General features: G+C 38.2%; 5 protein-coding genes across 7 annotated transcripts in view; all 5 read left to right on the top strand.

The window, feature by feature from the left end:
• Positions 1 to 13810, top strand: part of SLC30A5 (solute carrier family 30 member 5) — a 31873-nt gene extending 18063 nt beyond the window's left edge. The window contains exons 6-16 of one of the 2 annotated variants that reach the window (XM_046671844.1): positions 576 to 663; positions 1893 to 1969; positions 2204 to 2374; positions 2879 to 3167; positions 3330 to 3538; positions 4097 to 4254; positions 5092 to 5221; positions 7948 to 8149; positions 8817 to 9043; positions 11033 to 11161; positions 12030 to 13810. In XM_046671844.1, the coding sequence (XP_046527800.1) occupies positions 576 to 663; positions 1893 to 1969; positions 2204 to 2374; positions 2879 to 3167; positions 3330 to 3538; positions 4097 to 4254; positions 5092 to 5221; positions 7948 to 8149; positions 8817 to 9043; positions 11033 to 11161; positions 12030 to 12200 (1851 nt within the window). In that variant the 3' untranslated portion in view covers positions 12201 to 13810. The remainder of the gene's footprint in view (positions 1 to 575; positions 664 to 1892; positions 1970 to 2203; positions 2375 to 2878; positions 3168 to 3329; positions 3539 to 4096; positions 4255 to 5091; positions 5222 to 7947; positions 8150 to 8816; positions 9044 to 11032; positions 11162 to 12029) is intronic. The other variant, XM_046671843.1, reaches the window with a different exon arrangement.
• Positions 13811 to 29299: 15489 nt separating this feature from the next.
• Positions 29300 to 36610, top strand: CCNB1 (cyclin B1). The gene is made up of 9 exons (XM_046671871.1): positions 29300 to 29416; positions 29997 to 30167; positions 30260 to 30400; positions 32195 to 32377; positions 34418 to 34576; positions 34785 to 35021; positions 35307 to 35447; positions 36098 to 36208; positions 36380 to 36610. Exons 1-9 carry the CDS (start codon positions 29396 to 29398, stop codon positions 36485 to 36487), a joined length of 1272 nt encoding a protein of 423 aa, XP_046527827.1. The 5' UTR covers positions 29300 to 29395; the 3' UTR covers positions 36488 to 36610.
• Positions 36611 to 43072: 6462 nt separating this feature from the next.
• Positions 43073 to 62629, top strand: CENPH (centromere protein H). The gene is made up of 9 exons (XM_046672244.1): positions 43073 to 43300; positions 45282 to 45337; positions 54208 to 54256; positions 54651 to 54725; positions 55937 to 55993; positions 57991 to 58054; positions 58402 to 58453; positions 59741 to 59904; positions 62122 to 62629. Exons 1-9 carry the CDS (start codon positions 43167 to 43169, stop codon positions 62212 to 62214), a joined length of 744 nt encoding a protein of 247 aa, XP_046528200.1. The 5' UTR covers positions 43073 to 43166; the 3' UTR covers positions 62215 to 62629.
• Positions 62630 to 68024: 5395 nt separating this feature from the next.
• Positions 68025 to 78624, top strand: MRPS36 (mitochondrial ribosomal protein S36). Its single transcript, XM_046672246.1, has 4 exons — positions 68025 to 68177; positions 75927 to 75990; positions 76941 to 77128; positions 77921 to 78624. The coding sequence occupies exons 1-4, from the start codon at positions 68136 to 68138 to the stop codon at positions 77936 to 77938; spliced, it is 312 nt and encodes a 103-aa protein (XP_046528202.1). The 5' UTR covers positions 68025 to 68135; the 3' UTR covers positions 77939 to 78624.
• Positions 78625 to 82211: 3587 nt separating this feature from the next.
• On the top strand, positions 82212 to 125499 carry CDK7 (cyclin dependent kinase 7). 2 transcript variants are annotated; one of them, XM_046672185.1, is made up of 12 exons: positions 82212 to 82378; positions 82727 to 82786; positions 93979 to 94012; positions 95159 to 95226; positions 95998 to 96066; positions 98066 to 98176; positions 99239 to 99357; positions 110330 to 110429; positions 118416 to 118502; positions 121970 to 122119; positions 124742 to 124889; positions 125303 to 125499. In XM_046672185.1, exons 1-12 carry the CDS (start codon positions 82313 to 82315, stop codon positions 125329 to 125331), a joined length of 1041 nt encoding a protein of 346 aa, XP_046528141.1. In that variant the 5' UTR covers positions 82212 to 82312; the 3' UTR covers positions 125332 to 125499. The 2 variants fall into 2 exon arrangements, with proteins under 2 accessions (XP_046528141.1, XP_046528142.1); XM_046672186.1 differs by lacking the exon at positions 121970 to 122119.
• The last annotated feature ends 2698 nt before the right edge of the window (positions 125500 to 128197 follow it).

Below are 128197 nucleotides of genomic sequence, written 5' to 3'. Positions count from 1 at the left end.
AGAGATGACCTTTACATGCTTTACATCTTTACTAGACATAGAGATGACCTTTACATGCTTTATACCTTTACTAGACATAGAGATGACCTTGCTAGTTTTCTTAATATGCCCTCTTAGTTCTTGTTTCCTAGAAGAGTGCTAACTAGAATATCAATACTATTGTAAATTGTCTTCTCCATGGTTTGCATGTTGTTGAAAAATATAAGTCCCTACTAATTATGCTTTAGCTACTTGGGCTTTTCAACCAGAAGCAAAGTAACATTTAGGAAGGTTAATTCTGTAAACATTAACAGTTTATGCATGGTAACATGCCTAGCCATATTAGCAAGGAGACAATTGAAGTTGTCATTATGTGTCTTAAATGCCCTTAAAATATCCTGTTGTAGCTCTTTACTTTTATATCTTAGTGTTAATACTATAAATTTGTATTGTATAGTATAAAGATTTTATTGTCAGATTTATTTTTCTTTAGATGTTTATTTGAAAAAGATTTTTTATTCAATATTTGCATAGTCATGGTCTTAAAAATCAACTCTTGAAAAAGCCATCCTTAGTATTATTTTCTTCATTTTCAGACAAGGGGGGCTGCTTTTTTCATTATTGCTGTGATCTGCCTATTGCTTTTCGACAATGATGATCTCATGGCTAAAATGGCTGAACACCGTATCCTTTTGCAATAGATTGGAATTATTTAGTCCGGCAGAAAAATAGAAGACTGGCAGATGGGAAAAGAAGGGGTAACAATTAAACTGATCAATCACAGATGAAACTTTCATAGATTAATGTAGGTATTCTAAGTCAGTATTCAAATAATGAATAAATTCATTCTGAATTAAATATTTTATAGCATCTCAATATCTTCTACAGCACCTGAAATTTTCAGAAATTTAGCAGCAATGAAAGAATGTTTTAGAATGTCCTGGTGCTAAAAAAAAAAAAAAAAAACAGTGGATGATTTGCCACTCAACAAAATCAATCTGTTTATTTGTTCATACTTTAGCAATTTAAATGCTCATTTTAGAAGGCAGTGGCAATTATTAAATATAAACCTCTTTGAGATTAAATGAAAAACCTTTGGCATCTTCTTGCCTGAAAGAAAAAGTTCAGATTCCTTAATCCGATATTCACTCTCTTGCTCTTAAATTATTTCCAGCTCAGCCCTCACTCTTCTCCTATATATACCCAACTTTCCAGTCAAATTCGTCTACTCCTTTTCCTCTCCAGACATGCAGTGTTCTTTCCTAGCCATGTGCCTTTGCCCACTGCATTTAGCAGAACTCAGAACACTAGTTTTGATTCTTATGGTTACTGATACTCCCTGCCCTAAAACCTGTTACTTAATAATAATTTACTTTGTTACTGTGAAAGAGGGTGGCATGACTTTGCAAAACTCCAGGTTGCTTGTGATACACTGTTCCCTCCCCCGACTCCACCCCATCCTCTTTTGCTTGCTTCTTGCTTTGCTGAGGCTTCTGTGATCAGTGACTTTGAAAAAGATTTAAGACTGATTTTACTTGTCATTCTAGAAGGGCATTGGATAGGAGTGGTCCAAGAAAATTCCTTGCTGTTGTTTCTTTGTCTTACTGATAGTATGTATGCATATGTCTTTTGGAGGTTAAGTACTAAAATTTAACAACTGTATCTTAGGCACTGTTGTAATTGTTTTGGAGACAGCAAAAGGAATACAGCCTGTTCCAATTTATAAATCATGTCCCAAAATTAAGTTTTAAATTGTTTTGTTTTTAAGGGGAAACATTGTTGAGGGTACTCAAGTTTGGGGCTCCCAGACTAGTCTATAGTCAACCCAAAATAATGTAGCTAAAATTTCAGGAGGACTTCAGGATTCAAAGAATTACTATTTGGAATTTTTTCCCTTACTCCCAGTCCATTAGCTGAAGGACATCATGACAGTGCTCTAACCCACATGCTTTACACAGCCATTGCCTTCTTAGGTGTGGCAGACCACAAGGTATGTTCTCGTCTTTGCTCCTAACGTGATCAAGAGATTCTGAAAAGTTACAGCAACTATAACTGCAGAAGTGCATTTAAAATAAATTATCAGTGATTTACAATACTCTTTGCCATTTAATTGAGTAATTTGGGATATGGAAAAACATACTAGTTCCATTTCTTCAAGTATGTATTTAAGGGTTGAGTATTGGACTGTGTGTTTCTAATGAGACTTATCTAATTTCAATCACAGGGTGGAGTATTGTTGCTAGTACTGGCTTTGTGTTGTAAAGTTGGTTTTCATACAGCTTCCAGAAAACTCTCTATAGATGTTGGTGGAGCCAAACGTCTTCAAGCTTTATCCCATGTTGTTTCTGTGCTTCTCTTGTGCCCGTGGGTCATTGTTCTTTCTGTGACAACTGAGGTAAGAGCAGAAATGTATTGGTAATAAGTAAAATGAATTGCTATTACTTACGAATTTTAGTTCAGTACGTTGTATTTTATTTCAATTTGAGGTTGCAAGAGGGTTAAATTATCTTTCCTTTTCCTTGTAGCTTTTGAAAATTTTTGAGTTAATTTGATTGTTTATAGAAAATACAAATCAAGTACTGTTACATTTATATGTCCCTCTCATTCCTATGACCCAAAGGAACCAGTTAAAGAAAGAATTTAATACCTACCATGTGTTAGGCACAGTGATTGTGGCTCACCTAGTATTTATAAAATTATTAGGCAATAATGCTTTTTGTTTTTTAATACTTTGGGGAATACTGGGAAAATGTGCCAATATCTTATAGCTCTTATATTTTGCCATTTTACGAATCATATTGAATCATGAGAATATTTGTTTATACAAAAACGAATTCATTAAAACGTGAACTTTATATACATATAGTATTGACAGTTTTGTTTTTTTTTTTATTTCTAGAGTAAAGTTGAGTCTTGGTTTTCTCTCATTATGCCTTTTACAACGGTTATCTTTTTTGTCATGATCCTGGATTTCTATGTCGATTCCATTTGTTCAGTCAAAATGGAAGTTTCCAAATGTGCCCGTTATGGATCCTTCCCCATTTTTATTAGTGCTCTACTTTTTGGAAATTTTTGGACACATCCAATAACAGACCAGCTTCGGGCCATGAACAAAGCAACACATCAGGAGAGCACTGAACATGTCCTGTCTGGAGGAGTGGTAGTGAGCGCTATATTCTTCATTTTGTGTAAGCATTTTCCCCTTAGCAAATTTCTTATAGATTCTGATGTTCAAATCACTTACTTAATTTGGGAATTTGTTCAATACTTGCATTTAGCGCTTACGGATACTGTGCTGGTTTTTGGTAGCTTAAACTTCTGTAATATTCTTTTTTTTCCCCTCCTTTTAGCTGCCAACATCTTATCATCTCCTTCTAAGAGAGGACAGAAAGGTACCCTAATTGGATACTCTCCTGAAGGAACACCTCTTTATAACTTCATGGGTGATGCTTTTCAACATAGCTCGCAGTCGATTCCTAGGTTTATTAAGGAATCACTAAAACAAATCCTTGAGGAGAATGACTCTAGGCAGATCTTTTACTTCTTGTGCTTGAATCTGGTAAGATTTTTAAATATTAATGGCATATTTTAAAAGCTTTAATCTTTAAATTTTGACAGTTCTGGTATAATTTTAGTAATTCCCAAATTTCTGGTAATTAGAGATGAGCTAAAATTCCATTTTCTTTAAGTAGTAGAAAGATTACAGGATCATATTCAGATTACTTAAGCAATTTTTGAGGCATTTCAGAAGCGTTGGTTTAGTGTGCTATTTCAAATCAGAAAATATAGTAGCTTCTAAAGATTTTTATCTGTTCTTTATAGGATCTCACTACAGACCAGATTGCTAACATTTTATAGCTTAGTTTTATTGAGTTCTATAGACATGTGAATAAAGCTGTCTCCTTTTAATTTATAAGTTGGACATATCTGACTTAGTTTCTTACAGTTTATATGAAATGAGGCTTCTTGTATAAGTGTCAGTTAAGTAACGAAAGAGGCAGTTAAATCATATCTTCAAGTAAGGGTTAAAATCCTTTGATTAAATTCTGATAAATCTCTCTTGAAACAGTATTTCCCCACACACTCCTCCCCTATTTTTTTTTTAAACATATTTTAGCTTTTTACCTTTGTGGAATTATTCTATGGCGTGTTGACCAATAGTCTGGGTCTGATCTCAGATGGATTTCACATGCTCTTCGACTGCTCTGCCTTGGTCATGGGACTTTTTGCGGCCCTGATGAGTAGGTGGAAAGCAACTCGGATTTTCTCTTATGGGTAGGTACTGACTCTCGAGGTAATACAGCACAATGAAAAATCTTAAATGCAAAGAATAAAATTTTATTTTAATACAAGTAATTTTCCAGAGCTTCATTTTTCTTTTATTTGAAGTAGATAAGAGAAAATAAACCAAGCGTTTGATAAATACTAAATGACAGTAAGCTCAAGATTATACTCCCTGATAAATCCCTCTTATAAATAGGGAGCAAAGTCAGTTAAATATTCAGCTCTTTGCCTAATGTGTTTCTTTGAGGCAATGGAATGGGCGTGATCATTCACATCTCTGCTGTTAGAAAGAATATTCAAAATTCGAAGTGGCTGTGCATAGCATATCCTTGCATTAAGTGAATAGTTCAATTCAGTAAATGCTAGAATCCCTGATTTGTCCAAGATATTTTGATAAGACCTACTCTAAATAGATTAATAAATTCAGCTCTTATTTTCAACTGTTTATATTTTGAAAATGAATGAGCCAAAAAATACAAATAATTTTGGTACAAAGCAGAATCTGTGTGCTGTGACAGAGATACAGAACACATCAAGAGCTTAAAGGAGAGAGAAATAACTTCTTGCTAAGAAATTAGGAAAGGCTTTGTGTAAAAAGAAACATTGAAGAAGGACTTTGATAAATATGTAAAATTTCCGTAAACATATATGTACAGAAAGAACCTTCCAGCATTAGTATGACATTAAAATCTTGGAAATGTTCTAATCTTACTATTTTATATAGTCGAAAATCTGATCTTGCTTCCTTAGTTGTAATGTAATAATCATTATGCTTTAATAATACTTGTCATTTTCTTTTTCTTCTAAAAACGTATTCTACGTTTTTAGGTATGGCCGAATAGAAATTCTCTCTGGATTTATTAATGGACTTTTTCTAATGGTAATAGCATTTTTTGTGTTTATGGAGTCAGTGGCTAGATTAATTGATCCTCCAGAATTAGACACACACATGTTAACAGTAAGTCTCTTTATTTTCCTATTTGAATTTCTATTCATACTCATACAGCTTTGTCCATGCTAAAGTTAGTTACTGATCTAAGAAGGTTTTATTTTATTTTTTATTTAAATCAACGTAACTTCCTGTCTTGCTATTTACATTTACACTGCTGACTGTTAGAAATTAATTAGTCCTTTTCACTAATATTTTAGTAGTTGAAATATTAGATGACATTCAAAACATATAGATTTCTTTCTCACTTAAATGTTTTTGTTTGCAGATGTATTTTTTAAATACCTGAGGAAATTTGCAAAATGTTAGAGATAGAATCAGAAAAATAGAATTTTAAGGGCTTTATTCAATAGATTGTATTATTGCCATAGCAGCTTTTAGTGTTCACCCTGTACCTCTAAACCTTTACATGTGCTATTTCTCGTATTTGGCATGCCCTTCCCTCACCCGTGCCTTTCAGGCTTCCTCAAGACTTTGCTCCTCTGGCGGGATATTTTCCCGTAACCCCTGTCTTCCCTCCTCAAAGTTTGTTAGATTGCCCTTTCTCAATATTCCCATCGTATCTTCTGCATTCTTCTTTTAGCAACATTGAGTTATAACTGTTGTTTAATTTGTCATTCTTTCACAGTTAAAGATGTAAGGGAAGTATCTTCAGGACCTGAATTGTGTATCATTAACTCTTAAATTCTTGCACCTGGCTTGTAGTAGGAACTCAGCAATTAATTGTTGAATGAATAAAAGCAGTTACAAGTTTTGTTGGTGGAAGCATATATTAGTAAAGTGTTTTTGGATTACAGTTTGGAAATATATTTTGAATTTTAAATGTTCATAGCCTTTGACCTTTAATATTTAATACAGAAATAGTCGCACAGGTGTGTAGAGGTCCATTGTTTATAATGGTAAAAAACAACAAACGAATTGTTCACCAATGAAAGGACTAGTTAAATAAATTTGTCATTCATAGAATACTATGCAGCTATTAAAATGAATGAGGTATATATGCATATACTGGCATGAAACAATTTATAAGATGTACTAAAGAAAAAAATTACAAAACCGTATTTTATTTATTTATTTTGTTGTTGTTGTTATTTTGGGGTTTTTTGTTTTTTGAGGAAGATTAGCCCTGAGCTAACATCTGCTGCCAAGCCTCCTCTTTTTTTTCGCGGAGGAAGACTGGCTCTGAGCTAATATGTGTGCCCATCTTCCTCTACTTTTTGTATGTGGGACGCCTGCCACAGCACAGCTTGACAAGTGGTGCATAGGTCTGCACCCAGGATCTGAACTGGCGAACCCTGGGCCACCAAAGTGAAACATGTGAACTTAACCGCTATGCCATTGGGCTGGCCCTAAAACAGTATTTTAATATGATCCTATTATTGTTTTAAAAAGTTGTATATGTGTTAGTATGTGCATGGAAAATAACATCATTCTCTTAGGAGTGACTAACCCTTGGAGGTAGAATTATAGGGGGCTGTCACTTTCTACATTATTTTTTTTTTTCTGATGAAATATATAAAGCTAAAGTATTTCTGAGTCGGGGAGAAGGAGTATTTATGAGGTGATGGAGTCTCTGTAAGCAGTATTTGCTTTCATTAAAAATTCATTAACCATCTTCAAGTTCATACAGCTAACTGAAATTTTAAAATCTGACAGACTAATGGTGTGAGTCGCAAGAAGTAAATAAGCTCCATACGTGTTACTAAAGTAAATCTCCTGTCTTACTGCCTTGGAAAATTAATCAAAATTATCTATCTCCCTTTATTTTTATATGTTCTTTTTACAAAACAAATTGATTTCTCTAAAGGAGGAATTGTAGATGTATGTAAATTAAATAACACCCTGAAGTACTATTCAAAATTACTTTGTAAGAGAGGATAATCAAGGGTAAATAACTTGGTTTATCCTTTGGGGTGTTATTGTAGCACCATTAGATCAAGATAATTCTATTCTCTTTGTTAAAAAAAAAGAAAAGGGAGATTACCACTATATGTTTGCTTTTCCATTATACTCTTTTTACTCTGGGAAATTTTTTTTTTTTTTTGAGGTAGATTAGCCCTGAGCTAATATCTGCCACCAATCCTCCTCTTTTTGCTGAGGGAGACTGGCCCTGAGCTAACATCCATGGCAGTCTTTCTCTCCTTTCTATGTGGGATGCCTACCACAGCATGGCTTGACAAGCGGTGCATACGTCCGCACCCAGGATCCAAACCGGCAAACCTTGGGCCGCTGCACCACTGGGCTGGCCCTACTTCAGGAAATATTAAGACACAATAAGACTATATTTATTTGGAATTCACTAGTGGTAAATTATAATCATTGCCTTACAGACTGTTGAAATTTACCTCGTAATATAAATGAGATTTTAGGTACAGTGCATACTTGGCTCTAGTAAGCAGTACTTTCAAACTCTTTATTTAAATAAATAACACAAAACTTTAGCATCATTTATTTATTTATAAGCCATGAACCAAGTACATATTATTCTTAATCACTTAATTAAAGCAAGTCCAAATCCCTCTTCTTGTCAACACCGTTGGTATTTGAAAGTTAAAATGTTTCTTCTAAAATTCGCATTTTTTTTAAATCTTGGATTTACTTATTGAACTTAGGTTTTACTATGAATACTTTCAAAACTGTAAACAGAAAAACATATAGCTATATAGTAACGTTTAAATAACAAATTTATTTTTTAAATTACAAATTTAAAAGTTTTCTTTTCTCCCTTTTGCTAGCCAGTCTCAGTTGGAGGGCTGATAGTAAACCTTATTGGTATCTGTGCCTTTAGCCATGCCCACAACCATACCCATGGAGCTTCTCAAGGAAGCTGTCACTTGTCTGATCACAGCCATTCACACCATATGCATGGACACAGTGACCATGGGCACAGTCACAGCCACGCATCTGCAGGCAGAGGCATGAATGCTAACATGAGGGGTGAGTCCTTGCCAAGTATTATCCTACCTTTAAACTGTGTTTGAATTCACTCTGTTTGTATTAAATATTGGGCTTATGGTACAGTTTTATTTTTGAAAAACAGTCTGTGGCTAAAAAAAGGTCTGAAGTCACATGCTGTAGAAAATGCTTATGTTTGTTCATAAATATTAATTTTTAAATAGATTATAGTAATTGTAGAGTCCTTTTCATAGTGACAGTGGCATAAATATTACTTGGAAGGGAAACCCTGAGTGTGCCGTTATGAACTTTGACTACAAAAGAACCAGGAAGATTGTACTGTACTGTAAAAAAATATGGAGGAGATATTTATCACTTCTTATATTGAATTATTTATTCTGATTGTTTAGTATAAGTAATTTGGGTAATGTCAAAACTTTGCTCATGTATGATATCTGGGAAGCCTTCGCAGACAAACCACACCATCATGAAACTCACCATACTGTGTTATAGTTGCGCACATCCTTACCCTTTTACCACTATGCATGAATTCCTTGAGGTCAGTGACCATGTTTTAGTCATTTTGAAGTACCAGCCCCAAGGAGAGTGCCAGGTGCATAGTAGGTACCCAGTAATATTTGTAGAATGGATAAAAGAACTAAATTAGATGTGCTTTAATTTTTAATATTTTTATATATTTTATTTTTAGGTGTATTTCTACATGTTTTGGCAGACACACTTGGCAGTATTGGTGTGATTGTATCCACAGTTCTTATAGAGCAGTTTGGATGGTTCATTGCTGATCCACTCTGTTCTCTTTTTATTGCCATATTAATATTTCTCAGTGTGGTTCCACTGATTAAAGATGCCTGTCAAGTTCTGCTTCTGAGACTGCCGCCAGAATACGAAAGAGAACTACATAGTGCTTTAGAAAAGGTAGTATGTGTAATTTCTTCACTATTTTTTCCCTTTTAAAATAGTATTTGAAATTGAGTAAGTTGACCTAACAAGAAATGTGCAAGATATGAAGAAAATACAGTTTTACTTAAAAGATATAAAATAGGGACTGAATAAATGGAGATATTCTCTTGGATGGGAAACTATTGTGAAGATAGTGCTTTTCTTTCATCTAACTCTCAATGCAGTTGCCTCTCATTAGGTGCTTTCTGTTTTGTTTGTTTTTGTTTTGGGGGCGGATAGATAATCCAGTATTACATAAGACAATGCTTGAGAATTAAAAAAGACATAAATTTACAGTATTAACTAATAAGGTCATATTTTGTGATTATAAAGTTACAGAATTAACTAACAGAACTGATAGTTTTGTCCTTGCACAAGAATAAACACCCAAATCAATTTTAAAAAAAACAGATTGTCCAAAAACAGACCCAGGTACTTAGGAATTTAGCATAAAGCAAAGATAGCATTTCACATCAGTGGTGAGAGAGGGTTGACCTAACTAATATTTCTGTTTGGTCAACAAGAAAAGCTATATCTCTATACCATACCGTATAAAAATATATTTCCATTGGCTTAAACAGGTAAATGACAAATTATGAAAGTGCTAAAATAAAATAGAATATTACTTTTAGAGTCACGGAGGTAGGGAAAGCCTTTTTACTAAGCTTGAAGTGAAACCAGAAGCCAGAAAGGGAGTAAATCTACAGATTGGACCAATTGACAGTTGTCCATTGGCAAAAGATCCTGTTAACAAATATGAAGTAGAAAAGGCAGAGCAGGAGAAAATGTTTGCAGCATACATAAACAGGCAAGGGCTACTATCCATAATCCTTTAAATCAGGAAAAAGACAGGCTTATAGAAGGATTGATTGGTTATATAAACAGGCAGTTCATAGAAAAAACAAATACAAAATAGAATGTTTTTCAGCTTTTGGTTTGCCATATATTGATAAGTAATTAGGATTTGCTGATGAAAAGTTGGCATCTTGTATATTTAAGGTATAGCATCTTAATCCACGGTTTTCATAAAGTTTTCTCACTTTCTCATAATTAGTGAATACTACATCCTACTAAAAAAGTTTTTTATTTCAAAAATAATATATGTCTATTACAGAAAACAAAAAGGGGGAAAAATCACATATAATTCCACCAACTGGAAAGACAACTTTTAAAAGTTGTTTTTCTGTATAAAAATATATTGAAAATAAAAATGGCAAAAAACTGTTTTATAAATTTTTCCCCACTTAATTATGTCATGTTGATAATTATTCTAATACGTTTTTCATGACACTGTAGTGTTACATTGTATGGGTTGTCTATCATTTATTTAACCAGTCCTCTTTTGTTGAACATGGAAGATAGCTTTTGAGTATGTTTACTCTGTATAACAAATAAGGGGCTGGCCCTGTGGCCGAGTGGTTATGTTCGCACGCTCCACTGCAGCAGCCCAGGGTTTCACTGGTTCGGATCCTAGGAGCGGACATGGCACTGCTCGTGAGGCCATGTTGAGGTGGCGTCCCACATGCCACAACTAGAAGGACCCACAACTAAAATATACAACTATGTACTGGGGGAATTTGGGGAGAAAAAGCAGAAAAAAAAACCAATATGTGAAGGTGTACATGAATGTAAGGAAACCATGTAGTTCGTTGAGCATCTCTAGTGTTTAGGAGAGGCAAAGTACATCTTATGTAGGTGTGCACCTGTTGGGTGTAAAGACACTTGTCACCTCCATTCACTTCCTACTGAGAGCTTCCTCCCTGGCATCTCTCCCAGGTCAGAATATTTTAGGCACCTTTACTTTAAGCTAATTGTCCCTCTCCTGTTCCTTTCTCACTTCTGGCTCTCCTTATTATCTTTTTTTCATTAATCAGCTTCATAGTGGCTCCTGGACCAAAAGGATTGCTTTGTGTTAAGTAAATTAGCCTTTAAGTCCTTTATATCACCTTTCCTTTTACTTGACAGATACAGAAAATTGAAGGATTAATTTCATACCGAGACCCTCATTTTTGGCGTCATTCTGCCAGTGTTGTGGCAGGAACAATTCATATACAGGTGACATCCGATGTGCTGGAACAAAGAGTAGTACAGCAGGTAATAATCTTTTGTAATTTCAGTTGAGGTTGTTCATATGTAAAATTGCATACATTATAAGTTATACAGCTCAACAGTCATTTAATTGTTCAAAAATATCAATCTTTCAGCTGTCAAAGGGTAATGTAGCTTATTTTTTACATCTAAATTTGTTTTATATCCAAAAATGGTGAAAATAAAATCAAGTCGAGGCTGGCCTGGTGGCACAGCAGTTAAGTTCACATGTTCTGCTTCAGCAGCCCGGAATCCACTGGTTCGGATCCCGAGTGCAGACCTACACACCACTTGTCAAGCCATGCTGTGGCAGGCGTCCCACACATAGAGGAAGATGGGCATGGATGTTAGCTCAGGGCCAGTCTTCCTTAGCAAAAAGAGGAGGATTGGTAGCAGATGTTAGCTCAGGGCTAATCTTCCTCAAAAATAAATAAATAAATAAATAAAAACCTTTATAAAAAAATAAAATAGAGTTTTAGTATTTACAGGACAAGCTTAAGTTAATGTAAAAAAATTCATTTATGATCTACCTTGGTTCCCAATAGATTATCCAGAAATAGGTTATTATAAATATAGCCCTAAATTAATAATAATAAAACAAAATTGGCAGGGTATATGCTATGGTTGGAGATAAGGATCAAAATAGGTCCTGTATCTCTACTCTAGACATAGCAAATTGGAATGTCTGTTTTCCTTTTCTACTCTGAATGTCAGGTCAGTAATTTACTGGCCTTCTAAAACATCCTAACGTTTGACCAACTAAGTAATAAACATTACTTTGTGGATACATCTTTGACTATCTGTAGCTATAAAAAAAAATGTGGTATCAGTTATTTAAGATGTATGTACTAAAATGTATGGATTTTTATAACAGGTTACAGGAATACTTAAAGATGCTGGAGTAAACAATTTAACAATTCAAGTGGAAAAAGAGGCGTACTTTCAGCATATGTCTGGCCTGAGTACTGGATTTCATGATGTTCTGGCTATGACAAAACAAATGGAGTCCATGAAATGCTACAGAGATGGTACTTACATCATGTGAGGGAACTCGAGAATTACAGCTGGAGTATGAAACAGTGAAGATTAAAGGACTCAGTGTTTATAATATTGCCAGAAGGAAGAAAATAATTGTACAGAAACTTTTTGCCATATTTAAAAAAAATTTTAAAGCTCCTTACTATTGGATCAAGGAATCTTTCTTAAAGGACCTTTAAATACAGAATGAAGCATTAATTGTACAAGTAAAATAATTATTTGAATTATACCAGAAATCTTGAAATTTGAGTGAACACAATGTAGCACATCATCTTTGAAAATGAGCATATAATGATGGATTCTAGTGAAGACCCAAATTACTTCTGTGTGTTTACTTTCTGTCAGAAAGCATCTCCAATGTAAATAATGTATTTACATGTTTATTACAAAGACCCAAAAGAAAAATTTTTAGTCAATTTTTTGCATAGCCCTAGGATAAAATGGGAATAAAAGTTCTATATTTATGGATTTTCTGTATATAAAACTGGTTTCTAATTATAATTTAAATCCATTAAGTAAAAGCTGTATTACCACTTTAAATGTAAACTAAATTATTTGGGAGAAACTTCAACCACTGAAATGAGACAAACAGTGAGAATAGGGAAGTATAACATTACAGTGTTTGATGTATTACAAAAACCAACCACTCTGTAAAATAAATTTTTTTACTTTTGGTAATATTTGCAAATGAATAATTACTTTATTAGGGTAAAGAGCTTATACTAAGTTGTGTGCATGTTACTCAATCACTTGTCTTCTTCCTCTAAGGTAGAATATTCTATTTCTTGTTGTGCATCAGGCAGGTATCCAAGCTGCGCCAGGCTTTCGGTCTTTTCATTTAGCTCCACCCGGTGGGGAGCAGCCCGTTGAGAGAATCATAAATAACTGTCCACTCAGAGTTGAATTTTCTGTCTATAGATGTAACTATTTTTTTAAATTTCTGGAACGTGTAGATATGTAAGAAATATCAAAGAATAGGTATTTATTTTAAAGTTTAATAAGTAAATTTTGTCCGTGAACACTTTGGCACTATGAAATCAAAATACCTTATAACTACTTCCTAGTAATATCTAATTTATACTTTTTCATTTCCAATTTAAACTGAATGTATATTCTGAAAAGACTATGATAAATAGATATATAATAATATATACAGTTTTATGAACACTAAAGAATGTTGTCCAAAAGAAATTTTTGAATATCTGTCTGCTTATAAGCATCTGAATATTTTCATTTTTATACTAGGAATTTTGACAAGTAGGATGAATTAATTTTAGTATGGGTACTATTTTCTTATCTATACCACAATGGCAAACTTGTATTGTGAATCATATTTTTATCTTGCCAACTTTAATATGTGAGAGGTTTTAGAAATTTGTTATAAGTTATTTTGATATTCCTTGTCTTCTCTTTACACATTTTCTGGTCCAAAATCTACATATTAAAATTTTTGCGTGGTGGGGAAATAATTGCATATTGATGATTTAATGCAATTTTTGTACATTAAATTTTTTTTAAGTAGATAGGTACAATAAATATTGCATCGTTATTAAAATTGTCATTTCCCTCAGAAGGCATATGAACAGCAGAAAAATGAATGTGATAGAGCTCTCAGAGTGAAAGGGCAGGGCAGCAGGCTAAGGGGGTGCAGGAAGAAAGTAGGGAGACTCCAGCATTGAGAGCACCTGGGTGCTGGTTCCACCTCATTTAAACCATGTGACTTCAGGCAAATCAGCTTCTTTGGGTATGTTTTTTTTTTCCCTCATGAATAAAATCTCAAATTCTCAGGGTTATGAGGAGCAAAAGGAATAATGTATGTGAAAATGAAAGTTGAAAAGGGCTAAGTAAAGTTGAGGAATTGACATTATTTTAAACCTGACTTCAAAGGTAGCTTTCATTAGTTTGTCTTTTTCTATTTAAATCAGCATCCTAAGAGATTAACTAGATGTTAAGTGTACAAATAAGTTCAAAATAATACCCAAACAGAAGCCTGTTCAACAGTTCATTTGCCCCAAGAAGGGTGGTGGTGGCGCTTTACTACACGCACTAACTTCTCCGCTTCCTCTTCTCATCAGCTGTTCTTTTCCCTTATTACCAATTTGGGTAATAAGTGGTCTTCACTTAGAATAAACTTTACATCCTTTATAATATACATTTATTCTTCCTTTTACATAATAATTGATAAATCGTTAAACTTTTCTAAACAGAAGAATAATGAAACTATATGTAGATATCTCTAACTAAAGGATTCCGATTTTACTTTAGATTATGATTGTCCCCTAAAATATCTACTATATTAATGCAGAGATGCATGTTTTTACTAATTAATGGTCACGTGGTCCAAAATTCAAGAGAGTAAATGACAAAAAGCCTCCCCTCTCTCTCACTCAGACACACAGCTCTCCTCTCTAGGCATTACCACACTTGTCAGTTTCTAGTGTATCCTTCCAGATATTTTATGAATATACAAGCAAATATATATATTATTTTCCACTTAGAAATTATTCCATGCTTGAAACATTAAAAAGCGTCCCCATTATTTTTATCAGCTGCATTAGTAATCCTATTGATGGGTTTTTTTAAGTTGGTTCCAATCTTTTGCTATTATAGACAATGCTAATGTGAATAGACTTGTACAAACATCATTTTGCATGTGTGCAAATAAATATGTAGAATAAATTCCAAGAAGCAGAATTTCAGAATCAAAGAGTTTAGGGCATTTATAAATCTGAAAAATATTGCTAAATTACACTCCATAGAAATAGTGACGGTTTACCCTCCCATCAGCAATGTCAGATGTCTTAAAATAGACATTTTAAGGCAAGTATTTTTTTATATCCTTAATTTATATGCAAATTAAGTACACAAAGAGATTATATATAGATGCCAAACTGAGTTCAATTATAAAACCACTAATGTTCATTTTTAGTGTGATTTTTCAGAAGGAAAATTTTCTAGTAAACAGTAGTGTATAATACAATTAAAAAGATAAAATTAGATTTTTTATCGTTTTAAATCAAATTTTATCAAATTTTTATCAAATTGTTTTGCTCTTTGTAACCACGGCACAATTTCTGACACAGATGCTCAAAGTTGCTTATTTTGTGCATATACAAACATAGTGTTCTGTTACATTTTTTTATTTTCTGATATTTTTATTAAGATATACTTTGCATACAATAAAATGCACAGAGCTTAAGTGGTCAGTTCAGTGAAGTGGTGAGGATACGGAGCAACTGGAACTCACATAGTGCTAGTAGGAGTGTAAAATCATGCAGCCAGTTTGGAGCAGTGTTTGGCAGTTCTTTTAAAGTTAAAGATACATCTACCCTGTGACCCAGCACTTCCACTCCTGGGTATTTACCCAAGAGAAATGGAAAGATGTGTCCACAAAAAGACTTGTATAAGAATGTATGTATTTGTCATAGCCCCAAACCAGAAACAACCCAAATGTCCATCAACAAGAGAATGGATGAATAGATGTGTGTATTCATAATGGAATACTACTCAACAGTTAAAAAAATTATTGTTACAAACAATATAGGCAAATCTCAAAAACGTTATGTTAAGTGAAAGAAGCCAGACATGAGTTCCTACTGTATGATTCCATGCACATGAAGTCCCAGGACAGAGATGACTAATCTAGTGACAGAGCACAGACGGTGGTTCATAATAATTTTCTATTGCTGTCATAAATTACCACAAACTTAGTGGCTTAACAGAAACTTATTTACGATTCTGTAGGTCAGAAGTCATGTGGATCTCACTGGGCTAAAATCAAGATGCTGCAGGGCTGCATTTCTTTCTGGAGGCTCTAGGGGAGAATCCATTTCTTTGCTCAATTCAAGCTGTTGGCTAAAATTCAGTGCTTGTGGTTGTAGGACTGAGGTCCCTGTTTCTTTGCTAGTGTTCCCAGCAGGTGGTGATAAAGGCCACCTGCATTCCTTGACTTGTGGTGCCATTCCGCCGTCTTCAAAGCCAGCAACAGTGGGTCATGTGCTCCTCATACTTCAAGTCTCAACTGCCTCTTCTACTGTTGCATCTTTCCCTGACCCACTCTTCTGCCTTCCTCTTCTACTTTTAAGGACTCGTGTGGTTGCATTGGACTCACTCAGGTAATCCAGGATAATCTCCTTATCGCAAGGTCTTCAAAGTCCCTTTTGCCATGTAACATTAACAGGTATACTCACAGTCTCAGGTTCTGGGCATTAATTAGGGCAAGGGCATCTTTGGTGGGGTCCTACCTACCACATGGTTGCCTCGGGGGGACAGAGAGTTTGTTGAAAAGGGACAGGGAGGATCTTTTTGGAGTGATGGAAATATTCCATATCTAGAGCAGGGTAGTGGTTACACAGATGTATACAACTGTCAAAATCTTCTTAATTATAATTTAACTTCTATATCGCATTTTCTTTTTTAAGTGTTTCTATAGTTGGCTAGTAATTATTAATTTAGAAGGTGCTGTGTGCTAGGTACTGTAGTAAGCACTTTAAGTGCATCTTTTCTCCTAGTACTCTGGTGTTATCACATATTAAGTTTGGTTTAACTGATCAATTCAATAATGCAGTATAGTGGACTAGATTTTTTCATGTGCATGTTGTTCCACTTTATGGTTATTTTCCATTTGAATTTAAAGGCCAAGGAGGTTTCTTCCTGCAACAGTACAGTACATAGAGCTATCAGTATTAATATTCACACAGTTATGGAAAGTCTGTTTAAGAAAATAATATAATTCAATAGTTTATGGGTTTTTTAACATTTAATAAATTCATTCATACTCAACAAAAATTCATTTAAGTCTTTTATACCAAGACACTGTCTAGGAACTAGGGATAAAGTCATCAATCAAACAAAGTCTTGCCCTAATGCAGCTTACTTTCTGGTGGAGGAGACAGACTAACGTGTAAAAGCGTCAAGTTGTGATAAGTACTATGAAGAAAAGCAATAAGTTATTGAACTCTTCCCAGGTACCAGATGGGCACTGTTTTAAACAATATTACCCCATTTTACTGATGAAGAAACTGAGGCAGAAAAAGTTTAACTAACTTGTCCCAAATCATACATCTAGTAAGTGGTAAAGCCAACTTTCCAAACTAGGCAATCTGGTTTCAGGATTGACCCTTTGTTTTTTTTTTAAAGATTTTATTTTTTTTTCCTTTTTCTCCCCAAAGCCCCCCAGTACATAGTTGTATATTCTTCATTGTGGATCCTTCCAGTTGTGGCATGTGGGACGCTGCCTCACCGTGGTTTGATGAGCAGTGCCATGTTTGCGCCCAGGATTCGAACCAATGAAACACCGGGCCGCCTGCAGCGGAGCATGCGAACTTAACCACTCAGCCACAGGGCCAGCCCCAGGATTGACCCTTTTAAGTAAAGCAGAATACGAGGATAGAGTGACAGGGCCAAGGAGGATCCCTATGGAAGAAGACTTTAGAACCCGATTTAAGTAGGGAGGCAAACAATATCCAGTATCCTAGACTATATTCTACTAATATTCACTACTCTAGGCTGAGAGAACATCAAATGAAATGGCTTCTAGGAGGAGGTGCTTAGCATGATAGAAGAGCAAGAACGCCAGTGTGAGAGCAAGGTTAGGCAGATGGTGTGATGAGGACTTGGAAAGCCGGTGGAGGGCTTTGAGGAAGGGACTGACTTGAGCTGATGTGTTTCAGAGTAACACAGGATCAGGGTGGGAGGATGAAAGTGGAATCTAGGGGAAAGTTAGAAGGTTTTTGCCAAAGCCCAAGTGAGAGAGGATGATGACTTGGACTAGGTAACATATTCATTGCCTCTTATTATAAGTTTGCTATTTAGGGTAAAAAATGAGACACAAACCTGCCTTCAATATGCTTATTACAGTAGGGAAGACAAGATGTAGATACCCAGTCTGGCCTGGTGGCGTAGCGGTTAAGTTCACATGCTCCGCTTTGTCTGCACAGGGTTTGCAGGCCCAGATCCCAGGGGGTGGACCTCGCACTGCTAGTCAAGCCACACTGTGGTGGCATCCCACATAAAATAGAGGACGATTGGCACAGATGTTAGCTCAGCAACAATCTTCCTCAAGCCAAAAGAGGAAGATTGGCAACAGATGCTAGCTCAGGGCCAATCTTCCTCACAAATAAAAATACGTAAATAACTATAATTCAAGATTTAGAGAGATTTGTTGCCATAAGGGAGTGGCAAAATTCAGAAAGTGGAGGTTACTTTTAGCTGAAGGGAAGAGGATGCAGCTTCACAGGTGAGGTGGCATTTGATAGACCTAAGGGTCCAGTGGGGTTGGAAATATGATAGCAAGGGGATTAATTCCACCTGGAATGAACTGTGCAAACCTATTAGTAGTTCAGCTTTGCATCGTAGTGGCTTTTGAGTATGGGATGAGTAGGCCTATGATTAGAAAGGAAGGTTAGAAAGCAGAGCATTGAAGGTACATGAATACCAGGTTACAAGTTAAGCATAGACCTGTTAGGTAACCATGCTGGTTAATTGTCTAGCCCTGAAATAGCAACAGGTGAAGTTACACTGACTGACACTTTTCAAATGCCTTCCTTCAAGTAGAGTTTCCCATTGTGAGGTTGCCTCGCTTTTCCAGAGGGGCAGGATAGGAATGCCTAATATGAAAGACTGCAAATTGATGTAGTGGGCTGGACACCGACTCGCTTAGGAATCAGACCCACCACCATAGCTGTGATCTAAGAGCCAGTCGCTTATTTTCTGACTTAAAATGATGATGTCTGGATCCAGTGAATATGAGATGATCCCTTGCAGTCTTATGAAATCAAGGCAATAGTCTTAAATTAATCCAGGGGAAATGTTAAAGGCACCTATTTAGTCAACAGACACCTGATATATATAAAACAGTGGATGACACAAAGAGGTCTGATATGGCCTCTGTCTCTACAGGAAGGCAATAGTTACTGAGCATATAAAAATATGTAAAAAAGAATGAAGGGGGGCGTTCGCCCCGTGGCCAAGTGGTCAAGTTTGCCCACTCCGCTTTGGTGGCCCAGGGTTTCGCCAGTTTGAATCCTGGGCGCAGGCATGGCACTGCTCGTCAAGCCATGCTGAAGTGGCGTCCCACGTGCCACAACTAGAAGGACCCACAATTGAGAATGCACAACTATGTACCAGGGGGCTTTGGGGAGAAAAAGGAAAAATAAAATCTTTCAAAAAAAAAATAGGGGCCAGCCTGGTGGCACAGCGGTTAAGTTTGCACGTTCCACTTCTCGGAGGCCCAGGGTTCGCCGGTTTGGATCCCGGGTGCAGACATGGCACTGCTTGTCACGCCATGCTGTGGTAGGCATCCCACATATAAAGTAGAGGAAGATGGGCACGGATGTTAGCTCAGGGCCAGGCTTCCTCAGCAAAAAGAGGAGGACTGGCTGTAGTTAGCTCAGGGCTAATCATCCTCAAAAAAAAAATGAAGAGATAGAGGCTGGGAGAAGGGTAAATGTAATACTGTTCTGAGTTCAGAAGCAGAAGAAAACTCTCCTGGGAGATTAGAAAGACCTTTATGGAGGAGAGGGCATACATTGTGTTGACATAACCCATAAATAATCTATAAATCAGGGATCGGCCCCGTGGCCGAGTGGTTAAGTTCACCCACTCTGCTTCAGCAGCCTGGGGTTTCGCTGGTTCAGATCCTGGGCACAGACATGGCACCGCTCATCAGGCCATGCTGAGGCGGCGTCCCACATGCCACAACTAGAAGGACCCACAACTACAATACACAACTATGTGCTGGAGGGACTTTGGGAGAAAAAGCAGGAAAAAAATCTATAAATCAAAACTGGGGTGAATTTATTATCAGCCAACTCTGAGGACCATGTAAGCCTGGGTGAGTCCTTTCCAAAGGAATGGAGCACTCCAAAGAAGTGGGGGTGTACAGAGTGGTTATATACAAAGAGCATGTATCACATCTCACAGGAATGTCCCTTTCACAATAGTCATGAGATTGCTTTGACAGCACAGCAATGTGGTGAACACAGCAGGTTTGTGGTCTCAAGGTGAGTGGGCTACAAGGTGAGCACAGCAGGTCAGTATGCAATCCCTAGTTTAGGTAGAGAAGCTTATCCTTAAGGAAATACCAGTGTGGGGGAAGTTACATCCTTATCTTTAAGGGCATTGTTCTTGTCTTTGTGACGCAGTAAATACTTAAAGCAGACACACAATGCATGCTCAATGGCCATGTCAGCCCCTTTTGGAAAAACAAGTTCAGGCCAAGTTAGTTTTACACCAAAAGGCTTCCTCATATACTAGAATATATCCTATTGCCTGTCATTTATTTATCAATTGCTAATCAGGAAAAATCAGTGGACTTAGCTACGATTTTGAAGCTTGACTTGTCCGTATCCTGACTATGTGACAAATCTGCTAAAACTCTGAGCTTCAGCTTCCTCAGCTAGGAGCATCACAAAGGTTTTGGATGATCAAAGGCACTTTTCATCTGCTCCCACCTCTGACTCCACCAAACAGCTGATTATAAAGTACAGCTGGGCACCAACACAAGACCAACTGTGCTTTCAAGCTCCTGCTCTGTACTGTAGCAAATGTTCCTCAGCCCCAGGCTTTAGAGTCTCAAGCTACTCACCTTCTGGAAAGACTACTCACTATACAAAGGCTGATTACTGTGCAAGCAGAGCAACACTGGGAGTGGACTGTGGAGGAAAATCCTACTTCAGTTTCCAGGACTGACAGGAGCCCTCTCTCCTTCTCCATCACTTTTCTCTCTGGCCTCCTCTTTCATTACTTGCCCTTTCTCTTCTTCATTCCCTTTTATTGCCTCCGTCTTCTTGCCATCACTTAACTCTGCAAACCAAAAGTCCTTATGAGGACTAAAGTTAGGCTTTGTAACCAAGGTCCCATTGCCCAACTGCTATAATTAATCACAATAAACAGAGCCTCAGGGCTGAGGAGATTTTTTGCATGAGAGCCAATTCAAGAAAAATTTAAATACATACAGACCACATACTAAATATAACAAAAACGGTTTTTCACTATCTTCTCACGTACTAATTCTTCAACAGTCTTACCTCTGTAAACGAATTTGCATGTGCCCACGTCCACACACATACACGCAGTGGGGTAGGGTAGGAGTGATGTGGATCAAGGCTGCCCCAGGGAGGGAAGCCCAAGACATTCTGGCCTACATGCTGATCTCTATCACCCTCCGGGAAGTACGGGACATCCTGACCTGATTCTCATCTAAAATTATAGACCACACAATAACCAGACCCCACCTGCACTGATATCATTTTAACAACTTTCTTTTACATGATCTTTCCTTTGTCTAGTAAAAAAATAACTCACATACCTATGCCTTATAAATTTAGCCCTACCCTCAACACACTGCAGCTCTTACTGCCCACAGGTCCTGACCCCATGCTATTTTCTGAATAAAAGAGCACTACCACCAGACCTTGAGAGTCCAAGAAATCTTTCCTTCGACTCCTTGGCCCACTGAGCCTGCATCAGGAGCAGAGGCATCTTGAAGATTCTAGCTCTCTCAATACAGTATTCTGTTACTTGATTTTTTCTCTAAAGTTTTAAAGAGTCTTAAATTTCAGAGAGGAAAGCACAAGAAGAGATGGAGAGAGGCTCTGTTGAGAGCTGGAGTCAACTATGCCTCAAGCTATGTACTCCTTGGACTTGTCAGTGTTGAGAGCCAATAAATTTCCTTTGTTACTTAGGCCAATTGGAGTTGAGTTCTTATCACCTGCAAAAAAAGTCCTTATAATAGAGTTATAATGCTAACGATGACCTTTGTCCCCTTAACCAAAGTGCCGCTGTTCATGAGAGATGAAAAAGGGAGGAAAATAAGGGGCTGATGCGAAAAGGGAACCTTGTCTATTGCTATCATATTGTAATAATTTATATCTGTAAGAATGTGAGCACCTTAAAAGCAGATATCCTTAGGCACAGTGTGTAAAACATAGTTAAAGCTCAAACAGTACCTATTGATTGAATAACTTGATTTATTCATAGTTAAAAAAAAGATTTAGAGGCCTGCCCAGTGGCATAGTGGTTAAGTTCATGAGTTCTGATTTGTAGGTTTGGGTGCCACATGCAGACCTACACACCACTCATCAAGCCATGCTGTGGTGGTGTCCCACATACAAAACAGAGGAAGACTAGCATGGATGTTAGCTCAATGACAATCTTCCTCAAGCAAAAAGAGGAGGATTGACAACAGATGTTAGCTCAGGGCCAGTCATCCTCACCAAAAAAAGAAAAATATTTAAAGATTCTTTTAAAATCTATGTACTCTTCTGTATGCATAGGACGTTCTTAAAGGATATCCAAGAACTTTTTAATCATTTTTGTTTGTGGAGGAGGATTCACTCTTTATGGTATAACTTCCTTGACTGTTAGATGTCGCATCTAAAACCTGAAAAAATGGCAAAACTAATATCAACAATTCAAGGAACAGAGGTAGGAGGTTCAAGTATATATCAGCATTACAAATGGGACAGTCAGTGTATATAACTGAAGAAGTTATTTCTAAATATACGATATTTCTATATATCCTGAGTCTTCTTTTTCAACTCCTGTCTCTATTCCATTTAGTGTGAATGTCCCTGATTTTCAGTCAACACAATTAATCACTCCTGTCTTTACCTTAATTTTCTTCAGTTACATATGTGCAGTTTTAAGTCAGATAGTTCTTTAAAACTTAAAATCAGCACACCCCTGATCAGCAGCACATTCTTGCTCTCTAAAAGGAACCATTTCTATTCTTTTAACCATCTTCCATTCTATTCTGTGTGATTTGCTGTTTATAGTCATAATTCTCAATAATGTCCTTATACTACTATTTTTTGGTTATACAGTTTTAAAAATTATCCACCAAGGGTTTCGCTCTTTTATGCCACCACCAGCACACATGCACACTCATGCACATCACTCTTTCTCCCCCAACCTCCCAATACAGTTGAATCATAATTTTTCATTAAATCAATATTCAGTGTTTCCATTACTATGACTGTATGATTTACCATAGTGCCCCATGTACCCTATTGTGATTACATTTCCATTTTTTCTTTTAACAACTTCTAGTTTGTTCCAGATCTAATATTACCTTATTTTCACTTGCCTAGTTTTACCTGTCTATACCTGTCACTAATTTATCTCCAACTCTACCAGAAGCGTAAATCTCTCCTCAGCACATTCAAATACATCAGGTAATTTATCAACTTCATTTTTCCACTTGGAGATGTCCCACTTAGAGCCCACCATCCCTGTCATTCTACTCCAGCGTGCACTGATGGCTCTCTAGTCCTACTGAAAAGTGCCAGCCTAGGATCATCCAAGTCTTGAGAATTTCCTTTGCTCCTCTGCTGTGTTGGAACTACTGCTTCTTAGATCCTACATCTTCCTGTTTTTTCTTTTTCATTCTTGTTTTGGGAGACTACACACTGTGATGACTTCCTAAGAAAGAGTACATGGGAGATAATTTTTTAGACTTTGTAAACCTGAAAATGCATTTATTCCAGCTCATGGTTGTTTGATGGCTTGGCTTGGTACAGAATTATAAATTGAAAATAATTTTCCCTCAGAATGTTCTAGCTTTCAACACTGCTGTTGAAAGTCCAATTCCATTCTGATTCTGGATCCTTTATATGCTGTCTGATTGTGTTTCCTTTTAGGGTCTTCCCATTATTCTTAATGTTATACGCCAGCACAATGTGCCATGGCATGAGTCCTTTGTTCACTTGTGCAGGGCACTCAGAGATGGATTCAAGAAACTCATGTTGTTCAGTTCTGGGAGTTTTTCTTGTATTATTTCTTTGATCATCTTCTCCCTGAATTTTCTCTGGTCATTTTTTCTGGAACCCCTATTAGTGGTATGTCAGACCTTGTTGATCCTCTAATATTCTTATCTTTTCTATAGTTCATCTCTGCTTTTTTTTTCTGGGAAATTTCCTTGACTTTCTCTTCCAAACCTGCTATTGCATTTTTATTTGTTTATTTATTTATTTATTTATTTGGGTAAGGAAGATTAGCCCTGAGTTACCATCCGTGCCAGTCTTCCTCTATTTTGTATGTGGGATGCCTCACACTTGGCTGATGAGTGTAGTAGGTCTGTACCCAGCATCTGAACCCATGAACCCAGGCCGCCAAAGCAGAGGGCATGGAAATTTAACCACTTGGGCACATGGTTGGCATGCTGCTGTTGCATTTTTAATTTTTACTCTCATATTTTTAATTTCCCAGAGTTCTTTTTTAAACTTGCTTCTGGTGCATTACTATCTTTCATTTCTCTGATGATATAGATGGTTAACATTTTTATTTCTTAGCTTTCTACTCCTAGAATTGCCTGTTCCCTTGGAGTTTGTTTTTATGTTTGTTTTGGTCTTTTTCTTTCAAGTTGGAGGATTTCCTCAAATGTCTGGTGCTCCTTGGATGGCTATTAATAGTTAAGAGTAAGACATTAAAACATTGATTAGAAGCTCTGTGTCAGAATGTAAGTATGTCAAGTAGAGAGCGTGATTTTAAGGGTAACCCAGCTATTTCATTGCACACCCTAACTATCAGTATTTTAAAAATACTTTAAAAAAGTCTTAAAGACTTTTCTCTTGGGCTGATCCATTCCCCAGAGAAGCATGCTCTTATCTCATTTAGGAGGGTACATGTTCAGCTGCCGGGATTTCAGGGACTGAGTGGAAGAAGGGAACTGGAGGTCTCACCATTTGGTATGAAGACTTTTACTCCATTTGAACTCCAGAGTTCTTTCAGTTTGGCCTCTCCAGAACATAAAATAAACCTCCAGTCATCTGCCAACCAGGAAGAGGCTGCACTCTCACTGCGTTCAGATGTGCAGGAGGGAATCAACTGATCCTGTTTTCAGCTCCACCTACACCACAAATTTCATAGTCTCCTGGGGCCTCCAATTCCTGAGATTTGCTGGAGGCTGTAGCGGGAATCAGTTCGCTTCCTGCCTTTCCACTGCCAGCTTAGATTTCAACTTTCTTGGGCTGCCTGGTACTTCTATTACCATTCTTCAATGTGCTTTCCTGCTTCCTAAACGTTGTCATTATTGTCTCCTCGCCCATCCTTGAGAGTTTTGCATTTTTTAAAAATCCCTTTACTGTCTTCAGGAAAAAACAGAGAGATAAATGTGTATATTCAATCAGCCATGTTAAACCATTATTCCCTCTCTGAAACACTGCCTTCTCTTTTCTAGATACCACTATTTGGTCTCCTACCTCTCTGGTGTTCTTGCCCAATTTTCTTAACTGGCTTCTCCCACTCTGCACAATATTTAAATATGAAGGGCCCCAGGGGTTGCTCCTGGGCATCTACTCTTCTTTAAGTTCCTTCTCTAGATGACCTCATGTGTGTGAGGGTTTAAATACTATCTATAACCAAAGGAGGCTTTGCCTCTCACCTGACCTCTGCCTAGTGGACCTCTCCTCTTGTGTATCTTTAAGCATTCCAAATGTAGCAGAATTCATGATCTCCTATCCAAAACCTGCTACCCTCTAAAAGCTGCTTATCTCTTAGTCTCTTCTGTTTCAGTTTCTCAAGCCAAAACTTATGAGTCATCCTTGATTCTTTTTTCTCTTACTCCAAGCATGCACGCCATCAAGACCCACCAAGTCTACCTCCAACATATATCCAGAACCCATCCTTTTCTGTCTAGCACTACAAGTACCATCCACGGCATCATCTTTTGCCTGGCCTCTTAGAATAGCCTCTTAATGGCTCCCCTTGCTTCTCTTCTTCTCCTATTTCCCCCGTCTCCTCCCCGCCTAAATACATTCTCTCCACAATGATTAAGGTAATCTTTTTGAAAGACAGATTATGCCACACCTTGGCTTAAAACCCTCCAACATGGCTTCCTCTGCACTTATTATACCCCAGACTCCTTATCTTGGTTTACAAGGACTTGTATAATTTTACCATTTCCAATCTCTTTAATCTCATCTCTGCTTGGCTCCCACCCCACCCCCTACCCCCTCAGCCCCACACTCTAGCCACACTAGCTCTTCTGAACATGACGAGCCCATTCCTATCACTGGGTTTTCACAGGCTAGTTCTTCTACCTGAAATGGTCTCCTTCTTGTCATTTAAGCCTCAATTTAAATGTCACCTTCTCAGACCATCCCTGACCACCAAGTCCAAGATAGCTACCAAGTCACTCTGTTTTCATCACTCTCTTTTCATTGTCTGCCTAGCAGTTATTACTATGGGATTATTTTTCCACTTTACTTACATATTTACTTGTTTAGTGTCTCTCTCTCTCTCTTTCCTACTGGAATTTAAGTTTTATGAGAGCAGGGATCTCCTCTGCTTTGTTCACAGGTATATTCCTAGCACCTGGAACAGTGCCTGGTATGCTGTTGGCACTGTTAACTTGGCCAGGGGAGAGAACATGGAGTAGTTCACTGAGCACAAAAGTCAGAAATTTTTAAGTGTTATAAATAAAGGAGGTGAACCATGGTACTTACACTAATTAAACATTGAAAACTAGCATTCTGAATAGAAATGAGTCCATCGCTATATACATAGTTGGCAAGATTTCTCAGGCTTAGCACTCTTGGACTATGGACGTTTTGGGCTGGATAATTGTGTGTGTGTTTGGTGGGTGGGTGTTATCTTGTGCATTGAAGGATGTTTAGCAGCATCTCTAATCTCTACCCCCTAGATGCCAGTAGCACTCTTCCAATTATGACAACCACAAGTGTCTCCAGATGTTGCCAAATGTCCCTTGTGGGATAAAATGTTCCCCAGTTGAGAACTACTGGGTTAAAAGAAGTTCCACTGTGCAACGTTCGGGGAGGGTCTTCATTTAGGTCTAGTAAAGGCCTGGTATCCTAGGGTCAGTCAAAATTTATGTTTTTTTAACCAGCTTCAGCTAGTTAGAGCCCATGGCAATGAAACAAGAGTTTCAAGTTTCTAAGGAGGTGCTGCTGTGAGGGGATGTGAAATCTAAGGTGAAAACTGATGAGGATCATGGTCTTAAAGCTCTTCCCACAGATACTTTATTAGTTACAAGGTAAAACAAACAAACAGTAAATGTACAGTAGAGAAACCAAGCAACACCCTAACCAAGTGATCAAAATTAATGTCACTTATGGCAAACAGATGAACATCATGTGTCTGCAGGGGTGATCCCCTGAAAAGAACATGACATCACCTATGAGGTCAAGAATGCATAACCTTAATTTGGGGCTGGCCTGGTGGCACAGTGGTTAGGTTTGTGTGCTCCGCTTCAGCGACCCGGGGTTCACAGGTTCAGATCTCAGGTGCGGACCTACACACTGCTCATCAAGCCATGCTGTGGTGGCATCACACATACAAAATAGAGGAAGACTGGCACAGATGTTAGCTCAGGGACCATCTTCCTCACCAAAAAAAAAAAAAAAAAAGAATGCATAACCTAGATTTAACTCAAAAGGAACCACGAGACAAACACAAAAATAAGAAAGTTCTATTTTTCAAAAAGTGGCAAGCAGTACTGTAGTCTTCAAAAACATCAGTGTTACAGGGGCTGGCCCTGTGGCTGAGTGGTTAAGTTCGCATGCTCCGCTGCAGGCGGCCCAGTGTTTCGTTGGTTTGAATCCTGGGCACGGACATGGCACTGCTCATCAGGCCACGCTGAGGCAGCGTCCCGCATGCCACAACTAGAAGGACCCACAACGAAGAATATACAGCTATGTACTGGGGGGCTTTGGGGAGAAAAAGGAAAAAAATAAAATCTTTCAAAAAAAAAATCAGTGTTATAAAAGACAAAGAAAAACTGTAGAAACTGTTTCAGATTAAAGGAAACTAAATGCAATACCTGATCCTAGAATAGATCCTGTACTGGAGGAGGGAAAAAGTGATAAAGGACATTATTATGTCAACTGACAAAACTGGAATATAAACTAGGTTGAATAAAATACTGTCATAAACTAAATTTATGAAGTTGATAACTTTATTGTGGTTATGTAAGAGAATATTCCTTTTGCTTAGGAAATACATACTGAAGAAGTGAGGGATAAAGGGCCATGATATATATAACTTACCCTCCAAGTTTCAGAAAAAAATTTTATATAGTTATACATAGATCTATATATAGAAAGAGAGATTAAGTAAACAACAAAGCAAATGAGCTAAGCGTAGGAATAGCTGAATCTGGGTAAAGGTTATACATGTGTTCCTTGCAATATTTTTGTTTCCACCTTTTCTAAGTTCGAAATTATTTTCAAACAAGAAGATTGGCTTTGGGAAACAATTTGAAAGTAATCTGGCAGGTTAAGAAGCTGACAATATTCTTGAGGAAATTAGTGTTGTGGAAACATCACAGATCCAATAAAAGAAGAAAAAACCCGGGGCTGGCCTCGTGGCCGAGTGGTTAAGTTCATGCGCTCTGCTGCAGCAGCCCCAGGTTTCAGCGGTTCGGATCCTGGGCGCGGGCATGGCACCACTCATCAGGTCATGCTGAGGCGGCATCCCACATGCCACAACTAAAAATGCACAACTATGTACCGGGGGGCTTGGGGGAGAAAAAGGAAAAATAAAATCTTAAAAAAAAAAAAAAAGAAGAAGAAAAAACCCTACGTTTAGTCCCTGTGTTACTAATTTATGATTTGGGGAAAGCCACCCAAAGCCTCTCTGAGCTTCAGTTCCTCCACCCTAGAGTGCTGGAATGATCAAACCAAAGAGGGTAGTATATAAAAGCCTCTCCTCTGTAGAAAAGGAAAGTGTGTAACAATACGTAGGACTAGAGCCCTACAGCTTCTCATTTTCTCAAACTGCCACTGCTCCACTGTCACTCTTCCGAGATACAAGGCCGTGCGCTTGGCTACCTCCGGGGCGCACGAAATTGCCTCTCCAGGTGGGCGACACACCTATAGCCTCTCCAGGTAGCAGCGGCAGCCGCCCGGAAGCGCAGGCGCGGAACCAGACCACGTGAGGGCCTGGCGGGCTCCCTGGGACCTCAGCCTCGCTCTGGCTCCGCCCCCCTCGAACTACATCGCGGGATCTCCATGGAAACGCATTCTCGCAGGAACCGGCAGCCGCCAATGGGGAGGGAGCGAGTGCCACGAACAGCCCAATAAGGAGGGAGCGGCGCGGGGTTTAAACCTGGGCCAGCCCGGCTCCTCCCGGCGTGTTGCGGAGGAACGGCTGTTGGTCGGCGGTGGGTGCAGGTCCGGGCTCGTCGGGGGCTCCCTTGCTCTGCTTCTCCCCACTGAGCTGCTGCCTGGTGAAGAGGAGGCCATGGCGCTCCGGGTCACCAGGGTGAGCTGCTGCGGACGGTGAACAAACGCGGCCTTACTCGCCCGCTGTGTGTCTTCTCGCCTTCCGGAGGCCCTCCCCACCCTCGGCGGGAGCGGACCCGAGCAGCGATTTGGGGGGGAAGGTGGGCGGGGGGGGGGGGTCGGTGGGCCCCTGGCATGTCGGGGGGGTTTGGGGGTCGGACGGACGGGGAAAGGTGAGGAAGAGAACTGGACGGGCCTTGGATACATGTTGAGGGGGCGAGTGGAGGGTTGATGGAGAGCCAGGGTCCCTGCGGGGGCTCCCACCGACTACTTGACCCTCTTTCCGCAGAGAAGTTGCCTGCAATTGAAGGCTTTTCGGTTTCCTTTCAAGTGTAAATTAGTAGTATTTTAGGGCGGGCGGGGACTAAACCTCGATGGGCGCAAGAGATTCTGGGAGGAAGCCGCCTTTCACAGCCATGGCGTAGACCCAGTGGGTTTCCTTTGGACCCATTTACAGCCGCCTTTCCTCCTGAGAGCCTCTCCCTCGTTCCCCCTTAATTAACCCTTGACTTACTCTAACCTGGCTGGGCCAGCTCTCAAAGTGGTCTTGCTCCTTTCAGAACACGAAAATTAATACTGAAAATAAGGCGAAGGTCAGTATGACAGGCGCCAAGCGCGTGCCTGTGGCCACTGCTGCAGCCTCCAAGCCCGGGCTGAGGCCAAGAACAGCTCTTGGAGACATCGGTAACAAAGTCAGTGAACAGCCACAGGCCAAGCTGCCTCTGAAAAAGGTACCGATCTTCCCGATGCAGCTTCTTTCCTGTAAGAGGCCACCTTCTGTGACTCTTAGAGAAACATTCCATTTTCTCCGTTTCATCCACAGGAAGCAAAAACTTTAACTGCTGGAAAAGTTATTGCTAAAAAACTACCAAAACCTCTGGAAAAGGCGCCCGTGCTGGAGCCAGAGCCACAACCAGAACCTGAGCCTGTTAAAGAAGAAAAACTGTCTCCTGAGCCTATTTTGGTAAACTTGTGCTATTTTAGAATCTGTTGATTGCGTCTTTCCCCTCGTTTTACTAATGAATGGGATATCATTTAGATAAATAGTAATAATAGTAACATTTATCCAGGGCTTAGCAGGAGGTAGTTTCTGCTAAGCACTTTACATGTATTAACATAATCTTATTACCTCTACTTATTTAGATAATAGATAATGGTTTAGAAAAGTATGTGTCTTTTCTAGAGTCACACATCTAATCAGTGGCACATATTGGATTCAGAACCTGGCTGTCTCATGGCAGAACTTGTGCTTTTAATCGTTTTATTCTACTGCTCCTCCTTTGTTACCAGTATTGAGTAGCAGCTGCCTGGACCAGAGATTTTGCTGTCTTTGGTACAAGCCATCTCTGACCAGAATTTGTTAACTGAAACACAAATTATTCTCTTGAATCTTTTCTTTTTAACTCCCTAATATGGCCACTGGATAATTAATAAGCCTGTAACATTGGAGTATATAAAGGTGTAAAGCAGAAAGAAAGTGTAGCTCTTCAGAGAGGAGGTAAGAAGATGAGTTAATGTGTAGCCTCAAAAACCAAGAACTTTTTATTAACTATCAGGTGTGTAAATGTATCTATTTCTGTGAAGGAAAAGCAGACCATCTAAAAGAGGCTACTTTGCTCAAGTTGCAATGAACTACATTCTGAAGCTCTAATTTTAAAAACTTAGTTAAAACTTTTTGAGTCTAGGGACCGACCCCGTGGTTGAGTGGTTAAGTTTATGCACTCCGCTTGGGCGGCCCAGGGTTTCGCCGGTTTGGATCCTGGGCGCAGACATGGCACCGCTCATCAGGCCATGCTGAGGCGGTGTCCCACACAGCACAACCAGAGGCACTCACAACTAGAATATACAACTATGTACTGGGTGGCTTTAGGAAGAAGAAGAAAGAAAAAAAAAAAAATAGGAAGATTGGCAACAGTTGTTAGCTCAGGTGCCAATCATTAAAAAAACTTTTTGAGGCTATTGCTTTAGTATTGCCTTTTGGGACATAGCACATGAAACCTGTAGCATGCGCAGTCTTTAATTTCCCGTTCCAAACCAACTAAGGTTTCCTAGAAAATCCCATGCTGCTTCTTGCCTTTGCTTTCCCACCTTCTGTTTCTTTTAGCTAATGACATTTTCATCCTTCAAAACAGCTCAAGCATCAACTCCTAGAGCATTCCCTAACTTCCCCCAACCCCACCCTTGTTCTTAGAATCAATCTCCTTACTACATCATCTCTTCCCAATTCAAAGCCACTGGAGGACACCATAAAGCCAGTGCCTAGCACAGAGCTTGACTTGAAGAAAGTGTTCAATAAATGCTTGAAATAGTTAATGATAATGATGTCGGTTAATCCTTAGCAGTCAAGACAGAACTTCTGTTCTCCTAAGCAGTGAGAAGCAGTCCATATTTTGACAGAAAGACAAAAGACTGATGTCATTTATTTGGGTTAACTTCCCATGGCGCTAATGAACAGATTCATTGCTTATCGGTTTCCTTTGAAAGAAAGTCTAGGATATGAATTTGCTTCTCTGTTTTATCTGTTAGCGTTTAGATTTGCTCTCTTCAAATTGGTTTAGTCTAAGTTGGCATGTTTCATATTAATCACTTCCTAAAGAGAAATAGAATAAATTTGAAAAGAAGATCCTTTTCCTTTAAGGAAATGAATTGTATGTCTGTTCGGCAGATGGTCTCTTGAGTCGGTACCAATAATCAGACCTTCATGCCCAGATTGGATGCTCCTCTTTGCTATTATTTCAAAAGGTCTCTCTGTTTGAAGGTTGATACTCCCTCTCCAAGCCCAATGGAAACATCTGGATGTGCCCCTGCAGAAGAATATCTGTGTCAGGCCTTCTCTGATGTAATTCTTGCAGTGAATGATGTGGATGCAGAAGATGGAGCTGATCCAAACCTTTGTAGTGAATATGTGAAAGACATCTATGCTTATCTGAGACAACTTGAGGTCAGTATTATTAGAGTCTTTGTTTTTTCTAAACTGCATCTAGCTTTATTAAAGATATTTCAGTTAACAGTTTATAATAGTTCAAGCAGGACATGAGCAGCATTTCTTTTGTTAATTTTTATTGACTTAATGATAGTTTACAATCTTGTGTAATTTCAGTTGTACATTATTGTTTGTCAGTCGTGTTGTAGGTGCACCCCTTCACCCTTTGTGCCCACCCCTCACCCCCCACTCCTTTTCCCTGGTAGCCACTAATCTGTTTTCTTTGTCTACATGTTTAAATTCCTCATATGAGTGGAGTCATACAGAGATTGTCCTTCTCTGTCTGGCTTATTTCACTTAACATAATTCCCTCAAGGTCCATCCATGTTGTTGCAAATAGGACGGTTTTGTTCTTTTTTACAGCTGGGTAGTATTCCATTATGTGTGTGTGTGTGTGTATACATATATATATATATATATATCATATCTTCTTTATCCAATCATCTGTTGATGGGCACTTAGGTTGCTTCCACGTCTTGGCTATTGTAAATAATGCTGCGATGAACATAGGGGTGCATGGGACTTTTGGAATTGTTGACTTCAAGCTCTTTGGATAGATACCCAGTAGTGGGATGGTTGGGTCATATGGTATTTCTATTTTTAATTTTTTGAGACATCTCCATACTGTTTTCCATAGTGGCTGCACCAGTTTGCATTCTCACCAGCAGTGTATGAGGGTTCCTTTTTCTCCACAACCTTTCCGACATTTGTTACTTTTTGGTTATTTTTGTCATTCTAATGGGTATAAGGTGATATCTTAGTGTAGTTTTGATTTGCATTTCCCTGATGATCAGTGATGATGAACATCTTTTCATGTGCCTATTGGCCATCCATATATATGAGCATCATTTCTTAATAGTAGATTTCACTTTCAAAATCTCCTTCATAGAATTCCAAAAATAAAACGTTGCTAAATAAACAAGTGAAGTCTTTATTTTCTATTTTGAACGGGGAGAGTCCAAAGTGAGAGTGGACACTACCATGGTCTTTCTAATGGAAAGCCCACAGATTGAATGATATATTTATATTCCTCACATTTGGGAGCTGGCAAGTCCTAAACCCTCTGTTGAAGGAAGCTATCAGGCAGGAGGTGGTTGGTAATGGAGAAAATGCTGAAAAACTACAGCCACCCCCAACACAAGGCATTTTGGGCCAATGTGGCTGATGTGCATGTGATAGCAGGGAAATTGTTTTTTGTGTCCAAGAGGAATTTTCTTCCATTTCAGCCCACTTCTGAAACTTTCTATTAGTGGCATTTGCCTTTTCCCCCTAAAACAAGGAAGCATTCTGTTTGCCAACAACATGAGCTATACAGTTAACCAAATTTACCCAGTTGTTTGTTTATAATGCATTCACTTCTTTTGGCATCATTAACATCTTCAGTTTCTTGCCTGGTTCTTTTGGGCATATCCATTTTCTATAGGATTGTCCTGCAAGAAGACTTCTTTGCCAGGACCTGCTTTGCGTTTCTTCTCTCTTTAAAGTTTGCGTTCTAACTTTGGAGGATTGGGTTTAACAGATGTATGTGCTGGTCCTTGATGGTTCCTTCTTCTCTATATATGATGTTTTGGGGGTTTAAACCCTGGAGCAGGAGAGTGGTGGCACATATCTTCCAGCTGATCTGGGAGCTGCTTTTTTCTCTACTTAATAAAGCTCAGGTTCTGGTTTAGCCTTACGTGAAAAGATCTGAGATGATAGTATGACATCTTTATTTGGGAAGAGGTGGATACAGGGTATGGGCCAGTAGCACTGATGGTGAATTGAACATAATAAGATTTGCCAATGGGAAATACCTGTCACATTGTCCTATTTGATGTTTGCTTTCTTCTTCAGTGATAGAGCTGTTTGTAGTGACCATATGAATAAAGTTTAGAAGTATAAGAGATTCTAAATGTTCCAGAGCTATTCTGTAGTGACGGATATTTCTAGTCAAAAATGTCACATGGAATCTTCTTTATAAGGATAATCAGCATTCTTTCTTTTTTTTTTTTGTTGCAGGAAGAGCAGTCAGTCAGACCAAAATACCTACTGGGTCGGGAAGTCACTGGAAACATGAGAGCCATCCTAATTGACTGGCTAGTGCAGGTTCAAATGAAATTCAGGTTACTGCAGGAGACCATGTACATGACTGTGTCCATTATTGATCGCTTCATGCAGGTGAGTAATTCAGTAATTGAGGGTTCTCCCTTCCAGGGTCCTAGGATAGTCATAAGAAACAGACTTTTCAGCTAAAATCTATCTTGAGGGTATCATTAATGGAGATTTTGTTATGGAAGTATGTCTTTCCTACCTCTCATTCATAGCTCTTTGTCTTCTTTTTCAAATATATATTACTTATTCATCCAGTTGCAATTTTCCATTGCAGAATAATTGTGTGCCTAAGAAGATGCTGCAGCTGGTTGGTGTCACGGCCATGTTTATTGCAAGCAAATATGAAGAAATGTACCCTCCAGAAATTGGTGACTTCGCCTTTGTCACTGACAACACTTACACTAAGCACCAAATCAGACAGATGGAAATGAAGATTCTAAGAGCTTTAAATTTTGGCCTGGGTCGCCCTCTGCCCCTGCATTTCCTTCGGAGAGCATCTAAGATTGGAGAGGTACAGATTTCTTGAGAAACTTTTGATAATGGTGGTACATTAGGGAATACTGCTAACCAAGCAGATCTAATTCAATTGACATATTTTATACCTTTAAGTACACAAGGAAGTGGTTAGATGTTCTTTGTTTCCAATCAGGCTGTATATTATTATTGAGGCCTTCCATGAGCAATTGCATTTGAGAGTTTATAGACAAACATTTGTAACTATGGTTATGGGCATACTGGTTATTGTCAAGGTGGAATTCTCTGACAGAAGCTCAGTGACCCGTGGGTTTTGTTCCAGGTTGATGTTGAGCAACATACTTTGGCCAAATACCTGATGGAACTAACTATGTTGGACTACGATATGGTGCACTTTCCTCCTTCTCAGATTGCAGCAGGAGCTTTTTGCTTAGCACTAAAAATTCTCGATAATGGTGAATGGGTAAGCTCTGTCCCACAGACCTGGGTTACCCTAAGCTTTTAAATTGTAAATAGTATTTGCCTGAAGACAGAACTGTTTTCATTAAGGGCAATTCAGATGATTCGTAAATATGGAATCTGTTGAGGGAATGATTAAAAATGATATCCCGTTTGCAATGTCTTCATAGAATGCTTCCATTTCATTACCTAATTTCATCTTTCTCTACCCCTTTGAGACTCAAAGGCGGAGCAGCTGCTACTCCTTACAGATGGAGAGGCTCAAATAGGTCAAATGATGTACTGGAAGTTCATTTATATTCATTGATTTCAACAAATATTTCTTCTCTGTGCCATGGGCTACCCTAGAAATAGAACTACGAATTAGAAAGTCAGCCTCAAGGAACTTGGAGTCTAGCTTTGGGGTGGACAAGTAGCAATTACAAAAGTGTAATTAGATTTGAGCACATTAATGTATAATAGCTTTAAGCACAGGATTCTAGAGAAACATGAAATAATACCTCGGGGGAAAAAGGAGTCTTAAGCTTATCTTAAATTTAATTATAATCAGTCAAACAGTATCTATCTCCCTACTTTACACTTGAATAACATCTGGAAATTTTATGAAAACCATTGTTGATGAGCATTTTTTAACATTAACCTTTGCTGTCATAGACACCAACTCTCCAGCATTACCTGTCGTACACTGAAGAGTCTCTTCTTGTTGTTATGCAACACCTGGCTAAGAATATAGTCATGGTGAATCGTGGGCTAACAAAGCACATGGTAAGTCAATCAGCAGCCCGGTAGACTGTTGGGAAAAAAGTGAAAGTAATTAAGACTTCATGCCCACAAATGCATAGCTTATTTTTAAGGAGTTGATGTTTTAAGTTAATATCTGTACCATTGGATCTTAGGATGTTTTTCTTCATTAATTACTCTGCTTTTCCCTTCCAGACTATCAAGAACAAGTATGCCGCCTCTAAGCATGCTAAGATCAGCACTCTAGCACAGCTGAATTCTGCGCTGGTTCAAGAGTTAGCCAAGGCTGTGGCGAAGGTGTAACGTGGGAGCTTGAGTTGGAGTACTATAGCATCTGCAAATAAAATTGGCACCATGTGCCATCTGTACATATTCTATGTTACATGTACTTATTTTAATAAAGTTTGTGGTCCTTTTTACTTGTTATACCTTAACTCATTTGAATGTGGCTCCTTCGCACTTTAGGCTAACTTAAAAGTTGTCTTAAAGGTATAGTGGGGAATACAAAAAAAGCTTTGTTTACCTGGGACCTAACTAATATCTATAATTGTTGCTTATATGGTTCTTAGTTATTATTGTATGTACCTGGCTTTTACCTTATTAATACGAATTACTGAAGTTGTGAAGGCATTTAAAACCTTTCCTTACCGCATTTAAGCCCAGACGTCTTAGAATCTGCTGCCTCATTCTAGTGGAGTAAAAGTCCACCACCTCATCCCTAGTCCCTGTTTTCTGTTTCTTCTGGTGGTTGCTTCCATAATTTTTTTTTTTTTTTTTTGAGGAAGATTAGTCCTGAGCTAATATGCGTGCCCATCTTCCTCTACTTTATATGTGCGACGGCTACCACAGCATGGCTTGCCAAGCAGTGCATAGGCCCACCCCTGGGATCCGCACCGGCAAACCCCAGGCCTCCAAAGTGGAGCACGTGAACGTAACTGCTGCGCCACCAGGCCAGCCCTATTTCCATAATTCTAAGCAAGCTAATTTTACCACTTTCTTAATTATCAACTTTAGCTAGTATCAACTTTTTCACTTGAAAAAATAAGAACTTTAATGTATATTCTAAACCTAGTTTAGTTTTTCTTTTTGTTTATTGGTTAAGAACATAAAACAGGATCCTCAAACACAAAAGTATCTAGAAAAGATTAGTCCCCTCCCCCTTACTCTCCTGCTGTCTCAAACCCGCCTATGGAAGGATATCAGCAGTTTGGGATGTATCCATCCATGCCGTCTATAAACAGACATGCATATAAATTGTTATGGGGATTTTAAAAAATGGGATCATTCTGTACAGTACAATTCCTTTTAAAACGTATAGGCCTTACCTGTATTTAAGCATTACGTTCCATAGTATGGATATACTAAAATATATTCAACCATTCACCTGTTGATATTCAGATTGCTTTTTCTCTTTTCCCCTTCAGACAATGCCATTCAAATATCATTAAATACCATGCTTTTCTTTAGGTACACTGGGTTCTCCGAAGAGTATGTATGTTTTAAGTTCTGGTGCTTACTGCCGGATGACTCAATGTCAGCAGTGTACAAAAGTGCTGGTTTTCTCTGTATCCTTGCCAGAAGTCAAGGGAATCATTGGCTTCAATTTTTGTAAATTTGGCAAAAGGCATCCTACCTTGTTTGCTGTCTTAATCTATGCTTCTGATGGCTAGTGGAATAAATTTTTGTCTACTTATCAATAGGTAAGGCTTTCCCAGTTTGTCATTTGCCCTTAGACTATGGTGTTTTTTGCCATGCAGACATTTTAAGTTTTTGTATTGTCAAACCTATTTTTTTCTTTATTATTTGGCTTTTGTATTTTCAGTCTTAAGGATAACTCCATCCCCAAGCCATAAACATCTGCTAAATTTTGAAATTTTTCCCATTTAGTGCTATAATCCTTTAGTAAACTTTTTCTATGTGGTGTGAGGGTAGGATTCTTATTTCCAGATGGATGCTCATTTGTGCCAGATATCATTCTTGTCCAATTGCATTGAAACAGTAATACCCATCTATTGCTTCCTGATCTGCTTGTTTTTTCCTGAGATAATAGTTTATGTTAAGTTTATCTGGTAAGATGAGGTGACCACTATCTTTCAAATATTCGGGAACAATTTTGAACACACATAAACTTTAAAGTTATGTCCAAGTGCTGGCACCGTAGCCGAGTGGTTAAGTTCGCACGCTCCACTTTGGCAGCCCAGGGTTTCGCTGGTTCGGATCCCGGGTGCGGACATGGCACCACTCATCAGGCCACATGCCACAACTGGAAGGACCTACAACTGACAATATACAACTATGTACCAGGGGGCTTTGGGGAGAAAAAGGAAAAATAAAATCTTTAAAAAGAAAAAAGTTATGTCCAGTTAGTGATAAGCTCCTTTGAGATTTTGACTTTGCATTATATATGTGTGTGTCTGTATATATGTGTGTGTGTATATATATATATATATATATATATATAGTACATTGTCTACTAGTTCAAGATGGACTGACCTTATTGTCCCATCCAGAAACATTTTTCTCCAGGGCTTGCCGCATGCCCTTCAATACAAAGGTAGAATTTAATTATATAATTGCTGGACTTTTCTTGTCAAGTTTATTACCAGGTTTATGGTTTCTTGTCACTTGTGCATAGGATCTATTTCCTAATTGTATTTTTCTTATCCAGTTCACATCAGTTTTCTTACTTGATTTGTTTTTTTTGGAGTTTTCTAGGCCTTAAGTCCAAAAATGTTATTTTTTTCAATGTTCATGGTATTTATTAGAATCTCCAAAATAATCATTGATGATCAGTAGATACCTGTCTTGTTCCTGGATTGGACATCTCTTTACTTTTACCATTTAATATTTTTGCTGTTAGTCTTTAAGTGGGCTTTATATTTTAGATATTTTTCTCTTCCTGTTTAGAGTTAATAGGCAAGCTGTGGAATTGCATTTACTTTTTTAGCTTATGTCATTAGGGTTTTTCTCTTTGCTGTAATGTTCTACATTAGAGGTTTCCTAAAATGGAATGAATTCCTGCTCGTGGTATATAGATTTGATCTGCTAATATTTCATTTAGAAATTTTGCATCTCATTTGGGAAACTGGCTTGGTTTTTGTTGTTGCTACTGTTTTTCTGTCTTATTCTACCAGCTTTAAAGTGGATTAAAGAGGTTTTCATTTTCAAGTCTTATAATTTGAAATCCTTACTTTTTGATTTAAAACTAGCTAAATTAAAGTGTTAAGTCATTTGGCCTGGAGCTGCTTAAAATGGTAGTTTTCCATGGTCTTTTAGGGATTTTCCTCTCACTGTTAACAGAAAATCACCCATTCTACTTTTTTTTGGGGGGCGGGGAGGAAGATTAGCCCTGAGCTAACATCTGCTGCCAATCCTCCTCTTTTTGCTGAGGAAGACTGGCCCTGACCTAACATCCGTGCCCATCTTCCTCTGTTTTATATGTGGGACTCCTACCAGAGCATGGCTTGCCAAGTGGTGTCATGTCCGCACCTGGGATCTGAACCGGCGAACCCCAGGCCGCTGAAGCAGAACATGAGAACTTAACCGCTGCGGCACTGGGCATTCTACCCTTATTCTACATTTTAAAAATTATAGCTGTAGAGGTGCATGATATATATAATTAATCTCTTCTGTATTATAGTTATATCTTCTTTCTCATTCCTGATACTGAATACTTTTGTTTTCTAATTAGGCTTGGCCAGGGGGCTCTTTTATTGGTGTTTTGGAAGAACCAGTTTTGGTGTTATCATTTCTACTACCTTTATTTTGTCATTTTAGCTTTTATGTTAATTCTCACCATCTATTTTTTCTTTCGGTTATTTTCTAGTTTAAGTTAAATACTTAATGTATTTTAGTGATAAAAGCCTTTATACCTTTTCTTCTGAGATAGCTTGTTTCTTTTTTCAAGATTTTATTTTTCCTTTTTCTCCCCAAAGTCCCCCAGTACATAGCTGCATATTTTTAGTTGTGGGTCCTTCTAGTTGTGGCATGTAGGATGCCGCCTCAGCGTGGCCTGATGAGTGGTGTCATGTCCACGCCCAGAATCCGAACCAGCAAAACCCTGGGCCGCTGAAGTGGAGTGCAGGAATTTAACCACTTGGCCACTGGGCCAGCCCCATGAGATAGCTTGTTTCTGAAGTATTCCTTTTGTTCAATTTCTGGTTAAGTTACAATTTCTTTTGTGGTCCTTTTTGATCTGAAGATTATTTAACTAATTTTCTAAGTAGACAGTTCTGTTTTTAATTTTTTTGTCAGACATCTTAATGTTGGTGATTCTTAATTTCATTGGAGATATGTACAAAGCCTTTTTGAAATTGTTAATGTTTTCTCTGTGGATAAAGTAAGTGACTTTTAGTATTTCATGGACATGAGAAAGGATTGTATTTCCTGATAGGGGACAAAGTTCTAGTGATTTATGTAGGCAAACAAACTACAGGTGGAGAGAGACAGTGTGTAGGGGGATTATATATACACACATGTGAGCACATGTATATGTATTCCGGTTTTTTTTTCCAGAGCTATTTGAAAGTAAATTTCAGGGGTCAAGATAATGTCATCTTAAAATGCAGCTCCTAAGAATTAAGGTCATCTTCCTAAATAACCCCAATCTTTTTATCACGCTAAGAAAATTAACAAGTCCACATGTAATAATATGTAGCACATATTCAAATTTCCTCAATGGTTCCAAAAATGACTTACAAACTTTTTTCCCAATTCAGGATCCAATCAAGTTTATTTGTTTTTCCATACAGAATAGTTTCCTTGCTTTTTGTTTTTCAAGGCACGGACATGAATTGTCCAGGCCATTTGTCTTGTGAATGTCCCTCATTCTAGATTTCTTGTTTGTTTCTTCATAGTTAAGTTCAGGTTATGCATTTTGGCAAGAATATAGGTGATTTGTACAACTTATGCATCATATTAGAGTCACATATCAGATTGTTACACTACCGGCGATACCAAGTTTGATAACCTGGTTAAGGTGGTAACTACCAATACAGCTCTGCTGTAAAGGTGCTCTTTTGAGTTTTAGCATCCATTACTGATCCTTGGCTTTGAATTATTTATCTCACTGGTAGTTATCATCCCTTTCTATGTTATTTGGACATTCTCTAAAGAATAGCTCCCCACCCACACCTGCCCCTTTTTTACTCAATTTTTTTTTGTTTAATTCATTATTATGATCCATTAGTGTAGTGGCTCTCAAAGCGTCATCCCCAACCGCAACATCATCACCTGGGAACTTGTTAGAAATGCAAGTCGGCATCAGTGATCTGGAGAGGCACCTAGCAGTCTGTTTTAACCAGCCCTCCCCATGATTCTGATGCATGCTCAGATTGGACAACTACTGCACAGTCTACGCCCCAAATTTCGCCAGTGGACACCTGATAGGCAACTGCTTAAAAGGATGAGATTGATGTGAGATATTAGAAGACTTCTCAGATAAAATGGTAAAGTGAAAAAAACAATAGGACCACTTTTGTGTAAAACAGAAAATGAAACAATGTTCTTCCAGGAGTTTGAAGTAGCAGAGGTGAACCTAACATCTTCTTTTATGTCTTACCATCCATGCCTTTTGAATCTAAGTTTTACCAGGAGCTATTTTACTTTGATGATGGAGAGGGAGAAAGGGGAGCAATGTGTGATCAAGTACAACTCAACGAGGGGCCAGCCCGATGGCACAGTGGTTAAGTGTGCACATTCTGCTTCTGCGCCTGGGGTCCACTGGCCCGGAACCGGGGTGTGGACATGGCACCACTTGGCAAGCCATGCAATGATGGGCATCCCACATATAAAATAGAGGACGATGGGCACGGATGCTAGCTCAGGGTCAGTCTTCCTCAGCAAAAAGGAGGATTGGCAGCAGATGTTAGCCCAGGGCTAATCTTCCTCAAAAACAACAAAAAAGTACAACTCAGGGGAAACTAGCTATAGAAGGGAATGCTTGGCTCACTTGTTCAAAGAGGTTGGAGCTGCTGTGCTTGTGCCTCAAGGACAGAGTGTTCCTTACACCACCTAATGAAAAAGTACAAATCACTCGTGCATTTGTACGTCCTGCATTTTCTCCATTACCCGCTCACTGCACTGTCTAGCAAAGAAACCTCAACTGTAATCTGTGGGATCAACAAGCTGACACGTGGAGGCACCCTACTCTGTTGACTGCGAATCTTCTGACGGCTAAACTTCATGCTGGAAGGTTGGGGTTCAAGTGTCTGCACTGCCTCGTAGGGGACCGTGAGATTCTCTGAACTTAGCCCACTCATTTCTCTGCCAAACGAGGGGTCTGGACATTACGAGCTCAGATCAAAAGTCTGCTTAACCCTCCAATGTTTCTCTTTCACACTCATTTTCCAAGGCCACGGATGGAAGGGGGACTGCCAAGACGGGTCAAAAAGCCGCGGTCTCCGAGCTCCCCTGTCGCAGCGCCAAGGCTGAATGACCATTTATGCCGGGGGGGGGGGGGGGGGGGGGCTCCCTCCCAGCTGCCGCCGTCCCAACCGGTTGTAACACAGCACTCGACAGAGCTGACAAAGTTCTCTGACCTGTGTGTGTGAGAGTGAGGAAGATCGTCCCTGAGCTAACAACTGTGCCAATCTTCCTCTGTTTTGCCTATGGGACGCCACCACAGCGTGGTTTGGTGAGCAGTTTGTATGTCCCTGCCGGGATCTGACGCCTGCGATCTAAACCCGGGAACCCCGGGCGCCAAGTCAGGGCGCGCAAACTTAACCACAAAGCCACCAAGCCAGCCCCTTTAGGACTTTCTACTAGCGGTCTGCAATGACTTCAGCTGGGAGAAAAGAACGGACAGCAGGACCCACCGCAACCGGAAGACGAGGCGGAAAGGGTGGGGCCGTGGGGCGGAAGGGGTGGGGCGCGCTGCCACGGCTCCCCCGCCCCTCCGGGTATCAATTTAGAGGCGGGAAACGGGTCCGGTTCTGAGGCGGCGTTGGCTGGTCCTCCGCGGTGGCTCTTCGGCCGAGCCAGTATGGAGAAGCAATCCGAGGACCCCGCCGCCGCCGAACCCGCGTCCTCCGGAGAGGAAGGCGGGGAAGGCGGGCCGCCGCAAGTCGCCGGCGCCCAGGCCGCTCGTCCCGAGGACCGCGTGAGCCTGTTGCTCAGGTTGTTACCTCTGGCCGCTAGGCCGGAGCCAAGTGGGCGTCGTGGCAAGAGCTCCGCCCTTTGCGGAGAGTGTCCAGGGTTCAAATTCAGTGTCAGTCGCTTAGTGGCTGTGTGACTGCATCATTCACTTGAGCATTTTAAGCCCCTTTCTTCATCTTGGTGGAGAAAAATGACACCCCCCCCCCCCCCCAGCAGAGTTGCTTTCGGGGTTAAATGAGATGCCCTGGGACAAACGTTTAGCATAGGGCCCTCGGGGCCCAGGGAGCGGTAAATCCCCCCTCCTTTTCTTACCCCCTCATGCCCTGGGCCCCCACTTTGCAAGCGGTTTGTGGCGTGCATCCGAGCCCTGAGTCTCCGGGGAGAGGTTGCCGCGCCCCTTTCTTTTATACTTAACGACCCTTTCCAGTCCAGAAGCTTTGTTAACATTTTCCACCGAGAGGGCGATGTTTATACTTTTCCGCTCAGCAGTTGCTGGGGGAAGATTTGATAAGAAGGAAGATCAATCGTTTAAACCAGTGGGCAACTAAAGCCCGTGCCAAATCGACCCTACTGCCTGCCTGTTTCTGTGTGGCCCCTCAAGCTAAGAATACTTTTTATGTTTTTAAATAGTTGGGGGAAAAAAATCACAAAAGGAATATTTAATAACAGTTGAAAATTATATGAGATTCAAATTTCAGTGCCCTTAAGTAAAGTGTTATTGGAACGCAACTACTGCAAGGACCGAGTTGAGTAGTTACAACAGAGACCCTATGACTCTCAAAGCCTAAAATATTTATTTTCTGGTCTTTTACAGAAAAAATTTGCAGACCTGTTCTAAATCATAATAAGGGGATTTTTTTCTTTTTTTGATAAGCATTCTAACTATTTTATTTAGCTTTACCACTGCTTTGAAAGGCCTTGGCTAATAATAAACCTCATAACTTCACTTTAAAAATTCCCTCCTTACAGTATAAAATACTAAAATATTAAACGTATAAGATCTCCTTTTTAATCTCAGTTAACAAGAAACTATTCTTTCAGTGTGTCTTATAAAATGCCAGCCTAAGAAATTGCTCTTTTCTTTTTCTTTTTGATTGGCACCTGAGCTAACATTTGTTGCCAGTCTTTTTTTTTCTTCTTTTTCTCTCCGAAGCCCCCAGTACATAGTTGTATATTGTAGTTCTAGGTCCTTCCGGTTGTGCTGTGTGGGAAGCCGCCTCAGCAGGGCTTGATGAGTGGTGCTGTGTCTATCCCCAGAATCCAAAGTGGTGAAACTCTTTGCCCTGGAAGCAGAGCACGTGAACTTAACCACTTGGCCGTGGGCTGGCCCCAGAAATTGCTCTTTTCATTTGGAATTTCAAAACATAAGGAACTTATGCCATGGAGCTTTAGAAATTTGTCTAATGTTTCTTAGCTGCTTAAACAGTTCTCAAAGTCACAAAGCGGCCAGTTTCTGAATTATGAAACTACCACCTAAATGTGAAACATGTTGTAAATACAACTTAATAACTAATTACCATTTTACCCATAGCTTTCCTACTTATTTTATTTATGATTCTGAGGTAAGTAGAATCATAGGACAACTAAGAAACTATATAGATTACCTGTCTATCCAAGGATTAGTATCTTTGTTATTTTTCTGTATCTCCTGACATTGTTACAGTCTGTTGGTAATTTACCATTTTATTTCTTCTTTGTGTAGCAGCTCTCATTAGGCCCCTTTTCAGTGTGGCCCATTAAGAATAAATTCAAAAATCAAATTTTTAACTCTCCTTCACAAATGCTGTTTTCCTGCTGTATTCCATTGTGTCTTCCTCTGAGGCCTTACAGTTCTTTATGTCCATTTTAAATAAAATGAGGCCAAACTGAAAGACTTTAATGCTGATTTACTTATACTCATTTTGTTACATCAGCTTCAGAAAAAGATGAGTTGGTTTATCATACAGTAATGAGTAAAACCACAGTAAGTGTAGGACTTTCTCTTTTCCTTATCTGTTTTTAGGCTGAGAGCACAGACGAAACAACAACTCTTGGAATATAAATCAATGATTGATGCAAGTAAGTATTTTCATTTTCACATAAGGTTTTGTGAGTTTGATGGTGTACAGTACACTAGGGAAAATAAAATCAACTTTCCAAAAAATTATTTATTTAGGGAATGGGAGGGGCAGCATAAAAGTACTATACCATATAAGAAGGCAAAAAGCAGTCTTGCCCCAGCTCTTAGGAACTAGTTAGGGATTCAGGAAATATTCATAAGACAACTAACAATGCAAGACAGTTAAGTTCTGTTGATCAGAGAATTGGGAAATCCCTGTGGGCTGAAGGAATCATAGATCCTGCTACTATTAAGAACTTGAAGATTAAATTAGTGGATCAGATGATTGTTAAGCAAGTAATCTGAGACCTATGCTTTGAGGAACACTGGATTATAGGAACGAGAGGCAGAAGGGAGATCAGCTTAAAGATATGAGTGACAATTTTCTGTTTTAAACACACAAAAAATTTAAATTTATCTTTTAAAATTATTAATTCAAAAGTCTCAGGGACCAAGAGAGTAGTGAAATGATGGGTTTAGCCTTCTTAAAGTAATAACCACTTATTGCCACCTGATTGATAAGCCCTTGGGTCACAAGGATAGATGTTGCTGAATCTTTCTTTCTCTGTAGCTTAAAGAATAAAAGCAAATAATACAAGAGTTGTGGAAAAACCAAGGGACATCATAGATGTCTTCATCATTTCACCTGAATCCGTGTTTGAATTTAGGTAACTTTTGGACTCTGCTCAAGCTCTTTTTTAAGGTCATAGATCTGAAGACAGTTCTGGTGTGTTTTCCATACAATGTTCTGGGTTTCTAAAGTAATTTTATGCAAAAAAAATAAGTAAATGAATAAAATGGGTCCCCTAGCCTCTTTCCTGCTTACTATAACTAGTAAATTATGGATCTGGGATATGAATCAGGCCTTCTTGCCTGCAAAGCCATGACCCTTCTACTATATCAATAATGCTTAGCTCAAGGATGACCAGTAGGTCACTGTCCTTTCCCTGGAGGAGCTAATGGTCTCCTTGTTTCCAAAGCCCATGAGATGAGCTCTACCTCAGAGATGAGAGGTAGGACGTGGCCAGTGCTTTTCCTGGCATGAGAACCCTCCTAATAAAAAAGGATAATCTATCTTCTTAGAGGACGAGGTATAGGGGAAAAGCAATTCAAAATTTGGACCATTGAGGAATTATCTCCATAGGTATTCCTGCCTTCATTCAACTCATTTTTAAGTGATATGTCCCTGCCACCATGCTAGGCATGGAGATATGGTCTTGCACAAGACAGACTTTGCCCTCTTGGAGCTTAAATTCTGTGTAGCAAAATAGGTAAGCAAAGAAACATGCAAGATAAGTATGAAATGTGGTAAATGTGATGCAGGAGATAATGGTATGATAAGGGGTGGGGCTGCTTTAGATAAAGTAATCAGAGATGGCTTCTTTGAGAAGACATTAAAGCTAAAATCCAAGTGAGAAGAAAGAGTCATCCTTCTCTTATGTTTCTTGTTTTCCTTGTATAGATTATTGTATTTTTAAGGAATTGTGACATCTGAAAACTTTAGTAGATTTAACAGTCCACACTATAGAATTTCTACAACTAAAGGAAAGGACAGATTTAAAGCAAGCCACAAAAAGTTAGGTTGTAGCCTCTTTAGACTGCATTGTGCTCACCACCAATCGTCTAATTTTTATCCATCACCATATATATGTGCCCCTTTACCCCTTTTACTCATCCCAACCCCCTTCCCCTTTGGTAACCACTAAACTGTTCTCTTTATGTGTTTATCTTCCACATATGAATGAAATCATACAGTGTTTGTCTTTCTCTGTCTGACTTATTTCACTTAACATAATACCCTTAAGGTCCATCCATGTTTTTGCAAATAGGATGGTTTTGTCTTTTTTATGGCTGAGTAGTATTCCATTGTGTATATATACTACATCTTTCCCCATTCATCAGTTGATGGGATTTGGGTTGCTTCCCCATCTTGGCTATCGTGAATAATGTTGCAATGATCATAGGGGTGCATAAGTCTCTTTGAATTGTTGATTTCAGGTTCTTTGGATAAATACCCAGTAGTGGGATAGCTGGATCATATGGTATTTCTATTTTTTACTTTTTGAGAAATCTCCACACTGTTTTCCATAGTGGCTGCACAAGTATGCAGTCCCACCAGTAGTGTATGAGGGTTCCCTTTTCTCCACATGCTCTCCAACATTTGTTGTTTTTTACCTTGGTAATTATAGCCATTTTAAGAGGTGTACAGTGATATCTCATAGTAGTTTTGATTTGCATTTACCTAATACTTAGTGGTGTTGAACATCTTTTCATTTGCCTATTGGCCATCTGTATATCTTCCTTGGAAAAATGTTCATATCCTCTGCACATTTTTTGATCAGTTTGTTTTTTGGTTGTTGAGTTGTATGAGTTCTTCATGTATTTTGGAAATTAACCCTTTATTGGACATAAGATTTGTAAATATTTTCTCCCAGGTGGTGTGTTGTCTTTTTGTTTTGTTCCTGGTTTCCTTTGCCTTGCAGAAGCTCTTTAGTGTGATGTAGTCCCATCTGTTTTTTTCTTTTGTTTCCCATGCCTGAGTAGACATGATATTTGAAAAGATGCTGCTATGGATGATGTCAAAAAGTGTACTGCCTATATTTTCTTCTAGGAGTGTTATGGTTTCAGGTCTTACGTTCGAGTCTTTGATCCATTTTGGTTTAATTTTTGTGTATGGTGTAAGATAATGGTCTACTTTCATTATTTTGCGTGTGGTTGTCCAGTTTTCCCAACGCCATCTATTGAAGAGACTCTCCTTTCTCCATTATATGTCCTTAGCTCCTTTGTCCAAGATTAGCTCTCCATAGATGTGTGGTTTTATTTCTGGGCTTTCAGTTCTGTTGGATTGATCTGTATGTCTGTTTTTGTGCCAGTACTGTACTGTTTTGATTACTATAGCTCTGTATTATATTTTGAAGTCATGGATTGTGATGTGTCCAGCTTTGCTTTTTTTTCTCTGTAGTGCTTTAGCTATTTGAGGTCATCTGTTGTTCCATATAAATTTGGGATTCTTTGATCTATTTCTGTGTAGAATGACATTGGGATTCTGAATGGGACTGCACTGAATCTGTAGATTGCTTTAGGTAATATGGACATTTTAATTGTTTATTCTTCCAATCCATGTGCATAGCTTCCCATTTCTTTCTGTCATCATTGATTTCTTTCCATAATGTCTTATAGTTTTCATTGTATAAGTCTTTCACCTCCTTGGTTAAATTTACTCTGAGGTAGTTTATTCTTTTTGTGCTTTTGTACATAGGATTGTATCTTGAGTTCTCTTTCTGCTAGTTTGTTATTAGTGTATAGCAATGCAACTGATTTTTGTGAGTTGATTTTGTACCCTGTAAATTTGCTGGTAGTTGTTGATTATTTCTAATAGTTTTCTGGTGGATTCTTTAGGTTTTCTATACATAAGATCATGTCATCCACAAACAGTGAGAGTTTCACTTATTCCTTTCCAATTTGGATACCTTTTATTTCTTTTTCTTGCCTAATTGCTCTGGCCAAAACTTCCAGTACTGTGTTGAATAGGAGTGGTGAGAGTGGGCACCCTTGTCTTGTTCCTGTTCTCAGAGGGATGGCTTTCAGTTCTTCACTAGTGAGTATGATGTTGTCTGTGGGTTTCTCATAGATGGCCTTTATTACGTTGCCCTTCTATACCCATTTTATTGAGAGTTTCTTTTTAATCATAAACAGATGTTGCATCTTGTCAGATGCTTTCTCTGCATCTTTTGAGATGATCATGTGATTTTTATTCCTCATTTTGTTAATATGGTGTATCACATTGATTGATTTGTGGATGTTGAGCCATCCCTGCATCCCTGGGATGAATGCCACTTGATCATGGTGTATGATCCTTTTAATGTATTGCTGTATTCAGTTTGCCAATATTTTGTTCGGAATTTTTGCATTTATGTTCATCAGTGATATTGGCCTGAAATTTCCCTCCTTTTTGTAGTCCTTGTCTGGTTTTGGTATCAGGGTGATGTTGGCCTCATAGAATGGGTTAGGAAGCGTGCTATCCTCTTTAATTTTTTGGAATAGTCTGAGAAGGAGAGAGATGAAGTCTTTGAATGTTTGTTGGAATTCTCCAGAGAAGCCATGTGGTCCTGGACTTTTGTTTCTTGGGAGGCTTGTGATTACTGTTTCAATCTCTTGTTATTTGTCTGTTCAGTTTCTCTATATCATCTTGGTTCATTTTGGGAGGTCATATGAGTGTAAGAATTTATCCATTTCTTCTAGTTTATCTGATTTGTTGCCATATAGTCTTTCATAGTCTTCTCTTATAATCCTTTGTATTTCTGTGATATCCATTGTAATTTCTCTTCTTTCATTTCTTTTTTTTTAAAGATTTGCACCTGAGCTAACATCTTTTGCCAATCTTCTTCTCTCCAAAGCCCCCCAGTACATAGTTGTATATTCTAGTTGTAGGTTCTTCTGGCTGTGCTATATGAGATGCCACCTCAGCATGGCTTGATGAGTGGTTGCCATGTCCATCCCCAGGATCTGAACCAGCAAAACCCTGGGCCACTGAAGCAGAGCACACAAACTTAACCACTTGGCCACGGGGCCGGCCCCTCCTCTTTCATTTCTAATTTTATTTATTTGAGCCTTCTCTCTTTTTTCCTTAGTCTGTCAATTTTGTTTATCTTCTCAAAGAACCATCTCTTAGTTTCATTAATCCATTCTAATGTTTTTTGGTCTCTATTTCATTTATTTTTGCTCTAATTTTTATTATTTCCTCCTTCTGCTGACTTACGGCTTTGTTCTTTTTTTTCTAGTTCTGTTAGGTGTAGTTTAAGATTACTTACTTGAGGGGCTGGCGCAGTGGTGCAGCAGTTAAGTGCACACGTTCCGCTTTGGCCACCCGAGGTTCACCAGTTGGGATCCCGGGTGCCGACATGGCACTGCTTGGCACGCCATGCTTTGGTAGGCGTCCCACATATAAAGTAGAGGAAGATGGGCATGGATGTTAGCTCAGGGCCAGTTTTCTTCAGCAAAAAAGAGGAAGATTGGCAGCAGTTAGCTCAGGGCTAATCTTCCTCAAAAAAAGAAAAAGATTACTTATTTGAGATTTTTCTTTTTTGTCTAGGTGGGCCTATATTGCTATGAATTTTCCTCTTAGAACTGCTTTTGCTGCATCCCATAAGAGTTGTTATGATGTATTTTCATTTGTCTCCAGGTATTTTTTGATTTCTTCATTGATCCAATGGTTGTTCTGCAGCATGTTGTTTAGTCTTCACATATTTGTGACTTTCCCAGCTTTTTTCTTGTAGTTGACTTCTAGTTTCATATCATTGTGGTCAGAAAAGATGCTTGATATCATTTAAGTCTTCTTAAATTTATTGAAGCTTGCCTTGTTTCCCAACGTATGGGCTGTCTTTGAGAATCTTCCATGTGCACTTGTGAATAATGTGTGTTTGGCTGTTTTGGGATGGAATGTTCTATATGTGTCTATTAACTCCACCTGGTTTAGTTTTTCATTTAAGTCCACTACTGCTTTGTTTCCTTTCTGTATGGATGATCTATGCATTGATGTAAGTGGGGTGTTTAGGTCCCCTATTCCTATTGTGTTGCTGTTAATTTCTCCCTCTAGGTCTGTTAATAGTTGCTTTATATACTTCAGTGCTCTTGTGTTAGGTGCATATATATTCATAACTGTTATGTCCTCCTGGTGGAATGTCCCTTTTATCATTATATAGTGCCCCCTTTGTCTCTCATTGCCTTTTTTATCTTGAGATCTGCTTTGTCTGATATAAGTATGGTAATACCTGCTTTCTTTTGCTTGCCATTTACTTGAATTATTGTCTTCCATCCTTTCACTCTGAGCCTATGTTTGTCTTTAGAGCTGAGATGTTTCCTGGAGGCAGCATATTGTTGGATCTTGTCTTTTAATCCATTGAGCCATTCTGTGTCTGTGATTGTAGAATTCAGTCAATTTACACTTAGAGTGATTATTGATATATGAGGGTTTAATACTACCATTTTATCTGTTGTTTTCCAGTTGTTCTCTATTTCCCTTGTTTCTCTTCCTTTGTATTTTGGACTGCCATTTCAGTATGATGGTTTTCCGTGATGATTTTCTCAGTTTTCTCTTTAGTTATGATTTGTGTCTCTGCTCTGATTTTTTGTTTACTGGTTACCATGAGGTTTGTATAAAAGATCTCGTAAATCAGATAGTGCATTTTCTGATAGCATCTTATCTTTGTTAGCCTAAACAGGTTCCATCCCTCTCTACTTCCCCATCTAAGTTATTGTTGTCACAAATGTTCTGTTTTGTGTTGGGAGTTTGTGATTAAAATGGAGTGTTTAGAGTTATTTTTGATGCTTTCCCTTTATCTTTTATGAGATAATTAATTGTTTGCTGACTTACTCCAATGGAGAGCTGCAATTTTCTCATTTTGTCTATCTTTGTATCTCCTTGCTCAAGGCTTTGTAATCCTTTGCCTTTTGTTTCAGGTATGAGGGCATTCTTGATCATTTCTTGTAAGGGAGGTCTAGTGGCAATGAACTCCCTAAGCGTTTGATTATCTGGGAAAGTTTTTATTTCTCCATTGTATCTTCAGAATAGTTTTGCTAGGGGCCGGCCCAGTGGCACAGTGGTTAAGTGCACATGTTCTGCTTTGGCAGCCCAGGGTTCACCAGTTCGGATCCCAGGTGTGGACATGGAACCGTTTGGCAAATCATGCTGTGGTAGGTGTCCCACATATAAAGTAGAGGAAGATGGGCATGGATGTTAGCTCAGGGCCAGTCTTCCTCAGCAAAAAGAGGAGGATTAGCAGCAGATGTGAGCTCAGGGCTAATCTTCCTCAAAAAAAAGAATAATAGTTTTGCTAGATAGAGTATTCTTAGCAGTTTGGAAAAATACTTCCAATAAACTTGAAAAGTTTTGTCTTTCAGAGTTGTGAATATATCATTCCAATCTCTCCTATCTTTTGGGTTTCGACTGAGAAATCTGCTGAAAGCCTGATAGGGGTTCCTTTCTAGGTTATTTTTTTCTGCCTTGCTGTCCTTAATATTTTTTCTGTCGTTGACTTTTGCCAGTTCTAATGGTATATGCCTTGGAGAAGGTCTTTTAGCATTGATGTAATTAGGAGTTCTATAGGCTTCATACACTTGTGACTCCATTTCTTTTCCCAGGTTTGGGAACTTCTCAGCTATTATTTCTTTGAATAATAATCTCTGCTCCTTTCTCCCTCTGGAATACCTATAATCCTTATGTTGCTTTTCCTAATTGAGTCAGATATTTCTCGAAAACTTTCTTAATTTTTTTGGTCTTTGTTCTTTTTCCCCCTCCACCTGAAGCATTTCTCTATTTCTTCCTCTAAATTACTCATTCTGTCCTCCATAATGTCAGCTCTATTTTTTAAGCTTTCTAGATTATTTTATCTCATTCATTGTGTTCTTCATCTCCAGAATGTTTTTCTTTTACAGTTTCAATCTGTTTTGTGAAGAATTCCTTGTGCTCATTAATTTTATTACTGAGTTCATTGAAATGTCTTTCTGAATTTTCTTGTAGCTTGTTGAGTTTCTTTGTGACAGCTGTTTTGAATTCTCTGTCATTTAGCTAGTAAATTTCTGTGACTTCAGGATTGATTTTTGGAGACTAGTCATTTTCCTTCTGCTATGGAGTGTTAATGTAGTTCTTCATGGTGTTTAATGAAGTGATCCTTTGCCAGCGCATAGTGGTAGTATCAGGTTGCAGATTCCACCTGCCACCACTGAGAATGGGGCAGGATCTGTGTTTTCTGAACCAGCTGCATCTGCTGGAAGTTGTGCCAATAGGGTTCATCTTCATTTGCTTGCTGGGTCTCACATGTATGCACAGACACTCTGGTTAGGATTCGCAGCCTTGCTGGGACCAGCCAAGGTGGTGCGGTAGGCAGGTGTGCGGGAGGGACGCTTTCTTTCATGCACACACAGGCCCACTCTGCACTCATGGGTGGTTCACCTCGGCTGCTACACTTGGTGGGACAGCCATGCAGTAGCTGTTCTGTGCCAGTATGGAGCAGTCCTATGCGCCAGGTTGCCACTCCGAACGCAAAAGTGTTCATGTGCAGGCCTGCCTGCTCCCTGCCTCCTCTTACAGTCACACACCAGCTGCTGTGTGAGGACCTGTGATGTAGATTGCTGCTGCTGGGGATCAGGAGGGGATCCGCTCACCTCCTTCCACTGTTTCCCCAGATCTAGTACCCCTACCTTCAGATATATGGCTGCGTGGATCTCTCAGACGTCCTACTGTGCTTTGTAGGGAATCCTCTGTTGGTTAATGAATGTCCGTTTGGTTGTTCTTTAGTGGGGGCAAAAACTGACAGCTCACCCCATCATGATGCTGACGAATATTTCCTGTTTTTGAATGCAATTGTACATGATATTTAAAATTTTTAATTTCTTATTGTTTGTTGCTAATATATAAACTTACAGTTGATTTTTTTGACATTGATCTTGTTCATTTTTAATCCCTTTTATTTTCTGTCATTCTAAAACTGTTCTGTACGATTTGGTAGCCACTAGCTCCACATGATTGTTGAACACTTAAATGTGGTTTGTCCTCGTTGAGAAAGGCTGTAAACAGAAAATATGCATGGAAGAAAAGATTGTGAAGTATTTTATTAGTAATCTAAAACTGATTACATGTTAAAATGATAATGTTTTGGATCTATAGGGTTAAATAAGCTATATTCAAATTATTTTCACTCATTACTTTTGTAATGTGGAAACTAGAAATTGAAAATTACGTATTTGGTTTGCATTTGTGGCTTACATTATATTTCTGTTGGACAGTGCTATTCTAAAATGTTACTAACTTCAAAAAATTATTTATTTGTAGATGAAGAAAAAACTCCAGAACAAATGATGCAAGAAAAGCAAATTGAAGCGTATGTCGTACTTTTAAATTTTATTTGAGGTTTTTACTAAGACTTAGTAATATTTTCTGTCTTAGAATATTGTCTTCCTTTTTCCTTTCCTTTATTTTTTCAAGTAATTTGTCATGCATTTACTGAGAAGTTGTTGTCATGGGGTGTAGACTTAAATGTGCTCATGTGAGTGGTCACATTACCACTTTTGGCATCCCCCTTAAGAAGATACTTAGAAAAGCATCTCAGGAGGCACCCGTTTATCAAATTTGTAAATGCATTGGTGTGGTCAGCTGTAGAATATTTTTACTTAGATAGAGGCATTTTACTTTTTTCAAGGGTTACTTTATACATTTACTTCAATAGTGACTTTTCTGATATTGCCGAAATTCTTTTGTTCATGCTTCTTTGATAGTAAAATTGAAGACCAGGAAGCTGAAATTGAAGAGGTGAAAATTGCTGTGGAAATGAAAAAGCTTGCATTAGACAGGTAACTATTACATTTTATGTATAAGTATTGAATGTAAAATGAGTAGAGCAAGAGGTGGAGGGAATGTTTTAATTAGTCAAAATGAATTAATCAAGTGAAATGATGATTAGATAATGGCCACACAAATTTTGAGCCCTGAGAGAAAAGCTACATAATTCATTAATATCTTCATTTGAAGAAGTTACATAAGATAGAGTCAATAACGAACTGTCAGTCAAGACAACAGGAGGGTGAGGTTAAATCCCATTCAGTGTTTGAAAGGATTAGTTGGATTTATTTATTTCATTAAATGTCGATCGAGTTAAAGAATTGTCAGTGAGTTTAAATATATTTTTAATTATAGGTTTTGCATTTGTATTTTAAAATTCATTCAACAAATATTTGAGTGCTTACTATGTCCTAAGCTTTGTGCTAGGTGCTGGTATATAGCTGTTAATAAGATAAACATGGTCTCTTATAGACTTGTGATCTGAATTAATAATCTCAACTAAATGAAAGACTCTTAAAATTACTTCTTTGTATCTCCGGCCTTACCAGATGATTTTCTTCATACATTTAATTGAAAAGTAGTTAAAACCCCTTTCTTTAATTGCTTCTAGCAGTGAACTTTTTTTCCTTTTCCTCATCTCATATGCTGGCTCATTATATACAACATATTTTTTAACTAAGATGACTTGAGAGCTATTAAGATATCTCCTTTCAATGAATCAAATTTTTGTGTGTGTGACAGAAGAGAAGAAATGACTCTAATATTGCTGAGTTGATTGCCTTTTTATTATTACTTATTTATTAGCTATTTGAATTTAAAAGTAATTTATGGAGCTTGTGTGTATGCAGGCATATTTTAAAGTTACAGACCTCTTTCCATTTCTGGCTGGTGCTGATCTGTGTAGTGCCTTAATGCTTAATACTTCTTCCAGGCTCTGCAACAAGGTGGATAGCTTGGAGAGCAAAGCTTGGTCTGGATTTCAGGTCTACTGGGCCCTGCAGCCTGGTAACACACAACCACATGTAACAGCCCCATCCATCTTTGTGTTATTTCATATTTCTGTGACTTGTTTATCAAAGTATTTCCCATACAAGTAGATTTTAAAGCCTACTTATGTTTTATGTTATAAATAGAAATCAATCTTGTCATTTTTAAATTTTTCTTTTCAATGTACCACAAATGTTATTCCTGTTTTATAATGAAAGCATTTTTCCTCTCATAGGATGCAACTTTCAACTGCACTGAAAAAAAACCTGGAGAAAACTGACACCAAGACTAGGTACTTTTTTTTTTCTGGATTTGGTAAAGATGGGAATAAGAAGGGAGAGCTACATAATGACTTTAGTTTTGTGAAATTTTTTTTCTTAAATTAATTGTCACTGCCTTCTACGTGTATCTCAGAAATAAGAAAAGTGATGGAATTTTTGTGGGCCCTCAGCATTACAACAACTTTTCTAGTTGTGTTGACATCTTATTCAGATTACAACCCTAAGAAGCAATGGAAGTTTTATCCAGATAGTCTGAAAATTTTGAAGGGAGGTATTGAAAGTTAACTTTGTTCAGTATTTACTGTAAAATGGGAACAGTGCTATCTCATTTAATGAGACAATAACAACCCAATGAGATAGGAAGTATACTCCTCATTTTTCGTTGGCAGAAATGAGCTTGTATACATTAAAACAATTTGCCAAGGAATATAAAATAAAGACTTTGGTAGTCAGGGTCCTCTATAAACTGCTCCTAAGTGTCTGACTTCAGGGGCCTTACCTGTGATCTTATCTCCCAAAGCTCTCAAAATCTTGTGATAAAAAATCCCCTGCCTTTAGCACCAGAAGAGTGCCGAGATGGATCTGGGCACTTCCCCTATCTGGGCATCTTAGTCCAGACTGATACACATTCTACCATATTCCATTTAATCCCAGGATTACATAAATCCTAAAATCTGAATTTAGGCTCTCGCACTATTGCTCCCCCATAGAAGGAGAGCTTAAAACATTCTTGAGTTAAAGGAGTACAGGACAGATTCAACATACTGACTTCCAAAGATGATAGAAAGGTCAAGTAGGCCGAGGCAGTGCCTTTAGCATGTTTTAAAGTTTACAACCAAGTACGGCTGTAACTAGTAGGAAATGAGTTCAGCTCTCCCAGGTCTGTGCAAAGATTCCTTTTTTTCAGGCTCCCCAATAAAATTCTACAATATTTCTTGTGCTGGCTGATTATCAGAATAATTAGTATTATACCAGTGATCATATTGCTGGTCCCATCCCAAATCTGCGGACTCAGAATTTCTGAAGACGGGGAGTGGCTAGGGGAATGGGGGAACAGCTGGCAAGCTACATTTAATAAGCCTCCCAAGGAACTTTGTGGCAGTTTGAAGTATGAGAACCACTGTTCTTGTCCAGTCTTGTTTCACACCCTTTTCTTCCTGCCATAGCCGATTACTTGATCTAGGTGGTCTAGGTGATTACTGCACATCCTTTAAGATCCAAGGGCTTTCCCTTGTTCTACTCTGCACACAACTGTTACAGTGGTTCATTTTGATTATTGGTTGTAATGAAAGCACACTATGGGTGTGGATTTATTCTCTCCCACCAGATTCTTTCCTCTTTGAAAACAGGTATTGTGTTTTAGTCTAGTTTGCATTCCTGGTGCCTGGCACAGTTCTTGGAATGTAGTAAGCACTCGGAAATATTTGTTGAACAAATGAAGATAAAAAGTAGCTTATCCAGTGAAACTGTCCTGTATGGTGGATACATGTCACACCAAGAGTGACCCCTCATGCAAACTATGGACTTCGGGTGATAATGATGTGTCAGTGCAGGTTCATCGTTTGTAATAAATGGGCTACTCTGGTGAGGGATGTTGATAGTCGGGGAGGATATGCCTGTGTAGGGGCAGAGGGTACGTGGGCTTACCTTCCACTCAGTTTCGCTGTGAACCTAAAACTTCTCTAAAGAATAAAATCTATTTTTTAAAAAAGCAAGCTATTAGGGTTTTTCCTCCCTAAATATGAGGTTTTTAGAAATGTTCCTACATGTTTAAATTTGATATTCTTTGTCATCTGTGACCAAAAATTTTTCTAGGGACATGCGTCTTTAATTTTAAACAGAAATTTAGTTTATATCAAACTTTTCCAGATTTCTGTTGTTAAGCGATGGCTTTCTATTGAAGTATACAGTGAATTAAATGAAAGTAAATATATACTAGTTGATTTCTTCATTAGATTTATTATTTTTTAACTAAGGTTAACAAATCATATTTTTTGTTCCTTTTCAGTGTGCTCATGGATCACATGAAACATGTATTAAAGCTAAATAAATTAATAATGAAGTCACAGCAGGTAACTTTGCACATTAGGCTGCTTATGCATTCTCATGTTTTCAGTAACACTTTCTTGCTGGTAACTGTATTTTTTATGATTAAATAGGATTACCCAAAGGGACTGGTATGGTTAGAATTCACTGTCCTTAAGTTTTCTCTCTCTTTTTCATAACTCCATTATTTCTGTCCAATGTTGCTAATTATCTACTTGTAATTTAAGCTACTGTCCTATCTTTGTTGGTGGAAATAAAGGAATCGAAAACTGGAGCTTTCAAAAATATGAACTAATAGATAAAATTCAGTGACTTAGGTATTAAAGATTTGTTCTTAGGTAATGTGCCTTAATCTTTTTATTTCTATTAACAGGAATCGTGGGATTTGGAGGAAAAATTGCTTGATGTTAGGAAGAAGAGATTGCGTATGTAGAACAGATTTTGTTTGTTTTTTTGGTACACACATTTTCACTCACTATGGAGATTGATAAGGCCAAATCTCTCAGTCACTGAGAAATTTCTTAAAGTTCAAATTTTCTTAAATTTTGGACATGACAGTTTAAAAAGTAGTATATAAAATGTATTTTGCTTGATTTATTTTTGTTGTTTTAGAACTTTAAATCACAAATTTCATACATTCTCAGTGGGGGGAGAAAATCAAATTATTCAGAAAAGTATAATGTGAAAGTGATGCCTCCTTCCTGTGTGACTACAGTTAGGTATATCTCATTCTGGGCCTTTTTCCACAGCCATGTAAACATATTTATATATACATAATTTTTAAATGATCAATTGATACATATGGTTCTACAGCTTTTTAACTTAATGAACACGAAATGGCTTTTTGCATTGAAATTATTAAAATGTTTATTTCAAAAGTAGTACACATTCTCTATAGAAAATTTGGAAACAGAAAAGGATCATAGAAAAGTTAAATTTTTTATTTTACCATCAAAAGATGATCAGTCTTAAATGCTTATTTCTTATAAAATAAAATTGGCATCATTTTATTCTGTGTTGTATACTGCTTTGTTCATTTAATAATAGAGGCATGATTTGTTACTTTAAATATTATACAGATTTTCCTATTTGTAAGTAATCTCAGGGTCACAAGTAGTTTTGGTCATCTGATCAAATAACCCTTTGGATATTTAATTTTTTTCCATTGCTTTCCAACCTACTTTTGATACATCAGTGTCAAGGAACCAAGCTCCTGAGACACACCCATTTATGTTTTTAAACAGTTTAATTCTTAGAACATTTTGGGAATTACAAAAAATAGTTGATGATGTTTATCCCTGGAGAAGGGACTTTTACTTTTCATTAAAAATTTACCTTACTGATATGTCATTTTTATAAATAAAGGAGGAAAAAGTATTTCCTTACATATATCTCCTGCCTATTCTTTTGCCAACCCAGAGTAGTCCTCTTTGACATGATGCCACTGCAGACATTTGTAGACAGCTATCATTGTCATACATACACACGTTGACCATTTCACGGAGGGCATTACTAAGTATAAAATTAAAATATTGGTATTTTGCACTGGGGAAGTCATTTTCAGATCAAAATGGAACTGCAATCTAAAATGCTACTTATTAAAAATTTTCTCTTGACTGAAATAACCAGGAACTCTTCTGCTTCATAAATTTTCAAGATTCTTATTTGTAGAACTTGTCATATATAGTATATTGTTTTATTTTTACTCATAGAATTAAAACAAGCTTCAGAAAGTAAGCTTTTAGAAATACAGACTGAAAAGAACAAACAGAAAGATGATTTGGACAGTATGGAAAATTCAGACAAGATAAAAACCATACAACAAAACCTACAGATGGAGATACAGATTACTACAGTTATTCAACATGTGTTCCAGGTAACATTTACATAAATTAGGAAGGGAGCTAAAGAACTTTTTTTAAATGATTGATTATATTAGTTTCAGACTTACTTTCAGTTAGTCTTTGATCTTGACAAAATAATTCAGTATTGGTCTGTTTACAGATAGTATCTGGAATGCATGGATATTTAATATTTAAGGCTTTGATTTTTTTGTTATGGTTAAACCTCAGGCATTTACATGGAATGATTTTAGCAGCTCTGTGGTGGCAGAACGGTGTAATGGTTGAGAGCATTAAACTCCAAGTTCGGAGGTGGGAAAACATACATAGAGTGATGGGAGTCTAGATTGCTACTTAATAGTTGCTGACCATATACAAATTAACTTTTCTAAGCATCAGTTTCCTTGTTTAGAAGGAGTGGTTGTGAAAACTAAAGAAGATAATTCATATTAATCTGTTTAGCACAGTGTCTGGCCCAAGTAAATTCTCAATAAATGTTGGCAGTTACTATGTCAAGTTTTAAATTTTATGTGTTCCTTTATTCAGGAGTTTTTTCATTACATTTAGAATTATAAATTGTCTCTGGAACTGTTGAGATGAAGTACTTAAATTACCAGTTTTCAACTCTGAAGATACACAGTTAAAACTGCCTATTATATGTAAAACAAATGCCTGTTATGTGTAAAGCATATCCTTGTAGAATAAGAGGGCTTATATCTGACCATAGGAAATTCTTCCCCAGGTCTTATGCCTACTTTTTAGTAGGGGTGGGTGATTTGATTAGGAGTAACCAAATCCCCTGGGGTAACCTCAAGTGGAGGATTGCATCATAAGTACAGAATCATTTACATTTTCTTTGGCACATGTTCCTTCCTACTGCTTTGAGACTTCTATTATTCTGCATTTCTTAATTTTTATTCAGATCCTCTAAATTAGTGTTAATTTTTATTTAATGAACTCACTGCCTTGTTAAACAGAGCATAGCTTTGGTCAACTTAGGAGCTCTCTTTGTTCCTAAAGGAAGATCAGCCCTTAGGAGATCACTCATGTTTGAATGCTTGCTTCTATCTGCCTTTGTAAATATGACTGGAGTTACATAAACTAGCTCTTTTGTTCACTTACAGTGAGAATATGCCTTATATAAAACAGCTCAGTGGTTACCAGGGGAAGGGGGGTGGGAAGTGGGCACAGGGGGTGAAGGGGAGCACTTATGTGGTGACAGACAAGAAATAATGTACAACTGAAATTTCACGATGATGTAAACTATTATGAACTCAAAAAAAAAACTACTGCCAAAAAAAAAGAATATGCCTTATATAGGCCTAAGTTTTTAATATTTTTATATATAACAATATAATACTTATACTCTAACATCTGTTTTAACAGTATTTCAATTAGTAACTCAGTAATATTGAGCCATAGTTTTTCAAAGAATAATGACCAGAATTTTCAGTAATTATGACCATAATTATTCCTCCATTTTCTACCACAAAAACCTTCTTCACCTTTTTCAGGGTCTTGAAACTTTGCAAGGGCTGAGAACCAAGCTCTTCTTTTACCTCTTTTTAAAATAGGTCATATTACATATGCTGAAATTGTTTTACACCATGGAAGTGCAAAATGAACTCTGAACCACAGCTGCAATCTTTTTCCTTTAATTTAGGATCCACTGTGCGGATCCTTAATTAGGTAAAAACTATCCACAGAAACGGATGAAGCATAAACAACTGTAAACATTGTAAATATTCCCTAGCATTAGGGAATCAAGGCTAAAGCCTTACTGAAAGTGGAAATGAGAATACAAGAACATATTACTATTTTTTCTCATGATCACAGAGTAAATGTTCACACCTAGTTCAGTGAATATTTGATAAGATCAGTGAAAGAGGATTTCTAAAATCTTCTTCTGTGAACCAGCGCTGATGGCCTAGAGGTTAAAGTTCTGCACACTCTGCCTCAGCAGCCTGGGTTTGGTTCCCAGTCATGGAACCACACCACTCGTCTGTCTATAGCCATGCTGCGGTAGCAGCTCACACAGAAGAACTAGAAGGACTTAAAATTAGAATATACAACTATGTACTGGGGCTTTAGGGAGGAAAGAAAAAAAGAGAGGAAGATTGGCAACAGATGTTAGCTCAGGGCAAATCTTTCCCAGCAAAAAAAATTAAGAAAGAAAGAAAGAAAAAAGAATCTTGTTAAAGTTTTCAAAGTACTAACTTTAATTAAAAAAAATTTTTTTTTTTTAATTACAGAACCTCATCTTGGGGAGTAAAGCCAATTGGGCAGAGGATTCTGCCTTTAAGGAAACTGTTCTGCAGCTTGAGAAGAATCTCACCATGATCTAATAAGAATTCTATTTTGGCATTTTTTGTTTCTGTCTTTGATGTGTAATTTAAATAGCAAATTTCAAGTCAAATGTTTTTTCACTGTTTTTGGAATTATTCTAATATTGCTTTCTTTTTTTCGCTTGAGTCAACACTACAACATGGAATCTGTTGTTTGAAATATGATAATTAAAGTGATTGGCATACTCTAAAAGAATCTGAAAATCTTAGCCTTGAAAGGATCCTGAAAGACATCTAGTCCAGCTTTCCACTGAATGTGGACATTTTTTCTACAACATTCCTGGCAGTTCCAAACTTGCATTTGTAATACCTCTGTGCATTTATTTGTTTGTCAATAAGATATTAGAAAAATTAGAAAAGCGTATCCACATCTTTATTTTTCTTTCAACTGTCAGTTGTATTTTATTCAAATAAATCTCATTTTAGATTTATCTCACTACAGATTCTTTTTTTTGCCTCTTTTTTTATTGTGATATAACTGACATATAATATTGTGTCAGTTTAAGATGTACAACCTGTTGATTGACCACTGTAGCATTAGCTAACATCTCCATCATGTTACATGATTATCAATTCCTTTTTGTGGTGAGAATATTTAAGATCTAGTCTTAGCAACTTTGAAGTATACAATACAGTATTGTTAACTGTAATCACCATGCTGTGCGTTAGATCTCCAACACTCATCTTCTAACTGCAAGTCTGTACCCTTTGACTACTATCTCCCCAGTTCCCCCACTCCTCATCCATAGCTTTAAACAGAGACTCAGATAAAGCACCTCAACCTTGAGAAAGAAAAACATATCCAAAGTGTTAATAGTTATGGTTGTCATAGAGGAATTGTGACTTTTTCTTTTGTATTTCTATATTTATCATGCATTACTTTTATAAATTAAAAAAATGAATAAATGTAACTCTGTCCTATTAAAAAAATAAAACTTGCAACCTTTTATAGCATCCCATTCCATTTTTTGGAAAACTCTAATTTGAGCTCTTTATTAATTTGGAGCTCTTGATCATATTTGGAGCTGTAGATCAATAACAGAAATACAGAGCTTTGCCTAAATTTGAATTCTAAACACTTTTTGGCATATTAATAGTTTTACTTCATTTGTTTTGATAAATCATAATTTATGTGTAGTTTTATTCTTTTTACCACAGTGTATTCTTGGAAATTGTCTAGATAAATTGTAAAACAAGTCAAATTTTTCTGATAGAAAAACATTCTGGAAAATACCTTCCTGATCTAAAGATACAGCATTAAATAAATCATAGATGCACACTTTATCAGTGAATGCCAACTCAATGGGTTATCAGTGTCATCTGAGAAACTTTTTGCATTTTCCTGGGATTTAATTGTCCTCTGTGTTCCCTCTTAAAGCCTAACTCTGAGAGAAAAATTGTCTAGCTTTCCTGAAATCAGGCTGAGTAACGACCACAAATCTCAGTGGCTTATAACAAACATTTATTTCTCTCTTGGATCCATGGTTTGGTTGATTATTCTAAGATCCAGGCTAATGGAACAGCCACTATCTGAAACATGTTCTCATGGCTTACAAGGCCAAGTCATACTACACAGGGACATTTAAAGTTTCTACTTGGAAGAGGTGTACATTATTTCCACCCAGGTTCCATTAACCAAGCCCAGCATCCCCGGGACAGGAAAATACACTTCTCCCACAGCAGGGAAAGGCAGGGTTTCAGGGTGGGAGAAAAAAAATGGAATTTTGCTGAAAAGAACACAGTCTACCACAGTCTGCTATCTTGGTCTTAAATGTTAACTTCTCTTCTGCATGTAAAAGACAACCCCCCTCACCACGGAGGATAAGTTAAGGATGTCATCCAATCATAACAGTTTCAAAGTTCAGGATCTCACCATAGTCTTCACATTAGGTCCAGATGCGTCTCTTCTTGATCTGGAGACCTATAAACTGAAAAGACAAGTTATATTGCTTCACACAGCCAGCAAACAATAGTGGACAAGGTCTGTAGCAATTCTGAACTATTTCTTGGTAAATGATAGGAGGTGCCCCTCCCTGGGGGATAGGGAACACCTTTCGATTAGGCTCTTCTGCTGCTCTCTGAAAGGGGTTCTTCATCTGTGGTTCATCACTCTGCCCTTTGGGAGGTTCTCTGTTTCTATTACTAACCTTGGCCATATGTGCAGAGGGCATTAGAGAGCATGCCTTTCTGAGCAGCTTCCTTAATGGGGGACCAAAGAACTTTTTACATCTCAGTCAGTCTTAAAATCCACGTTAGTGGTGCTTTTGTTAATATATTTTTCTCAAAAATTTTGTTGTTGGCCGTGGTGATGGTTGTTTTGGTTGGTTGGTTCATCTAGATCAGGGGTCAGCAAACTATAGCTTACCAGCTGCCTGTTTTTGTAAATTAAATTTTTTTGGAACAAAGCCACGCCCATACTTTACACATTATCTGTGGCTGCATTCCCTCAACAATAGCATAGCTGAATGGAACTGAGTAGTTGCAACAGAGATTATATGTCCCCTCCACCCCATTTTTCTGACAGTCATCCACTTGAAGAAACCAGCTACCCTGTAGAAAGTTCTCTATTCTGATTTGTCTGATTGCTTCCTCGTAGTTTATGTAGCTTGTTTCACCTCTGTATTCCTGTAAACTAGAAGTTAGATCTAACTGCTTTATTAAATGCAGTTTCAAATTTTTGCATGAGGAAAATTCACAGATTGTGCTGGGTACTTTACATTGTATCACATCAGGAGGCCGTCATGCATGCTGAGTTCTGCCTAACGGATCTACAGCCGATGTCAGGAACAGGGTACAGGGAACAAGAAAGGAGTTACAGGCCTGGTGAGATAGGGACATTAAGAAGACACAACACAAGAGGCAGAATCAGATGGTGTGCTCAGGGTCCACAAAAATAGCCAAATAATAGCATTGAGGATATACAAAAATCATGGGACCTGAGTTAGGTGAATAATCAGATGATTTGATGACAGTCAAGAGGCTGATTGAAACTGAGCAACATGATTTGGGGACCGAGGCAGTTCACTGCCCCAGCTTCACCTACTGTTATTATCTTCATCCTAGAGAGAACTAATCCACGAGGGGCCTGGATAAGAATTCTGTGAAGGAGTATGAAGGCCAATACTTAGGTATAAACCCACAAGCAGAGAAAAGACAGCATTTTCCTAGCAGACTCCCCCGAACAAAATCCATACCAATATGACCAGTAATTTGCACTGCATTTGACGTTTTCTGAATGTATCACCAGGTATTCCCAGGAGACTTCTCGGTATTAGGGGATTTATCTTTTAATAAAAACTTTAAATCATGGGACTTCTTTGCCCATTTTCTTCATCTCTTTCTCAAATAGAGTCATAAAGAAAAATGAAAAATGTTTATTTAGAGAAGTAGCCAAGAAAGTCTGTTTCTTTTAAATGACTTCAGGATGAGAATCTAATATAGATTTTCACATAGAAGCTTGCTGTTTCCCTGTATGTAAATAAAAAGTCTGTGTACTCGGAATCTAAGCTGCTGCTGCTTTTGGGCTTTTATCCCCCCAATTTTTTGAGATCATTGACAAATAAAATCATAAGATATTTAAAGTGTACAAAAGAATGATTTTTTTTTAAAGATTGGCACCTGAGCTAACAACTGTTGCCAATCTTTTTTTTTTTCCCCCTGCTTTTTCTCCCCCAATCCTCTCAGCACATAGTTGTATATCTTTAGTTGTGGGTCCTCCTAGTTGTGGCATGTGGGATGCCGCCTCAACGTGGCCTGATGAGCGGTGCTGTGTCCGCGCGCAAGATCCGAACGGGTGAAACCCTGGGCTGCCCAGGGTGGAGCACGCGAAATTAACCACTCGGCCACAGGGCCGGCCCAAAATAATGTTTTGATATAGGTATACATTGTATGAGAATTCCCACAAGCAAGTTAACACATCCATCACCTCACATATTTACCTTTTTTTTTTTTGAGAGAATATTTAAGTTCTACCCTCTTAGTAAATTTCAATCATACAATACAGTGTTATCTACTATAGTTGCAGCTTTTGAGCTTTAAGAACACATTAGTCTATCTGATTTCAGCAACGTTGACCTAAAATTATACTTTAAATAGACTTTAGTTTTTAGAGCAGTTTTGGCTACAGAGCAAAATTGAGCATACAGCACAGAGAGTTCCCATATACCCTTGGCCCCTACACATGCACAACTTCCCCCACTATCACCATCCTTCATTAGAGTGGAACATTTGTTGCAATCGAACCTACATTAACATGTCATCATCATCCAAAGGTTGTACAATCTGTGGGTTTCGACAAATGTAAAATGACAGATATCCGCCATTACACTAGCATACAGAATAGTTTCACTGTTCTAAAAATCCCCTGAGCTATACCTATTATCACTCCCTCCCCCAACCCTTCGCAATCACTGATCTTTTCACTGTGTCCATAGTTTTATCTTTTCCAGAATGTCACACAGTTGGAGTCACTCAGTAAGCAGCTTTTTCTTTTTCTTTTTTTTAAGATTGGCACCTGGGCTAACAACTGTTGCCAATCCTTTTTTTTTTTCTTTTTCTGCTTTATCTCCCCAAACGCCCCCTGTACACAGTTGTATATCTTAGTTGCAGGTCCTTCTAGTTGTGGGATGTGGGATGCCACCTCAACGTGGCCTGACGAGCGGTGCCATGTCCGCACCCAGGATCCGAACCCTGGGCTGCCGCAGCGGAGCGCGTGAAGTTAACCACTCCGCCACAGAGCCGGCCCCATAAGTAGCTTTTTCAAGTACCATCTTTTACTCCCACCAATGATGTACACAGCCTCTTTTCCTACAGCTGCCCCAGAGGGTGTTGTCCAAATTATGCATGTTGGCCAACTTGATGGATTAAAGTGGTTTTTCTCTGTAGTTTAAAGTTTTCGTAGGATGAGTGAAGTTGAATTCTTTTAATATTTTTAAGGGCCATTTGTATTTTTTTTATGTGAACTGCCTGTCCATGTCCTTTGCCCATCTAATCACTTTATCAATCTGATTTTAGAATATGTGCTGCTAAAATAAGCTTTGAAAGCTTTTTAAAAAATAGATTTTTTATCTCTTCCACAGACATACTGAATCAGAAGGGCCCATTTTGGGTTTGGTAGTTTATATTCCTAAAATCTTTCCAGATTTAGAAACCACTAACCTAGACAAGAAAAAAATTGTCACTCTAAATATTTTACAATAGCTTAAGGCTACATTACCTATAAAGGTATGCTAAATGGCCACATTATTGTGCATTAAAAATTGTAACAATATAAACATTAGTATTTACCCATAGAACTTAATATAACTTTGGGAGAATGATATGGGATGCTTATGTTTCAAAAAGAAAAAACTGAGCTTTTGAGTTCTCTCAAACTTGAAGCAGGCAGCAGTTTCACGTCAGTACTACTGGCAGAGAAAACAGAAACAGAAGACCAAATCCATCAATGCCAATAAGCAAAGGAATATGAGGCGGCCTTGTACAGACCTGGAATTAATCACTTTTTCTGAGTTTGCTGCTAACTGCCAAGTTTTAATAAGATTGTTCATTTTAGGAAGCCACAAGAGTTTGTCTTACTTATTTGGCTTCAGATTAAATTTCGGAGTATTAGAAACCGGCTATCTGGAAAGGAAAGTCCTAGATCCCTCATAGGCTGATGAGCAAATAAACCCAACGTCACAAACTTTCGCCCAGAAAAGGAAACACCGACAAACAAGTCGGTCAGTTCCTAGACGGGACGAGGGGCGGCGGGGTCGGGATCCCGGGGGCGCGGCCAGCTCCCAGCCGAGAAGGGCTCCGCCGCAGCGCCCGCTCGCCCCTCCCCCGTGACGTCATAGGCAGGGCCCGCCCCCCCCCGTCGCCCCCGGGCTGCTGTTATCGCAGCAGCTCCTCAGCGCCCCGGAAGCTGTCCCTTCTCGGGGGTCATGATGGGCAGCAAGATGGCGTCTGCCAGCAGGGTCGTTCAGGTAAAGAGATTCGGTCGCCTTTCGGCACGGTGGGCGGTAGAGATGGCGCTGACTATAGCAGCAGCGCTGGGGAGGAAAGGCGGTGGCGGAGACTGCGCGGTGGCCGGGCCCTGAGCAGGGCCAGCGGCGGCGCCCGGGGGTGTGCGTGAGAATTGAACCTTGAGCCCATTGGGTCGGGCTTTGAGCCGAGGACCGGAGCTGAGGATTGGAGTCAGGCCGCGGGAGTGCCGCATCTCAGCAGGTAGGCCGTACCTGCCTCGGTCCCTGGACTGCTCTCCACCAGGCCCTTGTCAGTCCCCTTCGGAGTCTGCGGGCTCGGCTGCCCGGGCAGGAGCCGGGCCAATCGGCGTCTAGTATTGTTCGTGTGTCCCGGAGGAGCCAATCGGAGGGCAGGCGGTAGCAGAGGGGGAAAGGAAGTGAACCTTGCCTCTGACCCAGTGTCCCTTCAAGGTCTTGGGGATGTCCGGAGAACTGGCCCCGCGGGCTGCCTCCTCGCCCTGCCGCTTCTCCCCCGCCAATGCAAGCGTCTGGTTACAGGCCGGATGGGGAGAATAGAAGAAAAAAGGATATTACTTAAGTTTATCTGTAATACATGTGTTAGTGTTGGTTCCCTAAGCTTTTTGTTTTCTGAGTTTAGATTAGCAGCTAGAGGAACTTGATTGTTAATTCACACATCAGTTACTAACTCTTGATAGCTTTTGTATTTGCTTCTCCACCTGTGGTGTCTAGCTTAAATAGCAGAGGTAACAATATAGAAAGGGACACAGCTTCCACTTTTGTGGTTGGTTTGCACGATCTTTTTAAGCTCTGAAAATGTTTTATTGTATGAATAACTTTTAACTTTGATATGAGAAGTGCATTTCCCTTTAACAAGTACATCTGTTAAAAGACCTTGTCTTAAGGTTGTTTCAGTCTGAAAGATAATCCTAGATACCAGCCTTTGGTCCTGTTGCAGCAAATGATCATCCCTTATTCATTGAGTGGGTCATCAGTGAGCATTAACTAAAGATTCTGTGAGGACAAGGAGAACATCTGACAAAGGACTGGTATTCATAATACGTACGTAACCATATATACCCATAATATATAGTTCAACTTAAAAATGGGTAAAAAACTTGATACTACGCAAAAGAAGCTATCCAAATGAGCAATAAGCCTGTGAAAAGATGCTCAACATCATTACTTGATAGGAAAATACAAATTAAAACCAGGAAGTACTACTCCACCCACCAAAATGATTAAAATCGAAAAGGCTGAGAATACCAAGTGATGATGAGAATATGAAACACCAGAAATCCTCATACATTGCAGATAGGTGTATAAAATGGTACAGCCACTTGTGGAAAAGTTTTTTCAGTCTCTAATGGTTAAACATACCTGCCCTATGACCCAGCAATTCTACTCATAGGTTTATACCCAAGAGAAATGAGTGTATATACTTATTAAAAGACTTATTTAAAAATGTTCATGGCCGCTTTATTCATAATAACCCTGAAACCAGAAACAATCCAAATATCCATTAGCAGGATAAACCAACTGTGGTAGATTTGTTAAAATGGAATAGTATGCAGCAATAATAAAGAACTAAATACTCATATGTGAAAAAAATACTGAGAGAGATACAATCAGGAATGGTTTGTCTTCTAACAGAGCTGCAAAGACTTGTATTCAGATATTCATAATACAAAACAACGTGTGCTAATATTATGTAATAATTACATGTACAAAATTTATTGAGTACCTCTGTGCCAGGCCTCTACTCAGTGCTGGGCCTACAGTGCCAACAAGACAGACATGGTGCCTCTATATAGCTCAGAATTTTGCTGTTGATCCCTATTGAAGAAAGAGGAGTATTTCAACAGACTGACAGGCACAAACTGATGAGAATCCACAAAGCATGGTGTCAGCATTAAGTAGAGAAATTTGACCTGATATGGGGTATTTAGAAATAATTTTAGAAGAGTAAGTTATAGGTATTAATTAAATGCCTGCTGAATGCCAAGTAGTATACATTTGGTATGTTTGGGCTGATGTAAAAGCAGAAAGGTAATAGTTTATCATTTTGGAAAACATTTGGCTGCATGAGACACGGGAAGAAGATGGGTGGTTGGATTAGTTCAGGGTTTGAGATTTACAGGTGAGGTGAAAATAAGCCTCCAGCAAGCAGGCTGAGAGCATTGGTAAGAGAATGTTGAATGGACAGTGCCTTCTAGGCTAGATATGAAAGGAAGTCAAGTCGGGATGGAACCAGTTGACTGGGAGAAAAGGGAATGATCAAGGAAGTGAAGGACTTGATGCAACTACTAGTGGGAGTAACAGAGAAGAGAGTTATTGGTTAAAAGGTTGTAGTTGCAGTTAGATTTTAGGTTAAGATTTTAGGAATGGTACAGCTCTGAACTCAGTCAAGAATTAAGAATAAACGAAAAGAATTTTTCAGAAGTAACACTAAACTAGAAAGAATGGAAAGGTAAGTAGGCAACTCAGAAGTTTTGCTAAAGGAAATAGTGGATGAAAATTAAAAGACATCACAGAATAAAGAAGGAAGAGATTAAAAGGATTCAGGGAAAGGAATAGAAGTAGGTAAAGACAAGGAGATGCAACTTTTGTATAGTAAGTCTCTGACAAAGTAAAAGCAAATAGAATAGAATAAATCTCAAAATCTGTGATTTAATAAAACTTCCTGATCTAAAAGAAGACTTAAACGAATACCTTGTACTTGAGGGCATTAGCCCGGGATGGTTGACTGATGGCTTAGTCTAATCATTAGATTTTAAAGAAAAAAAGAAAAAACTCTTTGGTGATCCAGGCAACAAGACCAAGCACTTAAAATGAAAGTTATCAGATTGTCAACAATAATACTTCCTAAAGGAGGACATGTGGATAACATATGCAAGGTAGCGAAGGAGAGAAAATGTGAATCCAAGATTTAGCTAGCTACACTGGCCTTCAAGTATAAAGGCCACAAACTCTTCTAAACCTTGAATACCTGAGGGAATGTTGTTCCCTGGAGCCCTTTCAACCAGATCTCCCAGAGAAGGAGTTTCAGACAACTAAGAAATACTTAGTTGTACTTAGAGTTGTTTTGATATAGGACCTGGGTATGAGCATTGAGTGTATTTAATTGTAGAACTAAGACTAAATAATGGAAATTAGGGTGAAAGACTTGATGGTAATATTACTTGTTCCAACTGTATAGATGTAATATAACTTTAAAAATGGAGGAATAAGATCCAGCCCTGATGGCCTAGCTGTTAAAGCTCGGTGTGCACTGCTTCTGCAGCCAGGGTTCAGTTTCCTGGTGTGGAACTGCACGACTTGTCTGTGGGTAGCCATGCTGTGGTAGCAGCTCACATAGAAGAACTAGAAGGACTTAGAACTATGTACTAAGAATATGCAACTATGTACTGGGGCTTTGGAGAGGGGGGAGAAAAAAAGAGGAAGATTGGCCACAGATGTTAGTTCAGGGCAAATCTTCCTCAGCAAAAAAACCCCAAAAAACAAAAAAACCAATCAAAAAGAAATTGATAGAAAGTTCTTTAACGTGGCCCTGCTACTAAAAATCAAGAACAATATAAGGATGCCCAGTTTGTTTAACATTGTATTGGAAGTGTTAGCAAATGCAACTGAACAAGAGAAAACTATTAAAAGCATAACATTTGGGGCGCTGGCCTGGTGGCACAGTGGTTAAGTGCGCATGTTCCGCTTTGGCAGCCTGGGGTATGCTGGTTCAGATCCCAGGTGCGGACATGGCACCACCTGTCAAGCCATGCTCTGGCAGGCGTCCCACATATAAAGTAGAGGAAAATGGGCACAGATGTTAGCTCAGGGCCAGTCTTCCTCAGCAAAGAGAGGAGGATTGGCAGCAGATGTTAGCTCAGGGCTAATCGTCTTCAAAAAAAAGAAATGAAGAAGGAAAACAATTTCTATATGCACGTAAACAAGAGACTTTAGGAAAGTAGAAGGATATAAAATGAACTTACAGAAATTATATCTTCATGTGTGAAAACAATCACATGATGTAATGGAAGAGAAACTCTACTTATAATTAATAAACAAATAAATCCAGGCATAAACTTAAAAATGTTTACAACCTATATGAGGAAAAACTATCTCCTGAGAATCATAAAAGAAGGCTTCAACAAACGGACATACCATGTTCTTGAATAGGAATATTTATCGTCATGAAGATGTCAATTCTCCCAAAGTTAATTTAAAAATTTACTGCAGGGGCTGGCCTGGTGGTGCAGTGGTTAAGTTTGCACATTCTGCTTCGGCGGCCCAGGGTTCACCCGTTCGGATCCCGGGTGCGGACATGGCACTGCTTGGCAAGCCATGCCGTGATAGGCGTCCCACATATAAAGTAGAGGAAGATGGGCATGGATGTTAGCTCAGGGCTGATCCTCCTCAAAAAAAAAAACAAAAAAAAAACAAAGAAAGAAAAAGAAACTACATGGAGATAACATTTTTCATCAATTAGATTTTATTAAAAATGTACAAGTTAGGGGCTGGCCCCGTGCCTGAGTGGTTAGGTTCACGCACTCCGCTGCAGGCGGCCCAGTGTTTCGTTGGTTCGAATCCTGGGCGCGGACATGGCACTGCTCATCAAACCACGCTGAGGCAGCGTCCCACATGCCACAACTAGAAGGACCCACATCGAAGAATATACAACTATGTACCGGGGGGCTTTGGGGAGAAAAAGGAAAAAAATAAAATCTTTAAAAAAAAAAAATGTACAAGTTAGATAATGTCAGTCCGTTGAGAAGGCTGTGAGGAAGCAGGCACTCATTTGTTGCTATAGGAATGCAAAATAAACCACTATGAAGGGAAAATCTGGCAATAGCTTTGAAAATTATGTTTTATTTTATTTTTTAATAAATCTTGTCTTTAGATCCCTTTTTTTTTTAATTTTTTTTTTACTTTTCTTCTTTTTCTCCCCAAAGCTCCCCGGTACATAGTTGTATATTTCGTTGTGGGTCCTTCTAGTTGTGGTATGTGGGACGCTACCTCAGCGTGGTCTGATGAACAGTGCCACGTCCGCGCCCAGGATTTGAACCAATGAAACACTGGGCCGCCTGCAGCGGAGCGCGCGAACTTAACCACTCGGCCACGGGGCCAGCCCCAAATTATGTTTTATTTTTTGACCCAGCAATCCCTTTTCTAGGAATCTCTCCCACTGATATACTGGCAAAGATAAGATTAGTACAAGGATATTGACTTTATGCATTATGGTAATAGATGAAAGACTGCAAATAGCCCAAATATCCATTAACGGGACTGGGTGAATAAACTCATGGCATTATCATGAGTTCATACTGACCCCTCTGATTCCAGTCTTCACACCGCAGCGTTCTTCCTTGCCCTCCTCCATCCCATATTTGTGTTTTCTTTCAAAGGGAAATCCCTGGGTCCCCCAAACATCAATCTACGTATGTATTCATTTGCTCAGTCCTAAAGTGTATACAAAATGGTTTCAGCATAGCTATAGCTATACAACTACCAACACCAACCTACTAGGGAAAAAGTTCAAGATTTCTTTGCTTTTAGACTGACGGTATATAGTTCAAGCACTATGAAAGTTACTTGGATTAGCTCCTTTATTTTTCCCTTAGTTATATTATCCAACTAATATACAGTTAGTTATTTGTTTCTCTTTGTATTTACATTTAAAATTTAAAAAGACAACTTTGAGACAGAAAATTTGAGCATAAGCTAAGTATTAGATGATAAAGAACTACTTTTAATTTGTTAAGTCTTGTAAAAGTATTGGGATTATGGTTTAACAAAAATCCTTTTCTGTTAGTGATACACGTGGAAAGCATTAACAGACGAGATGATTGGGATTTGTTTAATGGAGGGGGGGTGGTGAAATAAGGTTGACTGTATTACTCTCGAAATTGTGTAACGTGTTTATCAGAATCTATTATATTCTCTCTACTTTTATTTATTTTTTAAATTTCTGTTAAAAAGGGGACACCAAAAAGTCTGGGATTTAATCTATAAGGGGATATTACATCATATTTTTAAGGGTACAAAAGCGATGTTGAAATAGAGTCTTTCTCCTCAGTGTATTTACCATTGTGTAAGTGTGTGCATACGTATTCACATGCCTGTATAGTTAGTTCTAACTTACAATGGTCTGTTCATTCACTTGGCAAAATTTCCTGAGCATTTACTATGTACCAGGCATTACAAAAGTGCTTTTCTCTGACTGCCTTTCCAGGAGCTTACCTCTCCTGTAATCATTGGCTCATTTATCTGTCCTCTGCACAATATTTTTAAGAGGTTCAGGATATCATGGAATCACAAAAGAGGAGATTTAAATCAGATTTTGGAATCAGGGGAAGCTTAGAGAGGAGTGATATTTGAACTGTTTTAAAAGATAAGCAGTCAGGTGTAAGCGGAGGCATGGAAGTGGGGTGAGACTGGGGCGATTTCCTGGCAAAGGATACAAGCTCTAGGTCGAATGAGGATGGAAACGGCCTGATAAATTAGGGAAATAAAAAGTACTTTGGAATACCTGGAGTAAAAGACAGTGGTTGGGAATGAGGCTGGAGAGGTAGGAGAGGCTAGTTCATGATGGGCCTTGTGAGTGCCAAATACGAGTTTGAAGTTTATCCTGAAAGCTGTTGAACGTTTTTACAACTTTTAAATGGGCTATTGACAATAGGATGGATAGAACATTCTTTCAAGAACTTTGGCTATGAAAAGGAAGAAACAGTTGCTAGAGGGAGAGAGAAGTTTTGTTTTTTAACATGAAAGACTTGAGTGTGCTTTTATGCTGACAGAGACAACTATATTCCAGCATTTTCTCAAGGCAGCAGAGTTAAAGTGGTGAGTTTTCAGGCCAGTCCCAACAAGCCTATTTGCTTCTGTACTCATATAAAATGTATAATATTTAGTGCATATATACAAGTATGTTGCAGACAAACACTTCAGTCTCACTAGATACACAGCAACTTATAGATAACTGTAGTTGAAATAGTACTCTGTTCATTAGAGTCTTAGCATTGTATATTCAGAAGATTTCATACTGAAAGTTCCATTTAAGGTCCTCTATGGCATTATTTGGAATTTTAGGGATAAAACATTAATTACTCTTCAAATATCTGTTATAAAAACAGTATTCTAAAAAGATGTATTTCTGTAGGTATAGGAAAAAGACTAAAAGGGCTATCAGATGTCTACATCTGTTTTATATGGGTTTTGGGATTATAGATAGTGTTTTTTTCTTTGTGCTTTTCTGTGTTTTTTCCCAATTTTTTACACAGAACATATGTTACTTTTGCAGTCAGAGAAAGTATTTTTTAGTTACCTAATTTTCAATATTCTTTTTGTCCCATTCTAAACTTCTAGGTATTAACATAGCAGGGAAACAACATTAGATGAGAAGTCAGGAAACTTCCAGTTCTTACCAATCAGCAGGGCGATAGATAAGTCATCAACATAAAATCTCTGCCATCTTCTTCCTGGGGTTGTTTTGAAGTCAGTTGGTAGTATGGTGAAATGTCTTGTGATGTATGAAGTACGAAGTTATTATGAATTGCAGATAAGATAAACGAGTTAATAGTTCACAGACCAGCTTTCCTGGCTGGGAAGAGTAAAATAGTAAAATTTAAAGTTGCTGTCAAATACTAAGTTATTTTAAGGACAGTATCTATTTCTGAAGTTCAGTAGATTGTTTCTTTTATAGTTAATGAGGTTATTTTAGTGCTTTATCTTTTTTTCTCATGCATTTTATGTTTCCTTTAGGTAGTCAAGCCACATACTCCATTAATAAGGTTCCCTGACAGAAGAGACAATCCTAAACCCAATGGTAAGTTGAATATTCCATTACAGGCAATATTTCTCATTTTAAAATCCGGATTATTGTAGTTTAGATCAAAATGGTGCCTTAGGTTGCATGCAAGTAGAAGTTAAGTTTTTGTTACCTCCATTTAAAAAGGTAGTGACTCAACAGTAGATGTCTCTGAATTTTTAATGATACTGAGTTTATATAGTGTGATTTTGTTCTGCCTTTCTTTTCTTCTATCCTATAGAAGAATCTCCTATGCTTACATTTGCGGACTGTGAGGAATAATAACCATTCCTATATTTCTCTCCCAGCTAACCTTTTTTTCTTGCATTCACTCATTTATCTATTCATTTAATCAGTGAATGTTTCTTAGATTGCCTTAGATCTTAGCATTCATTGCCTATAAAGTAATCGAAGATTCTGAAAAACTCCTGTTTTTCTGTGACCCTTCCTTTTTACCAGATCCTCTATCCCTGTGTTTGTTATAAGATACTTGATCTTTAATTCAGGGGGAATTTTAATAAATTTTATATGGATATTTTAACCTTATTGTAACTCTTGAATAATTAAGATATATGTGATAAACAAGTAGTAAGGTATTGAGAAAACTAATCTCATCTAAATTTACCAACTGTCTTATTCCCCGTTGTAAGACATTACCTGTAAACTCCACCATATGACAAAACTTAAATAATGTAGGTTATCCTTATGGGTTTGACTCTACTACCTAGAAATTTCATTATTTTACAAACTCGTTCAATTTAGTAATTCACTCACTACTTATTTATTTTAAAAAGAATTTTATGAAATCATATATAGCTCCTCAGCTAAGTTACTCTACAATCCTTACCTTTGAGAATTAAAGTACTTATCATTTCAAGATTGACTTGATTATTCACTAATAGATCACTCAAAATAGTATCTTAAGACACCTGAACAGTTTCTCTAATGACCCCTTTTTTCAATTTCAGTATCAGAAGTTTTGAGATCAGCAGGACTACCGTCTCACTCTTCGTCAGTTTCACAGCATTCTAAGGGAAGTAAATCACCAGATTGGCTGATGTATCAGGGTCCACCAGACACTGCAGAAATAATAAAAACATTACCTCAGAAATATAGAAGGAAACTCATGTCACAAGAAGAAATGGAATTTATCCAGGTATGTTGTTGCTCTATCACAGTACTGTGAAAACACCTTAACGGGCCGGCCCTGTGGCGCAGCAGTTAAGTGCACATGTTGCGCTTCTTGGTGGCCCGGGGTTGGCCAGTTTGGATCCCGGATGTGGACATGGCACCCCTTGGCAAGCTATGCTGTGGTAGGCATCCCATGTATAAAGTAGAGGAAGACGGGCGTGGATGTTACCTCAGGGCCAGTCTTCCTCAGCAAAAAAATAGGAGGACTGGCAGTAGTTAGCTCAGGGCTAATATTCCTCAAAAAAAAACCAAAAAAAAACCACCTTAACATTTTTTGGCTTTTGGAATTTCATATGCGGATTTACATGCTCTTCCCATTGTCTTGTCAAGATGTGTCCATAGCTCAGACAGAGATGGTCAGGTAGGCCAGGACTATGAGAAATAAACCGTGTCTGAGCCCTCAGTAAATGTGCATGAAGGGGAATATGTGTGTAGAAGTGTGATATGGTAAATAGTAATAGAGATAACCAAGTGAACAAAAGCTCTTTAGGGTCCTCAATAATTTTTCAGACTGTAAAGGGCTTCTGAGACTAAGAAATTTGAGGACCACTGATCTAGGTCAACCTTGAGTCCCTTCCAGATCTGAAATTGTTTCTAACACCGAGATGAGTGCCTACAAACAATGAAAAACCTGAAATTGTTTTAAAAAAACTAAAGATCATTTACTTAAAATGGTGTAAATTTGTATAGTGGTCATGAAAACATTTCTTCTGTAAATTTAACACCTAATCTTATTGCTTTATTTTTTGCTTTTCAGCGTGGAGGTCCAGAATAATCACTGACGACGTGGCTGCTAGTTTGTCGTCAGACAAAAGAAGTCTTTACAGTGAAGGACTTCCAAAATGACAAATGAGAAATTGTACATTAAACAACTTTAATAAATATTCTGTAAAAACATGAAATATCGAAAATTTAGATGGACGCCTGTATCTCCTAATTTATGTATCTTGGTAAGCTTCTCCACAAGCTTACCTAATTGTTTATATACTTATTAAAGTATATATTTTTAAATGTTAGCCTATTAATTTACTCTTGATTATCAAGTATTACCAGTGTTGAACGATTAAAAGCACACAATGTCTAGTAAACTATCAGGTTTCCCATAATTTCACTTTCTTTTCAGTTTCTGTTAAGACACAGAAAGAATTTTTCAGGCAAAATTCCTGCTTTCAGTAACTGCTTTTCCTGAAATTGGATGAGGATCAGTGAAATAATGACTCCATTATTTGCTGTGTTAATTCTCTTAATGTTTTTCATTCACAAAGTTATGGAGTCTAACTGGCTTAATAAGCATATCCTACTCTAAATGATAAAAATATAGGCAAAGTAAAACAAGTGACTTTGTGTTATTAAGACTGGGGAGTTAAAAAGTTATTTGTAACCTATATTCAGAAAAAAATGTCAGTATGAAATGGAAAATAAATTAAGAGATCAAGTGAATATAACATAGGAATAAATGGAGTAGAAAGTGCAATTTATTATGTTTTGAAGAGTGTTAAGAAAGTCTTGTTCTTTGGTTTACTTTACTTTTTGATTGTGATCATGTATGCAAATCCTGATAACCGTTAATTTTCTCAAACTTACTATCTGAAAGCCTCATAAAATCAACCTAAATATTTACCTTATTAAGGCAATTTATGAATAGAGCAATTTAATAGAGTCTTCCTGTGCCAAGGGTATGTATTATTGTGAAAGTAAAGCCTCACAAAGCTAAATAAATTCTCTTCCACACCTTTAATGATTTCTAAAATATGCTTTAAAGAAGTCATCCCTAATAATAAGTAGCTCATGAGCAATAGAGTAGAACTGTTGTTGAGTACATTTTTATATTTGCCCAATTGCCTGTGGGTTAATCTTTACTTGTTTTTACTATTTAGAGTTGATCTGCTTCTCTTCTAGATTCTGTGTTGTGGCCTAGTATAAATGTTGGCCAACTCAAATATGAGGTAGAGGTTTGGTGCTAGCAATAAGCTGTTCTGGTGACTCATGAAAAATACATGATTTATGATTTTTAAAAAATTTTTTAAGAAATTTATTTGAGAAATTTTCTTAAAGACTGGCACTATTCCCTTTTTTCTCCTTAGCATTCTCATTTCAGTAAAAGGAGGCCCAGGGCATTTTTTTGGCTTTCAGAAACAGAGTGGGTTCAAGTAATTAAGACTGGCTTGAGTAAGACGGTGGGCCAGCAGGTAGAAACCCCAGTACTGGAACTGCTTGTAGGCCACCTTATTACAGCTGCTGCCATGAAAGTCACAAGGAAAAAATATATCACTGTTACAGAATCTCTGAGTACAGCTATGGCAAAAAGGCGTGTCACTGGGAATTGCTGTCATAGGATGAGCCCCCAAGGAGGATTGTGTCATAGAAAGAGTTCTGGCTAGGCTTAGAGTAAATAACCTGTATTTTCATTTAGAAGTTAAGCACTTCAATGCATGTAAGCAACAGCAAATTGCTTCATTTGTCCAAGTTTCGGATCTCCTCTCCAGTACTCTACAGTGTGATAGGCAGGACCAAATTAGTGTATTGTCCATTACTGGGTAATGAATCACTCCAAAACTTAGTGACTACAAACATCAATAATCACTTAGTAGCTCATGGTTTCTCTGGGTCAGGAATTTGGAGCAGCTTGGCCGGGCAGTTCTGCTCAGTGTCTCACATGAGGTTACAATCAGGTGCCACCTGGAGCTGCAGTTATCCGAAGGCTTGATGGGGTCTGGACAATCTACTTCCGAGGTGGCTTGCTCACGTGGCTGGCAAGTCGATGTTGGCTGTTGTCAGCAGGCCTCACTTCCTCTCCATAGGGCTGCCTGAGTTAATTCATGACACGATGGCTAACTTCCCCCCAGAGCAAATGATATAAGCATGCAAGGTGGAAGCAGCAATGTCATTTATGGTCTAAACTCAAGTTGCACACACTCACTTCTTGCATATTTGATTGGTCACACATAACAGCCTGTTTCATTGTGGGAGGAGACTACACAAGTGCATTAATACTAGAAGGCAAGAATCATTGGGGCTGTCTCGGAAGCTGGCTACTACCAATGTGTGAAAGTGCTTTGTAAACTGTAAAATTCTATACAGATGCTGAATGGTATTTTATATTTACAGTGACCTAATGAACCCAGAATATCACCTAAATACTGCCTTTGTTACCCTATATAAAATGTCCCCAAATAGGAATTTACTTGTTGGCAGCATGGCATAATGGAGTGATTATCAGTTCATATGCCATGACACACTTAGGAACCTCAAGCCTCACAGGTGTACCATCAAGTTGAGCTCACTGTTTAGCTTATTTCTACTACAAGTGAGGTTAGATTACTTGTTACAGTGATGTCTTTCAGAGGAATTTTGACCTAAATCATGTGACACCATGTATCCTTGGGTATGACTTGCCACAATTAAGAGATATAAGTGGTAAAAATGGTGTGTTTTCTGCAGTGTATGAGAATTTTGCCCAGGAACACATCAGAGCTCAATAAAGACCCAAGTAGTGACAAAGAGCTGGAAGGTGATCAAATAGTTATGTAATGGCTAACATAAAATGAGCACTGATACTATTTTAAGGGTTTTTGAAGTATGAAGTCATTTAAGCCTTGCAGCAACACTATGAGTCGGGCCTATTACAGACAAGGAAACTAGGAACAGAAAGGTTAAATAATTTGCCCAAGTTAGACATTTGTGAGTGAATATTTGTGGGGCTAGTATTCAAATGCAGGCATCTAGATCCAGAGCAAGCACTCAACCTTTTTTACTTTTATCAAATTATGAGTCTTGGTATTCTGCTGCCTTCAACATAACCTCTGAAAATCAGGATTCTCAATTCTTAGAAAAATCAAATGCTGTAGAGGTTAAAACCTTGGAATTATCCTGTTTTTCCCCCATAACCCATAGCCAGACTGTCAGCAAATCCTATTGGCTAGAAGCCAAACTAGTACCACCTAATCTAGCCATCTGGATTATTGCAATAATTCTCTAACAGGGCTTCTTGTTTCTCCTTGCCCCTCTAAGTGTATAGTTTAGTCTCTCACTACAGCCAGAGTGAACCTTTTAAAACATTAAGTCAGATCATATCACTTGTCTGCTCAAAACTGCAGTGGCTTTTCAATGATGCCTTTCTTGTACCACACTATTCAAAAGTGCAAACCCTACTATCTCTATACCCTTTCCCCGCTTTATTATCTCTATAGCACTTATCTCTATGTATCAAAATATCTTTTACTTGTTTTCTCCTCCCATTGGAAGGCAGGGATGTTTGTCTTTTTCCCTGCTGATTTCTCAGAGTCTACGTACGACACAGCCTGGCACACAGTAAACAATATATATTTGCCGAAAAAATCAATGTCTTTAATTTTTGCTTTGTATGAAAATTTATGAGAATCAAAGCCTGGTACTGATCACATTTAACACTTAATTGGGCACTTTGTCTAAACTTTCTGCATGTCTCATTTAATCCTCACAACCACCTATGATGTAGTTTTATTATTTCCATTTTACAGAGTAGAAAAGTGATGACCAGAAGTCCGTTTCACAGCACAAAATTCTTCAGTTGACTTGGATTTTGTTTCCCAGGACATGCTTCTTCACAAAGGGATTGCGCGAAGAATGCCCCTCGACCAGCCCTTAAGAACTGGGCACTCGTCTAAGTAATCTGAGATTGTGGGGCTAGGCGTTCACAGGAACCGTGGCGACAGGACGCCCTTGAGCAAGAACCAGAAAGCGAGATCAGGGACAAGGCCAAGCCTTGCGCACTCATACACACCTATTAAATCCCGAACTCAGAACATCGTATTAAAATGCTGACCTGTCCCCGGTAGTGAAGAAACTGTCCAAATTAAAGCAGTAACACAGTGTCACAGACAGTCACCACGTAATAAATAAACTGCTTCCGGCAGCCACAGGCGACCACGTGACAGGGCGGGGAGTAGAGCAGCGAACCAGGGAGCCCGGCCTCGCACAGCTTCCGTGGGGCGGGCTGGGGCGGGACCGACCGACTATCACCCACGCCCATCCCGGAAGTGGGGGCGGAGCTAATAAAGCGTCGGAGCCCGGTGAACGGAAGTGGCTGTAGAGGGCTTTAAGGCTCCTTTAAATTCTTGTCGTCTTCGGAGCTCACCCCTTTCAGCTAGAGTCGGGGTTCGCGCGACCGATGGCTGTGGACGTGAAGTCGCGAGCAAAGCGTTACGAAAAACTAGACTTCCTCGGGGAGGGACAGGTAGGGCTCTCGGGCGCGGATCGGAGGGACCTGAGCAGAGAGTGCCTTGCCGCCTGACGCCCTGGCAGGTTTCTCGTGGAAGCCACAGGACTGGCCTTGGTGCTCGCTCTCTCTGGGCGAGGCCGCCGAGGCCCCCTGCTAGCCCGACGGTGAGCCCCTGAGCGGCCCCCCGGTTCTGAGGAACAGACTGCAGCGGGACGTGGATTGCCCCCCCCCAACCCCCCGCTTCAGGCCGCCGCGAGTCGGCCCCCAGAATCCCGGGTCTTTGCTTCCCCCAAATCTAAAAGGGTAAAAAGGCAAACACAAACACTACCACAGACCTAACGTTATTCCTGTGTTTTTCTCTAGTTTGCCACGGTTTACAAGGCCAGAGACAAGAACACCAACCAAATTGTCGCCATTAAGAAAGTGAGTTGCAGTTTGTTGTTTTTCCTGGAGGCTTTTTGAAGATGTCTGTATGTGTGAGCTGAAGCTAGGATTTAGTCCAGGGGTCCTGCTGCCAGCTTGAGTGCTGTTTCCCCAGACTGCTGACATCACTAACCCTCTCAAAAAGAGGCTGTTTTTCTCACTCCTCCGGGCCTGTTGGTGGGGTAGGTAACCTCCACCTTCCTGTTCCTGTTGCTACTTTGAATCTGTCTCTCCTTCGAAATCCCTACCTCCTTGGAAGCCTGTCTCCCTAATCGCTTAACCTGGCTGCCTCTTTTTCTCTCCACAGTTAGTCCTGCCATTGTCAGCTTTCTTACTTTTTCTGACTTCTCTCGTGGCCTTGTTTTCCTTTATGTTCTATAATCCAGCTACTCCCTTGGTTAAGGGTTTTACAACTCCTGACCCTTTATCTAAGTTTTTTTGATTCTACCCCTGGTTCACTGTATTCTAGCCACGCTAATCTTTCTGTCCCTTGAGCTCATTAAATTCATTCCAGTCCTAGGATCACTGCATTTGCTTTGCTTTCTCGGTAGTATATAGTTCCTCTAAAACTTGGGGTGGTTGACTCCTTTATCATTTAGATCTCACGCAATTGTCTCCTCCACAGAGAGGCCTTAGCTGGTCACTCTAACTAAAACAGGTGTGCCTCCCTCTCTCCCTAGGGTTCTGTGCCATATTTCTTTATTATCTTCATAGCATTTATCAAAATCTGGAATCTTCTTATCTATGAGTTTATTGTCTGTTTACTTAGGACTGTGGCTAGTACCTTTGTAGACACTCATTAATAATTTATTGACTCGACTGACTGATAGGATCTCTTCAAGCTGTTGGCCTGTTGAGCTCTGTAGTTGTCTGAAAGTCCTCGTGAGTTTTTTGTTTGCTTGCTTTTAATATTAATTATGATTTAGAATCCATCCAGTTTCTCTGTGATAGACTTTGTCACTTTGAAGGTGACTCATGGTGGAATCTTCTTTTACATTTAATTTTTATTTCAAATAATACGTCTTTGTGGTTTTAAAAGTCAAGAGGCCAAGGCTTTTTAACATGCCTGACTCTTCTACCCCTGCTTTTCACTCCTTGGAACAATCACTTTCAACTCCTATAAAACTCTTTCCTCTGGTATTTACCTCCATTTCGTTGAGTAATATGCTTATATCATTATTTCTTGAGTGGTCCCCCCCCCCCCCCCCCCCCCCCCCCCGCAGTTTTAGACGTTATCTGTGTTTCCCACTATAAACATTGAGGATTTGGTGCTTGTGCACCTTCCCCTCCCAACTCACCTAATTTCTGCTCCTGTTCATTTATTAACATTTATGTTTAATTTTACCAAAAAGGAATAACAAACTATTCTGTATTCTTTCACCTCTTGTGTCTTGGACTTTTAAAATATCATTGATCTACCTCATCCTTTTAAAGAGATCATACTGAATTTATGTTTTCCAGTTTATTTAACCAATTCTTATTGGTGGCCTTTTGGAGTGTTTCTCATTTTTCAGTATTTGTCTCAAATATATGTATCTCAACAATATATAGTATTCCATACTTTTAAACTTCAGATATATATATATATAAAACATTTTTATGCAACTTGTTTTTCTGAATCAACATCATTTCTGAAATCTTCCACATTGATACATGTAGATCTAATTTATTCATGCTCACTGATAATTAGATTCCATTATATGACTGCACTAAAATTTGTCTAACCAAACTCTTGTTGGTAAACACTTAGGCTGGTTTTTTCCCCGTGTTTCCCCCAATATAGTCCTTCTACAGACATTCCTATACACATATGAGTTTCTTTAGAAAAAGTGTATCTGTAGTTGAGACCAAATATGAATTATTGCTACCTAGAGAATACACAGCATCGGCCTCACCAGATAGTGCCAGATTGCTCTCCAAAATGGTTGGACCCATCTAACCTCTTGCTACATCCTCACCATCCTTGTATTGTCAGACTTTACAACATTTGTCAATTAGATTGTTTTACAGTCTCTGGTTGTTGTTTCAGTTAATACTTCTCTATTACCAGTGGGATTGGTCATCTTTTCTTAGATTTATTGGCTTTTTAGACTTTCTCCTACCTATTTTTCTGTTAGGTTGCTTATAAATTTTTTTTTCCTAAGGATTTCATGTAATTCTTTATATATTCTGGGTATTGAGCCTTTGTTAGAAATATGCATTGAAGATATCATCTCCCAGTCTTTCACTAGGCTTTTATTTTATTTATTTATTTATTTTTTGAGGAAGATTAGCCCTGAGCTAACATCTGCTGCCTATCCTCCTCTTTTTGCTGAGGAAGACTGGCCCTGAGCTAACATCCGTGCCCATCTTCCTCTACTTTATATGTGGGACGCCTGCCACAGCGTGGCTTGCCAAGCGGTGCCGTGTCCGCACCCGGGATCCAAACCAGCGAACCCTGGGCTGCCCAAGCAGAACATGCGCACTTAACTGCTGAGCCACTGGGCTGACCCCAGCTTTAAGTTTATTTATGGTATCTTTTGAGGCACAGAAATTTTTAATTTTAACCTGGTTGAATTTATCTGTTTTTTTCCCTTTATGAGTTTCCTTTTTTCTGTGCTTCCCTACCTCCAGGTTATAAAGAATTCTACTATATTTTCTTCTAAAAATTTAAAAGTATCACTTTTCACATTAAAGTCTTTATTCCGTCTGAAGTTTTTTCTCTCTTATTTAATATGGGGTTCCAATATTTTTTTCCCAGCTATCCCAACACTATTGATATGCTGTCCTTTTCCTGGGAAGTTGTAATGCTGAGGTCCTCATATATTTGTAATGCCAAGTTACAGTGTATACTTGGATCCATTTCTGGCACACTAGTCTTTTCTTTTAATTTTATTTATTTGAGTTTGTAATAGTTTACATCATTGTGAAATTTCAGTTGTACATTATTTCTTGTCTGCACCATGTAAGTGCTCCCCTTCACCCCATGTGCCCACCCTCCACCCCCCGCCCCTGATAACCACTGAACTGTTTTCTTTGTCTGTGTGTTTGTTTATATTCCACATATGAGTGAAATCATCTGCTGTTTGTCTTTCTGAGTCTGGCTTATTTCCCTTAGCATATACGCTCCAGGTCTGTCCATCTTGTTGCAAATGGGATGATTTTGTCTTTTTTTCTGGCTGAGTAGTATTCCATTGTGTATGTATATATGTATACACCACATCTTCTTTATCGAATCATCAGTCGATGGGCACTTGGGTTGCTTCCATGTTTTGGCTATTGTGAATAGTGCTTCGGTGAACATAGGGGTGCATATGTTACTCTGGATTGTTGATTTCAAGTTGTTTGGGTAGATACCCAGTAGTGGGATGGTTGGGTCATATGGTATCTCTATTTTTCGTTTTTTGAGGAATCTGCATACTGTTTTCCATAGTGGCTGCACCAGTTTGCATTCCCACCAGCAGTGTGTGAGGATTCCCTTTTCTCCGCATCCTCTCCAACATTTGTTATTTTTAGTCTTAGTGATTATAGCCATTTTAACAGGCGTAAGGTGGTATCTTAGTATAGTTTTGATTTGCATTTCCCTGATGATTGGTGATGTTGAACATCTTTTCATGTGTTTATTGGCCATCTGTATATCTTCCTTGGAAAAATATCTGTTCGTATCCTCTGCCCATTTTTCCATCAGGCTGTTTGTGTTTTTGTTGTTCAGTTGTGTGAGTTCCTTATATATTAGGGAGATTAACCCCTTATTGGATATATGATTTGCAAATATTTTCTCCCAATTGGTGGGTTGTCTTTTTGTTTTGATCCTAGTTTCCTTTGCTTTGCAGAAGCTCTTTAGTCTGATGAAGTCCCACTTGTTTTTCTTTTGTTTCCCTTGTCTGAGAAGACTTGGTATTCAAAAAGATCCTTTTAAGTTCAATGTCAAAGAGTGTACTACCTCTATTATCTTTCAGGAGTTTTATGGTTTCAGGACTTATCTTCAAGTCTTTGATCCATTTTGAGTTTATTTTTGTGTATGGCCTGAGATAATGGTCTACTCTCATTGTTTTGCATGTGACTGCCCAGCTTTCCCAACTGCATTTATTGAAGAGACTGTCTTTTCTCCATTGTATGTTCTTTGCACCTTTGTCAAAGATTAGCTGTCCGTGTATGTGTGGTTTTATTTCTGAGCTTTCAGTTCTGTTCTGTTGATCTGTGTGTCTGTTTTTGTACCAGTACCATGCTGTTTTGATCACTGTGGCTTTATGATATATTTTGAAGTCAGGGCTTGTGATGCCCCCAGCTTTGTTCTTTTTTCTCAGTATTTCTTTAGCAATTCATGGTCTTTGGTTGCCCCATATGAATTCTAAGATTCTTGGTCTATTTCCGTGAAGAATGTCATTGGGATTCTGATTCAGATTGCATTGGATCTGTAGATTGCTTCGGCTAGTATGGACATTTTAACTATGTTTATTCTCCCAATCCACGTGCATGGAATCTCTTTCCATCTCTTCATGTCATTTTCTATTTCTTTCAATAATGTCTTATAGTTTTCATAAGTCCTTCACCTCCTCAGTTAAATTTATTCCTAGCTACTTTATTCTTTTTGTTGCGATTTGTAAATGGAATTGTATTCTTGAGTTCTCTTTCTGTGAGTTTGTTATTAGAGTACAGCAATGCAACTGATTTTTGTAAGTCGGTTTTGTACCCTGCAACTTTATGTGGTTGTTGATTGTTTCTAATAGTTTTCCAATGGATTCTTTAGGGTTTTCTGTATATAAGATCATGTCATCTACAAACAGCGAGTGTTTCACTTCTTCACCCCCTATTTGGATTCCTTTTATTCCTTTCTCTTGCCTAATTGCTCTGGCCAAAACCTCGAGTACTATGTTGCATAAGAGTGGTCATAGTGGGCATCTTTGTCTTAACTCTGTTCTTAGAGGGATGGCATTCAATTTTTTCCCATTGAGTATGATGTTGGCTGTGGGTTTGTCATATATGGCCTTTATTATGTAATTTCCTCCTATCCCCATTTTGTTAAGAGTTTTTATCATAAATGGCTGTTGGATCTTTTCAAATGCTTTCTCTGCATCTCTTGAGATGATCATGTGGTTTCATTCCTCATTTTGTTAATGTGGTGTATCACATTGATTTATTTGGAGATATTGAACCATTCCTGTGTCCCTGGAATAAATCCCCCTTGATCAGGATGTCTGATCTTTTTGGTCTCTTGCTGTATTCAGGTTGCCAATATTTTGTTGAGGATTTTTGCATGTATGTTCATCAGCGATATTGGCCTGTAGTTTTCCCTTTTTGTGTTGTCCTTGTCAGGCTTTGGTATCAGAGTGATGTTGTCCTCATAGAATGTGTTAGAAAGTGTTCCGTCTTCCCTAATTTTTTGGAATAGCTTGAGAAGGATAGGTATTAAATCCTCTCTGAAAGTTTTGTAGAATTCCCCAGGAAAGGGTCCTGGGCTTTGATTCTTTGAGATGCTTTTGACTACTGTTTCAGTCTCTTTACTTGTGATTGGTCTATTCAGATTTTCTATGTCTTCTTGATTCAGCCTGGGAGGTTGGAAGAGTCTAAGAATTTACCCATTTCCTCTAGATTGTCCATTTTGTTGGCATATAGTTTTTCATAGTATTCTGTTGTAATCCGTTGTATTTCTGTGCCATCCATTGTTATTTCTCCTCTTTCATTTCTAATTTTATTTGTTTAAGCTGTCTCTCTTTTTTTCTTTGTAAGTCTAGCTCGGGGTTTGTCAATTTTATTTATCTTCTCAAAGAACCAGCTCTTTGTTTCATTGATCCTTTCTACTGCCTTTTTTGTTTGAATAGCATTTATTTCTGCTCTGATTTTTAGTATTTCTTTCCTTCTGCTGACTTTGGGCTTTGTTCTTCCTTTTCTAATTCAGTTATGTGTAGTTTGAGATTGCTTATTTGGCTTTTTCTTGTTGTTAAGGTGAGCCTGTATTGCAATGCATTTCTTTCCTTTTTTTTTTTTTTTTTGAGGAAGATCAGCCCTGAGCTAACCACCACCAATCCTCCTCTCTTTGTTGAGGAAGACTGGTCCTGAGCTAACATCCATGCCCATCTTCCTCTACTTTATATGTGGGATGCTTACCACAGCATGGCTTTTGCCAGTCGGTGCCGTGTCCGCACCCGGCATCTGAACCGGTGAACCCCGGGCCACCGGAAAGTGGAACGTGTAAACTTAACCACTGCGCCACCAGGCCGGCCCATGAATTTCCTTCCTCATACTGCTTTTGCTGCATCCCATATGAGCTGGTATGGTATGTTTTCACTTTCATTTGTCTCCAGATATTTTTTTATTTCTCCTTTAATTTCTTGAATGATCCATTGGTTGTTCAATAGCATGTTGTTTAGTCTCCACATCTTTGTCCGTTTCTCAGCTTTTTTCTTGTAATTAATTTCTAGCTTTATAGCATTGAGGTCAGAAAACATGCTTGTTCTTATTTCAGTCTTCTTCAGTTTATTGAGGATGTGCTTGTTTCCCAACATATGGTCTATCCTTCAGAATGTTCCATGCACACTTGAGAAGAATGTGTATTCTGCTGTTTTTGGATGGAGTGTTCAATATATAACTTTTAAGTCCAACTGGTCTAGCTTTTCATTTAATTCCACTGTTTCCTTGTTGATTTTCTGTCTGGATGATCTATCCATTGATGTGAGTAGATTGTTGAGATCTCCTACTATTGTTGTGTTATTATTAATATCTTCTTTTAGGTTTGTTAATAGTTTCTTTTTGTACTTTGGTGCTCCTGTGTTGTGTGCATAGATATTTATAAGTGTTATTTCTTCTTGATGGAATGTGCCTTTGATCATTATAAACTGCCCCTCTTTGCATTATAAACTGTCCCTCTTTATCTGTCTTTACCAGTCTTATCTTGAAGTTTACTTTCTCTGAAATAAGTATGGCAACACTTGCTTTCTTTTGTTTGCCATTAGCTTGAAGTATCGTCTTCCATCTCTTCACTGTGAGCCTGTTTGTCACTGGAGCTGAGATGTGTTTCCTGGAGGCAGCATATTGTTTGGTCTTGTTCTTTAATCCATCTTGCCACTCTGTGTCTTTTTCTTGGAGAATTCAGTCCATTTACATTTAGGGTGATTATCGATATATGAGGGCTTAATGCTGCCATTTTATCACTCGTTTTCCCGTCCTGCATTTTTTTTGTTTCTTGTCCTGTGTATTTTGGTCTACCAGTTGAGTTATGTAGTTTTTTTATGTTGTGTTTCTATGTTTTCTCCTTATTTATTATTTGTGTCTATGTTCTGCATTTTTGTTTAGTGGTTGCCATGAGGTTTGTATTCAAAATCCTGTAGATAAGATAGTTTCTTTTCTGATGGCCTCTTAGTACCTTAAACTAAACTGTTCAGTCCCTTTCCTCTTCCCCACCTAAGTTGTTTTTCCCACGTTATTCCATCTTGTGTTATGATTTTGTGATTAAAATGACAAGATTATCTTTGTTTTTGGTGTTTTCCTTCCCTTTGTCTTTAATGACATAGTTGAGTATTTGCTGTCCTGCTCTAGTTCTGTCTACTTATTTATCTCCTTACTCTGTGCTTTGTAACCCCTTTGCCCTCTCTTTTTTTTAGGTATGAGGGCCTTCTTGAGGATTTCTTGTGTGTGGGGGGGGTGTCTTGTGGCTACATATTCCCTTAGCTTATGTTTATCTGGGAAAGTTCTTATTTCTCCATCATATCTGAAGGATATTTTCGCTGGATAGAGTATTCTTGGCTGAAAGTTTTTGTCCTTGAAACAATTGAGTAGGTCATTCCAGTCTCTCCAGCCTGTAAAGTTTCTGCAGAGAAATCTGCTGAAAGCCTGATGTGAGTTCCTGTGTAGGTTCTCTTGTTCTGCCTTGTTGTGCTTAGTATCTTTCTTGTCATTCACTTTTGTCAGTTTCACTGCTATCTGCCTTGCAGTAGGTCTTTTTACATTGACATATTTAGGCGATCTGGCAGCCTCTTCTGCATAGATTTCCATCTCCTTCCCCAGGTTTGGGAAGTTCTCTGCTGTTATTTCTTTGAACAAGCCTTCTGCTCCATTCTCCTTCTCTTCTCCTTCTTCAATACCTATAATTCTTATGTTGCATTTCCTGTTTGAGTTGGATAATTCTCAGAGACTTTCTTCATTTCCTTTTAGTCTTAGTCCTCTCTCCTCCTCTATCTGGAGCATTTCAACATGTCTATCTTTGATTATGCTGATATGCTCCTCTCTGATGTCCGCTTGAGCATTCAGAGAATCCTTATTTTGTTTTATTTCTTCAATTCTATGTTTCATCTCTAGTAGTACTGATTGATTCTTCTTTATAGTTTCAATCTGTTTTGTGAAGTAGCTCCTCAACTCCTTGAATTGTTTCTCTACCTTCTCTTTTAACTCGTTGAGTTTTTTGATGATAGCTATTTTGAATTCTCTGTCGTTTAGATTACATATTTCTGTGTTCTCAGGACTGATTTCTGGTACTTGTCATTTTCTCTCTGATTTGGAGCTCTAATATAATGTTTGATATTCCTAGAGGGAGTGGCTCTGAGTTTTCACATCCTGGTGTTATTTGGTTGCAGTTACTGCCTTTTGCCACTGGGTGGGGTAAAGAGCCTTGCATTCTGAGCCCTCTGCCTTCAGCCAAGATCCCAAGCACTAGAGCCACTGGAGCTTCTCTGGGCTGGTGGGGGGAGTGGGACTTTCTCCTGTGTGCCCTTGGGTTTTTCCTGCTCTGCTCTCACTGTCTGCTCTCCTGGGGTGTTGGCTTGATAAGGTCACCTCCTGTGAAAGCTTTCATGCCAGTAGAGGGCTTCCCTCTAGGCTGTAAGGGCCCACCGGGGATCCTTGATGTTCCCGAGAATGAACATCCCCTCCCCTGTTCCTTCCCTCTCGGAGGCATCTTGTGGTCCGAGAATGAACATCCCCTCCCCTGTTCCTTCCCTCTCGGAGGCATCTCGTGGTCCTGGATTGCAGTCTTTAGGGGAGGGAGTGAAGTTTTCTCTTACCCTGTTCCACCTCCTCCGATGGGGACTCCAGCCTGTCTGCCTGCCGTCGTATGACTGCGTGGGTTTCTCCAACGTTTTTTGTGTTATATTTGGATGTCCTCTGTTGGAGCACGAATGTCCTTTTTGTTGTGTGTTGGAGGGGGGTGATTACTGGGGAAGTTCACTCCACCATTATGCTGACATCACTCTAAGGAACCTGTTTTTGGTCATCACCGTATTCTCAGAGCTCAGCACTGCACTTGGCACGTGGTGGGCATTCTCTGGCACACTATTCTTTAACATTGGTTGATTTTTTCAATCCCTACCCAAATACTACAATATCTTTAATTACTGTTGCCTTATAAAAAGTCTTGAAATCTGATAAGTGCTACATACCTGTTTTTCTTCTTCAAAATTGTCTTGGCTACTCTGTCAGCCAATTGGGAATTTGAAAAGAGCAGGAGAATTTGAATATGGACTAGGTATTGCATGCCATTATGGCATTATTATTAATTCTGTTAGGTATGAAAATGGCATTATGGTTACATAAGAAAATGTCCATGTGTTAGAGATGCTTACTTAAGTATTGTATAGGGATGAAATGACATGAAGTCTGGTATTTGTTTTAAAATATTTTAGCTGTCAAAAAGGAGAGGATGAATGAATGAAATAAATGTGGCAAAATATTGATAATTGTTGAATCTGGGTGATGAAGTAGATGGCTTCGTGAAAGTAATCTGCTTTTTTATTATTTTTAGAAAATGTAATAGTTTTTTAAATTGTCTGTTCTGAGTAATATTTTTTTCAATTGTCTATTCTTAGCTCCTTACTTTTCCACATAAAATTTACAATTGATTTGTGAGTGTCTGAAAAATGCTGTTGAGCTTTAGATTTAGTTGCGTTGAATTTGAAGAGAACTGACACATATATGATATTGAGTCTTCCTATCCGTGAACATGATAGCTGTTTATTTTGGTCTCATTTTTAAGCATGTTTTAGTAGTGTTTTTAAATTTTCTTCTTGGAAAGCTTTGTACATCTCTTGTTAAATTTATTCCTAAGTGCCTTACATTTTTTGGTGCTATAATAAATAGCCTACCTTTAAATAAAAAGTTCTGTTTGTAGTATGTAGGTGGGAGATATTTTTAAAGGTAGAATAGCTGTGTTTTTTCCAGAAGTAATCTTTTTTTTTTAAATTCTTGATTATATTTAATCATTGTATAAAGTAGTGAGTAAGAGAATGTTCTTTAACTTAGTAATCTGTTTTGTGTAAGACTGAACCTGTTAATGCAATTTGTTATGCTTTTTCACAGTGACAACAGTTTAACTGTTTTATCACAATTTGTAATTTTGCTTTTTGGAAAATTGGTTCCTAAGAGCATACTATTGGGCATATTAAATGTGTCACTTTAGGGGCCGGCCCTGTGGTGTAGTGGTTAAGTTTACACTCTCTGCTTTGGCAGCCCCGGGTGTGCGGTTTTCCATCCCGGGTGTGGACCTACACACTGCTCATCAGCTCATCAAGCAATGCTGTGGCTGTATCCCAAATTCAAAATAGAGGGAGATTGGGGCAGATGTTAGCTCAGGACCTGTCTTCCTCACCAAAACAAAAAACATGTCGATTTATGTTTATATGTTACATATTTCCTTCCAGATAGGCTAACTTGAAGTTATGTTTTTGTTTATTAGCCAATTTTCCCTCAGTTATTTTTTTTCCACATTTAAGCTTGCAAAGATAAAGGAGATATTTGTTTTCTTAATTCCATTACTTGAATGTGCAGTTTAGAAACTTAAGGGACAAGGAATGGTAGGTACTTAATGCTGTCTTATATTGATAATTTTGCCTTTCTGATTCATGATTCCCACTCCCCTCTTGCCTTCTAATTCCAGCTCCATGTGAGTTACTACATGTTTTTGCTGTGGCTAACTTTTTTTAAGATTTTATTTTTCTTTTTTCTCCCCATAGCCCCCGGTACATAGTTGTGTATTTCTAGTTGTGGGTCCTTCTAGTTGTGGCATGTGGGATGCTGCCACAGCATGGCCTGATGAATGGTGCCATGTCCACGCCCAGGATTTGAACTGGTGAAACCCTGGGCCGCTGAAGTGGAGTGCATGAATTTAACCACTCGGCCACGGGGCTGGCCCCTGTGGCTAACTTTCTGAAGAGTTTATATATTATGCATTGTCTAAATTTTTTAATACATATTTAATGTGTTTGGTTTTTTTTTTCCTCTATCAGATCAAACTTGGACATAGATCAGAAGCTAAAGATGGTATGTATTTCTTGTAATCTCACAGAACAAGAAAGGTTTTTATCCTCATTGAGGAAATGAGCAAAGTATTAGAGTTAACAGTGGTTCTGGATAGAGTTATTGCAGGGTCCCAGAATAGTAAAGATAGACTCAGGATAGAGACAGGATATCTGTGATTTCTACCATTTGAGCGTTCAGAGGAACATTCAAGTCACCTAAGTCAATGGAAGGCAGCAAGGTTAGTGGCTTGTCTTGCTGTCTTCACTACTGTTTTAGGTATTGTTACAGGCTGTTGTTTCTTCTTTTTCTGAGCTTCTAATTACTTTGAAAATTCAAGATATGCCTTTATGGAAGTACACAAGGCTTGCTATGGAATTAGGTGTATGGAGGAAAAGATTTCTTAATCCCTTCTTCCAAAACCTTGTTTGCTAGAGTGCTAAGTTCTATTTAGTCATCAAGAAATGGTTCCTATAAAAAGGGTACATCGTCTATGTAACAAGTAGTGCCAGATCTTATTATTTTTATCTTTTTTTGCTGAGGAAGATTAGCCCTGAGCTGACATCTGTGCCAATCTTCCTCTACTTTTTATATATAGGTTCCTGCTACAGCATGGCTGACAAATGGTGTAGGTCTGCACCCGGGATCTGAACCCGTGGACTCGGGCTGCTGAAGCAGAGCATGCCAAACTTAAACTACTGGGCCATGGGGCCAGTCCAACTGGATCTTATTTTTAATTTTGCTTTGTGTGCTTTGCATTGGGAAAGATACTATCTTATCACTAGTTTGCTGTTAGCATCATAAGTTTCCTATTAGCATAAAAAATCTACTGCTGATATTCATAGGGCAAGGGAAGGGAAGCTATTGACTTATTGCCTATATGCGACATACTTACACATGTTGTTTCTCCAGCAGCCTTCAGATCTGATACATTACAGATAAAGTGAATACTGTTTTCACCATTTATCATAGTCTGTATTAAGCTATTTTGAAAATAAAACAATATGAAAGAAAAACAGATGTGTCATAAAAATTGTCAAAATATCCCTTCTTTTTCTGTAGAATGTTTATTGCCATCTCCTGAGAGACTTAACCTTTCCCAAAAGATAAGTTTAAGAAGCTTTGAGGTTTCAGATTATTTTTCACTTTTTGCTTTGCCTTTTTCTGTAGGTATAAATAGGACAGCCTTAAGAGAGATCAAATTGTTACAGGAGCTGAGTCATCCAAATATAATTGGTGTGAGTATGATTGAAGTTGTTTCTGGGATTTGGGACCCTCCCTGCCTTTTCTGAATGTGTTGATTGAAGGCTCAGCAAGATGAGTTCTTCTAGATGAGCCTTGCAAAAAGTTTAAAAGTTTATCAGGCTGAAATGTATTTTCTGTCCTAATTATTCCTGTTGACAATGTCTTTAAAACTATACAACTGATGAAATAAATTAAATATTGACATACAGGCTTATTTTGTTAGAAATCATTATGCAGCCTAGAGAGCTGTAACATGTGTACGACCTTGAGCAAATTCCCTCACAGTTCTCTGCCATAGTCCCTACCTCATAGGGTTGTTGTGAGGCTAGCTAATTGAATACATGTAAAGGTCCTGACATAGTGCCTGGCCTGGAGAATGCACTCGTTCAATGAATGATGGCTGCTACTGCTATTTATAATACTTTCTTGGCACCGAGCTTGGGAATTTTTCTGAATTGGAGACTGAAGTGAGATTTTCATTAGTTTACTTCTTAATTGTAACTCCCAAAATTTTATGGGCGAGGTTGAATATTTAATGATTTATAAAAAATAGTAAAGTTTAATATTTTTGTGCCTCGAAGTACTAATTCTTAGCAAAAGAAGGATAAATATCAAATTTAATAAAACTATTTAAGCTTAACAAGGAATTATCAACAGTCCAAATACTTGTTTAAATTTTTTTAAATTACTTCAGTTGGTGTAATACTGTCAGGTGTTTAATAGACAATCACATTTTGATTTTTTTTTTTAATTTTGCTTTGCAGCTCCTTGATGCTTTTGGGCATAAGTCTAATATTAGCCTTGTCTTTGATTTTATGGAAACTGATTTAGAGGTAAGATTAAGATTCCTAGAGGAAGTATTTTTCTCTGTCAAAAGATAAGCTAAATGTTTATTTTCTACTTATGAAGATACTGGTAGTCAAAAAGAATGCTTAATTTTGTTGAAATCCGGGTGTACTCTTAAGGCGCTTCTGAATCATTTGTTCATATTCCTGGTGCCAGATACAGAGATTTGAATTTCATTAGCATTTCTATTTACCAAGTTCCTTGAATCTTAACAACATTATTTTTATTATTATTTTTTTTTTCCTTTTTCTCCCCAAAGCCCCCCGGTACATAGTTGTATATTCTTCGTTGTGGGTCCTTCTAGTTGTGGCATGTGGGACGCTGCCTCAGTGTGGTTTGATGAGCAATGCCAGGTCCGCGCCCAGGATTCGAACCAAGGAAACACTGGGCCGCCTGCAACAGAGCGCGCAAACTTAACCACTCGGCCACGGGGCCAGCCTCAATCTTAACAACATTATTTTTAGAGGAATGAGTGTTAGGCCTTTGAAAATTTAGAGCTTATTTTTCCTATTATCACAGAATATCATCCTTTTGAAAGCTGAGTTTCTTTTTGAGAAAAATAAGATCTTATACTTTTCATTAATATTAATCGAATCTCAAAAACTGACAATTCAAGGGTGTGGAACAACTGGAATTCTCATACACTGCTGGTGAGAATGCAAAGTGGTACAGAACTTTGGAAAACAGTTTGGCAATTTCTTGTCCAGTTAAATACATACTTAAAGTGTGATCTAGCAATAGCACTGATAGGTATTTATCCAAGAGAAACAAAAACATGTCTGCTCAGAAAGCAGTTGGTGCACAGATATTTAGCTTTATTCATAATTCCCCAAACTGAACAACCCAGATATCTTTTATCTAGTGAATGTATTAACAAATTGTGGTACCTCCATATGATGGAATACTATCTGGGAATAAAAAGAAATGAACTACTAATATATACAACAGTATAGACGAATCTCAAATGCATTATTGCTAATTGGAAGAAGCCAGGCTCAAAAGGCTATGTATTGTCTGATTCCATTTATATGGTATTTTGGAAAAGGTAAAACTGAAGGAAGAGAAATCAGATCAGAGATTGCTGGGTTTGGGAGTGGAGGGCAGGATAGAGCACAGAGGACCTGAGGGAATTGTGAGGGATTGTAGAACTCGAGCTTGATTGTGATGGTGGTCACACAGCTCCGTGTGTTTGTTAAAACTCATGGAACTGTGCAGTCAAAAGGGTACGTTTTACCTAAATCTGATTTTTAAAAAAAGAAAATGTGGATTTCTAGCTCATAATAACTGGCAAGTCTAGGAATAAATTGGCTTTAGGCACAGCTCACAAATAATGCCATCAGAAGTCAGTCTTGCACTTTAACTCAGTTCTGTTTTGTTTTCTTTTGCTTTCATTCATGGGCATAGTTTCTCGATATAATGGCTCAGACACTTCCAGGGTTATATCCTTAGAGTTTAATAATCCCTAAGAAAGAAAGTGCTTTGTTCCCTTTGATTCTGGCATGGGCACTTGGCCTGGTTGATTGGCTTGGCTTGGATCACCAATCTCCTGGACAGCAGGCTGCAGAATAGTGATTGGCTATGCCTGGGTCGTGTATCTACCTCTAGAGGCCACAGGTGATGGTCAGTCCATGTGGACTGAGCTGGCAACAGGTGGTGTCCCAAAGGAATGTGCTATTATCAGAATAATGCTATTATCAGAAAAGGCTGTACATTGTGGGGCAAGTGAAAACAACAGATGTTCGCTACACGGATGCCTAAAATCAAAGTAGGAGACAAAGCACTGCTTTCTTTCCAAACCGAAGATACTTTCCTTAACACATAACTGGATGTTCTGACAATGCTTCCTACACAGCAGTCAGAGTTAGGCAGCATCTCTTGAGCTTCTCCTGTATGAGTATATTCATTTTATGTCTATAAATGATTTTATACGGTGGAGTTTATTTGGGCTAATAAAGTTTACCTGTATATTGTATACCTGATTTACAGGTTATAATAAAGGATAATAGTCTTGTGCTGACACCATCACACATCAAAGCCTACATGTTGATGACTCTTCAAGGGTTAGAATATTTACATCAACATTGGATTCTACATAGGGTAAGGGTTTTAACCAAGTACGATTACTTTTTATGTTGTAGTCAGGTTTTATGTAGCCAATTTATATGTAAACGGTCTGAATATGTAAATTGTTAAAATAAAGGTAAAACTAGACCATTTTATCCCATCTTCTTCCTCTGCATGTTCCCTTCAGTTGTTCCACCAAGTGTTTCTGTGAGGACTCTAAATTTCTATGTGAAAGGTAGAAATGAAAGAGACCCAGTCCTTCATTTCTTCATAGATGAGGAGCTAAGCTGCTAAGTTACCAGACCAAGGTTATATATTTTTTCAAGGTCAGTAGCTGATAACTGACAGAGTAATAGAACCTAGATCTTTTGGCTGTAAGTCCAGTGTTCTTTGTGCTATACTGTTGTTAGGGGAAAAAGATGCAGTGAGAGTGTTGCTTAAATTATACAATGCTGAAATACCTTTGGAAAAATAGTATTTCTAGTAGCTCTAAAATTCTGTGAAGTAATGAAATAAAATTTCTGAAATGGTTGAGTCGTTGTTAGGAACATTCAGCTATTGGAACAAGCTGATAATTTAGATGTTTTTAGGCACCCTGTTTAGATAGAAAGCTAAGAATATGTAATTATAGTTAGTAATTCTCATACCTTAAACTTGGAATCCCTTTTAGGTTATTGCTAATATCATTTTGGCGTGGATTTTGAAGAATATGTTCCTCATCCTTTCTAAATGCATAATGTTTTTATTTACTAAAGTTCAAATATTTTATTGTTATTAAGTTAATAGCAACAACTGTTTATTGAGCCAGTCATCACACTAGGCTCTTTACAGAAAATATTAAATGTAATCCTCACAGCAACTCTGTGAAGTAGGTAAGTTGAGGCTCAGTGAAATTCGGTACCTTGACCCAAGGTCTCACTGAGTATTATGACCAATCTTAGTTTGTTTTGATAGGATTTCACATCAGTGAAAAAAAATATTATTGTTTAAAATTGAGGTGTCATCCTGTTTTTGCTAAGTTTAAAGCCAACTAAATGTATCATTATGATATTCCGCACCCTGCTTACTTGTTTGTTTAAAACCTCTGTGATATAGGACCTAAAACCAAACAACTTGTTGCTAGATGAAAATGGCGTTCTAAAACTGGCAGATTTTGGCCTGGCCAAATCATTTGGGAGCCCCAATAGAGCTTATACACATCAGGTTGTGACCAGGTAAGAATCTCTTAAATAACTGGAAGGTTATGTTGTGCAGGATATTAATCACAGCTGAGCATCATTTGGTTTCTCTGAAATATCTTGGCAGAGTTCAGGAATCATGGTTGGTGTTTTGTTAAAAATACAGCCCTCTTTATGTGATGTATATCTTACCACAATGAAAAAAACCAGCCAATTTTTCAAACGGAGTTGAATTAATTCAGTCCTCAGGCGTTTACCTAGTAACTTTTGGGACTGATTTATACTTCTTTTACATTTTAGGTAGGTAGGTTGGAACTTTATGGCTGTTCTTTTACATAACCTGATTTTGGTGGCCTGTATATCATTCAGTGTGAATGAAAATTCTCTAAACAAAGCAGTGCATTGATATTTGGATTTTTCATATTGTTAGTACTTGTATTTTCTGTTTATTTATTTATTCATTTATTTTGAGGAAGATTAGCCCTGAGCTAACATCCACCGCCAATCCTCCCCTTTTTGCTGAGGAAGACTGGCCCTGAGCTAACATCTGTGCCCATCTTTCTCTACTTTATATGTGGGATGTCTGCCACACCATGGCTTGATGAGCAGTGCGTAGGTCTGCATCTGGGATCAGAACCGGTGTACCCCGGTCCGCCAAAGCAGACCGCATGAACTTAATCACTGTGTCACCAGGCCTGCCCCGTTCTCTTTATAGGTTTTATGTATGAAAACTAAAAACCACATTAAATAGATAGGGACAGTACACTTTATAATTCTTGTCAAGATGGCATTTGTTAATTTCCAAGACACTTCTTTTTAAATTGAAGTCATAATAGTTTTTAACATTGTAAAATTTCAGTTGTATGTTATTTTTTCTCTGTCATTGTGTAAATGAGCCCTTTCACCCTCTGTGCCCACCTCCTAACCCCTTTCGCCTCTGGTAACCACTCAACTGTGCTTTTTGTCCGTGTGTTAGTTTATCCTCCACATGTGAGTGAAATCATATGGTGTTTGTCTTTGTCTGGCTTATTTCGCTTAACACAATACCCTCAAGGTCTATCCATGTTGTGAATGGGATGATTTTGTCTTTTTTTATGTCTGAGTAGTATTCCATTGTATATATATACCACATTTTCTTTATCCAATCATCAGTTGATGGGCACGTGGGTTACTTTCACTTCTTGGCTATAGTGAATAATGCCGCGATGAATGTAGGGGTGCATAAGTCTCTCTGAATTGTTGATTTCAAGTTGTTTGGATAGATACCCAGTAATGGGATAAATGGGTTGTATGGTATTTCTATTTTTTTGTTGAGAAATCTCCATACTGTTTTCCATAGTGGCTGCACCAGTTTGCATTCGCTCTAGCAGTATATGAGGTCCCTTTTCTCTACAACCTCTCCAACATTTGTTATTTTTTGTCTTGGTGATTATAGCCATTGTAACAGGTGTAGGGGATACCTTAGTGTAGTTTTAATTTGCATTTCCCTGATGATTAGTGATATTGAAGTTCTTTTCATGTGCCTATTGGCCATCTGTATATCTTCTTTGGAAAAATATCTGTTCATATCCTCTGCCCATTTTTTGATCAGGTTGTTTTTTTGTTGTTCAGTTGTGTGAGTTCTTTATATATTTTGGAGATTAACACCTTGTCGGATATATGATTTGCAAATATTTTGTCCCAGTTGTTGGGTTGTATTTTTTTGGTGAGGAATACTGGCCCTTAGCTAACATCTGTGCCAGTCTTCCCCCACTATGTATATGGGACACCACCTCAGCATGGCTTGATGAGTGCGTAGGTGTGTCGGTTCATACCTGAGATCTGAACCCACGAACCCCAGGCTCCAAAGCAGAGCATGCGAACTTAACCACTGCATCACAGGATGGCCTCTAGTGGGTTGTCTTTTTGTTTTGTTCTTGGTTTCCGTTGCCTTGCAGAAGCTCTTTCATCTGATGAAGTCCCACTACTTGTTTATTTTTTCATTTGTTTCCCTTGTTCGAGTAGACATGGTATTTGAAAAGATCCTTCTATGACCAGTGTCAAAGAGTGTACTGCCTGTATTTTCTTCTAGGGCTTTTATGGTTTTCAGGTCTTATATTCAAGTCTTTGATCCATTTTGAGTTAATTTTTCTCTTTGGTGTAAGATGATGGTCTACTTTCACTCTTTTGCATGTGGCTATCCGTTTTCCCAACACCATGTATGGAAGAGACCTTCCTTTCTCCACTGTATTTTCTTAGCTCCTTTGTCAAAGATTGGCTGTCTGTAGATGTGTGGTTTTTATTTCTGGGCTTTCAGTTCTGTTCCATTGATCCATGTGCCTGTTTCTGTACCAGTATCATGTTGTTTTGATTACTATCACTTTGTGGTATGTTTTGAGTCAGGGATTGTGGTGCCTCCAGCTTTGTTCTTTTTTCTCAGGATTGCTTTAGCTATTTGAGGTCATTTGTTGCTCCATATAAGATTTAGTATTCTTTGTTCTATTTCTGTGAAGAATGCCATTGGGATTCTGATTGGGATTGCATTGAATCTGTAGATTGCTTTAGGTAGTATGGACATTTTAACTATGTTTATTCTTCCAATACATGTGCATGGGCTATCTTTCCCTTTCTTTATGGCATCATCGATTTCTTTCAATAATGTCTTATAGTTTTCATTGTATAGGTGTTTCACCTCTGTGGTTAAGTTTATTCCTAGATATTTTATTCTTTTTGTTGCGATTGTAAATGGGATTGTACTCTTGAGTTCTCTTTCTGGTAGCTCATTATTAGAGTATAGAAATGCAACTGATTTTTGTAAGTTGATTTTGTACCCTGCAACTTTGCTGTAGTTGTTGATTACTTCTAATAGTTTACTAATGGATTCTTTAGGGTTTTCTGTATATAAAAATCATGTCATCTGCAAACAGCGAGTTTTTCACTTCTTCCTAGCCTATTTGGATACCTTTTATTTCTTTTTCTTGCCTAGTTGGTCTGGCCAAAACCTCCAGTACTATGTTGAACAGGAGTGGTGAGAGTGGGCACCCTTGTCTTGTTCCTGTTCTCAGAGGTATGGCTTTCAGTTTTTCCTCATTGAGTATGATGTTGCCTGTGGGTTTGTCATATATGGCCTCTATTATGTTGAGGTGCTTTCCTTCTATAGCCACCTTATTGAGAGTTTTTATCATAAATGGCTTTTGGATCTTGTCGCATGCTTTCTCTGCATCTATTGAGATGATCGTGTGGTTTTTATTCCTCATTTTGTTAATGTGGTATATCACCTTGATTGATTTGCAGATGCTGAACCATTCCTGTGTCCCTGGATTGCATCCCACTTGATCGTGGTGTTTGATCTTTTTAACATATTGTTGTATTTGATTTGCCAATATTTTGTTGAGGATTTTTGCATCTATGTTCATCAGCAATATTGGCCTGTAATTTTCCTTCTTTGTTTTGTCCTTATCTGGTTTTGGTACCGGGGTAATGTTAGTCTCATAGAATGAGTTAGGAAGCATTCTATCTTCTTCAACTTTTTGGAATAGCTTGAGAAGGATAGTTATTAAATCGTCTTTGAATGTTTGGTAGAATTCTCCAGGGAAGCTATCTGGTCCTAGACTTTGTTTTTTTGGAGGTTTTTGATTATTGTTTCAACCTCTTTACTTGTGATTGTTCTTTTCTGATTCTCTATTTCTTCTTGATTCAGTTTTGGGTGGTTTTATGAGTCTAAGAATTTATCCATTTCTTCTATGTTATCCAATTTGTTGACATATAGTTTTTCGTAGTATTCTGTTATAATCCTTTGTATTTCTGTGGTATCCATTGTAGTGTCTCCTCTTGCAGTTCTAATTTTATTTATTTGAGCCTTTTCTCTTTTTTTCTTAGTGAGTCTGGCTAAGGGTTTGTCAATTTATTTATCTTCTCTAAGAACTATCCCTAAGTTTTAGTGATCTTTCTATTGTTTTTTTAGTCTCTACTTCATTTATTTCTGCTCTGATGTTTATTATTTCCCTCCTTCCGCTGACTTTGGGCTTTGTGTATTCTTCTTTTTCTTGTCCTGTTAGATGTTGATTAAGATTACTTATTTGAGGGGCTGGCCCCGTGTCCGAGCAGTTAAGTTCACGCGCTACGCTGCAGGCGGCCCAGTGTTTCTTTGGTTCGAATCCTGGGCGCGGACATGGCACTGCTCATCAAACCACGCTGAGGCAGCATCCCACGTGCCACAACTAGAAGGACCCACAAGGAAGAATATACAACTGTGTACTGGGGGGCTTTGGGGAGAAAAAGGAAAAATATAAAATCTTTAAAAAAAAATTACTTATTTGAGATTTTTCTTTTTTATTGATCTAGGCCTGTATTGCTATGAATTTCCCTCTTAGAACCGCTTTTGCTGCATCCTGTAAGAGTTGATATGTTGTGTTTTCATTTTCATTTGTCTCCAGGGTATTTTTTGATTTCTCCTTTGATTTCCTCATTGATCCAGTGATTGTTCAGTAACATCTTGTTAAGTCTCCACATATTTGCAACTTTCCTAGCCTTTTTCTTGTAGTTGATATGTAGTGTCATAGTATTATGCTCAGAAAAGATGCTTGATATCGTTTCAGTCTTCTTAAATCTCTTGAGGCTTGCCTTGTTCCCAACATATGATCTGTCTTTGAGAAGGTTTCATGTGCACTTGGGAAGAATGTGTATTTGGAAATTTTTGGATAGGATAGTCTATATATATGTATTAAGTCCATCTCCTCACATGTTTCATGTAAATCTAGTATTTTCCTTGTTGACTTTCTGTCTCACTGATCTATCCATTGATGTAAGTAGGGTGTTGAGGGCTTCTACTGTTAATATGTTGCTGTTAATTTCTCCTTTTAGGTCTGTTAGTAGTTGCTTTGTGTACTTTGGTGTTCCTCTGTTAGGTGCATATATATTTATAAGGGTTATGTCCTCTTGGGGGAATGTCCCTTTTATCATTATATACTGCCCCTTTTTGTCTCTCACTGACTTTTTTTTATCTTGAAGTCTGCTTTGTCTGATATAAGTATGGCAACACTTACTTTCTTTTGCTTGCTGTTAGCTTGGAGTATCATCTTCCATCCCTTCACTTTGAGCCTTTGTATGTCTTTAGATCTGAGATGTGTTTCTTGGAAGCAGCGTATTGTTGCATCCTTGTTTTTATCCATCCAGCCACTTTGTAGTGTTTTGATTGGAGAATTCAATCCATTTACATTTACAGCAATTACTGTTATATGAGGGATTAATACTGACTTTTTATGTATTGTTTTCCAGTTCTGTATTTCCGTTATTTCTCTTCCGTTGTATTTCTGACTGTGATTTCAGTTTGGTGGTTTTCTCTTTAGTTATGATTTGTGTGTCTACTCTAAATTTTTATGCTTTTTTTTTTTCAATGAGGAAGATTGGCCCTCAGTTAACATGTATTGCCAATCTTCCTCTTTTTCTTTTTTAAATTTTTTTCCCAAGTGCCCCAGTTCATAGTTGTATATCCTAGTTGTAGGTCCTTCTGGTTCTTCTATGTAGGACGCTGCCTCATCATGGCTTGACGAGTGGTCCTAGGTCCATGCCCAGGATCCAAACTAGTGAACCCTGGGCCAGTGAAGCGAGGTGCATGAACTTAACCACTACACCACTCGGCCGGCCCCGCTCTGATTCTTTGTTTTCTGTTCACCATGAGATTTGCATAAAAGATCTCATAAATGAGATAGTCCATTTTCTGGAAGCCTCTTATCTCCATTAGCCTAAGGAGGTTCCATTCCTTTCATCTTCTCTTTCTGAGTTATTTTTCTCACAAATTGTTGTTTTCTGTGTTGTGACTAAATTGAAGAGTTTATAATTATTTTTGATATTTTTCTTCCCTTTGTCTTTTATGTTATAGTGGTCTATGACTGACCTGTTCTGATATAGAGCTGTGATTTTCTGCTCTCTCTATGTATCTATTTCCTTGCTTAAGATTATGTAAGCCTTTGCCTTTTTTTTTTTTTTTACCAGTAGGAGGGTTTCCTTCATCATTTCCTGTAAAAGTAGGTCTGGTGGGATGAAGTCCCTCAGCTTTTGTTTATCTGGGAAAGCTTTTATTTATCCATCATATCTGAAGGATAGTTCTGTTGGATAGAGTATTCTTGGCTGAAAGTTTTTGTCTTTCAGTATTTTGAATATATCATTCCAGTCTCTCCTAGCCTGTAAGGTTTCTGCAGAGAAATCTGCTGTAGTCCTGAGGGGTTCCTTTGTGGGTTATTTTCTTCTGCCTTGCTGCCCTTAATATTTTTTCTTTCTCATTGACTTTTGCCAGTTTTGATAGTATATGCCTTGGAGGTCTTTTGCATTGATGTAATTAGGAGTTCTATTTTCATGTACTTGTAAGTCCAGTTGCTTCCCCAGGTTTGGGAAGTTCTCAGCTATTATTTCTTCGAATAAGCTCTCTGCTCCTTTCTCCCTCTCTTCTCCCACTGCAATACCAATAATTCTTGTGTTGCTTTTCCTAATTGAGTTGGATATTTCTCAAAGAACTTCTTCATTTTTTAAAAATCTTAGTTGTTTGTCCTCCTCCACCTGAAGCATTTCTTATTTCTATTGTCTGAATCACTAATTCTGTCCTCTATAACATCAGGTTTATTTTTTATGGTTTCTAGATTATTTTTTTGTCTCATTGATTGTGTTCTTCATATCCAGAATTTCTGTTTGGGTTTTTTTGATAGCTTCAACCTCTTTGGTGAAGTATTCCTTCTGCTCATTAATTTTATTCCTGAGCTCATTGAACTGTCTTTCTGAGTTTTCTTGTAATCTGTTGAGTTTCTTTATGATAACTATTTTGAATTCTCTGTCATTTAGATTGTAAATATCTAATTGTAAATATTATCTAATTGTAAATATTGTGTGTTCAGGATTGGTTTCTGGAAGGTTGTCATTTTCCTTCTGCTCTGAAGTGTTAATGTATTTCTTTATGGTGTTTCATGAAGTAATCCTTTGCTGCTGCATTTGTGGTAGTATCAGGTCTCAGGTTCCACCTTCCACTGCTAGAGGGCAGGCAGGAGCTGTGTTTTCTGATCTGGCCCTGTCTGCTTGGAGTTGTGCTGGTAGGGCTACTCGAAATTTGCCCAGGCTGGCTGCAGCCACTCTGCAGGTTGCCCTCAGTTACTCTGCAAGTTGTCCTCAGGTGGGCAGGACCTCTGCTTTGGGTGAGCAGGCCAGGTACTGTAGGCGGGGCCTCTGTATTTGACAGGGGCCCAGCTGGACTGCTGCACCCTATGCAGGAGGCGCACCTACGTCGGGGCTGAGCTACCACTTGGTCGATCCTTTGGGCTGCTGTGTTCTGCATCTGGGTGCGCCTTAGTGGGTGGGGCACCTTCTTTCCTGTGCTGCAGTAAGGGTGGGGGACACCCTCGCAGAGGCTGAGCCATCAGTCTGTGGATCCCTTAAGCTGCTGTGTCCGCATGTCAGGCATTGTCTGAGTGGGCGGGGTACCTTGTCTGTGCTGCACTAGCAGGGAGGGGTGCCCATGTAGTGGCTGAGCCACTGCCACTCAGTGTATAGTGTTCCTTTGGGCGGGGCTGCTGCAGCACATTGGGTGCTCCTATGGGCTGGGCTGCAACCCTGAAAGCATTTGGGCAGGGTGGGCTGTCCCCACCTCCTCTTACAGTAATGCATGGCTGCTGTGTGAGGAAGCATGAAGCGGTTCGCTGCTGCCTGGGAGGGGGCAGCGTCCGTCTACTTAGTTCCAATGCCTCCTTGGGATCCAGTCCGCCCACCTTAAGATGTATAGCTGCATGGATCTCACAGGAGTCCTGTTGTGCTGTGCAGGGAATCCTCTGCTGGTTAATGAATGTTCATTTAGTTGTAACTTAAAGGGGAGAGACCAAGGGAACAACTCACTCCTCCATGATGTTGTTGTCACTCCTCTAATGTTGATATTTTGACCTCTTGAGAGTCATGAATCACGAGTGGTTTTGTTTTTCTTTTTTTTGCTGAGGAAGATTTGTCCTGAGCTAATATCTGTGCCAGTCTGCCTCTGTTGTGTATGTGAGTCGCCACCACAGTATGGCCACTGCCAAGTGGTGTAGGTCTGTGCCTGGGAACCAAACTCAGGCCACTGAAGTGGAGTGCCCTGAACTTAACCACTAGGCCATGGGGCTGTCTTCCACCATGAGTGTTTTTAATGGCATCTAGAATGGTGAATCCTTTCCAGAAGGTTTTCAATTTACTTTGTGCAGATCTTTCAGAAGAATGAGTATCTGTGGAAGCTATAGCCTTATGAAATGTATTTTGTAAGCAATAAGACTTGAAATTCAAAATTACTTCTTGATCCATAGGCTATAGAATGGATGTTTTGGGGGGGCATGTAAACAACAGTAATCACATTGTACATCTCCACCAGAGCTCCTGGGTGATCAAGTGCAGTGTTAATAAACAGTAATATTTTGAAAGGAATCTTTTTTTTCTGAGCAGTAGGTCTCAACAGTAGACGTGAAATATTCAGTAAACTGTGTTGTAATCAGATGTGCCTTCATTTAGGCTCTGTTGCTCCATTTATTGAACATAGGCAGAGTAGGTTTAGCATAATTCTTTAGGGTCCTAGGATTTTCAGAATGGTAAATGAGCATTGGCTTCAACTTAAAGTCACCTGCTGCATTAGCCCCTAAGAGGGGAATCAGCCTGTCCTTTGAAGCTTTGAAGGTTTGAAGCTAGACACTGACTTCTCTGTAGCTGGGAAAGTCTTCTGTTGGCATCTTCTTCCAATACAAGGCTGTTTTGTCTACATTATAAAAATCTATTATTTAGTGTAGCTACCTCCATTAATTACCTTAGCTGGATCTTCTGGATAACTTGCTGCAGCTTCTACAGCAGCACTTGCTGCTTCACCTTGCACTCTTTTTTTTTTTTTTAAAGATTGGCACCTGAGCTAACAACTGTTGCCAATCTTCTTTTTTTTTTTTCCTGCTTTTTCTCCCCAAGTCCACCCAGTACATAGTTGTATATTTTAGTTGTGGGTCCTTCTAGTTGTGGCATGTGGGACGCTGCCTCAACGTGGCCTGATGAGCGGTGCCATGTCCGCACCCAGGATCCAAACCAGCGAAACCCTGGGCTGCCGAAGTGGACCGCGCAAACTTCACTCGGCCACAGGACCAGCCCCAACACCTTGCACTCTTATGTTATTGAGACAGCTGGTTTCCTTAAACCTCATGAACCAACTTCTGTTAGCTTTAAACTTTTCTTCTGTAGCTTTTTTACCTGTCTCAGCCTTCACAGAATTGAACAGAATTAGGGCCTTGCTGTGGATTAGGCTTTGGTTTAAGGGAATGTTGTGGCTGGTTTGATCTTCTATCCAGACCACTAAAACTTTCTCCATGTCAGCAGTAAGGCTGTTTCACTTTCTTAAATAATTGATGTGTCCACTGGAATAGCACTTTTGATTCCCTCCAAGAACTTTTCCTTTGCCATCACAACTGGGTTAACTGATGGAAGAGGCCTAGCTTTTGTCCTGTAATGGCTGTTGACATACCTTCCTTACTAAGCTTAATCATTTCCACCTTTTGATTTAAAGTGAGAGACGTGTGACTCTTCCTTTCATTTGAACACTTAGAAGCCATGTTAGGGTTATTAATTGGCCTAATTTCAATATTATCATGTCTCAGGGAATAGAGTGGCCTGAGGAGGGGGAGGAAGAAAGATGGGGGAGGGACTTGTCGGTGGAGCATCAGAACACTCACAACATTATCAATTTAGTTTATTGTCTTTTTGGGCATGGTTCATGGTGCCCCAAAACAATTACAATAGTAATATCAATGATGACTCATGACAGATCACCATAACAAATAATAATGAAAAAGTTTGAAATATAGTGAAATGACCAAAATGCGACACAGAGACATGAAGTGAGCAAATGCTGTTGGGAAAATGGCGCTGATAGGCTTGCTCCATGGAGGGTTGCCACAAACCTTCAATTTGTGTAAAATGGCAATATCTGTGCACAATAAAATGAGGTATGCCTGTAGATCTCATTGAGTATCAATCACCTGAGCCCTGAGTAGAAGTAAGCGACATAAGTAGTTATTTATGTAATTGCTGGAAAGATTAAGCCCGTAATTCAGGAACTCTTGGAACTCAGGAAAATAGGGACCCACATACAAGAGTGTTGTGTACCAGTGGTTTTCATCTACCAATTTCTCATATTTTCTCTTCTTGCAAATCAAATGTTACTAAAAGGTTGAATTAAAATGAGGACTGAGAATTGACAATTAGATTAGTCATGTGGACATCATTCATAACCTTGAGAAGAGGAGTTTTGATGGAATGGTGGGATGAAAGTATGATTGAAGAGGGTTGAAGAGGATGAGAGGAGAGGAATTGGAGACAGTAAGAACGTAAAGAGTCTAACCAGAGAATGAGGAGGTAGCTGTTAGGGGAAGTATGGTCCAAAGAAGTTTTTGTTGCTCATTTCTTTGTTTTTCAGGTTATTTTTTGAGGCCAGAGAAATAATGGTATGTTTGTACATTGATAGTGAAAGTCTAGTAAAGACTAAAAAGTTGATGTAGGAGAAAGAAGAGAGAAAGAGAGGAGCAGTATCCTTCGAAATAGGGAAGGAAGCATGGTATCTAGTGCCCAAGTTGAGGGATTGGCTTTAAGAACAGTCAAGGGTAGTTCACCTGTGTTGCAGATGGGAAGGCAGGTTGTGTGAGTACAAATGACTGTGGGAGAGTCTGTAGAAATTTCTTTTCATTACTTCCATTTTTTCTAAAGGTGAAATAGGGAACAAGGTCATGAGCTGAGAAGAGGGGGTGGTGTTGAGGGTTTCAGTTGAAAGAAGATGTTAATCATCTAAAAGCGCGGGAGAGTGATTGGCCCAAGGATGTCTGTAAGTTTCTGGCAGCAATGTGGAACTACTTGGGGTTATAGCCAATTTTTCTTGAGTTAATGTATCTATAAAAGTGAATTTCATCAGTAGGGTCATGTTTTGCTGAGTGGTTTTCTCTAAGAAATACTTTCATAATTCCATTCTAAAGTGACAGTGTTTGTTTTTGTTCTTCAGGTGGTATCGGGCCCCTGAGTTATTATTTGGAGCTAGAATGTATGGTGTAGGTGTGGACATGTGGGCTGTTGGCTGTATATTAGCAGAGTTGCTTCTAAGGGTAAGTCTTGAATTGCTGTACACACTTCAATATTGTTACAGGTCTTTGTTCTTAAAATTTGTGTAAGAATCATCTTCCCAGAGAGAATTCCCAGAGAGGAGCACCATCCTTACAACAAAAAGCCAAGAAACAGCCCAATTAAACAAACAAAACATCTCCCCCCAATGCAACCTTTTTATTAATGCTAATGTGAGATGAGAAAACCTCCCATTTAGGACAGTAAATGTTTTATTGTAGATCATTGCTATGTCCTGAAATATAACTATAATAAAGTCTTCATTGGGTTGTAATATGGTAATATCTCTACAATAACTAAAGATGTTAGGATGAACTTCTGTATTCCTGGGACTTTTTTGTTTGGGACTGTTTAAAAGTACACTTTAAGAGATGTTGTAATACCAACCACTGCAACTGCAACTCTCTATAACTTTAAACCTCGAGTGAGAGGATCTTTTTAGTTCCGTTCAAGCAGGGCAGATATGGTGGTCCTATAGCATTTCTCTAAGACTATCTTCAGTAAAACATCCTCTCTCTGCCCTCACTGGAGAGAAAGTTGCTGACTTGGAAACTTTTCTTTAGCTATGAAGTTTATTTTAGCCCTTCTGAACAATGAAGGCAAAGGAATATTGGGAAAATTTTCTGAATCTGAGTTTTTCTCCCAACATTCCAGATTCTAGCTCCTACTCTCCCTCTCCTCAAGCCTATGTGTTTAAAGAAATGTGAACCCAAGACACAAAAATACAGCTATTTATTTCCTTGAACACAGAACATAGCTTCTGTACACCAGAGAGAAAATTACCTTCTTAAACGTCTTTTTTAGTTCAGTGTAAGTTCTGTACATCATTTTGAGAAGCTTATCCCTCCAGGCGCTTGCAGAAGAAACCCTAACAATTTGGCTTGAAAATGATATAATAATCCCTGTGCTAGTAATGGTCCCTGTGAATCAGCTGGCATGACAACTCAGCTACTCAGAAGAACACAAAGTTTACCAGAAGTTTACATTTGAGAATCTATCAACTCCCAAAAGCACAGTCTGTTCATGACCAAGAAAAGAACCCAAAATCCCAAATCCCCTAATGTTATGACTGATCACTCCATTGAGAAGGTGAGTGGAGAGAGAGAGCAGGTGAGAAAAGATGGGTTAGAAATCGTGGACCTGGTTGAAATCTTAGAGTCTTGTTAGCCACTGGCATTCTTGCTGGAATATTATTAAGGTTATGAAGAAATTGACAGGCAGCCCTAACAGGTGAAGACTTGTTACCGTTTTGCCATATTTTTTGTCCTGCACAATTGAAGAAAAATATTTCCTGTTTTAAACTGTCCCTGTGCTTATTTGAAAAGATGATGCATGGAAATGCTGTCCACACAGTTCTGAATCTGTGGTGAGATCTTGCAGTCCAAACAGATAATGATCGAAAGCAGGCTAGGTCAGAAAATTTGATAGTATAAGCATTCAACCTTTTTTAAAGTGTTGTTTTTCTTTTATGTAAATTGTATAAAAGTAGGTTTAAAAACTACTTAAACTAGAAAACAGAGGTGCAACAATAAGTAAGCCTGTATGGAACCAAAGTAATCAATATTTTTAAAATCACTTTTAAAGCAAATTGATCTGCCTTCTGAACATCCACTGTTATTGTTAAATGAAAAGGAATCTAGAATATTTATACTAATGAGTACTTAGGTTCAGTACTATGTCATTAAATAGCACGAATGTACTTTTTAATTTATGATCTGTTTATGTTCTTGTTTCTTAGTCATGATTTGAGGCAGATAGTGATTAATAGACTATCTAAACTTGGATATTACCTACTGAGCAACTGCCTTTATCTGGTTTAGACAGTTTCATAGATAACCTTTTAGTCTGTAAACAAGAAGTCCATAGTTTGGGAAGACATTTTATGCCTTGCAGTAAGGTGACTGGACATCCTTCAGACCTGCATCGGAGCCTTCTCTAGAGATGATGCGGAGATGCAAAGGTTTGATTAACCAGCACCTGCCTGCCTTCCTCGTACTGCATTCAGCTGATCCAGAGCTAATGGCTTGGCATATGACTGAGCTTCAGCTCTCTGTCATTCCAATACTTAAGTTTGGCTCTATCAGCTCAGAACAGAGCTTCCATCAGTTGTTTTTGCATAGACTTTTGGATGCGCAGGAGTGCTAGAGGCTAGAGTGTTCCAGTTATTCAAGAAGTATATTGTTGATTATGCTAATTGCATAAGAAATATCTGCTGATTTTCTGATATTTGGTTTGTGATCCCTGCCTCCCTGTAAAGACATGAGAAAGGAAAAATAAATTTCTACAATATCAATTTTTTTTTAAAGATGAATCTCAACACAATTTAAAAAGAGATTTCATGAGTGGAGCCCTAGTGAAAAGAACCAGAGAGAAGTCCCTCTTGGGTTCCTTTATTTTAGTACTGTTGAACTCAGTACCTCTCTTCCGTTTAGGATTATTTGGATTCTTTTTCCTAAAACTAAAAAGTTTTCATTCATATGCTTAGTCACAATAGTGTATTGGTGAAATTCCAATATCCTCCAAGAAGTTATTACAGAGCAAGAAAAAGAAAATAATGAGAAGCACAAGCTCTTCCTCTGGTAAGGTTTGTGTTTGCAATAATATCTGGATCTTACTTAAGTCTTGTACAGTTGTGTTAACTAAATACGGATGGCCCACTAACCCATATTCTATATTTAACAAATGAAAATCTGTAAGACCATTGGCTGTTAAGAATGAGAGTGTAGAAGAGCTGCCTGCCATATGAGCTTATACATATTCCTAACTTTAGCCGTTCACATTACTAAGTGAAAATTAGAAATAGTTATCAATCCCTAGAAAAAAAAACCAATTGTCTGTCTTGGGTTACATGCTGAACCCAGTACCTGTTCATACATGACTGGATTTCTTAGTCAATATTGTATTGATGCTTAATACAAAAAAGACATTTCAAATAAAGTGATAATTATATCTCAAGGATTTTAAAGATGGCAGGGAAAAAAATCTGCCCCCTCAGAAATCATCTCTAAAAGAAACAAACACAAGTGCCATCTTTGAAACTAGGAGATGCCTAGAATACTATGCCGGAAGATAGGAAGCCAGAAATGAAGATGGCTAAAAGCCTACAGGAAAGGATGCCAACTAGAGGCAAATCTGGTTTGGCACACAGAGTCCTGGAGTTGTTTAGTAATGAGAAGTACCTGTGATCATTGATGACAATAATGAGGTGGAGGACTAAAAACAGAAGAGTTGGTTGAAAAATCTGTATATGGAGCAATTAATACCAAGGTTCCACACACAGCCACATCACTTCCTTCCCCCAACCATGCTTCTCTCTAGCTTATCCCTCCACCAGAGAAAGGTGTATTCTCCAAAGAAGTTCAAGCAGGAATTTCCAGAAATGGCCATCCTTAGATACAATGGAGGGTGGGGGTGAGTGCCAGAGTGAAAACGTGCTGATTACATAAAAGTCTGCACACTGAACAGTAAAATCTTCAACTTATTTTCCTGCTCAGCTCCCAGAACCTTGGTAGCCAGTGTAATAGCTCATTTTAACCCAGGTGAAAGATTAGAGTAGCCTTCACTGGAAGGACTGAATTTTCCCAGAGAACAGACCCACAGATAACTGGCATTAAACTCCCTGCCCAAACTTTCCAGAGTAAAGCCCATGAGTTGACAAGCTCTCTTCATAGATATAATGGTTTTAATCAGCTTTTTAAATACCTTTCCCTGAAATAGGAATGGTTAGCCAATGATCTGCAGACAGTTATCAAGGATCTTCAGATATTTAATGAATGCTTCCAACATGTAAGGATCACCAGAGAATTGACAGGCATCGTCAATCATATATTTGATGAAAATGTCCAATATGAAAGACAGACTGAAACAAACTGAAAAAGACACTTGGAAAAAATAGAAACTATGAGGTAGCAGAAGAAAATCCACCCCCTCCCCGAGTCTTCAGAGAACTAAGAGAATATCCTGCATCTGTGAAACAAGAACACAATGCTCTTTTACTAAAGGAACAATCAAAGAAACAGGGATACTTGAAAGTTTTCAAATAGGATAACTTAAAAGCAAGCAAAAACAGTGGAAGGGTTGGAAAAGTAAGCTAAAGACCTCTTTCGTTAAATAGAATCAAAACATAAAGAGATGGACTGTGGTAGAGAAAAGAAAAGAAAATTAGCAGATTAATCCTAGAATACAGCAAAAAGAGAATAAAGAAAATAGAGTAGGAAATTCTCAAGAAAATATCCTGATGTTGATGGATGTGAATAGATTCAAAGTGCCAGAAAATCCGATACAGTGAATGAAAGAAGACTCATGCCAAGGCACATTGTGAAATTTCAGAGTAATTTCAGGGGATAAGAAAAAGATTTTATTTCCTCAGAGAGGAAAAACATAGAAACCTCACATAGATTCCAAAATAAAGAATTAGGGAAAAGAATGGCATCACACTTCTCAACAGCAATATTGAACCTGGAAAACAATAGAACGCATTGTGAGGGGAAATGATTTTCAACCTAGAATTCTGTGCCCATTCATATTTTCAATTAGCTGTGAGAATAAATACAATTTATTACCCCAAAATTTTACATCCAATTCCTTTCTTAGGAAGTTATTGGAAGATGAACTCTACTGTAACATGAGAGTAAATTAAGAGAGAGACGTGGGATCCAGGGAACGTGAAATTCAACATAGAAAAGAGGCTAACAGAATTCACATTTAATAGTGAAGGAGGGGCCGGCCCCATGGCCAAGTGCTTAAGTTCATGCACTCTGCTTTGGCAGCCCAGAGTTTCGAGGGTTCGGATCCTGGGCGCAGACATGGCACTGCTCATCAGGCCATGCTGAGGTGGCATCCCGCATAGCACAACCAGAGGCACTCACAACTAGAATATACAACTATGTACTGGGGGGTGTGGGGTGAGGGGGGAAGAGGGGGGGGGGGGGGAAAGAAGATTGGCAACAGTTGTTAGCTCAGGTGCCAATCTTTAAAAAAAAAAAAATAGTGAAGGAATGTTCTGAGAAAACAGGTATATGTCAGGGCTAGAGAGCAGCTAGTTCAGATTGTAGCAGGTTGGGTGAGGACTCCAGCAGGCAAGGTCTCTAGGAAAGCAATGAAACTGATGGGTTTTGATAGATTTGATCATGTAGAAAATGATATTGAATGACTGGAATCTTAGCCTTAGGTAGAAACTAAGTTACCAAAGGGGGCCAGTGGGAGGAGCTGAGGGAGGAGGGCTAGGAAATCATTCCCTCTAGGAAAAGCAAATTACTGCAAAAGAAGGGAAACTTAATATCAGATCTGCACTGAACAAAAATTACGTAGTTATAAATGAGAGAGGGGTGATGGGTCAAAGGACCAATTTTTATCATGAGTCTATTCAGTGTTTGATCAGTGTGTTTATTAATTTCATACAAATAAAACACTTTTTAAAAGCTTAAGTTCTAGTTCCAAAGTAGGTCTTCCTTTAGGGAAAAAAAATGTTTTTAGTATTTAGTATTTTCAAACATGCAAAAGCAGAGAGAGTAATAAACTCAGCCTCTGTGTACCCACCAACCAGCTTCAACAGTTTTTAACACCTGGCCAACCTTACTTTATTAATATTTTCCCACACCATGTTATTTTGCCACAAATCTCAGATAGAATTTTATTCATATGTTGCTATTTCTTTAAAAGATAAGGATTTTTACTTATTTATTTATTTTTATTTTGCTGAGGAAGACTAGCCCTCAGCTAACATCTGTGGCCAATCTTCCTCTTGTTTTGCTTGAGGAAGATTAGTCCTGAACTAACATCTTTGCCAGTCTTCCTCCACTTTATATGTGGGTTGCTGCCACAGCATGGCTCATGAGTGGTATGGGTCCATGCCTGGGATCTGAACCTGCAAACCTGGGCTGCCAAAGTGAAATGTGCTGAACTTAACCACTAGGCCACAAGGCCAGCCCCTAGGATTTTTTTTTTTTTATCATAACTGCAGTACCATTATCATCTGAAAAAAATGAAGAGTAAATCCTTTATAATGTTAAATACCCAGTCTGTTTTCAGATTTCCCCAATTTTTTTCAGAAATATCTTTTATTGTTGGTTTATTCAAATTGGGATCCATAGTTCACACATTATGCAACACATTTTAATATAAATTTTTTACATCAGACCAAAACACTCATCCTTAAAATCTGATTAAATTTGCAAGCTTGCCTGCAAGGCTAAAAGGTCCCTCTTTTCAGACCTCCTAGTACAGTTTACATTGGTGGTCTGCAAAGTAGGAGATAATCCGTTGAGGTATAAGGAGAAAATGTGAGCATGTCTAAAAATATTTGTGAAATGCTAGTTAATATCCCTTCTAGTTTCTATTTTTTGGTGCACATTTAATATACATAATAGCACAGTGTTATAAATATATGATTTATGTAAGGGTTATATTAAGTCTAGATCCAATCAGAAAATAGAAACCACACATTGATTTGAAGTGGGAAGTTTAATATAAAGATTATTTACTATGACAGGAGATTGGAATAGTGAGGGTTTGACTAATAAAAAGTAAAGAGAACTCTAAAGAATATAGGAATAGCAGATGTAAGGAGCAGCCACCCTTTTCCTCTAGGACTGAGACACAGAACCCAAGGAAGATGACCCCCAGGCCTGAGATCTGGATCTTGTTGAAGAGGGTACAGTGTGGCTCACTGGGTGGCAGAGAAGTTGCTGTGGAACTGTGCTAGTGGAACTTGCTGCAAATCTCTCTGGAACGTATTGGAAATCTGTCCTCTTGGGTGCTGAGGAAAGCTGTTCGGGGGAAGCGTTTCTTTGGAGGCACTCTGCTTTGTAGAGTCTTGAGGGGGTTCTAGAGGGAAGCTGCTGGCCTCTGTGCACAGCTGGAGCTGGACACTGGAGAAACTGCCCACTCGGCAGCAAGCTGGTGTCAGGGAAGCTGAGTACTGCGAGAGTCTGCTTGGGCAAGCAAACTGGAAGCGGAAAGCAAAACTCTTCTTGCTGTAATGTCTCTCCAGCATCCCCTACTGATAAAGCTTCAGTTGGCAAAGGAAAAGTTTTTGAAAGGATCCATTTTCACAGAAACAGCAAAAAGGGTGAATTTGGAATAAATTGATACCTGGCAGAGTTTGATGCTTTTTTTGCTGGTAGAGGTTCACAGTAATAAAAATGTTGGAGACCTGGTACTTAATCTCATGTCTTCCCAGCAAGCCTGTAAACCTTTTCAGGGCCTTTAACAGTGCCGAATACCTCTGTTATTCACAGAGTAAACTGTTTTTATTTTTTATGTATTTATGTAGGTGTCTGAGAATGAATTGGAAAATAATGTCTATGTATAGCAAGGATTTTGATAATTTCTTATCAGCTTACTAATTTTTAACTTGTAATTATTTATCCTCTTTTAAAGTTTGCCAGTATACCTCTTCAGAGAAAGAATTTGCCAAGAAATTAAGTAAGATTGGAATATAGATGTGATCTCTTGCCTTCTAGCCTTTACACCTGCCCTTTTGCTAGAATAGTTTTCTTGTTCCATCTTAGACTTTTCCTCTAACCAACTCTTCTTCACCCATCGACTTTCGCTGCCACTTCCTCTAGGAAGCCTTCCCTGACCTGCCTAGTGCGGGTTAGGTGCTGTTCCTGTGTGGGCTAGGATCCCATGCTCTTGCTGAACATATCATTGTAAATGCCCCTTTACCTGTATCACCATTGTTCGCCACATCTACCCCAGGGGAGACGGGACTGTTTTGTTCCCTCATGTAAATGCCGAGGTTTTAGCACAGTGCCTGTTACATGGTACCTGTTTTGGAGTGAATGAAATGGGCCGTGTGGTGCTGTTGATTTGGTTAGCAATGCCAGGATCTAATGCCACATCCAGCATACCTCAGACTGCATTTTAATTTTTGTTACAGTTTAGTTTTTCTTATAAAGTTTATAGTATTATTTATTTAATAGCTATCACAAGCCACCTTGAAATATCTGCCTCTTGCTTTTTTTCAGGTTCCTTTTTTGCCAGGAGATTCAGACCTTGATCAACTAACAAGAATATTTGAAACTTTGGGCACACCAACTGAGGAACAGTGGCCTGTAAGCCTTCATAGATTTTCTTTAAAATTCAGTTAGGATTCTTTATAGTGCTGTCGCATGAATATTACTTAAAGAAATGTGTTCATTGTCTTAATTTACTAGTAATGTATACTCATTGCAAAATATATACAAGGTAAAAAGTTAAACTCGTGGTACACCATCCAGCCTCCTATATACATTAGCCTTTCCCCTGTCCCAGTGATTCCCATCCCAGGCTTAATCACTGTGTATTTGGTGTAAGGTGTTGCTGTGAAGATACACAAACACATACATACAGAGTTGCATTTTCTGTCCTTTGTTCTTTAACAAAAATGGGATCACACCATATAGTTCTTTTTGCAACCAACTTGCTCTTTTTACTTAATATTTGTTACTGACCTTTTCAACAGCTGCATAATAGGTCATTTTATGGCTATTTCTTGCTTATCAACATCTTCTTTATGGATTTAGGTATATTTATAGAATTTTCACTAACACAATTAAGATGTTTCATGTTAATGTTACACAATTAAGATGTATTATGATTATTTTTAACCCATGACATTGTCTACAAAAAAGAAATATTAAGTCTGTGGTAAAATTTACAATTTAAGTTGCTAAATTTTATATATTACAGTTCAGTTAAATATTCTCACTTGTTCATTGTTAAATTAAAATTGTAGACTTTTTGATTTTGCTTCTTATTTTAACCCCATCTCCTGGGTAATAAATAAATACTAGAAAAGAGAAATTTTAATCCGATTCTACCTTCTGGTTAAAACTGTAATGAAATTATCTGAAGCTGAAACTACGTCTAAGAAGAGTTTCTTTTGTGCTCTTGTTTCCTCAACTTTCTAATTGAAAGTTTGCTGTATGTTCTAATTGTAAAACATGCCCTAATAGCTGTCATTTGTTGAACACTTACTATATGCCATTAATGATAGGCTTTTTAATAAATTACATTATGTATAATTCTCCCAACAATCCTATTAAGTAGGTATGATGATTCCCATTTTGCAGATGAGATGACTGAGGCTTAGTGAGGTTAATTTACCCAAGGCCACCCAGTGTCAGAGCTAGGACTGCAATATGGGTCTGTCTGACTTCAGAACAATGTTTCTGATATTTATTCTGTAATTTTCTCTTTGACAAGATTTTCTAAATATTAGTTGTTTACTGATGTTTCCTTTGAATTTTTTAAAATCAGACTTCTTATTGTGAGATTATTGTAGATTTATCTGCAATCGCAATAAGTAATAGAGGTATCCCTTGTACCCTTTGCCCACCTTCCCGCAATGGTAACATCTTGCAAAATTAGTACAATATCATAATCAGGGTGTTGACATTGACACGGTTAATATACAGGACATCACCACAAAGATCCCTCATGTTGCCCTTTTCTCGCCATACCCACTTTCTTTCCACTCCCACTTCCTCCCTAACCCCTTGCAGTCACTAATCTGTTCTCCGCTTCTATAACTTTGTCATTTCAAGAACCTTATAAGTGGAATCATATAATATGTAAACTTTCAGGATTGACTTTTTTCACCTTCAGCATCATTCTCTGGAGATTCATCTAGGTTGTTGTGTGTATCAATAATTCATTCCTTTTCGTTGCTGACTGAAATGAATGGACCACAGTTTGTTTAACCATTCACTGATTGAAGGACATCTGCATTGTTTCCAGTTTGCAGCTGTTACAAATAAAACTTATGTAAACTTTCATCTACAGGATTTTGTGTAAGATTAAGTCTTTATTTGTCATATGGTAGTTGCATGTTTAGTTTTAGAAACTGCTAAACTGTTTCCTAGAGCGGCTGTACCATTTTACATTCTCACCAGCAATATATGAGTAATCCATTTTCTCTGCATCCGCTCCAGCATTTGGTGATGTCACCTTTTTATTTTAGATGTTCCAATGGGTGTTTAGCAGTAGCTCGTTGTGATTTTAATTTTTACTTCCCTAATGACTGATGCTATTGATGTTTTCATGTGCTCATTTGCCTTCTCTATATCTTTAATGAAATGTCTTTTCGTGTATTTTCCCCATTTTTTAATTGGATTGTTTGGTTTTTGGCTGAGTGTTGAGAGCACTTCATGTATTCTAGATACTAGTTCTTTGTTGTATGCTACTGTGCAGTTTGCAAATACTTTCTGTCACACTGTAGTTTATCCTTTCATCCTCTTCACAGAATCTTCCCAGAATTAAAGTTTTTAATTTTGATCAAGTCTGTTTTATCAGTTTTTTCCTTTTATGAGTCATGCTTTCGGTGTCAAAGAATTTTTTGCCTAACCCAAAGATTTTCTTGATGATTTTCTTGTATTTTTTTCCCTAGAAATTTCATAGTTTTACGTTTAAGTCTGTGATCCTTTTTTTTTTTTTTTAATGTTATGATAGATTACAACCTTGTGAGATTTCAGTTGTACATTTTTGTTAGTCATGTTGTGGGTACACCACTTCCCCCTTTGTGCCCTCCCCCCCACCCCCCCTTTTCCCTGGTAACCACCGATCAGATCTCCTTATCAATATACTAACTTCCACCTATGAGTGGAGTCATATAGAGTTCGTCTTTCTCAGACTGGCTTATTTCGCTTAACATAATACCCTCGAGGTCCATCCACGTTGTTGTGAATGGGCCAATTTTGTCTTTTCTTATGGCTGAGTAGTATTCCATTTGTGATCCTTTTTGAGTTAATTTTTGTTTGAGGTGTGAGACTTAGGTCAAAGGTGATTTTTTTACCTGTATATGTCCAATTATTCCAGCACCACTTATTGAAAAGACTGTCTTTCCATTGAATTGCTTTGTACCTTTGTCAAAAATCAGTTGGGCATATTTGTGTGGGTCTATTTCTAGGTTCTCTCTTGTGTCCCATTAATCTGTATCTGTCCCTCTACCAATACCACAGTCTTAATTCAAGTAGCTACATAGTAAGTTTTGAAATCAGATAGGCTGATTCCTTCCCCTTTTCTACTTTTTCAAAGTTATTTTAGCTCCTTTGCCTTTTCATGTAAAGTTTAGAATAATGTATCTATACAATAATTTTGCCAGAATTTTGGTAAGAATTGCATTAAACCTGTATATCAATTTGAGTAGAATTGACATCTTATGATATTGCATCTTTCAATCCGTGAACGTGATAAGTCTCGCCATTTATTTAGAGCATTGATTTATTTCACTGGTGTTGTGTAGCTTTCAGTATATGCATCCTACAAATGTTTTTGTTAGATTTTCAACTATTTCGTTGTTCTTTTTGAGTGATTCCACATGGCATTATTTTTAATTTCAGTGTCCACATGTCCATTGATAGTATATAGAACTGCAATTGATTTTTTCTACTCACTAGTTCTAGGAATTTTTAAGTAGATTTCTTGGGATTTTCTATGTAGATCATCATGTCAGCCATATGACAGTTTTCTTTCTTTATTTGAGATCTAGATCCCTTTCAATCCTTTACTTAAGTTTGAATTATAAAAATATTTTTTACAGGACATGTGTAGTCTTCCAGATTTCGTGACATTCAAGAGTTTCCCTGGAATCCCACTACAACACATCTTCATTGCAGCAGGAGATGACTTGCTAGACCTCATACAGGGCTTATTCTTATTTAATCCGTGTACTCGAATTACAGCCACACAGGTATTGTAGCTTTTTAGATTAGGAAATATGAGGATAATCTTAACTGTAGCATTGATAAAAATAAAAATAGAATTTCATAAGATTTTTTAACATTCTTGAAACACTGGGAAGATGTGTTTTTGTTTTGTTTTAAGGAATAACAAATTTTATATTTTTCTAAGCTATAAGCACTGTTCAGACTGGTATTAAATTGCATCATGCACACACAACTACAGGAGAGTTTATTCTTGCTTAGGAACATATAAATATATATCTATTTTATAATTGGTTTTCAAGTAGTTTACTTATGAAAAAATAAGGTTTTTGTATTTGTTAAGATACTGGTATATTTCAATTAAACTCTTATGTATTAATTTAAATCTTGTGCCAAGCTTAATACCAAAAGTGTTTTGTGTTTTTCCACCATAAAATGCAATCCAGGTATGCCTGCTGGTCATTGTTACAGTCAAAAAGTGATAGTGGGGAGAAAATGTTATAGTCCGATACAATTGTGTGTTTATAAGAGATTGAAAGCTATTCTAAATAGAACAAACACTGAAACTGACAGTTGTTTAAGCGAAGTAAGAATCAAACTCAAGAAAAATTTAGAAGACCCAGAATATCTGCTCTTATAAAAGAAAGGGGAAAGGTTATCTTACACAAAAATATAAGACCCACGGATTTTTTTTTTTTTTTTTTTTTTTGGTAGGGAAGATTGGCCCTGAGCTAACATCTGTGCTAGTCCTCCTCTATTTTATGTGGTCTGCCACCACAGTGTGGCTTGATGAGTGGTGCTGTATCTGTGCCGGGCATCTGAACCTGCGAACCCTGGGCGACCGAAGCAGAACGTGTGAACTTAACCATTACACCACTGGGCCAGCCCCAAGACCCATAGATTTGGAAAAAAAAAATTTCTTTGTTTTAAAAACAAGCACACGGGCCAGCCCGGTGGTGTAGTGGTTAAGTTCGTGTGCTTCACTTTGGCGGCCTGGGGTTCGTGGGTTTGGATCCCAGGCACAGACCTTACACACCACTCAAAAGCCATGCTGTGGTGGTGACCCATATACAAAATAGAGGAAGACTGGCACAGTTATTAGCTCAGTGACAGTCTTCCTCAAGCAAAAAGAGGAAGATTGGCAACAAATGTTAGCTCAGGGCCAATCTTCCTCACCACAAAAATAAAAATATAAAAAATTTTAAAACACACAAACAAAAAAGGGTAGAGTCACAAACACTTAAAATTGGGGCAGAGAAATGCAGAGTACAATACAGTACAATAATTTGGCTTCATACAGGAAGAGACTGATTGAAATGAAATGTCACCAAGTCTTCATATCTAACAAAACACGTTAATGCACAATATATCAAGGATACAAAATGGATTCTTTTTCACTTAAGTTTATTACAGACTACCAAATCATTGTTTAATGCATTTTCTACTATAAACTTTCTCTTTTTAGCAGTACCGCTACATTAATACCTACATCTAGATATTTTACCACTAGAGTTACTCTTCTAATTTCAAACAAGTAACTCATTGTTACCTTTTCACCTATACGTATACACACATTATCTCCATCATAAGAAACTTGAGACCAAATCAGATTATCTAGAAAATTTTCATTAATAGTAAAACTCAAAACATGCAAAAAAAATTCCAGTTGTGAAACTCATTTGCGTTGTATTTGATATAATGAATTTTTAAAAATGGGATTGGCTCATGGCTATCTCAAAATTGAAATGAGATCTTCTTCCTTTCTTAGATCTCTTTATAGCTTAGAATTAGCTTAATTTACTTATGGAACTGCTATGATTTGGAAGTAATACGTTAGAAATGCACTTCTTTTGAAGTAAGGAATCTTTAAATCATTACTGAAAATAATACGATGTTGGGGGGAAATGCTTGAAAAGTTTATATGGACTTCTTTTTGTTCCTAAGAGGATTATCTGAAAGGACATTTCTTAAATTATTGTGGCTATTAAATAGTACTATGATGCCAGTAAAGTATGAACTTGACAAATTTGTCATTTAGAATAAAATTATTTTTGTTGGAATTTTGGACAGAAGAAAATATGGTATTAGGAACATTGGACTGATAGTAAATAGAAATAACCTTGGGCAAGTCCTTCTATGTAAAATTTCTGTTGATTTGTAGTGGATTGTTGAATTGAAATCCATTGTTTCCAACTTATTGCATCTTTTTAAAAGCTTTATTTTTAAGAATTTATATTTACATGATTTGGAATTTGACTACGTATAGAGGTTGTGACACATAATCTTGGAAGTTCTTTTTAAGCAATTTTCTCTCTTTGTGTTTTGAACTATAGAGCCCATAATGTGTAGAGAGCTGAATATATAATACCTTACTAAGGATATTTCATATTTAGTACAGTCTATTTTATTGTGGAAAAATTAGAAAGTGTCTTTTTCTTTTTCTTATGGAAATGGAATTATCAGCCAATCTTAGGCTGCTAGATGTTTATTTGTAGTAATTTGCATATCCAAATATTTGAAATTAATTTTGTTTTGGGAGAGTGGTAGTCACATAGTAGTTTTAATGCTGCCAACAATTTTGGAGGTTAGATTTTCTTAAACACAGTTCAGATACTCCTTCATTTCTTTGGTATCTTCTCTTTTAAAAGGCCTTGAAAACTAAGTATTTCAGTAATCGGCCAGGGCCAACACCTGGATGTCAGCTGCCAAGACCAAACTGTCCAGTGGAAACTTTAAAGGAGCAGCCAAATCCAGCTGTAGCAACAAAACGGAAGAGAACAGAAGCCTTGGAACAAGGTAAAACTCTCATTTTCGTAAGAAATGAATTCAGAAAACTCCAAATAGCTAATGCATAGCTAGTGACTGAGGGGCAGCTACGAAATGGAGATTTTGAGCTATTTACTGTAAATTTAGATTATATAAAGTAGATAGAATGTAGTATTTTAGCTATATTTGCTTCCATTGAGAATACTTAGATCATGCTCTTTAAAAGGACATTGGGCACTTTTTGAGTATACCTCAGAGTTAGGAAAACTATCAGTGTGTACCTAGTCTCTATAAATTCCTACTGGTACACTGAATGCTTAATGTTTAACAAGTGCTACTGGAAAATCAAAGCAGGTGAAATAAATGTAGTTGGAATGCAATGACTGGTCAAGCTTGCCATAAGATCGAATGTAAACCACCTCATTTTTTTTTTTTTCATCTAGGAGGATTGCCCAAGAAACTAATTTTTTAGTTACAGAGAACACTGGACAGTATCTTACTACTGAAGGAAACAGTCAAAAAGGCAAATATTGGAAAAATAGTAAACATTAACTAAATGCTGTAGAAGGAATTTGTAAATATTCTACACATGTAAAATATGTAAACTGGGTTATTTTTATTAAATGTATTTTAAAACAAACTTAATTCTGATTTTTCTGATTACAGTGCAAAAGTAAGATAAGTTTAGTTCTCTGAAATGTAGAATTGAAAATATGTTAAGAAGACCTTAATAAAAATAATTATCAGTTATTCTGATGATCTGGCCCATATAGCATCACAAATTTGTAGTTGTGGGGGTAGTATTTAAAAAATAGAAAAATAGTAGTAGTAAGGTAGCAAATATCTACTACCGAGACTTTAACAAATGTTAATATACTAAATAGGAAAAAAAGAAAAAAGCATTCCAGATAAAACTGACGTCCCTTTAATACATCATTCTATTCTATTTCTTCCTTTTTTCCCTCCCCAGAGGGGACTGAATGATTCTCAGGAAATGAGTGTGTCCTTCCATGATTTTATACTGCTGTTCTATAAGAATGCATGCAGTAATGTACAGCATTGTTTGGGGTCTCATCTCATAATGCAAGTTTTTTTGTACTCAATACTTAATTCCTCCCATGTTAATACATATAAATTTAGTGTATTTGTTTTAACTGTCATATAATACCTTATGTATGCAACATTACTTACCCATGCTCTATTTATGGACTGTGTTATGTTCCTTTGCTGCATAAAAATTACCATAAATATAGTAGCATAAAGTAACACAAAATTGTTAGCCCACATTTCTGTCAGTCAGATACCTGGCATGGCTCAAAATGTTTTCTGCATGAGCCAAAACCACGCTGGCAGGCAGACTAGGCTCGTGTCCGAGGCTCTAGGGAAGAATCCGCTTCCAAGCTCATCCAGGTCATGCGGTTTAATGCACATGCCTCCTGTCCTTGCCAGCTGTCAGCAGGGGCCCCTCTCATTTTCTTAGGGCAGTCCACATGTCTTGTCACATGGCACTCTACCTCTACAAGCCAGCTATAGTTTGTCAAATCACCCATGTGCTTTGAATCTGTCTGGCTGCCTCATCTGCTACCAAGAGAGTAAACTCTGCTTTTTTTATTTTTTATTTTTTTGAGGAAGATTAGCCCTGAGCTAACTGCTGCCAATCCTCCTCTTTTCACTGAGGAAGACTGGCCCTGAGCCAGCATCCATGCCCATCTTCCTCTACTTTATGTGGGACGCCTGCCACAGCATGGCGTGCCAAGCGGTGCCATGTCCGCACCCGGGATCCAAACTGGCAAACCCTGGGTCGCTGAAGCAGAATGTGTGCACCTAACCATTGCACCGCTGGGCCGGCCCCTGCTTTTTTTTAAAAAAAGGCTCACTTGATTGGGCTATCTGTATATTAAAAGTCAACTCACTTGGGATTTTAATTACATCTTAAAAATTCCTTCATAGCAGTACCTAGATTAGTGGTTAAATAATCAGGATGGAATTTTTGAGAGGGCTGTCTTTAGAATTCTGCCACATGGACATTTAGGTTATTTTCAGTTTTACATTAAAAGAAATGGAATGTTTATATACATATGCAAGCATTTCTCTAATGTACATACTTAGAATTGTAATTGTAAGGTCATAAAGTATGCATTTTCAATCAGTATTGATATTGCCGTTATCTCCAAAGTAGTTGTATCAATTTACACTCCCAGTTCAGTAGTTCTTAAAAATGAAGAAGCCCCTTACCTTACACCATATACAAAAATTAACTCAAAGACCTAAACCTAAGACCTAAAACTATAAAAACTCTTAGAAGAAAACACAGGGGAAATGCTTCAGGACATCAGATTTGGTAAGGACTTCCTGGATATGGCCCCAAAAGCACAGGCAACAAAAGTGAAAAACAGACAAACTGGGTTACATCAAAATTTAAAACTTCACTGCATCAAAGGACATAATCAACAGAATGAAGAAAAGACAACCTATGGAATGGGAAACAATATTTGAAATCATATCAAGGAGTCAATATGCAGAATATATACAGAACTCTTAGAGCTCAGCAATAAAAAAAAATCTGACTTAAAAAAGGGCAAAGGACTTGAATAGACATTTCACCAAAGATGATATAGAAATGGCCAATAAGCACATGAAAAGGTGCTCAACATCACTAATTATTAGGGAAATGCAAGCCAAAACCACGAGATATCACCTCATACCTATTAGGATGGCTACTACCAAAAAAACTCCAGAAAATAACAAGTGTTGTTGAGGGTGTACAGAAATCAGGACGCTTGTACACTGTTGGTGGGAATGCAAAATGTTGCAGCTGCAAAGGGAGACTGTGGCATTTCCTCAAACAATTAAAAATGGAATCACCGGGGGCTGGCCCCGTGGCCGAGTGGTTAAGTTCGCGCGCTCCGCTGCAGGCGGCCCAGTGTTTCGTTAGTTCGAATCCTGGGCGCGGACATGGCACTGCTCATCAGACCACGCTGAGGCAGTGTCCCACATGCCACAACTAGAAGAACCCACAACGAAGAATACACAACTATGTACCGGGGGGCTTTGGGGAGAAAAAGGAAAAAATTAAAAAAATCTTTAAAAAAAAAAAAAATGGAATCACCGTATGACCCAGCAATTTCACTTCTGAGAGTGTACCCCCAAAAACTGAATGCAGGATCTCAAATATATATATTCATCAACGCTGAAAGTATGTGTTTGACCTTATCATCTCTAGCACTCACGTAATTTTTGTGATCTTTGCTAATTTGATATCTCCTCCTAATTTACGTTTCTTTGATTTCTACTGTGCTTGAATATTTCTTCATGTTTGCTAACCATGTACAATCCCT

The sequence above is a fragment of the Equus quagga genome, chromosome 9 (assembly GCF_021613505.1).
Source record: "Equus quagga isolate Etosha38 chromosome 9, UCLA_HA_Equagga_1.0, whole genome shotgun sequence".
Classification (NCBI taxonomy): Eukaryota; Metazoa; Chordata; class Mammalia; order Perissodactyla; family Equidae; genus Equus; species Equus quagga.
This window is presented reverse-complemented; position numbering and strand designations above follow the sequence as displayed.

What these genes read in the sequence shown, in the direction of transcription:
- CCNB1 (XM_046671871.1), top strand. Translation starts at nt 29,396, where the DNA reads ATGGCGCTCCGGGTCACCAGG. An exon ending in CTTATCTGAGACAACTTGAG is followed by an intron (nt 32,378 to 34,417) that starts GTCAGTATTATT and finishes TTTTTGTTGCAG; the next exon opens with GAAGAGCAGTCAGTCAGACC. An exon ending in TTCTCGATAATGGTGAATGG is followed by an intron (nt 35,448 to 36,097) that starts GTAAGCTCTGTC and finishes TTGCTGTCATAG; the next exon opens with ACACCAACTCTCCAGCATTA.
- MRPS36 (XM_046672246.1), top strand. Translation starts at nt 68,136, where the DNA reads ATGATGGGCAGCAAGATGGCGTCTGCCAGCAGGGTCGTTCAG. An exon ending in CTGCCAGCAGGGTCGTTCAG is followed by an intron (nt 68,178 to 75,926) that starts GTAAAGAGATTC and finishes TGTTTCCTTTAG; the next exon opens with GTAGTCAAGCCACATACTCC. An exon ending in AGACAATCCTAAACCCAATG is followed by an intron (nt 75,991 to 76,940) that starts GTAAGTTGAATA and finishes TTTCAATTTCAG; the next exon opens with TATCAGAAGTTTTGAGATCA.
- CENPH (XM_046672244.1), top strand. Translation starts at nt 43,167, where the DNA reads ATGGAGAAGCAATCCGAGGACCCCGCCGCCGCCGAACCCGCGTCCTCC. An exon ending in AAAACTGACACCAAGACTAG is followed by an intron (nt 55,994 to 57,990) that starts GTACTTTTTTTT and finishes GTTCCTTTTCAG; the next exon opens with TGTGCTCATGGATCACATGA. An exon ending in TGTTAGGAAGAAGAGATTGC is followed by an intron (nt 58,454 to 59,740) that starts GTATGTAGAACA and finishes TTTTACTCATAG; the next exon opens with AATTAAAACAAGCTTCAGAA.
- CDK7 (XM_046672185.1), top strand. Translation starts at nt 82,313, where the DNA reads ATGGCTGTGGACGTGAAGTCGCGAGCAAAGCGTTACGAAAAACTAGAC. An exon ending in ACTTCCTCGGGGAGGGACAG is followed by an intron (nt 82,379 to 82,726) that starts GTAGGGCTCTCG and finishes GTTTTTCTCTAG; the next exon opens with TTTGCCACGGTTTACAAGGC. An exon ending in AACATTGGATTCTACATAGG is followed by an intron (nt 98,177 to 99,238) that starts GTAAGGGTTTTA and finishes TCTGTGATATAG; the next exon opens with GACCTAAAACCAAACAACTT.